Source organism: Osmerus mordax, chromosome 8 (genome assembly GCF_038355195.1).
Source record: "Osmerus mordax isolate fOsmMor3 chromosome 8, fOsmMor3.pri, whole genome shotgun sequence".
NCBI lineage: Eukaryota > Metazoa > Chordata > Actinopteri > Osmeriformes > Osmeridae > Osmerus > Osmerus mordax.
The window spans coordinates 5,006,457-5,147,129 of NC_090057.1; the positions used below are offsets into that span (position 1 = coordinate 5,006,457).

General features: G+C 46.1%; 13 protein-coding genes across 17 annotated transcripts in view; 6 read left to right on the plus strand and 7 right to left on the minus strand.

The window, feature by feature from the left end:
- The first annotated feature begins 10,274 nt into the window (after positions 1–10,274).
- On the plus strand, positions 10,275–12,279 carry pnocb (prepronociceptin b). Its single transcript, XM_067242269.1, has 2 exons — positions 10,275–10,400; positions 11,692–12,279. The coding sequence occupies exons 1-2, from the start codon at positions 10,275–10,277 to the stop codon at positions 12,277–12,279; spliced, it is 714 nt and encodes a 237-aa protein (XP_067098370.1).
- A 1,274-nt stretch (positions 12,280–13,553) lies between these two features.
- On the minus strand, positions 13,554–18,865 carry znf395b (zinc finger protein 395b). 4 transcript variants are annotated; one of them, XM_067241759.1, is made up of 10 exons: positions 18,723–18,865; positions 17,697–17,884; positions 16,981–17,141; positions 16,726–16,844; positions 16,414–16,607; positions 16,015–16,115; positions 15,555–15,816; positions 15,013–15,084; positions 14,759–14,877; positions 13,554–14,404 (listed from the first exon to the last, which is right to left on the minus strand). In XM_067241759.1, exons 2-10 carry the CDS (start codon positions 17,814–17,816, stop codon positions 14,293–14,295), a joined length of 1,260 nt encoding a protein of 419 aa, XP_067097860.1. In that variant the 5' UTR covers positions 17,817–17,884; positions 18,723–18,865; the 3' UTR covers positions 13,554–14,292. The 4 variants fall into 4 exon arrangements, with proteins under 4 accessions (XP_067097860.1, XP_067097859.1, XP_067097862.1 ...); XM_067241758.1 differs by having other exon boundaries at positions 14,989–15,084; XM_067241761.1 differs by having other exon boundaries at positions 15,013–15,118.
- Positions 18,866–19,144: 279 nt separating this feature from the next.
- On the minus strand, positions 19,145–23,453 carry LOC136947990 (uncharacterized). The gene is made up of 6 exons (XM_067242234.1): positions 22,641–23,453; positions 21,940–22,126; positions 20,838–20,874; positions 20,430–20,490; positions 20,197–20,302; positions 19,145–19,976 (listed from the first exon to the last, which is right to left on the minus strand). Exons 2-6 carry the CDS (start codon positions 22,068–22,070, stop codon positions 19,961–19,963), a joined length of 351 nt encoding a protein of 116 aa, XP_067098335.1. The 5' UTR covers positions 22,071–22,126; positions 22,641–23,453; the 3' UTR covers positions 19,145–19,960.
- Positions 23,454–23,726: 273 nt separating this feature from the next.
- On the minus strand, positions 23,727–26,735 carry paqr8 (progestin and adipoQ receptor family member VIII). Of its 2 annotated transcripts, none has more exons than XM_067242233.1 (2): positions 26,569–26,735; positions 23,727–25,710 (listed from the first exon to the last, which is right to left on the minus strand). In XM_067242233.1, exon 2 carries the CDS (start codon positions 25,500–25,502, stop codon positions 24,459–24,461), a length of 1,044 nt encoding a protein of 347 aa, XP_067098334.1. In that variant the 5' UTR covers positions 25,503–25,710; positions 26,569–26,735; the 3' UTR covers positions 23,727–24,458. The 2 variants fall into 2 exon arrangements, with proteins under 2 accessions (XP_067098334.1, XP_067098333.1); XM_067242232.1 differs by having other exon boundaries at positions 23,727–25,713.
- An 818-nt stretch (positions 26,736–27,553) lies between these two features.
- mcm3 (minichromosome maintenance complex component 3) lies at positions 27,554–35,033 on the plus strand. The gene is made up of 17 exons (XM_067241579.1): positions 27,554–27,697; positions 28,057–28,169; positions 28,405–28,613; positions 28,837–28,967; positions 29,353–29,591; positions 29,860–29,968; positions 30,113–30,266; positions 30,386–30,517; positions 30,731–30,939; positions 31,171–31,345; positions 31,986–32,112; positions 32,380–32,530; positions 33,110–33,250; positions 33,534–33,640; positions 33,936–34,009; positions 34,099–34,204; positions 34,436–35,033. Exons 1-17 carry the CDS (start codon positions 27,623–27,625, stop codon positions 34,632–34,634), a joined length of 2,451 nt encoding a protein of 816 aa, XP_067097680.1. The 5' UTR covers positions 27,554–27,622; the 3' UTR covers positions 34,635–35,033.
- A 3,842-nt stretch (positions 35,034–38,875) lies between these two features.
- On the plus strand, positions 38,876–39,666 carry il17a/f3 (interleukin 17a/f3). The gene is made up of 3 exons (XM_067241675.1): positions 38,876–38,890; positions 39,063–39,247; positions 39,387–39,666. The coding sequence occupies exons 1-3, from the start codon at positions 38,876–38,878 to the stop codon at positions 39,664–39,666; spliced, it is 480 nt and encodes a 159-aa protein (XP_067097776.1).
- A 450-nt stretch (positions 39,667–40,116) lies between these two features.
- Positions 40,117–44,360, minus strand: stmn4 (stathmin-like 4). The gene is made up of 6 exons (XM_067241375.1): positions 44,236–44,360; positions 42,751–42,814; positions 42,497–42,592; positions 42,022–42,227; positions 41,608–41,799; positions 40,117–41,267 (listed from the first exon to the last, which is right to left on the minus strand). Exons 2-6 carry the CDS (start codon positions 42,761–42,763, stop codon positions 41,208–41,210), a joined length of 567 nt encoding a protein of 188 aa, XP_067097476.1. The 5' UTR covers positions 42,764–42,814; positions 44,236–44,360; the 3' UTR covers positions 40,117–41,207.
- A 13,966-nt stretch (positions 44,361–58,326) lies between these two features.
- Positions 58,327–68,714, plus strand: emilin1a (elastin microfibril interfacer 1a). Its single transcript, XM_067241517.1, has 11 exons — positions 58,327–58,892; positions 62,998–63,117; positions 64,061–64,257; positions 64,521–64,638; positions 64,940–65,127; positions 65,226–66,628; positions 66,809–67,223; positions 67,580–67,705; positions 67,874–67,891; positions 67,994–68,128; positions 68,395–68,714. Exons 1-11 carry the CDS (start codon positions 58,735–58,737, stop codon positions 68,712–68,714), a joined length of 3,198 nt encoding a protein of 1,065 aa, XP_067097618.1. The 5' UTR covers positions 58,327–58,734.
- A 2,247-nt stretch (positions 68,715–70,961) lies between these two features.
- ankef1a (ankyrin repeat and EF-hand domain containing 1a) lies at positions 70,962–76,636 on the plus strand. Its single transcript, XM_067241519.1, has 9 exons — positions 70,962–71,318; positions 71,961–72,160; positions 72,450–72,599; positions 72,814–72,937; positions 73,283–74,114; positions 74,556–74,782; positions 74,933–75,093; positions 75,763–75,903; positions 76,246–76,636. Exons 1-9 carry the CDS (start codon positions 70,967–70,969, stop codon positions 76,399–76,401), a joined length of 2,343 nt encoding a protein of 780 aa, XP_067097620.1. The 5' UTR covers positions 70,962–70,966; the 3' UTR covers positions 76,402–76,636.
- Positions 76,637–88,921: 12,285 nt separating this feature from the next.
- Positions 88,922–113,104, plus strand: snap25a (synaptosome associated protein 25a). The gene is made up of 8 exons (XM_067241307.1): positions 88,922–89,057; positions 100,304–100,442; positions 102,546–102,587; positions 104,921–104,969; positions 107,975–108,092; positions 111,737–111,856; positions 112,195–112,339; positions 112,618–113,104. Exons 2-8 carry the CDS (start codon positions 100,371–100,373, stop codon positions 112,684–112,686), a joined length of 615 nt encoding a protein of 204 aa, XP_067097408.1. The 5' UTR covers positions 88,922–89,057; positions 100,304–100,370; the 3' UTR covers positions 112,687–113,104.
- Positions 113,105–118,059: 4,955 nt separating this feature from the next.
- sccpdhb (saccharopine dehydrogenase b) lies at positions 118,060–123,820 on the minus strand. The gene is given in 12 exon segments (XM_067241676.1): positions 118,060–119,469; positions 119,997–120,078; positions 120,187–120,298; positions 120,623–120,679; positions 120,953–121,072; positions 121,593–121,710; positions 122,060–122,106; positions 122,109–122,192; positions 122,331–122,380; positions 122,495–122,624; positions 123,008–123,120; positions 123,506–123,820. Coding segments are annotated over 12 exon segments (1,206 nt in total). The 5' UTR covers positions 123,702–123,820; the 3' UTR covers positions 118,060–119,372.
- Positions 123,821–124,210: 390 nt separating this feature from the next.
- cnstb (consortin, connexin sorting protein b) lies at positions 124,211–134,051 on the minus strand. Its single transcript, XM_067241677.1, has 10 exons — positions 133,923–134,051; positions 132,258–132,475; positions 131,985–132,082; positions 130,228–130,258; positions 129,616–129,702; positions 129,233–129,344; positions 128,409–128,430; positions 128,009–128,305; positions 126,539–126,680; positions 124,211–126,309 (listed from the first exon to the last, which is right to left on the minus strand). The coding sequence occupies exons 2-10, from the start codon at positions 132,343–132,345 to the stop codon at positions 126,101–126,103; spliced, it is 1,086 nt and encodes a 361-aa protein (XP_067097778.1). The 5' UTR covers positions 132,346–132,475; positions 133,923–134,051; the 3' UTR covers positions 124,211–126,100.
- A 2,194-nt stretch (positions 134,052–136,245) lies between these two features.
- kif26bb (kinesin family member 26Bb) overlaps positions 136,246–140,673 on the minus strand; it is a 14,502-nt gene continuing 10,074 nt past the window's right edge. Inside the window, exons 11-15 of the mRNA XM_067241679.1 lie at positions 138,545–140,673; positions 137,912–138,236; positions 137,276–137,445; positions 136,719–136,869; positions 136,246–136,445 (exon numbers count right to left, since the gene is read on the minus strand). The exon at positions 138,545–140,673 is cut by the window's right edge and continues 655 nt beyond it. Of these exons, the coding sequence (XP_067097780.1) occupies positions 136,246–136,445; positions 136,719–136,869; positions 137,276–137,445; positions 137,912–138,236; positions 138,545–140,673 (2,975 nt within the window). The remainder of the gene's footprint in view (positions 136,446–136,718; positions 136,870–137,275; positions 137,446–137,911; positions 138,237–138,544) is intronic.

The window sequence follows — 140,673 nt, forward strand, 5'->3', positions numbered from 1 at the left end:
AGTTTGCCTGACTCTGGCTATAGAGCTAGCTAGCAATCGGTATACTCAAGACAAGACATAAAACGCTTTCTTTCAAAAAGAACAATCTACAAACGTACCCATGAAATTGCAGGTATCCGCGAGTAAAAAAGTAATTAGTTAGTGCTAACTTTTGTAGCTACCGTTTGGATGTCAAATCAAAACAAAAAAGTATCACTTCCGTTTTCTTGGACATTCGCGCTCTGAGCCAAACGTGCAAAGTGATTGGTTGCAACATGACGTTAGTTTGCCTTGATTGGCCTATAAAGCATGTCTCGCTTAATTCGAACAGACCATTAGGTACGTTCGACTTCATGCGGTGCCTGCGTCGCCTGCGGCCGCCTGCAGCCCGGCTGACTTGAAGCAGCCAATGGCATTCTCAGCTTCAAGGCATCCGGCTGCAGCCGGCTGTCGGCGCCGCTGGCGCTGCATGAAGTCGAAGTACCTCATATCATTTTAAATAAACATTTTCAACGCAGAAGTATTTCCGCTGGGTTTCGTTCGTGCATTATTTATGTTCGATCATTAAGAAATATGCAATATATGAGCAATATATATATAGGCCAACCTGTGTTTCACATGGCTATGATACAAAAAATATTAAACATAATTACTGCAAATCCACTGATAAGAGAAGATTGGTGACCCATCATTCAGAAAACATATCAGGAGTTTACCACACTTCCCTGTAGATCTAAATCTAAGTGATTAATTATGACAATCTGTCCTAGAGTGCTATATGAATAATTCAAGAATCAAATACAGTTATGCATCTATCATACTGGTGTGGACATACTAGGGCTATAGCCTGTACTACACAGGGCTGCCAACTTGAGATTGGGTAGCACCTAAGGCGCAGGTGGGGACACCTTACTTACTGTTTACAACGTTAGCTTGGCTACGTGAGATATACAATGTGTGGCGTGAGAGCGTGAGAAATGGTTGAAATGCGTGTGTCACAGGGCGAAACCGTGAGAGTTGGCAACTCTGCTACAGTAAAGGCAATCATACCCATAATCGTCTACAAAATACAGCAACAGTCACAGATAACAGGAGTTATTCTGTCTTTTAAAGAGAACTTTCTGCTTCTATGATAACTTGGTTCCAATTTTCACAGCTGAAGAATCAATGTTATCAAATTGTCTTTTGATAGTAAATGTTCTTATTTCAATCAATTTTCAATTTGGTAAGTTGAAATAGAAAGGGGGGGGGGGGGAGAAGGAAAATTGGACTTGCACAAGTATGAGAACATAAACAAGGCACACCACTGGGCTAGACAGAAACGTTTTCTCATACTTTGGTATGATTCACCTCTCATGTATTCCAGTCAAAATAAGAAAAATCACTGGAGTACATAGATTTCACAGAACGTTACCACACTGAGGAAACTACAATGAGGAGGCCAGACTATACAGTCACATTTTTGTTCTGCACAAAAACCTGAAATGTTCATGTTCAAATTGTCACAGTATGACTACTGTAGTATGTCAGGGTTTATCTGTTGTTTTCACTGTATAGAACGGTGGCTTTGTGCAATAGGAAATCTACTGAGCCCCCTCCTCCCCATGCTATACCCCTTCCATGCATCATTGCTCATTTTATAATGTGCATACGGGAAGTCCTCATGGTCATTGCCCCCCCCCCCTCCCCCACACACATACACACACACTTACCCACCCAACCCAGGTTTACAGTTAACAGAGCAATTAACTGTGTAGTTATCATCGACGTCATTTGCTGATCACAGATAACTTGAAATGAGCGTGTGTCTTTCTGAGATAGTAGAGACTGGACCTGGACACAATGACTCAGTGTGTCACCGTGACGACAGATGACACACAGCATATGTGTGTGTGAGAGAGAGAGTGAGAGAGAGAGAGAGAGAGAGAGAGAGAGAGAGAGAGAGAGAGAGAGAGAGAGAAAGAGAGAGAGAGAGAGAGAGAGGGATGGGGGTAGAGACAGAAAGAGACTGGGGTAGAGAAAGAGAGAGACGGGGGTAGAGAAAGAGAGAGAAAGAGAAGTAAAGCTCTTATCTGAGAGCCTGAATCATGAATATTGTTCATTACCAGAAGGAGATGGAGTCAGTCACGCTTGGCTTGTTTTTATCTATCAGGAAATGCCCTCCATTCTATAACCATATCTCATTCCCTTTGACAGATACCTGCATACAGACAGTGCATAATACAGTCTTATTGATATCAATACAAAATACCCACAAGTGTGTTGGAGGATATAGGGGCCCAAGATTAAATATCTCACCTAGAGCAGTCAGAGCACTGAAGACTTAAAAGATTCTGATATGAATTACAATGTTAATTACCACTGTGTTTTTGACTGACTGATATTTCTGTGGGCTTGGCCGTGCTTTATTTGCTAATTATGAAGTCTACAAACAAGGGCCCTTTTAATTATTTCACTGATTGAGGTCAAAGCCTCTCATTTAATTCTGAATCGTTCTGTCTTCAGGCCAGCAAAAAACAAACAAGTTGTCATCCAGTGTTTAATTGAATACTGGTCTTGAACTTTTCTGTCACCAGCCTTTCCCATCTTTAAGCAGGAAGTTGAATGATGTGATTGTAAATCAAAGTCCTTAGCTGTCCAGTTTGTTTTACTATCCCTGTGCATGTTTATTTGACATATTCATATATTGCATTTAAAGCACTATAGAATTAACTAGCATCAAATCTGAATAAATAAAACAAGTATTTTACACAAACAGTAATTTGATAACTTCGTCTATAAACTAAATATTCACATTTTTACCTGACTTTTTTTTGTGTGTGGGGGGGGGGGGGGGGTCTGTGATTATTTTCTATTATTAATTTAATGACTTTGAACCCAAATTAATAACAGGTTCAGTGTTGAAATTGTCCTGACAGGTGCCATAAAGCAGGGCAGAGATGCCCTCAATGATTCCTGTTGTATACGCTCTGTTAGTTTTCACTGCTGAGGAAGACAGTAAAACTCGGAGCTGGCAGGGAGGGAGATGAGCTGTGACATTGGGGAGTTTGTGTCACTGAGTATAGAAAGTATAGAAAGCTGTAGAAGAAGAAGAATGTTGGTCATGATTAGATATTGGATCATACATTTTAAAGATTTTTTTTTCTTCATTGTCTTGTATTTTTCCATTTTAGTCGATACGATTGTCTATTGGAAAAATGCAGCATTCTGTCTCAAATCACTTGATGGAGAATACAGTTGGTTAAACCGACAAGGACTTGAGTATGTTATAGATTATTAGCGTTTTGGATATTTTTATTTGATGTCGCCGCTTCTTTTTAAAAAGCAATTACAAATTTGAATGAGTGTTTATTAGTGCTAATCCTTGTTTGGCATGATACAGAAGATCAAAGCTGGGTTATGAATAGATGTTTTCAACACAACACCAGTAAACGATCCGGGGGTTGTGATTATCCTAAAACGGTGTCCAAACAGTCTGGGCTTGCAGCCCCGCAAGAGAGAAAACATCCTCTGACATAAGTGATAAGAACAGGCCGGTTTGTGTCTCATGTTGTCACAGTGACAGGCTTCAAGAGCACCTCAGTGTGTACGTGACAGATGGAGCATGGTGGCACCAGGTGAGTTTGACCTTCTGCATCACAGAGAGCACCCGGACCAACCCTCCCACCTGTAGGTGAAGGGCTAATAGATAACCCCTGTCCACAGAGCAGAAGATATCACTGACAGGCTTCTGGAGTCCTTATCTGGAGTCCTCAGCCTAGAACCTCGGCTCCCGCTCTGTGTGACGGTCTGGAATACAAAAGAGGGGATACGACTTCACTCGGTGTCAGACCTTGCAGGAAAGAGTCAGGTGGCTGAGCGGTGAGGGAGTCGGACTAGTAATCCGAAGGTTGCCAGTTCGATTCCCGGTCATGCCAACTGACGTTGTGTCCTTGGGCAAGGCACTTCACCCTACTTTCCTCGGGGGAATGTCCCTGTACTTACTGTAAGTCGCTCTGGATAAGAGCGTCTGCTAAATGACTAAAAAGCGGTCAGAGGGATAGTTTGAGCTTATACAGCTCACTCATAAGTAAATATTGATCCTCATCTCAGCAATCATCTCCACCCACAAGGCTGCCGCCACCACTGAATTACAACAAAACACATCTGCCATTATCTTCATGACGATGATGATGAATATGATTATCATGGTCATTATTTCAATTATCCTTTGTCATCATCAATGCAAATGGTTCTCTATCCCACTCTCTCTCTCTTTTTATACTCTCTCTGTCACTCTCTCTATCTCTCTAATTCACAAATGACTGAGCTTCTGAACGTCTTGCAACTCTGTTGAAGAGGCAACCATTACACCAGAGTCCACTGAGATCTCTGTGTGCCCAGGGGCAGACTTTGTTATTCATCCACAACAAGCTGCATGATTCAGACTGTCCTAGGTTCACCTTGGTGTATCATTTTGGAAGGAGTTGCGGAAGTTCATCGATCACAGATTGATTGTTAGGGAGATTGTGTTTCGACAATTTTTCAAAATAGTTTTCATTTGCCCGTCCTGACCTTAGTTGTGGCTTTGCTTGTGAGTTTGAAGGAAACCTTAGACATCCATCCTTTACTTTGCAACTTGGACTTTGAAGTGGATCACTGCGGTGTATTTTTAGACGCATTAGTTTCTTCTTGGAAATACAAAAGAAATGACGGAGGAAGGACCTCCTTCGTCAGCGAGCATCGTAGAGCGTGTCTTTCCACCTTGTGCGTAACAGGGTGGACGCCACCCCCGCCCCCTCCCAGAAGAAGGAGAGGAGCCGGGGGGGGGGGGCTGGGAGGAGGCAGGGACTGAGCTAGGGGAAGGGGAGTGTCGTTATAAGAAGCCAGGGATGAAGAAGGAGCATTCATTCAGTAGTTGAAACTCCCAACGAAAAGGATAGAACACTGCAGCACCTAAGCGAGACTAACACTTTGTCACCAAGTCACAAACACAGGTAAGAAAGAAGATGTGGTCACCTGCCTTTCTTCCTTTTTTTTCATTCTGAGTGTATCTACCTCTTTGTGTGACTATACAGGACTTGTGCTTCTGTGCATGTGCAGTGTGTTTACAGGAAGGGGGAAGAGAATAAGGCTATACCTATCACACTTAACAGATACTAAGCTGACGTTACAGTGAGAACATGCTTTTCTTTCATTGATAACTTGAGCTCTAACAGCAGGGTTATTTAACACAGGTTGCTGTAGTTGAACGAGTATCTCATTCCCACGTTTGTTCACGTTCAGTTGCTTGTTTGGGTTATCGCTGTGGGAACTTGGTGTGTGACTTCTTCAGTCCATGTTTGTGGCTGAGGCAATGGCTTCTCGTTGACAGTGTTTGTCTGGCTTTTCTTCTTCTCTTTAACATTCTGGTTTCTTTCCATCTTTCCATGAGTCAGCGCTGAGTCCCCTGGCCCATGCCTTCATCATGTTGTCCTTATGTCCCCATAGCACCAGCTCCACTAACACCTTAATTAACAGGTTGAGAATCACAACCTGTACACACTCCCTTATCAGTACTGCGGACTAAATGGTTATGAATTGGTTCACTCCGGTGACAATTAATGTAGTGTTCTCCTACTATTTGATCAATATTTATTTCCGCTCTTTGTGGTGTACTTGGTACACTGAAGTTGAAAATAGATGTTAAGATATTAAACTGGTGGGTTAAATGACAGAAATGTCCTTTTTCATCTATCAAGCCGTTTCTAGAAAAATCCAGGGGTTAGACTAAATCTCGTGAAAGGCATCAAAATGTGTTTTGTCATTCTGTTGTAGAATTTTATAAGGGGTTTATAAAAATAATATTTCTTTGACCAGGAATTTTAATTACTTTTAAATTGACGTGGGGAGTTTAATCTGAATTGTTTTTTAGTTTTATGGATTTTCACCACTAGTTTTCTCTCACCTCACTATATGTGTGTGCTTAATCCTGGACCTACTGCATCAGTGTTCTCAGTCCCACTACATTATCATAAGCACTTCATAATTGTCATGATTTTAAAGAAGATAATAGTAAAAAGTTAATTATAGAAATAATAATTACATTCAATACATACATACAATTACATTCCTTCTTATCAGACATAAACCCAGAGATGATTAATAGCTGCTATTCATATTGAATCAAGTTCATTATTAGACTATTGTGAATCATATTTTTTAAAACACATTTAGTCTGCATTAGAACTTCACACCTGCTCTCCTTGTGTTCTGGGAGCTCACCACAACCATTATGACCTCACTGTGTCTGCAGGAGAACCCTTGGAGGCATTCACTTTAGAAATGATCCCTCAATTATAATCTCAAACTCACTGAATAGATTTTTTTTTTGTAAGAAGCTATTAGGTACATAACCCATTATTTTAATTGGTTACAACAGTCTGGTCTTGTTTGGGATTGTATATTCCTAAATGACTTTCTGAAACATGACTGAACCCATAAACCGTATAATGGATTTACCAGAATACTCCTTTCTGTATACTTGTAGTGTTTATAAGAGAACAAATGTTCCATTGTCAAAGTCACTTATTGCTTTAGATGGGTTTATTGAAGGACCAGTGTCTCTGAAAGAAGGACTCCAATAAGAACATAGAGTTTCAGCCTCTGTTGTACATCACATCAGATACTGTGTGCATCTGCGTCGTGACCAGGCACTGCTGAGAATTTGGGGTCTCATGAAGAGAATTGCAATTTGGACCCCTCCCCATTTTCATTATGTTTTTTCACTTAACACATTTGAATTCCAAGCTTTTCAAGGGCCCTTCCCCCATTGTGGCCCTGGGTAGTCAGTCCCACTTCCCCCGATCCCACTTCGACGCCCCTGGTTATGACAGATTATTATACATTTTCATGTTATATTTTACACTTCACCTGTTGTCCTCTACCAGTTTTCCATTGTGTGTCGTGTCACTCCAGCTGGTGGCTTCAACACAGTTAAGTACATCTCATTCTCTGTGTGACCAACAGACAGAGCAGGTGTCAGCTCAGTTAAAAAGACAGCGAGGAGACAATGACAGTGCAATGATCTTCCGTCATCCTGTAATTGCTTCTGCACTGCCCCATCTTGGGTAAGATGTAGGCAGTGTACAGGAGAGTACAGATCAGAGAAGATTAGATTATATATATATATATAAATTGTCTGTTATTCACAGAAATAAGTATTTGAGTACAACAAGTGCATCTTTAAAAAGTGGGACATGACAGAAGAGAAATTGTACACACATGCACATATACTTTAGGTGTCATACAAAATTACATACAGCTGCAGTATACTCACTTGGTGGGGGCCTTTCTTGACAGAAAGATAATAATCCCACTTTTTTTACTGCCACCTTCCTCGCCCCGTGTCCCAAACACACGTTAACAAGGACCAGTCACACCAGCCTGTAGTCCTCTCCCCACTCTCTTCTCAGTTTGTTCCTGTAACACAAAACTATTGAATTATATTTTATATATATTACATTCAATTGAACAAATTGTTATCCTAAAGAAAATAAAAGTAATGAGTCGATGGCCTTGAGTTTGTCTTTGGAACAGTTGTGACATCATTGTTGTTTTGCCCACAGAAGCTCCATGAAGCCTGTGATTTTCATTCAGAACGTGATCGGAAAATGAGTGTTGGCACAGATGAATGCCTTTCTCGAGGCAGTAAATGTGTTTATGGAAGCAAAGGGTGAAAATGAATTTTTCTGATGATGCACTCAATTAATTGGATAGACTATAATAACAACAACAAAAATTGGGCCGAAATGCCGACTCCATGGGAAGGACCACATGCAGAACATCAAAGATTTATATTGCTTTCTCTGAAGATCTGAGAGAGAGAGCCTTAGAGGAAAGGAAAAGTAGACAGAGAGGTAGCATTATATAATTAAAGAGGAGATGTAGTAAGAGAGAGTTAGCATTAGAAACAAAGAGAAAGTAAAGGGAGAGAGAGAGGCAATGAGAGGTAAAGAAAGTGGTAGAAAAAAAAAAAAAAACACTTAATTTCACAATTTGTATTAATGCCTATAGCACTCCTTTTCAATTACTAGATACTAGATTGTTCATGCTACCACTTGCTACCAGACATAATGCAACAATAACGTCATCTCAACTACAATATTGCGTCATTCTAAAGTTAGGACACTGCAACAATAACAACCGTTGCATTATATTTCAAGCAAAAAATGTGTAAAAAAATAAAATAAAAATATTTTGTGTGTGTGTAATTCTAAAGTCAGGACACTGCAACAATAACAACAGTTACATTATGTCTCAAGTACAGTACTGGGGAAAAGCTACAGTATGTCTGAGATGGAACCAGCATCATGACCAGGTGTGTCCAGGCTATAACAGGATAAGAATAAGCTGTGTGTCTGAAGCCCACAGCAGATAGAATGGAGGCTGGTGATAAAATCAAGATGCTGATTCCATTATGGAGGAGGGGGGACAGATAAACAGATTCTATGAGATTAGGCATTTCAGATTTGCTCCTGAAGAACCAAAGGGCAATTGCAAAGTCAGGCACACACACACACACACACACACACACACACACACACACACACACACACACACACACACACACACTGACAACATACACACACACATTGATGACACACACACACATATAATCTTTCTGCATGTCTGAGCGTAATAGTACACACCTGGCTGACAAGTGTTTTGGAAAATTGAAGCAAGCTAATGAAAATGGGCGATGGTCCTGCATGTTTAAAACATTGTCACCTTGTCAAATATTTGGTTGCCATTCAACTTGGACTCTGCTGTGTCTACTGTGTCTAAGATATCTAAGCTAGCTCTAACTAAGACCTGTGTGTGTAATGCAGCACACTATCTGCACTTGCAAATTCCATTATACAAAACAAACTCATTAAAAAGGTAATTATCAGACAGGATATAATCACACTTTTTTCCAAGTTACTTTTGAAAAATTAATCACAAATACCAATGGGAATTAGATGAAATGGGAGGATAACGGATTTAATAATTAGCTTACAATAGGGTCAGGGACTTTTATCGACCACCCATAGAGAACTGTTCATTCATAACCCACCCATATTCAGGTATTTTTCAATAGACTAAGAATCATAGTGCCATAATGTCCTTAAGATCACAATGCATGGTATCAAACATATCAAGAGGTTATTCAGTCCAAGATATATGAATGTCCAACTCTTTCTTTCAGACTTTTATTTAGGCGGTCTGAGTCAGAGGTGAGTCAGAGCTTCGTCTGTGACGAGCGTCGCATGTTACTGTTCATTTACCGCTCATTACCGAACTCGCTAATTTGGAGCCTACATCAATTACAGACCAGATTAGTTTTATTAGTGAACTCTTCACTTTGGAACTTGGAGAAGAAGGAAGAAGCATATGGAAGAGATGCCAGGTACATTAGGAACATAGGCACGTCTTTTTGAGAACATTGCAATAAGACAGAGCCCCAGGGTTTATCCGTTAATTCTGCCTTTCTGAATGGAAAAACAAGTATAGGCTAGCTCTAGGATTCTGTTACTCCTCAGTTGATGTCGGCACACTGGAGGAAGACCGAGTTCCAAGGTTGCGAATCAGTAAGAACACAGAGTCTTGGGTACTGCAACCATAGGTTTCCAATGGATCCAAGGTTTGCATTGAATTCAAGCAATGGATGATGAATGATTTATCTTATCATTTGGCCACATAAGTGACAATTGGTCGTTGTAGAAACATTTCAACTGTGAAGAAATGCGAATGAAATTCTCTAATGGTTTCCCATCACGGCTAATGGAGTCATTTCATTGCCATAGTGTTGAAGGGTTCATTTAGTCCGCTGTGGATACCCTGCATGAGTCACCCCTCTCGCTATTATCAATACCACACAAACTGTCAAGTCTCAAATCTGCTGACCTTTATGTACAGTCAGTGCTTAAAATCAAGATCGTCATGAATATAGATGTTAGGGTTGATAGGGTTGTCTGTGTGTCTGCTCCAAAGGTAGACATGTGAAACCTCCTTCAATGTCTCTCCTCCACAGTGTCTTTCCTAACACTAAGCACTAATAACAACCCTCTAACCCCCCCCCCCTCTCTCTCTCTCTCTCTCTCTCTCTCTCTTTCTCTCTCTCTCTCTCTCTCTCTCTCTCTCTCTCCCTCGCTCCCCTCTCTCTTTCTCTCTCTGTCTCTACCTCTCTCCTTATCCCTCAGACTGACCTGCGTCACAGGACCTCCAACTGGTCCCCTACACGCCTCCCACATCTACCCAGCAGCTCTCTCCTGGAGCCCCTGTGTTAGTGAGCTATGAAGAGCCCAGTGTGGAGCCTGCTTCTGCTGGCCTACCTGTGTTCCCCTGGAAGGAGTGACTGTCAGGGGGAATGTCTGTCCTGTGGCCTCCGTCTGGCCCAGCAACAGGCCTTCAACACTCTGGTATGTGTGTTTGTGTGTGCGTGTGTGTATTGTGTGTGTGTGTTGTGCTCCTGATATGCGCGTGCAAGGGCCTTGGATACCATATGTTCCATAACAATGGTCACGCTGTTTTGAGTCCGAAGCGCCCGATTCCTCCCCAACTTTTAACGCGTAACTCCCCAGCACATCTGCTGAATGGACTGAATAACGTTGCGTAAAAATAGTAGCGTTCTGTTCACGTAGTAATCGGGATGTTAATTTTGCTAATGATGATGTGGACAGGGACAGCTGGGACTGGACAGAGAGGTAATAAAACAATGTAATTGACTGCTCAGTATCAGCTGTTTTGGCTGGCTTCATTGATTGACACTGTATTAGTTTCCCATGTTGTATTACCGTATGCAGCCTTCGATAGAGACCAGATGGAGTCTTCTGGGAAATAGTTTGCCACTCTAAACTGCGAGGGAGCAGCGCCCACACATTGGCACACGCTCAGACACACGCAAACAATGCTCGGTTGAGGCATGCATCCAAACACACACACACATACAGTCACACACAAACATACACACAGTCACACACACTTACACACAGGCAGTCACGCATATACACACACACACTTTCATACTGCTGCAATGATTTAAAGTGGAGAATCCCTTGGAGAGCCCATTTCATTTGCAACACATAATTAATTTCCTTTTCTTCGATCTGCTCCATCTTCCTCAAGTCTTTTGATGTGGGAGCAGGTTCTTATATGACTGTCGTTAATTGATTTCACTGCAGTGGGATCTGCCAAGCAAACAGGATTTGTCTCTGAGTTTTGATCTTGAAGTTATTTCACACAAACCAACACATTTACCCAGATAATCAGCACTCCCCCAGTCAAGCCCGAGCTAAAGCTCTACAAGTTCTCTTGACAGACATGGCTGAATGGAAACTGAGGCTCTGGGCCTGATAGCAGATGAAGAGATTGTTAAGTGTGTGCCACTCGAGGCCCAAACAACAAGGGCACTGAAACAGCAGCCTAGTCTAGTCAATAGCAAAGACTATAGATTATAGTTTCCTGGTTACACAGATAAATAGAGAAATAAATTGATACCCCCGGTCGTGACTTAATGACTGATGACTGAGGAGAAATGTGGGTTGTGAGGTTCGACCAGTTGAGAAACACTGGCATAAAGGAATACTTGTCAATGTAAAAACTGTGACGACAACTTTGACTCAATAGTTTATCTTGGTATTTTCATGGGCGTTGTCTCTGTAAACATTAACCCCTCTTCCTGTCCCCCTGCCCCCCCCTCCCCCCCACCAGGTGTGTCTGTTGGAGTGTGAGGGCCTTGTGTCTCCCTCCCTCACCTGGGAGCTGTGTCAACAGGCTGAAGCGCTACCACAGTACCCTTTACCACCAGAGGGGGGCGCTGTGTCCAAGAGAACAGGGGAAGAGTTTGCCTTGATTCCAGAGGACCTGCAGTCTGATGGAGAACTTCTCTACTCCGCTGGCATGGCACGCCTCCAGCAGGAGGAGGACCTGGAGCGACGCAGTGCCCAGTTCGACTCTCCTCAGCTGGGCTCGACCGAGGAGGGAGAGGGTCTGGGTCTGGAGGACAGGGAGGAGGGCGTGATGGATGAGCTCCAGGAAGGGGATGATGCGACCCCTGTTGACGTTTCCAAGCGCTTTGGGGGCTTCCTGAAGGGTCGCCATGGATACAGGAAGCTGATGGGCTCCGTCGGAAGGCCACTGCAGAAACGTTACGGCGGCTTCATCGGGATCAGGAAGTCGGCCCGTAAATGGAACAACCAGAAGCGCGTGAGCCAGCTGCTGAGGCAGTACCTGGGCATCAGCAGCCGCTCTGGAAGGTTCCACAGCGGACCTGGGGCCAGGAGACCGAGCCCACTGTAGTCTCAGAACCTCACCCCTGGGTCCTAATGCCCCTCCGTCTCACCCTCCTCTTCCTACTCCCCCACCTCCTCTACCCAGTTACCTCACCCCTGGGTCCTACTGCCCCTCTCTCCACCCTCCTTCTCCTCCCCGTCCCTCCAGTTACCTCATCAACCGTGATTGCAGCTACGGTCGCCTCTATAGCTACCTGAACTGTGACCTCATAGATCTAGTCATTCGTGTCAGAAGAAGAAGAACTCCGTTCCTAATCTCTATTCTGATGTTGTGTAAAAGAAGTAACTAGCAACATAATGTTTACTTTACACCATCCACATGATTCCACTTCCCCCACTCCTACCCTTAACCTTGTGCATACATACATCTGACCAAATAAAATGACAGTAGAGCAATTGAAAATTGTCTCAGTATCATGAGGACCAAACATGGATGCACAAAGGTCAATCCATATCTACTCTCAAGGCCCGAGTGAATGCATGTACGCACTTTACTTTTAGACATCAAGCACAAGGACAAAATCTTATGAATGGTTTGGTCTCAGACCAGTTACCTTCACAGTGCAGGTTTCCATTTACATTTGAGGGATACTTTTTATTATATTATCCCTTGCTCCAGTAGTGATACCAAGTTTCAATCTAACATGTGGATTGACAGTGGTAGGCATCCATCAAGTCAACCCTTTTCCTTCTAGAGAACCCGTTTACACACTGCAGTGCAGTGACAGAAAGGAACAAACTTAGTTCATCCTGAATGGCTGTACAAGACTGCCCTCTTGTGGCCCTAATCATTATGATCAATTTCAAAGTGTTCGAAATATAGATTTCCAAGACTTCCTGTTCAGTCTGATCCTGACACGAGTGAAGCATACGGTGCAGGTGGCTAACTACTATTTCCACTAATTTGTCTACAAAAGTGAACTTCATATCAAAGATGTTTTGTTCATTTTGTTTCGTCCACTAGTCAGTATTTATCATTTAATCTACTGAGGTATGAGTGAGGGAGTGGGTGGTGACGTCATGTGGGTTTGTGTCTGTGCATGTGTGCATGCGGTTGTGTGTGTGTGTGTCTGTGAGTTTGTCTCTCATCTGTACGCAAAGAATTTGTATGCAGAATACAGTGTACATTTTACAATTACATTTTACAATTACATTTCTATTGTGTCATCGAAAATTCATGAAACCTGTATAGAGAAAATAACAATAAATTAGTTTGCTATCTCTCTTGTGGATTGTTATGTCGAGGCATTCGCCGCAGTTCGAAATTCTCAGTGATTTATTTATGTTTTAATTTTTTATTTATTAGAATGCTGTTAACAAATTCAATCTCCTAACATGGCCAGTTCCCATGAGCAGGACCGATAGTTTACAGACCAGAGCAGAATACTGTTTCCAACAAAGGGAAGAAGGATGTACAGGATGAACTTTAGAGAGTATACGAGTCAAACAGAAAGTAGCTTATTCTTGACAAATACATTTAAACAAAGTGCCTGAAAAACATCAAGAGGAGGTCATCTACCCCTTTAGGTGGACCAAGAAAAACAAGTAATGAAAGAAAAAAAATAGACAAAAAAAAGATACAAAATACTCATGAGGAATTCATAGCACACAATATAGAAGTATTCATTAAGTATTGTGGTTGCCATGGGTGGAAGAGTTGGAAGATGTTCAGAGAGTCTTCTACAACATGGTTGTGGAGGGTTGAGAGGACGGGTCCTTTACGGAGGGGAAAGAGCAAGTCTACCACATAACAGTCTTAACAACTAGCACCACTGCAAACATCTGAAGTCAAGGTGCACAGAATCACTCCACGTATTTCTTGGTAAAGGAAGTGAAAAACGAAAAACACAACTGATTGAAATAAGGAAGAAAGCGTAGCTGTTGTTTGTCTTGATGGAATCAAGCCCTGATGTATCTTTTCTTTTATAGTACCTCTTTTCCAATCAGCCCTCTCTCTCTCTTTCACCTTCTCTCTCACACACACACAAACACACACTCACACACACACACATAAACACACTTAGTCAGGGAAGCGCTGGCATGCTTTTTTCCAGCGACAGGCAGTGCACCATTGGTCTTTGCGCTCCACACCGTAAACCTTACGGCATTTCTTGGCCTCTCCCCGTCCCTTCCTATAGGAGGACAAGAGGGACACACAGAACGAAAAAGACAAATTCAGTGACCGTACCGCACACCCAGGGCTGCCCTGAACCAATCCCAGGGCCCTAAACAAATCTTGAATTTGTTTATTGGGTCGGGCCGGCACTGCGCACAGCCAATGTAAACAATTTCAAAATTGCTATAGAGCTGTGCTCACGCAAAGCAAAGAAGGATAGAAGGGAGAGGTCATTGTAAAAGACCGTTAGAAATATGCACTTCTGTCATTACTAATCACACGTCAAACATAAATTCAAAACAAAATACATAAAACATCATAAAAGAACCCTTGGCGAGGCGTAGAACGGTGACGACGAGTGGCGATGTACCTGAAGGAGCAGTGAGCGCGGGAGGGGGATGAAGTCATGGTCTGAAGCCTGCTGGTGGTGCTGTTCTGCTGCAGCCACTGCTCTCCCACACTGACAGACCTGCAGCGAGGTCGCACCGTCTGAGAGGGGGCAAAAAGACGTTAACCGAGAGGGACGATCCGCAAGCACGCCAGGTAGACAGAGAGGTTAACAGACAGACAGGTTAACAGACAGGCTGACAGATTGCCCACCTGAGCATTTGTATGGCCACACACCGAGATGGGGGGAGTCCAGCACTGGGAGGCGGGAGTCTGGGAGGCCACCGTCACCTGGACAGGAGAGCAGGCCTGGAGGTAGGGGGGCGGCACACACCACATTCCTCTCAAATCCAAAACACATTCAAACTAATGAGCAGCTCATCCGGCAGCACTGACCCCCCTCTCACCCCTGGATCTGGGTTAGTTGTGCCACTGACTGTCTAGCAGGCCTCAGGGAGGTGTCGACTGTCTTCTGTCACAAGCGATCCACATCTGATTTAAACTCTGGATAACCTCTGATACTTTCTCTAAATGTTTTGGGTCATGTAAGCTAGATATGCTGATTTTGTCCTGGTTGCTAAGGCAAAAAAATGCAGAATAGTAGTTTCATTTATTTAGCAGGGACCATGCACAACACTAACATTGGGCCAAGGTTAGCTATCTAGCTATTTACATCTGCAGTCCCTGGGCAGGAACATATTCAAAACAATCCAGTAAATAACAACCTATTCACCAATCCAATTAGTAAACAAATGGCCAGGGCCAGTGAAGCCACCCACCTGATAAAGGTGCTCAGTGTGGATCTGCCAGAAGCCGCTGGGGGCAGAACGGCTGAGCGAGCTGGGCTGGAGCGGGCCGGAGTTGGACCTGGGTCTGGGTTCTGGGGGGATCTGCAGGTCTGAGGAGGGAGGAGAGCCACAGGAGGCCCAGGGGGTGTGGGGGGTCTGGGTCTGGGGTACCGGGCCAGTGTCCACTGACACTTCACTAGAGAACTTAGTGTAGTAGAAGTCTTCCTCTCTCTGCGAGTTCTCCGATCCACTTCTGTGTGTGTGAGTGTGCATGCAACAAGGGTGTGAAAGAGAGGGGGAGTGAGAGACAGCGAGAGAGAGAGAAAGAAAGGAAAGATGAAAGAAAGAAAAGCAGAAACAGATTAATCTTTCTCATTTCCACGTTCGGGCAGTATGAATAAAGTAATGTGGTATTTTGTTATTCATCTTCAGCTGCGGTCGGTCAGCTCACCCCAGGTGCAGCACCCTGACGTGTCTCTTCATCCCGACCGAGGAGGTGAGCACCTTCCCACAGCCTGGCCACAAGCACCTGTAGGCCCCTCTGGAGGAGCTCTGGACACACACACACATACAGACAGACACATACACAGACAGACAGACAGACAGACCGACAGACACCAGGGGCAGAGGATTAGGACCAGAGCACAAGGAGCTACGTGACGGCTCTTAAAACAAACTCGACAAGCGGTGAAATCAACCATAGCGGCAATAGTCGGAATCCATGTGCTTGTTTTTGTGCGGCATAAAGGTGCATGCAACATCCCCACCTAGGACAGGGTGTGTAAAATGAGGCTACTCTCTCTTTTTCTCTCTCTTGATCAAACAAACCCTCACAACCGTCTGTTCCCACCTTTGACTTCCTGCCGGTTAGCTCCTCCCACTGCTCTGGCTCCATGTGCAGCCCTTCGTCTGGGCTGCTGTCCATCTCTGTGACGGACGGGGAGGGGGCGGGACTGACATTACCATGGTCCCAGCTCCAGTAGCCGCTGCTGCCACTGTCAGAAAGTTCGCCGCCGGCGCACTCCATGTCCCCCGGGGGCCCAGCTACAAGCACAGCACAGGAGTTACCATCAACACACAGCACCGTAATACACCACATACCACCATGTGTGTGCATGAGACTGAGATTGTGTGTGTGTGTGTGTGTGTGTGTCTAACTGACCTGGCCCATGGGTGGGGTCTGTCTGGGGAAGACTCTGGACAACAGGACTGCAGGACAAGCTGGTCAGAACCATGGCGGCCATGATCTCATCCATCTCCACTGACTCTGGACTCCGAAAGCTGACGGTACGAGACAAACAGAAAGAACCACCAATGAGATTTATTGAGGAGGAGATCCACGCCGTGAAGCGTTTACAGTCAATACTGAGAGCAATCACAAAGCACTGTTGGCTGTCCTCTATTACAGGAAGATCACCTGGGCATTATGGGAGTTGTAGTCTGCATTGGCACAGGGGGGTTGGCCCAGCCCCCCTCTGTCCTCCTCTGGGGGAAGAAGACAGGTCCCTGACGATTGTCCGCTGGGCCGGTACTGGGCATCCCTCTGGAGCTGTCCTGCCCACAGCACTGCATGTACACCTGGGGGAGACAGGAGGAAACCTCTTTGGTTGACAAACAAAACCTTCATGGAGTCTTCTGATATCAGAAGTGATAAGTTCTAATAGCATTTTGGTGGTCAGAGTCCAGGAACACTGTATTTACCAGTAACAGGGAAAGATAACATCTCAGGTACCAGGCATGGTGCAACAGTAACATCTCAGCTACAATATTACATTTACATTTTACATTTACATTTAGTCATTTAGCAGGCGCTCTTATCCAGAGCGACTTACAGTAAGTACAGGGACATTCCCCCCGAGGCAAGTAGGGTGAAGTGCCTTGCCCAAGGACACAACGTCAGTTCGCATGACCGGGAATCGAACTGGCAACCTTCGGATTACTAGCCCGATTCCCTCACCGCTCAGCCACCTGACTCCCTCCCTATTACATAGTACAGTGCTACAAAAACAGCATCTACTTTAAGAGCAACATCAAATTATGCAGTTTCCCTAAATTCTGAGACAGTTATGTGACTACTCAGACACCAAATCACAGGGTGAAGCAGCTTGGACAGATCAACCCACGTGCACCTACCAGACTCTCCTGGAGCTCCGACCTGGGGGGCCTGCCAGCCCCTGACTGGGCTGTGGAGGGACAGGACGGGGGCTGTGAAGACGAGACCTCCTCCGCTGCCCCTGGTCCCATAGCTGCCATGGTTAACCTGATCGGAGGTCTCACACCACCTCGACGCTCAATTATCGCAGGGTCGCAGATCTTACTCCCTGCAGAACACGTTGCCAAAAAACAGCAAATACATGAACTCTAATGTGATTTTGCGGTGCATGGTTTGTCACTCAGGAAATTTTTATATCAGGACGACTATTCGTTTGACTTTTAATAATTTAGCATTTTGCAGTAACCTATGTTTATACCCCCTGAACTGCTTTCTTTCATACATGCGGACGCTTGGGGGATGGTATCAAAACAAAATTTGAACGGTATTGTATTACAAACTCCAACGTCAACTTCCTGTTTCGCTTCAATTGACGGAGTCATTATGTGTTGACATGATACTTGTATACCTATATTTCGATTATATTTACAAGGATTATGATACCATTTGGCAGAATCAAGAGGAAAACCGTATTTTATCACATTCTCTCCTCCAATAGGCGAGGACTTCCACTGGTAAACAACACAGAAACCGTGGGCGGCCCAGCTGCGCTCATTGGCTGAAAACTGATTTGCAAGGAACACACCTCTTTCTGACAACGTGTTAGGACACGAGTCTCGGCAGGAGCGATAGAGGGGAAGTGAAATAAAGCAGCAGTCTGCTTTGCATAAATAGGCTAAATAAATAAATAAATATATATATAGATAAATGAATAAAAGTCCAAGTTCGTCCGGAACATTAATGATTGTAATGTCAAAAATAATGCAATGTAAACCAACCGACCAGAATTGGGCACAATTGTCAAACTACAGAAACAGGCTACACTGGGCAGAAATGCCCCCGTGATAGAATATGCAAAACATGGTGAAGCTTTCAGTAAACTAGAGTTATGTTGTTATACATCTAGTTGTTATCATCCGGTAACACAAATGTAGTAACTGTTTTACCTTTTTGGCGATATAGAGACCGTGTCCCGTTTGAGAGCAAATCGCCGCTGACTGCTTTTCTCGTGTCCCACCGTTCGCCGGGTGTTCAGTCCAGTGAAAGGGGGGATGGACCGGAATGGGATGCGCGTACGTGTGATCGTACGGTGGAGCTATGCCGAGTGCGACAGCTGGGCTCAGACAGTAGTCTGCTGCGCTGTAATGCCGAGACGCAGAAAGGATGATCTGGGTGATAGGTTACCAGAGCAGAATCGTGCACGCACGCACGCAGCGCTATGACAGTCCCGGGGGAAATAAGAAATACAAAGGGCAATTTCTTTCTGTGTTCATCAGTTTACGGGTATAATTTGCTCTAGGCCCTAAATATTTTGTTAACATTGTTACATTGCAAAGCCATAATCATAGTCACCAACCTATTATCATGATTTTGCTATTTTTATTTATTAGGAAACATTGACATTGACAACTCTGAAGAACAACTGGCACGTTTCAACAAATTATTGCATTCAAACAGACAGAAATGTAATTCCAAATGCGATCCAACCACACATATGGAGTGATGTGTAGGCCTTTACTGTGCTAGGCAATACCAGACACACTGGGGTGTGAGTCCTTGGATTAGTCCTGTGTGTTGACTCTACAGCGTCTCTGCCAGACACAGAGCAGGGATTTGAGTCTGAGCACCACCCCTGTCACAGTCCCAATCCCAATCCCAACCCAGACGGAATGCTGTCCATTAATTATGTCATGTGACCTAGTCTGGTTTTATGGCAATTCCAGACTGGGGCATGTGCTGAGAGCCAGGTGCAGTGAAGATTATTTTAACAACAAATCAAATGCAAAAAAAATACATTTTAAGTTTAAAAAGGAATCCTCAAATCACCGAATTGCATGATAATCATCCAGGGTTACAGAGTAAAGAAGTAAACTCAGTGGCATTAAATGAAGTCAAAGTGTAAGCATGTGAATGTAAGAACCACAAGAGCTGTTGATTCCTGTCTCTCTGTTTCTGTCTCTCTCTTTCTATGTCTCCTGCAGGAGGTCTGGGCCCTCGTGCTGTGTGGGCCGAGTGGGTTTTGAAGCACAGAGGTTGATGTCAAGATTATGGATGGTCCTGGAATCGTCACGAGATCGGGTCCCACTTTGATGGGTTGATGTGAGGGGGCGACGGGGGTCTGGTGGGTCTGGAGGGTCTGGAGGGGTGTGGCAGGGAGGAGTGGGCCCTGGAAATGTCCTCAACATCATAGGTCAGGGTCACTGAGAGAGAGAGAGAGAGAGAGAGAGAGAGAGAGAGAGAGAGAGAGAGAGTCAGACAGAACAACAGACAGACAGACAGACAGACAGACAGACAGACAGATAGAAATACACACCAAGGGAATCAGCTTTAGCCACATTTGCTGAAATGTGTGTTTTGGCTTTCTATTGGGTATACAACATTTGTCAGATCAAGTCACATGCAGAGAGCAGACTGGTGTACCTGGCTGGTGTTCTTGGGAGAGTGTTTCGGATGCGGCTCGGGATGTCGGGCACTTCAGGCATGCTTTTGTGGTCTTTCCATTGCGAGCCATACACACCCTCTTGGCCTGGGACAAGAATAAGCAAATAAACTACATGTAAAAGTCTACTATATACTCTATGCACTGTTAACATCGAAATGTGTTTTATTGAATTTTTTTATTATCACACATTAAACTGTAAAGGTTAAAATACCTTTCACACTGGTTCCATTACTGGTCTTCTGACTCGTGCTTGTGCCATTCTGACTCTTGGTCTGAAACAAGAACAGCAGAATAACTTAAACGTGTCTGTGTGTCTAAGACGTGGTGTTTTTTTTACTGATGCAGTGCTGCAAGTAACCTCCTTCTGCCTTCTAATTCCCCCAGACAGACTGTTTCTATTTCCAGCCAGCCCCTCGTCTCTCTCTGGCGATAAGACTGATATATTAGCTATCAGAATCATTCCTAATGGTCAGTAATCTACCGTTTATGGCTCATAATTGGCAAACAAATGAGTGGCAAAAGAAGCACAACAACGTTTACAGCATCTGTAGCAGACAGACAAACAGAAAGGCTGGCAGGCAGGCAGGCAGACAGAGAGAAAATTGATTGTCATCCTTACTTTTGCACTTTCAGATTTTGTCTGGGCATCTGTTTTTCTGGAGATGAACATTGAGATAAATTAGACAGAAGTACCATTTTCACTTGGAATTCAAACAACATTTGAACACATAAAATATCCATGATTTAAGGTTCAGCTAAACCTATTAAACTGCGACTGTCTTCCCGATCTTGTCCAATTTAGTGTTTCTTGTCAAAACCAAAACTTCTAATCTTGTACTGTCAATTGACAACCTAACAACTGATGTGCAGGTGTGTAATTAGACAGAAGTACCATTTTCATTTGGAATTCCACCAACATTTGAACATAATATCATAATAACATAATATCCATTATTTAAGGTTCAGCTAAACCTATTAAACTGCGACTGTCTTCCCGATCTTGTCCAATTTAGTGTTTCTTGTCAAAACCAAAACTTCTAATCTTGTACTGTCAATTGACAACCTAACAACTGATGTGCAGGTGTGGTGCCTAATGCTTTGTCATGTCAGTCAGCAGCTGTTCTTCTTGGTAAGTTATCCAGTTCCTGAAGAGGACTGACTCATCTTGAGCAGTGTTTCCCCTAGGTTTACAGCTTTGACGGGGGGGAGGGGCATGTCTCGGGGGAATGTCCCTGTACCTACTGTAAGTCGCTCTGGATAAGAGCGTCTGCTAAATGACTAAATGTAAAAGTAAATGACACGCCGTCGTGTAAATAAGATAAATAACATAAGGCCATTTAGTTTGTTTAATAAAAGAGCAAGTTATAGACCTGTTTTATAGGAAAGGTAACCTTAAATTACTTATTTTGTGATCGGGCGCTATATATATATAGCGCCCGACTGGGAGTTGGCCACAGAACTGGAAAGACAAGACTTAAATATTTACCTGCACCACCCTTCCCCACCCAAATCCTAGCAAACTCTGAATGCCAATCAATGAAATGCCAAACATAAATACAAATTGAAAACAAAATGGAAAATACAAAAGCAGCCCTTTCTGATATCTGTTGATTCAATAGGTTTCCATATTTTCCCCACAATCATTTGAGCAAAACCCAAGCAACACAATTTTGTGCATTTTACTCAAATGTTCTGGTTCTACCAGAGAGCTGGCTGCTCACCTGTGACAGCGAATGCAGATGGCGAGGAGGGTGATGAGGGTGACCAGGAGGAGGAGGGAGGTCGTGCACACCTCAAGAGAAGACGATCCGATCAGGGTCCAGTCAGAAACCCCCTCTGCCACAGGAGCCATGGTCTATCTCTCTCTACTTCTCCTTTTCTGTTATCTGTCCTATCTTTTCTTCTCAGCTGTGGAATGGAGGAGGGTCAGAAAGGAGGAGGGGTGAACAGCTGTTAAGTCACGTATCGTACAGAGGGAAAAATCTAGATTTAGCTAAATCATTTCAGATCATCAAGCGTACAGTTCCAGCTGGTGTGAACATTAGCAGTATTGATGAAGACTCATAGTACACATGTACCTAAACAATACAAGGATTTCGAGGCAAAGACTGCGGCTTGTATTTTGTTGAGTTACATTTTTATTTTTTTAATCTTGTATTCATTTTTATTACTTTTATCACTTGTATTGTTGTTTTTATTGATTTTATGTAAAGCACATTGAGCTGCAATTCTTGTATGAAATGTGCTATATAAATAAAGTCTTATTATTATTAAGGATAACACACCTCTGTCAAGCCACCAAGCATTCTACATAAACACAAGAAGATCTGAGTGTAGCACTCTGTAGCAATTGACTTTGTGCGCTCTTTATAGTAAGTGTTTTACAAAGCTTCTGCTAAAAGAATGTTATTATTAGTATTACCTCCTTTGGGTTTGATGGAAGTTCTTCTTGGTTCCGTCACCTTGGTTGGCAGCTGACAAGAAAAGTAGACCAGTCTCTCCCCTCTGATCTATCCAACTGAGAAATTTACTTCACCTGGACAAATCTTATGCTGTCTCCCCAGCCCTCCAGGAAGAGTCTAAAGTCTTCAGCACTGATGTGTATCATGATACCTGACATACCAGTGGTCTACACAAAACTGCTTGGAAGCATGAAAGAGGCGTTGGCAACTGGTGCAGTCACATTTCTGACGTCAAGCAAAACACTTGCTGTTGAGTGAATGTTAAAGTCTGATTACATCATTTTTTTCCCTTAATGATTTATTACATCAAATACAGCAGAACTGTTTTCATGTCTACATCAACGACGTGTGTGACAATACTGCCCTCTACAGGTAGTTTACTATACTTTAGCAAACTACAAGACAATGTGACTCTTGAGAGTCCAAATAACCATATTGCTACTGTGGTCAGTTTTACAGTGACTAGGGCTTAAAGGAAAAACAAACATAATTCACAAACATATCTGAGACAAGGGACTGATTCTTATATCAAAAAGAGATTCTACTAGTCATCAAGAGTTACCAGCAGGCATAAATCCTTTCCCTCCACCAGGAACTAATGGGATTGGCTGCAACCCACTAGATCAATCACCAAGGAGCTGATCACAATCACATCTTTGTTTTGGTGCAAGACCACAAATTGAATGGGTGTGTCGAGTTTTCACAGATCTAGGTGGAACGTTTGATCAGGGCCCTTTATGGTCACACCCAAAATCCTCCACAGACCTGCCAGGTGGGAATGCAGCAGTGACTCACCCCCCCCCCCCCCCCCCCCCCGTAATATATTATTAACTAGTATCTGAAGTCAACCAACCAGAATCTCCCCTTCTGACTCTCTTGAGACTGATGGAATGCTTGGGTAGATCTGTGATCGCTAGGGAACGAGGGACCATGGCATGTAAGGAAACCACTTCATTGACATGGAATGCAGCCCCTGAAACAGGGGCGTAGCCAGAATAATCTTTTTGGGTAGGCCTAGAAAAATATGGATAGGCATCTTTTGTGCCTATCCAGGCCTACCCGTGGCTACGCCCCTGCCCTGAAATAGGTTATATCCTGAGCACTTGAGGAAATATCATGAGATCAAAGGCAGCACAGTCTGACAGGAATAGAGCTTGTTTTCAGCATGCAGTCTTGATTTTTTGACCAGTTTGAGATTTGGTGACATTTTTATGCTCCAGTATCATGCAGGCAAGCCCAAGAGTTAACACATCTCTCAACGGTTTTCAATTCCCTAGTGTTCCTCTAAGACCTCTCACTCATCCATAATCAGATCAGGTGGAAATTGTGCTCCCTCCCCCACGACCAAATTACGGTGTGTTCCACTTCTTACAACTGCCCTTTGTTTGCTCAAATCCCCTACTTCAACTCGGTAAAGCTTGGTACGATTTAATCCAGATTTAATATTTTGCTGACTGCAACTTTAACAGTGACTAGTCCATTGTATCAGACGTGAGAGTCAGACGCAAGCCTGTTGATAACAAAGTCTGAGCTGATCACTGTACTTAATTTTTCATTCAAGAATGACCACTAATAGATGCAGTGGAAACGCATTAATATCCCCAAATTATATTATATTTAAGGCAACCCATTTAGATAATTTATAGTATGAGCATGAAAAAATATATTTATAAATTCACATTATTCACATTTGCAATACAATAAACTGTATACAAATAAAAGAAAGGGAAGATATCTATCATTCTTCCTCCACTTTCTCTCCATTCCTCTCCTCCACATCACTCCTGTCCTTTGCCCAGTCTTCTCTTAACTTGTCTCCTCATAAGAAAAGCAGTCAGGGCAGTACAAAACACCAAGACTACGAAAGACACACCGGCGAAGCACAGCTTCATCTCTCCATACACCTCCAGCAGCGTATCCCTCCGCCGGCTGTAGTCCCCCGCTATGGCCTCCAACTGACAGACGGTGCACAGTGACAGAAACACATGGAAGATCTGGTGGGCCTGGCCCAGGATGTCACAGCGACCCGGGAAGAAGCGCTCAGGGATGGGACAGGAGAAGAAGAAGGCAGCCAGCAGGAAGAAAGCCACCTGGAAGCTATGGAGGGGCAGCGCCGGGTCATCTTTCCAGGTCTGGGTGGCCAGGCGATGGGCCACGGGGCTGATGTCCAGCAGGTACGCCAGGCTGGTGGGCACCAGCTGGCACACCTTGCGGTGGAGCGGGTACGGTCGGCGATAGCGTGACTTGGCGAAGCAGCAGGAAGCACAGGAGAGCCACCCCAGGAGGAAGGCTCCAGGGAGGTACCAGACCCCCACGCTGCTCTCCCTCCAGGCAGGCTGCGAGCAGTAGAAGTAGTGTCCCAGGGCGCAGCCGTACTGGTACACCGCCACCCCCACGTAGTCCAGGAAGAACAACGAGTAGTGGGCCAGCTCCGAGTGAGACTGCAGCAGGTGTGCTGCAGCGCTGCAGCTCAGGTAGGTGAGGGCGGACAGCAGGTAGAGGCAGAGGGGCAGGGAGGCCAGTTCCAGGCTGGGACCCCAGGCCCCTACGAGGGCCAAGAAACGCAGCAGCAACAGGGGCCCCGTTAGCAGGTGGCTCCACACGTTCAGAGACTCGTTGTGCCTCTGGAACAGACTGAGGAGGTAGCAGCGCCAGTCTTGGCCCACAGGCCGGTAGCCCGAAAGGATGTAGGGCTCCCTGAAGAGGCTGGGGACGAGGTAGGCGGGGACTGTGGGGCTGGGGGAGGGCAGGGAGACGAGGAGGTCAGAGATGTGGGGGAGACGGCTGAGCTGCCTCACGCTCAGAGTCAGAGTGTCGGACATGGTGGTGGTCGGAGAGGGGGGGTGGAAGGATGGAGTGAGGGGGGTGGAGGGGTGGAGAGATAGGTGGGTGGAGTGAGGGGCCGGAGGAATGGAGGAGTGGAGAGAGGAGGGTGTAGTGATGGGGATGGAGGGATGGAGGGGGGTGTAGGGGTGAACAAGCTCAGATGGAGGAGGTAAAGCGTGTGTTCTTCAGGAACTACGTTGTGCTCTGCTGTGATAATGAGAGTAGAAAAAGATCAGATATTCATCTTCTAAAAATTAACACCTGCACTACATCCCTGCAACACAAATGCAATGCCCAGGTTAAACAAACATTACCATCTAGTGGAGAGGGAGCTTCAACACATAACCTTGAAAACAAAAAACATATTTCAACCCTCCCTTAAACATTTGTCACTTGTTTTTGCTTCTATATGTCTAGGTCAGACCAGGTTTACCCTGTTCCTGGAGAATGCCATCCAGTCGGTTTTTTACTCCCAGCCTAATCTACTGCAAATGATTCTCATTAAACGGTTGATTCGTGGAATTAGATTACTAACAGTCGAAGTCTGCACAACCACCCAAAGGAGTGTAGCTCTCTGGGAACAGGATTTGACAGGCTTCATGTTGTTTTGTCTAGCAGTGGAAAGAAATGCAGTCACACCTGTAAACTTGCACCTTCCACCATATCATTCCGCTCCCCAACACAACAGTGTTGTCTGACAGCACCTGGCGTCATAGCAAACACAAACATTTATGAAGACCGATACCTCACCTTTAGTGAACCACCCCTGGTTGTAACTAACATATGATGTGCCGTCATTTTCATTCGTGGGGGTTAGTTAGCGCATAATCTCCTCCAAAAAACACAATTTCAAAACTCTTTCAAATTCGACTATAGTTAATTATAGGTTTGTTGACAACAACTGTTTAACCCACAAAAAAACACTTATCTTGAATAAGAAAGGCTGTTAATGCAGCCACGGCAATGAAGCCTACGCAGGTCGGTCTGAATATAGTATACATATTTATGTAAACCGATGTCTGAGTGTTTTGATTGTTGAAACCAGCATCTCATATCACCTACCTGTCTCCTCTCGGTTTCCACAACACAACTGTTGCTGCTGCGGCTTGAAGGTTAGTGTACAATATCACAAAGCTTCAAAGCTGCCTGCCCATTGCTGCTTCATGCCCGACAGAGATGCGCAGATACAAGTCTCCGGTCCTGAGTTCTGACAAATCGTGTGGTTTCATTAGAGGACCAACCGATGTACCGCTGTAAATGCGATCGTCTCTGATGACTGGGCGGAGACTGGGTCAGCTGAGAATGACAAAAAAAGAGAAAAAAAACAGACAAGGGGCAATTGGCTAGCCTAAGTGTGATTACGTAATTTTGTTAGTAATATATCGCTTTTCTGCGTGCATTGTAGGCTAAATAAACTGTGTGCATCACACGCACTAATTCAGGGTCTAGGCAGGTATGCATATTTTGCCTATTTGTCTGATGCGATTTGTTTGTAGGCTGTTCATGATTTTGTAATAATAATTAAATGCGTTATAATACACTGGTGATGTATGCTGGTCTGGGACTGAGCTTGTGACTGACATAAATACTGCGTACGCAAGTTAGCGCCATCTAGATCTGAAACTGAGCTTCTCGGTTGTCCCTGCTTTATCCGCCCATTTCCTGTTCAGTTTTCCCGCGAGTTGGGAGACGTTCATCGTTTTATACGCCAGCGTTCGACTGGACAATTTTAGCGCAACTGAGGAAATGACCAGAGATTCGAATGTCGCTATAAAATCCTATATTCACTTCTATTTTGCAAAGCTTCTGATACAAACATTTTTATGGATAAGAACGCAGACTAATAAGTAATTTAGGTTTTTACTCTGCTAAGTCTGAAAATATTTCTATCAAAACCATTGCTCAAGAAAGTTAAAACGGAGGTACCCCATGTTTCCCCGCCAAATATGCAAAGTCTTGTGTGTAGTTTAGACCAATCAGAAGTCTCTTCTGAATGCCCGCTGCACTGCGTGGCGCGAAAAGTTGGTAGTTGGATTCTCAGAGCAACGGCGAACAACACAAATTACTGGAAACTTTTTCGTCAAAAAACTGAATCAGAATACAAAGTTATTACACAATGGCGACCGACGTGGTTGATGATCAGGAGATGAGAGAGGCTCAGAGAGATTATCTGGACTTCCTGGACGACGATGTAAGTTGAAAATAAATATACTTTGCTGCCTGTGTGGATCCGAGAGAAGACGCCATGCTTCAGTGGGACACAATATTCATGGTCTGCAAAAGTCTGATTAGCGTTGGGCATGCTTCAATAATCACGATTTAGAGTAAACTGCAATCTGGAAGTATGTTAGTCCCCGCTCTATTTCTTACGGTTTCGAAGTAAATAATTTTAGAAAACGGTTTAGTATGGTATTTTTGCTTGCTGACGTTACCGGTTGCAGCCAAGTAACACGTTAGCTAGCTATATTCTGGCAGAAGCGTCTTTCTGTACAATATAATTGTATGCATAGCATACAAATGCATGATATTCTCCCATCTCTTCTTCTGCAGCAAGACCAAGGCGTGTACCAGAGCAAGGTCCGCGACATGATCAGCGAGAACAACTGCCGCCTCATTGTCAACATCAACGACCTGAGACGCCGGAACGAAGCCAGGGCAGCCAGGTTTGTTGCATCACCTCCTCATATTCAATTCGCTGCATTTTATACCGCCCAACTTTTACTAGTAATTATAAAGTTGTAATTATTCATAGCTGTTGAAGAAAGCGAATTAGCTGTAGAAATTTGGAAGTTGCAGAACAACATTTCAAAGAACCCAACAGCCGAGGTCAATACGGAAAACATAACATAAGTCTCTTCCATGAAATACTAAACACCTGTGTTCCGAACCACACTACAGGTTAATGAACAATGCGTTCGAGGAGCTGATAGCGTTCCAGCGTGCGCTGAAGGATTTGGTGGCCTCAGTGGATGCCACCTATGCCAAGCAGTACGAGGAGTTCTTTGTGGGTCTGGAGGGCAGCTTTGGCAACAAACATGTCACTCCCCGCACCCTCACTGCTCGCCTGTTGGGCAGCTTGGTGTGTGTGGAAGGCATCATCACCAAGTGTGAGTGTCTAATGCCCACTGCACCTTCACTTTCCACAGCCTAGATCCTTCACCCTAATACCTATAACTTACAACATGTACACTAATTAAAACACAGCTGTCTGTATTGTACTTCTTAAATGAAGGCTCAACGTCAATAATCCCAGTTTAATGCGTTTCTGAAATGCTCTGCTAGCAGAGTTGAGCCAGACTGCCAGTAAAGCTCTCCTGTCTCTCTCTCCAGGCTCTCTGGTGCGTCCCAAGGTGGTTCGTAGCGTCCACTACTGTCCAGCAACGAAGAAGACCATAGAGCGCAAATACTCTGATTTGACCTCCCTGGACGCCTTCCCCTCCAGTGCCATCTACCCCACCAAGGTAGAATCCTCCCTCTTTTCTTTCTAACACCTCTGATCCTTGATCTCCCGCTGTCCTCTCTCTATGCACTGAATAACAGCTTCTGCTGAATGAATAAAATGCGAAAAAAGGGTTTTAAGTGACGGAGGTTTGAGGATAGGGGTCAGGGGTCAGGTGAGGAGCTGTCTGCGGAAATACAGACTCTTCCTTTCTCTCTTTTTCTCCAGCTCTCTCTTTCTCTCTTCCTGTCTCCCACCCTCTCTCCTCTTTTCTCCATCTTCCTTTCCCTCTTTCTCTGCACTCTCTCGACCCAGCCCCATCCCTTCCGTGTCTCTCACTCTCTCCGTTGGGAAGAGCCTACTAACCCCCCCGTCTCCCCGCTCCCCTCCTCCTTCCCCTCCTCCAGGATGAGGAGAACAACCCCCTGGAGACAGAGTTCGGCCTGTCCATCTACAAGGACCACCAGACGGTGACCGTGCAGGAGATGCCAGAGAAGGCCCCTGCGGGCCAGCTGCCTCGCTCGCTGGACATCATCCTGGACAACGACCTGGTGGATGTGGCCAAGCCCGGGGACCGGGTGCAGGTGGTGGGCACCTACCGCTGCCTGCCCAGCAAGAAGGGGGGGTACACTTCTGGCACCTTCAGGTAGGCCCCCTTAGGACCCCCTCTCTCTCACTGCGACGCAGCTGAAGCTTGGTGTTGTGTTGTTGTTGGTTGTGACAGTGTCGCTCTTCGGTTAGGTGTCTGATGTGTTTTGACGGTCTCTTACTTTCTCTCCCTCTCTCTTTGTCTTTCTCTTTTTCCCCCTCTCTCTTTCTTTCTCTCCCTCTGTCGTTCTCTCACTATCCCCTGTCCGCCTCTCTCCCTCTCACTTCCTGTCTCCCTCTATCTCTCTTTCCCCCTCCCCCTCCAGGACCATAATGATAGCCTGTCAGGTGAAGCAGATGTGTAAGGAAGTGTCTCCCTTCTTCTCTGCTGACGACGTGTCCAAGATCAAGAACTTCAGCAAATCACGGTCCAAGGTGAGATCACATGATCTAGTAACAGTGATAGTAATAACACATGGTGCCACCAGCCTTGTCGACTGTGCTGTGTTGCTATATAGACAGTGTGTAGCCATATACACTGTGTGTGTAGCTAAACAGACTGTGTGTGTGTGTGTCCAGGACGTGTTTGACCAACTGGCTCGGTCCCTGGCCCCCAGTATCCATGGTCACGAGTACATCAAGAAGGCCATTCTGTGCATGCTGCTGGGAGGGGTGGAGAAGGTTCTGGAGAACGGCTCCCGCATCCGTGGAGACATCAACATCCTGCTCATAGGTACAGAGGAACAGAGGGCATTCTGGGGAAGAATCTAAGCTGTTTGCTCAAGTATGAGTTGCACACCCTGAACTGCAGGTAGATGAGAGTACTGACCCCTGACCCCCGACCCTCCCCAGGTGATCCGTCGGTGGCTAAGTCCCAGCTGCTGCGCTACGTGCTGCAGACGGCCCCCAGGGCCATCGCCACCACCGGCAGGGGCTCCTCCGGGGTCGGCCTTACCGCCGCCGTCACCACCGACCAGGAGACCGGTAGGAGACACACACACACACACTTCTGAAAGACTTATACATATATAAAACACAGACACTGGGAAGGTCCTGACAGTATTGATATAAAACAGTATTTGTGTTACTTCTGTTTATACCTATTATCTAACTATGCCCACGGAGTTATCTGAACACTTGAGTTGTTGATGGGATGAATAAAGTGAATGGAATGACCGGATCGTTTCCCCCCCTCAGGCGAGCGTCGCTTGGAAGCGGGGGCGATGGTGCTGGCGGACAGGGGCGTGGTCTGTATCGACGAGTTCGACAAGATGTCGGACATGGACCGCACGGCCATCCACGAGGTGATGGAGCAGGGCCGCGTCACCATCGCCAAGGCGGGCATCCACGCCAGGCTGAACGCCCGCTGCAGCGTGCTGGCTGCCGCCAACCCCGTCTACGGCCGGGTGAGAGACGCACGCATGCATGCAAACACGTGGCACACACACACACACCTGCGTATTCCAGTCTACATCAGACGGCAGAATTGGGTTTCAAACACTCAATGCATCTGACACAATAACTACTACCTTTCAATGAATCCACAACTTCTTAACTGTGTAACTAATACTGTAAGTATATATACATATGTGTGTGTATGTTCTATGTATCTGAACCCCATCCTCCCTGCCCTGCAGTATGACCAGTACAAGACTCCCATGGAGAACATCGGTCTGCAGGACTCTCTGCTGTCTCGCTTCGACCTGCTCTTCATCGTGCTGGACCAGATGGACCCGGAGCAGGACCGGCAGATCTCTGACCACGTGCTGCGTATGCACCGCTACAGAGACCCACGGGAGCAGGAGGGTGCCGGTACACACTCACACACACTCACACACACTCACACACACACACACACTCACACACACTCACACACACACTCACTCACACACACTCACACACACTCACGCACACACACACTCACACACACACACACACACACACTCACACACTCACACACACTCACACACACACTCACACACACACACACACACACACACACACTCACACACACACACACACACACTCACACACACACTCACACACACTCACTCACACTCACACACACACTCACACACACTCACACACACACTCACACACACACTCACTCACACTCACACACACTCACACACACACACACTCACACACACACACTCACACACACACTCACACACACACACTCACTCACTCACACTCACTCACACACACTCACACACACACTCACACACACACACACTCACACACACACACTCACTCACACACACACACACTCACACACACTCACTCACACTCACCACCAGGGGGCAGGAGAACCCCTAGGATCAAATGCGTTGCCAGCTTTGATGTTTGATTCTTTGTTGTGCGGTAGAGTCCACCTTGTTGTTAAACACATGTCAAGAGATGTCGTGTCCTTGTAATTGACTGTGCGTGTGTGTGTGTGTGTGTGCCCCAGCCATGGCCATGGGCGGGGCAGTAGACATCCTGGCTACTGATGACCCTGATGCTGTGCAGGCGGAGCAGGAGGAGATGCAGGTGTACGAGAAACACAACAACCTGCTGCACGGGAGCCGGAGACACAGGTACACACACAGGTACACACACACATACAGGTACACACACACATACAGGTACACACACACACATACACGTACACACACACACACAGGTACATGCACATACAAACAGGTACACACTCAGACGCAGGCACTCACACATCACGTGCATAATTGTGTGGATGTATATACATACATCCACACAATGTAGTAATAATCTGTATGGTTATGTTAACCACATGGCAAGCATAGGTTTGTATCTAAAGGGGAGTTGTGTTTGTGTGTGTGCTCCAGGGACAAGGTGGTCAGTAAGGAGTTTATGAGGAAGTACATCCACATCGCCAAGGTGTTGACTCCCGTGCTGACTCAGGACGCAGCCAATCACATCGCAGAGGAATACACCAGGCTGAGGAGTCAGGAACAGATGGGCCTAGACATCGCCAGGGTTGGTACCACTCACACACGCTAGCACATACACACTAGTACAAACGCTCACACACTAGTACACACATACATATATACACACACCTCTCCATGGAGCTGTGACATCGCCATGGTGGGTACAGATTGCACACACAAACACACACACACATTTACTGGCACAAACATACTGGCACACACACTAGAACATACACACTAGAACATACACACTAGAACATACACACTACAACATACACACTAGAACATACACACTTGAACATACACACTAGAACATACACACTTGAACATACATGCTAGAACAGGGTTCTCCAATCCTGGTCCTTGAGGGCCGCTGTCCTGCATGTTTTAGATGTTTCCCTGCTCCAGCACACCAGATTCAAATGAATGGTCATTACCCGGCTTCCACAGAGCTTGATAACAACCCATTAATTTGAATCTGGTGTGCTGGAGCAGGGAAACACCTAAAACATGCAGGACAGCGGCCCTCAAGGACCAGGATTGGAGAACCCTGCACTAGAACATACCCACCAGCACACACCTCCAGGGGGCTGTACTGACCTGCCCTGTGTCCCCGTCCCCCCAGACCTCCCCTGTGACCGCCCGTACCCTGGAGACCCTGATCCGTCTGTCGACCGCACACGCCAAGGCCCGCATGAGCAAGACCGTGGAGCTGGTGGACTCGGAGGTGGCCGTGGAGCTCGTCCAGTTCGCCTACTTCAAAAAGGTGTGGTGCCTCCTCATGCTAACGCTCACAGTGCTGTACATTCAGTAGCTGTGGATAGCTGCTAACGCTCACAGTGCTGTACATTTAGTAGCTGTGGATAGCTGCTAACGCTCACAGTGCTGTACATTTAGTAGCTGTGGATAGCTCCTGAGGTTTCACCTTCTGATACTGTAGAGTAGTTTGGAATAGTCACCCGAATGGTTATACGGCTCTTGTTCGAGTCAGCAATGTGTTTGTACGTTTGAACCAATCCGTTCATTATTACATTTTTTTTGGTCCGTAGGTTCTGGAGAAGGAAAAGAAGCGCTCCAGACAGGAAGGAGATTCTGGGTCAGAGGAGGAAGAGGAGGAGTCTGCCTCTCAACCCACGCCGCGCTCGCAGAAGAAGAGGTCAGGCTCTCTCTCTTCGTAAACTTTCCATCAGATCTACCATCTACATTTACCATCTACATTTAGTCATTTAGCAGACGCTCTTATCCAGAGCGACTTACAGTAAGTACAGGGACATTCCCCCGAGGCAAGTAGGGTGAAGTGCCTTGCCCAAGGACACACATCATTTGGCACAGCCGGGAATCGAACTGGCAACCTTCTGATTCCTAGCCATATTCCCTAACCGCTCAGCCACCTGACTCCCATACCAGGGGCGTATGTTTTCATTCTAACCTTTCTGCGTTGTGGCCAGCAGGAGTCGGCGTGCGTCTCAGAGCAGTGAACCCTACGACCCGTATGACTTCTCAGGAGAGAAGAACATCCCTGAGAGTAAGAGACTCCCTCATCCTCCACTGTACTCTGATCCGCTCTGCTGTAATCGGATTGGGTTTGACTCCCTCTGTTTACCTGTCCACCAGTTCAGGCCGGCACCCCCAAACCCAGCGAGACACAGGAAGAGGCGGGGCCTATGGAGGACGTGGTGCCGCCCAGCCAGGAAGGACAGACAGCTGTCTCTGTTGAGAGGTGCGTGGGGTTATTTATTTATTTATTCATTGTTTAGAAAGGAATTCAAATAGTGCATGTAAAGTACCTAAGGATCGGAACTGCATAGTTCTGACAGTATTTCAATTCTATTGACTAGTTTTACCGTTCATCCACAGTCGAAATGCTACAATGCAACAAAATCAAGGTTTGATTTTAATCTGTAGTTGTCCCTCCCTCCCTCCCCCTCCTTTCTCCCTCTCCCTCGTCCAGGCTGAAGGAGTTCAAGTCCTCCCTTCTTGAGGTGTTCCGTACTGCACATGCTCAGTCTGTGGGCATGCAGAGCCTGATGTCCAGCATGAACAAGGATCGTCAGAACCCCTTCACCACGGACGAGGTCCGCGCCGCGCTCGCACGCATGCAGGACGACAACCAGGTCATGGTGGCCAACGACATAATCTTCCTCATCTGAGAACGCCATCCTCCTCGAATGTCGAGCGGGCTCCTGGGAGATCGACAAGAAGGCTGAGGTGTCTCCTGGTTTGAGACGGTGAGAAGGGTGAAGAAGACTTTGAAGGGAGGACTGATGAATTTTCACTTGGATTTATTGTTTTTATTTGTCAGTTGAAATTGTGTCTGTTTGTGTTGCTGTTGAAGTCGAGATGATTGGGGTATGACTCGTACAACCTGAATCAAAGCGTTGCAATATATACCAATGTTTTATTAGTTTTTAATGTTATGAAGCATTTTTTATGGTAAAGAAGACATTGTCATGTGTAAATATTACGTTTTGTAAAAGAAAAAGAAAGCTGTCATTGTAAACAGGCGACTAATCGTGCAGCTAAACAAAAAATAAACTCTTATATGTTGAACAGTAAAGTGTCTGGATGTGAAGAACATTTTCACAAGCAGGAGTCTCGAGCTGGTGTGAAGAACAGAAACTCACTCCTACACAGGGAGCCTGGTAGAAGTTTCCCCGCGTGGTTTCTGAAAACGTCAGGCTCCTGAAATGACAAAGCATGTTCCGGATCTCTAGTACCGTTGTGGGGTGTTCATAGGAACATCCTGTATCGGCCCCTTATCTAAAAAATCAGAAGCAGAGGGCAAACTAATCTAGCAGTCATCCCACAGCCTAGGAACACAGCAGACTCTACTGTAGCCCAGCCTAGCTACCCAAACTCTACTGTATTCAACCCTATCTACCCAGCTACCAAGACTCTACTACAGCCTAGCCTAGCTACCAAGACTACTGCAGCCTAGCCTAGCTACCAAGACTCTACTGCAGCCTAGCCTTGCTACCAAGACTCTACTACAGCCTAGCCTAGCTACCAAGACTCTACTGCAGCCTAGCCTAGCTACCAATACTCTACTACAGCCTAGCCTAGCTACCAAGACTCTACTGCAGCCCAGCCTAGCTACCAAGACTCTACTGCAGCCTAGCCTAGCTACCAAGACTCTACTGCAGCCTAGCCTAGCTACCAAGACTCTACTGCAGCCTAGCCTAGCTACCAAGACTCTACTGCAGCCTAGCCTAGCTACCAAGACTCTACTGCAGCCTAACCTAGCTACCTAGTACCCTCCCCCCAAACACAGCCGCCACAAAGTCTGCTCACCTTGCCCACGAATGAGTGACCTGTACTGGGCTGAAGGCCACGGCCCACGGCCTCTAGTAGAATATCTTCATGTCTACAACCACTTTTGTGTTACGTCCTCAGGTTGTCCGTCAAACTGGGCGTATCTCTTCATCTGGGGTCACTTCCTATCTAGATGTGAAAGTGCATTATCTGTTTCAACACAGATTCTCATACAATCTCAGCGCAGATTGATAAGCATCAAAACAAACGTTGGTTGTTACAGTTTTTCTCGATTGGTTACACACATTTTCTGAATGCATACCTCATACTCTCAGAACTCTACACACAAATCAAAAAAACACACACACAATGGGCAAAACCCCTCACTTCTCCTGCAAAATTAAACTTTACATTCAAAACAATGTTATTTAATCTCAAAATTGTATTTTGTTTTCAAATGACAAACACAAACCATCATATGAATAGACATTTATAAGAACCATTTGAACACTGATGTGCTCAATGTAAAACACTATGATGAATGGAAAACACTTCTTCTTCATTCATCATAGTGAGTTTGGCCATTTTTTGTTCAGTGTTACACTTACTGTACCACAGACAGTACATACGTAAGTGGGTTGTAAAATATTTGAGAATATTATTTTTATACTCAGAAGACAGAAATACACGGTAACAAATATATTTTACGTATTTTTCCCAGAAAAATTATGTACACAGTGTACATCCCAACCAACACAAAGTTGCACATACAGTGGTCTACATACAAAACAACAGAATAATTTACTGTATAGTGTATACAATTACATTATTATTATTTTTCTTTGTATTTGCCGTAATGTTATGGTGTTATTTTTTAGGACCATGTTCATGATTTCAGTTTCCTGTTCAGGAGACAGAGGACGTTCCCGACCACCTTGTGTTGGTAATCTTTCAGTTCTGCCAAACAAATAGTAAAATACTGTAAATACTGTGTAGGAATACAAAGTAGGAATACATTTTCCAAATACTTGAAACATACTTTATTTTTACAGTCCTACAGAACAGTCCACAGTCAATACTGTACTACTGTACTCATTGAGTACTGTATTGATATGCAGTAGGCCTACTACAATTTTGTAGTGAGAGTAGATTTCTTACCTATTCTCATTTCGGAAAGTCCGGATGATGGATGCTACAGTGTACCTGCTCAAATTTGGCTGTACTCTTTGCCCAGCCTCCCTCATTGTTAGACCATGGTTGACCACATGGTCAACCAAAGCGGCTCGGATCTCATCAGAGGTTACGGTCCTTGGCCTTCCTCATCCTCGTCCTCCCTGTCCTTCTCCTCTTACTCTCACTCCTCTGCCTCTGCCTCTGTTTCCAATGTTGGCATCCATTGCTCAAAAACAGAAGAGGTCACCTGTTGCCCTTTTATGCTAAAGCTCTGATTGCTAATTGTAAAACTGTGTGACAGGTGTTTGTCCATGCGATGAGTCGGTGTGCGTATTTGAATGGCAGTGTGTTCCTTGTGAAAACAAAAGATTTTCTTCATGAAAATTGTGCCAAATGCAGAGAATTGTGTTTAGTGTTTTGAAAAAAGTGTGTTTTAGAACTGCAATTTGAGTGTAAAGCAGGAATTGTGCTTGTAGTTTAGCAGAATTGGTTCATGGGGTTGGTGCATGAGTTACATGTTGTGGTCATTGTGTCTCAAGTACCAGTATTTGTGTGTAAACAATTGAGAAAAACTGTAAACGACCACCATGATCATAGCTCTATACTGTTATGATACAATATCTTCTCTGCACAGACTTACTGATAAACGCAAAATTAAACACCCATAAATTGTTTACATTGGATGATCATGTTGGTTCTCCATAATTTCCCAATTTGTTTTGTGACTACACAGTCACTTCGCTCCATCTCCCCACTACTTCCCACTCTACTTCCTTTGTTTGTTTGTTTTAAACCAGGAAGGCCTAGTTTGGACTCTGACTCTAACCACCCACCCACCCATTGAGATCCTGTCATGATCGTATTGTTTCAGTTTTAATCAGATATTGGTGAGTCATGATGACGGTGCTGTTACCAGAATTTGATCCGAGTTCCTCTGGCCTATATTATAACTGGGGAGTGTGGGCTGACAGTTGTGCCGGCCAGTGAGTCAGTGTTCTGTTACTCTGGGTGCACTGTTGTCTCTCTGTTGTCAGCATTTGTCTACATTGTACAGTCAACTGCTGCAAATGGTAGTCATAGTCACAGACAGTTGGTTTGGTTGCTTACACCTATTGACCTAGATAAAGATCTGTCAACCTTCATGGAACGGATGTAATACAGAGAGAATACAAAGACACCTGTGATGCATTGCTTATTGTAAAATAATTAATCAGAAGCGCAGTTCCAACAGTATTTCGGTGGGAAGTCAAGGAATGGTTGTCTGGTAAAATATCGACAGTTCTGACCGGGCGTTGCGAACGTTAGAACAATGCACTTCTGATCCCAGGTCTGTGATGATAACCTACTGTATGTCGGGTTTGATCAAATCACCTCCTAAATGAATAGAAACTGTAAATGTAAAATGTTTAACGGACACTGTGCTCTTATGTCACGCATCATTTGGTCCGCAGACTCAGCAGAATATCTGCTGCTTTCAAATCAGCCACCATTTGTCAACCCTTTCTTCAGTTTTAACCACATCAACCAGCTCATAGAAACTCCCTGTTCACACCACCCCTGAGGTAATACTCAGGTCGACTGTTCCTACATCTGAGAGCAGTGACTTGTAGCCTTCACACCTTATGCCCCATTTGACTAGTCAAAATGAGGTCAAATGTAATTAAATAACAGTGGGAAAAAACTGAAGATGCTCACATTTTACTTAAAAAAAAAAAAACGTAACACCACCTAGTTAATATGTGAGTTCAGGGCTGATGTTGGTTTAAAGCGAACAAATTTAGAATCTGCTTGTACTAGGCACTTCCCAGAAACTCAATAATTAAAAGGTCTTATCTTCTTCAAGATCAGACAGACAAAGCAGGAAATGCTATAACCCTAGTCAACACACAGATTCAGTCTGCCTATATATAAACACCTTCCAAAAAGAACACAGTCACAGATGTCTACAGTCTAACACTCAAAAGAAATGCCTCTGTTCATGGTGAGTTTTACCTCCTTCTCATTTAACCTTTCTGCACTGTACCGCGAGTTATTAAAGTAGTGATTGTAACAACATGTTTGGTAAAAAAAAAACTAAAGAAAGGTTGTTAAATTAGGTTTTGGATTTATATTTGGTAAGGAGCACTTCTAACACACCTTTCTTGTCCTGGCAGACGTGTAGAGTTTTGCTGGCTCTGGGGCTGGTGATGCCAGGGCTCGCTGAAAAGACAGAGCCACAGAAGAAGAGATACAAGCCAGTGAAGGGTGTGAAATTAAACCTGGATTCCAGTCTGATGAAAACCTCCCCTGACGTTGTCTCACATTTAAACAGCAAGGCCCTCTCTCCCTGGAAATACAGGTGAGCCCAGATTTACCTCAGTGGGTGTAGAGAGCATTTCACTGCAGATTAAGGCAGCAGGATTCCCCGTCTTCTGGAGGTTGTTTCGCATTTAAAGCCACTGCTTAATGTCCCTCCATCTCTCCATCCCATTCCCCAGACACATGTATGACGAGGACCGCATTCCCCAGCGGTTGTCCCAGGCAGAGTGCCTCAGCTCCTACTGTAAATTCCCCAACAGAGGGGAGGACCTGGGGTTCGAATCCAAGCCCATCTCCTACCAGACCCTAGTACTGCGCAGGATACCGTCCCCGGGCCGGAGGAGGGGAAAAAAGGGACGGACAACCAGGGAGGACCACGTGTTCAGGTTGGAGAGTGAGATTGTAACCGTGGGCTGTACTTGTGTAGTTCCCAGTGTTATCCAGCAGGATTACTACTAGCATTCACTGTCCAGGGAGAGGAAATCTAGAAGACTATGGCCAGGTTTGAACCCTCTTTAGATGCTTTCTTTCCTACCTACCTACCTGCCTGCCTCCTTCCTCCCTCCCTCTTTCTGAAAAATCACGGATCAAACATCAAACATAGATAGGGAATGTCCAATATATGTATGAGTAGAGTATTAAAGTGATATTGGTGTATTTGATTCACCACCATTATCTTGTAGGACATAAAGAAACGTCAGAGGAAACAAGATATTTTGACAAAAGAGTTTACTGACCATGCCAAAGCAAAAACAATTCAGCCACACAGACAGCAAGTATAAATTCAACAGTATACCCCCAAATACAGACCGAAAGTTTAATCTGGCTTCCCATTTTTAGTCAGTTTGACTCAGGCAACCTCACCCCCCTCCCCTCCTTCCCTCCTTCCCCCCACCCATACAACTTTCTTCCGTTTTTTTCAGTCTCTTTTTAAGAAATTAAAAACAAGCGTGAGACAAGGGTACATAGACAGAGGACACCCACAGCCCAGCGCGCCGGTCAATGCATCCGTGAACAAAGCCCACCTGTACGTCCCCTTAAAATCACCTTCCTTTTATCCTCTCCTTCAGGCGTTGACCCTGAATCTAATTCTTAAGCTTATTTCCCCTAAAGCTTTTTTTTTTACCTACTGTTCATGCATGTATTTACTATTACTATGTGCTTCTGATTTGTGTGCTTAAAAAAGTGATGTCTGTCTAAATCAGAGGGCATTCTTGTGCTGTAAGTTAAAAGTGAATCAAAATGTATTTGTAATCTTTTATGATTATCTAATGTTAATAAAGTAGGCTGTGACAAAATTGATGACAGAATGAGTGTATTGATTTCAAGCAATTCTTTCTTGTACTCCGGCTGAAAGGACAACTTTATTTTTATTTATTCATTCCCATGAATAATTTATTGAAATTCCTGATAAACCCTTAAAAAAATGCAGAGCATGAGTGATTGTGCATAAGCTAGTTGTATCTGGAGAAGCCTGACTTGTATGTAACACAAGTAGAATTTATGTGTACTGTGCAATGGTGTGTTTGTGTCTATGTCTTTGTGTGTGAATGTATGTGTGTGTGTGCTAGTGGTTATACATCAGAGGAATAAGCACTGTGATGTACACTCTTATGGTATTGGACGGTAGTCGTAGACCTAGTGAGGTGTTATACTGAGTCCATAGTGTTATAGCTTTCTGCACATCTATACCTGTTCCAGCATCTCTCCACACTCTGAAGTACTGGCCCCTGCTCGGGTACTAAACAAACCAACTATCTTTTTTTCATCAATGCTTTTTTAATAATGTTTCCTGCTGAACCCCATGAAATACTTAAAAGATTAGTTTCCCAACAGGAGTTGATAAGAGCAGAATCACCTCACACTCCTCATTTGTAGCTTTTTTTTTCTGGTTTCGTTTTTCTCTTTTTTTTTCCTCTCACAATCTCGAACTTTGATTTTTCTCGACTCCCAGTGAACAGTCCAGCGCTCCTCTGCTCTCTCCTTCCGTCTCTCCTCCTCTACCGACACGCCTCCTCCTTCAGCTCCTTGTTCTTCCTCACTTCCTCTGCGTGTTTGTCCTGAAAACAAACATAGACAGCAATGTAATTCACGCATATATTAGCATTAATGACATAAACCCCAGAGACACAAACTATAGAAAGCCAACAAAAGTTTCATGCATATAAGCACCTCACTTGAGAGAGATTATAGATGGATAGTTGAATATAGAGTACATATTTTGTGATAATTTAGATGTCTTCTTTGGAGGGGATAATTATTTTTATAATTTATAATTTTGTATTTAAAGCACACAGCACAATAGAAAATAGAATTGTTGTAAAAGGCATAAAAAACAGATACCTATATAAACCTGAAAGTAATGAAAAGAAAAAAGAAAAAGGAAGAAAGAAAACCTACTTTCTCCTGCAGTCGTTCCAGCATGGCCGCCAGAAGGGCTTCCCTGTTCTCCTTGTTGGCCTCCATCTTCTGCTCCAGCTTCTCCTTGGCGTTCTTGATGAAATTGTTGTTTTCCTCGAAGGCCTTCTGGATGACTTCCCGCTCATGCTCTCTCTTCTCTGCCAAGTGCTTCAGCAGCTCCGCCTCTTGGCACTAGGGGGCGACAGAGAGCGTTATCACCTTCGTGGTGCCCAACACCTGAGTCATTACCATGCATAGTATGTGTGTGAGTGTGTGTGTGTGTGTATATGTGTGTTGGTGTGTGTCTGCATAAGAGAAGGTGTCTGTGTGTACATGCTTGCATACGTATATTCAAAAGCATGCGCCTGTGCAAATATATATTTTATTCTCCTCCTCCTCATCACCCCTCCTCACCTTCCTCCTCTCCTCTGCGGCCTCCAGTTTCTTTTGGATCTCCTCCAGGGAGGGGTCTCTGCGCTGGGGCATGGAGGCGTTGAGCTCTGGCACGCCGTCAAACGAGGGAGGCTTGAGGATGACCTCGAAGGCCTGTCCTGAAGTCCGCTTGTTCAGCTCCTTCACCTCCACGTCCTTGATGGCACACCAGCCCAGGTCCACAGCATCTGTCAGAGACCAGGCAGGATACACAGTTTAGATTTAGACCTCATAGATACACAGTTCAGATGTATATCTCATAGATATGCAGCTTAGATAGAGAATGTGTGTGTGTAGATCTGTTATAGTTTGACAGCAAATCAAAATGTTACACGTTCAAATCCCCCTGCTAAATGAACACATCGTTATTTTATATGGACCTCAAAGACGTATAGAATAGATGTAGACCTCACAGATATACAGTATGTGTGTGTGTCGAATGTGTGTGTGGTCTCACCTTCTGCCTTGTATGTGGGCTTGTCTGTTGTCTGGGGATTGAGACAGGAGCAGAAGAGAGACACCAGGGGGAGCTCTTTCATCTTCTCCTTGTATGCTGCATGGTGACCACACACCACAGTTACACACACACGCACACCACAGACACACACACACAAACCACAGAAAGCAGCATTTACCAAAGAGTCATCACAGTTTGTTTTGTCTTAGTCACGGTCAATTCCCAGGGATCTGGCATGCCTATCTGCTGTTTACCTGCCAACGTCATCTTTCTCCTGTGTCTTTCACTCAAGGTAAAACCTCAGGGCCAAATACAATCCTACAAGAGAGTCAGAAAAAGAGAGAGAAAAAAACTGTGACACGATTGTTATCATTCCCTGTTTGGTGATCAGTGATGTGACGTAAGATGAGCAGCAGTGATACTGTGGAAAGACTGAGAGAGAGACAGCGAGAGAGAGAGACAGAGAGAGAGAGAATGAGAGAGAGAGAGAGAGAGAGAGAGAGAGAGAGAGAGAGAGAAGAAGGAGGATGGAAGTGTTGACGGGGGAAAAATGAAAAGATTAGTTGAGAGAGAGAGAATAAAGGGGGAGAGAGAGAGAGAGAGAGAGAGACAGAGAGAGAGAATGAGAGAGAGAGAGAGAGAGAGAGAGAGAGAGAGAGAGAGAGAGAGAGAGAAAGAGAGAGAGAGAGAAAGAGAGAGAGAGATTGGGACTCATTCTGGATTCTCTCACTCCAGAATGTTTTCCCACCTGTCCTCATGCATTCCCTTCTGGGCTGTTTCAAGGGGCTCGCAGATACATACACACACCCATACACCAATACACACACACACACAGACACACACACACACACACAGACACACACACAGACACACACACACAGACACACACACACACACACACACACAGACACACACACAGACACACACACACACACACAGACACACGCACACACAAAGGCCACCTGGTTCATGTGAAAGCCACCCAGGGTGCAGACCTCCTGCAGGGTGAGCTGTTCACTCCTTGTTTGTCAATAAGAAGCCAGCAAAGGATGCCTCCTCCCTGCTCACTCATGGAGATCTCAGATCTCAGCCAGGAGACGGCTCTCTGAGGAAACCAACTGCCACATCCTGTGTGTGTGTGTGTGTGTGTGTCCGTGCCCGCCGTCACAGTTTTCCCTTGTCCTTATCCTATTACCTAACACCAAGCAACTATCCTCCATGCACACACACACACACACACACACACAGGATGAACCCATTCTAAGGGCACAACATGAAACTGCAAATCACACAAAAAGCAACACGATATGAGCTATATTTTTTTTTGTAGTTATGGAGACGGATGTTCAATTTGTACATTTCATCTAAAAACATGGAATTTGTACATTTCTCTCACACACACAGGCACACACAGACACACACACACAGACACACAGAGACACACACAGACACACACAGACAGACACAAGGCTTGGCCGCATCAGATACATTATTAACTACGATGGCTGAAACGTGCAGGGAGTACACAGAGTCCTCGTTCACCCGACAACACACTCCACACTCGCCTCATCCTCCTCATCCTTGTCATCCTCCTCCTCATCTTCCTCCTCATCTTCATCCTCATCCTCCTCATCTTCACCAGTAAGCTCTTCATCACAGCACACTGAAGTCTACTCTAACCAGTCACCCGCAAAGGGGTTGTTGTTGTTCCACTGTCAGGGTTGGAGGTGCAGACTTACCCTCTCAGCGGCTCTGCTGATGCTGGAGGAAGTGGTTGCGGAGATGGTCTTGGTTTTGGTGGAGGTAGTGGAGGTGGTTGAGGTCTTGGTGGGATTCAGCTTTCCTCCGTCTGCCTGCTCAGATACAGGCACCGGGCAGCATCAGCAACAGCACCACTCCTACCATATGACATCACCTTCCAGCGCTGCCATTGGTTCACAGCACTGCCAGCATCCAGCCTGCCTAGCCAATGGGAGCAGAGAGGGAGGGAAGGGGGAGGGATGTTAACTCTTTGTGTTGTACTGCAGGGGGGGCAGACATAATGCTACAGTGCAGAAGTAGTGAGTGTGGGGTAACGGTGTGTGTGTGTCTGTGTGTGTGTGAGGGTGTGTGAGTGTGTCTGTGTGTGTGTGAGGGTGTGTGTGTGTGTGTGTGGGTGTGTGAGTGTGTGAGTGTGTGTGTGTGTGTGTGTGTGAGAGGGTGTGTGTGTGTGTGTGTGTGTGTGAGGGTGTGTGTGAGGGGTGGAGATCATCCTGCCAGGCAGCACGAGGAGTTCTAAATTATTCAAATCTCAGACTGTAAACAGAAGACAAAGAGGAATCCTTAAGTGTAATAATCATATAATGCAACGTGTGTGTGCATTGTCCAAAAGAAAAACTAAACATCTCCTGTATCCTTATCATTGAGTACAGACTACAGGTACTGAAATATACTTAATTCTTAAAGAAATTTACAAGACCAAAAAATACACTCAGGTAAAATAACAGAGCATGTTTGCTCTGTTATTGGCTCTGAGGATGTTCTCTGTGTGTGTGTGTGTGTGTGTGTGTTTGCAGACAAGCATGCCGTGTGTGTTACCGCCCTTTGATCTGCTATTCAGCTCACATCACCCCCATGATGTCACCAGGCTGTCTGAAGGCATGTGAGATGAAAGCGCAGTGTGCTTACAACATCGCCCCGAGAGACAGCGAAGGAGGGAGGAGTGAGGAATGAAGGGAGGGAGGAGGGAGGAGAGAGGAGGGAGGAGGTAGTAAGGGGCAGTGAAAGGCACTGAGAGAGAAAGAGAAAAAATAGAGGGTCATTTTAAGGTGTGTCCTATTATCACTTTCCACCTGCTTCCCTCCTCTCTTCTCTTCTCTTCTCTTCTCTTCTCTTCTCCTCTACTCTTCTCCCTTCCCTCCCCTCTCTCCTCTGCTCCCCTTTCTTCTCCTGTCCTCCTTTTCCCTCTTCTCTCCTCTCCATCCACCTGACAGGAAATATTCTCCACTAATCACACATATCCTGGAAATGAGATCACTAGGAAGAGAAAGAGAGAGAAAGAGGAGAGTTCAGACATCAAACACATTGTATAAGAGTGTATGATTTATAAAAGGCTAAAACGAGAGTTGAGAGTTGATTTTCAAAGGAAGGGGGAAGGGTGATAACAGACAGAGAGGACAGGAGAGGAGAGCAGAGGAGAGGAGAGGAACACCTTGGAGTTGATCTCATCTTCACATCTTTAAACATACCTTGATCTCTCATTGATTTACAGCAGTGCATGAAGCTGACATAGACGTAAACGTAGACTGTGTCATTTCCTGGCAACGGGACCCGCTGACACACTTTCTCACTCTCTCACACACACACACACACACACACACACAACCTAACTTGCAAACTGAGTGGCAGCAGGAGTGGTCATTCTAGAATCTGACATCACCCTTCTTGCCTCAAGATGAGATCACCCCCTTTCAATTATTCCAGAACACACCACCACACTAACTGAGCGACGCTAATCGAATCACAGCCATCACAGCTACCTTGAGGAAGAAACATGACAGGCATGGTGATGAGGATTTGGCAGGGTCTGGAGTGTGTGTGTATTCCTGTGTGTGTGTGTGTTTTGCTGTGTGTGTATGTGTTTTGCTGTGTGTTTGTGCAGTGTCACCATGCGTTGTGTGTGTCTGTTAGGGTGTACTGCTTATTTATAGCACATGCACAGGCTGTCGCGTAGGAGTACCCACACATCAGTGTGTGTATGTGTGTTGGGTGGGGGATGTAGGAGGAGGGGGGGGCGTCGCTCACACATACAACCCCCTCCCCCACCCCCACCCTCACATGCCTGCATACATGCATCCTCTCAACACCTTTTCCAGATGTGGTGGAGTGTACTTCCTCCCAGCGTGACCAGGCAGTGCTGCGGCCACAGGGGTCCCGGGCCTCTCCTTGAGGGTCACACGCATGTAAAATGACCGCTTTGCCTTCACGGACTGACATGGCAGTTAGGATACGACCGAGTTCAGAGGTCACCAGCACGGCATTCCAGCCACCAGAGAGAGCAGACAGATTTATCATCATCTATGAGGCGATGATCATAATCGTGTCTTCGTTTGGCAGATTACACTTTTACCCAATGCAACGCAGAAGGGGGTATTTGAACCTGCAACCTCCAGATACAGTCAGATGCCTTACCGCTGAACAATGCTCATCCCATGAGATGATGCAAGATATCCAACGACTTTTGAAGAAAATCTCTCATATTCATTTTTCATAAACGGACACTTTAGCGCCCTCTGGTGCTTGCCAAGTGCATCTCCTTCATGTGGACACCTTGAGGTAACGAAGCAGGCATCAGCAGACATGAATAACACCCATACTTGGCTACTTATAAAAGATACTACATACAGTAGAACCTTTCTTAGAACCCGTATTTGATGTTTAACGTTGCCTCATTCACCAGTATTGCGTCGTGACAGGAATGGAAGACTGGACGCCCAGTGGAGTAACGTGAGGTTTCAAACTGTGATTCATAATTGTGGGTGAAACAATGTTGTCGCTTCACCCCAGGTAAGTAGGTGTGAGGAATCCCCACTGACTGATAATCTTCTGATTCACCTTTGACAAGAGGGCTTATTATCCTTCACTCTGGGAGTGTAAAAGTTTGTTTGCTTAGGCTTAGGGGATGACTGCACTCCTCTGTGTGTGTGTGTGTGTGTGTGTGTGTGTGTGCATGGAGACAGTGGTAGGGCAGTAGCAGACACCCTTCCAACCCTAACCTCTCTCTCTCTCTCTCTCTCTCTCTCTCTCTCTCTCTCTCTCTCTCTCTCTCTCTCTCTCTCTCTCTCTCTCTCTCCCTCTCTTCTATGGTTCAGCGAAGTCCACACAGAGTGGCTGCTGTCTCAGACCCTCCCGGGTGTTTGAGACAGAGAACAGCCCTCCTATCTCCACTTCAAAGATCCCGTTGAACTGTCTGGGGTGTGTACAGTCGGAGCCCTATGGTGCTCCAGTCTTTCTGCTTGCACACACACACACACACACAATGCGCAGTCTCACCTGTTTTCACTAGAAAGCACAGCGTGTGTTCCGATTCTGGTATGATCACTTCTGGAGCTGTTTGTGGAATCATCAGGTGGATTCAGCACAGAGGATTCACAGATGGTTTCACTTGGCAAACTGTCCGGACAGAAGCTGAGGAGATCAAAGGGCAGCCACATATCTTTTGTAGAGACCACAGCATAGACCACTGTGCAGACTAGACACTGGAAGCTGGAAGATGGAAGATTATACCATTCTATAATACTGTCTAGAAGATGACTGCATGAGAACATCAGCTTGGACAATAACTAATGTACTATACTTCCGATTATGATCATATAATGTTATACTATTACTGATGTCTAACTGTATAGACATCATTAATACTATCTTATACTTCCAAGGAGCTGTCGGCATCAGTGGCCGATCCAGCTGGTCACCCACTGAACAAACAGAGGTGGAAGCAGACTGGATGACCTTTGACCTCCAGGGATGCTCTGAAGGCTGTTTTGGCCCGTACTGGCCCCTAGTCCTGGGTGACAATGCTCCTTCTGAGATCCACGTTCTAATAGATAGCAGGCCTCCACGGCTCCTCCGGCTCTCACGCTTGAGAACCCCTCCGGACCCGACTGAGGTGAAGAACAATCGCTGCCTGAAGTCATAAATCTCCATGATTCATGCACAGGAAGTTGCACGTCAACGCTGAGGAGGGAAAGAGGAAGTCATGGTTGATGGAGCAGTTGGGAGTTTAATGACATGTAGCTATGGCTACAGGTCTCTAAAACTCTCCCTATCACGTCCTTCTTTTTTTAAACCTACAACTGCCACAGACATAGTAACCCAGAAGTAGTTGCAGGCATATCATTATTCACATCTAATCCAAGGCCATCTCCAGAACCTCTTGGCTGTACATATTACTCTTCAGTAACTGGACACCCCCAGAAGCGGTTAATCAGGAGCAGTCGTACAGTGCCCTTCACTACCCTGTCTGAGGCCCCAAATTCAGATACCATGAGAGAGGGAGAGAGGGAGAGAGAGAAGGGATGAGAGAGGGCGAGAGATTAGACTCAGGAAAGATAGAGGGAGAGTAGACAGAGGGAGAGAGAAGAAATGAATAGAGAGAGGGTTAATGAATATAGACAGCAACAACCACGTCTACTCTCCAAACACACAAACGGGAGAGTTAGGATGGGTTTGACTTCCAACACTGCCTTACACATTTGTATCAATGCCATGCAATTACTAAAGCTGAATGTCATTCATACAGACCACAGTAAACAGCTCAGTACACACTGTCAAATAAGAATTTTGTGTCACTTAGAGTTCATGTCAGTGTGCTGTATTTTTATCTGTCAACCAGAAACTCTGAAAATCTAAACTGAAATATCGGCCAAAAACGATCTTTTCCTGTGCCGGGAAATCAAGCCAGCACATGGCTAACATATGGTTCCACTCAAACCAGTTTACATTTCAGTGGTTAATAGGATGTGACAACTAATGATATAAAGGTAAAAAACAGTCCTGTGCTGAACCTCAGATTATTTTATTTTTTTGCCTTGTTTTATTGGAAAAACTCTGTCAGTGTCGTCAGTTATTTCACTACAGTGTCCAGGAAGGAAACTGGAAAACTGGAGGTTGAAACTACTGGTTGATGGTTGTTGTCTGGTACACTGTCAGAGCCACAAGGCTTTTTATTGTGCTATTCCTTTGCCTATCGTAACAAAGCAACATCAAACCGAGTGCCCAAAACACACACACTGAACATCTGCTCAGGACCACTGTCACCTGACACCTGAAACAAACTAACCACTTCCTCCTGCATACACCAGACATCCCTCCAGGCCAATCTTCATTAGTTCAGGTGGATCGTCATGTATCTCAGGAAAAGTGAATTAGCCACCCTTCCCTGATCCCCCAGCCCACTCCCCGACCTCCTCTCCCCCATGAACCAACACCAGAGGCTGGCCCAGGCCTTTGATCCTCCGGTACAGACCTCGTCCTCCATCCATCACACCGCCGAAGGCCCGTGGGCCTGGCCCGGCCCTGGGTGTCATCGTTAAACACCAGGAGGGACGGCCCGCTGCGTTAGACAGCATTCCAGGCCCAGAACTGCCCCATAGGGAGACGGGAGGGCAAAGGGATCCATAAAACACCCGAAGGCTGACGTTTACTAAGGACAGGGGAGATGGCCAACGCTGCAATGCCAGGCCGGGTTCTGCGGGGGGGAGAGCCAGACTCCAGGGGGTGGAAGCCAGGAGAGAAGCCCCCTAAATCAGGCAGGGGTGCCCACTTACTGAGCACGGGCTTTAGATCACCTGTCTAACTCTAAGTCTTTGAAGCAAGTGAGCGACACACAAGTTTAAATCTGCCGGATGGTGGGAGGGAGGCCTTTGTCTGGCTGGGGCAGGAGTGACGGCAGGGGGGAAGGTGTGGCTGTGCGGAGACCATTCAAATGGAAACCGACGCTTCGGTCGAGTGTGGGTGTGTTGGTCTTTACTCCAGCAGAAGCTCAAGTGTGAGGTCCAGCACGATTAGGCGTGGCACACAGAGGGCCTTTCAGAGCCTCAATAAACCCTGTTATTTCATGGATGTTTCCATAGAAATGTATATTCCAAGAACAACACTTCATTATTGAATGCTTACGTATATGGTAGGTTACACATTACTTAATCTGAGAAAAAAGGTTAGTGCATTTTGTGTAAAGAATTGAGCAACCTTGAGTTTTTCTTGCAAGGATTGTGATTATGACAGATTGTGACAGGCACATTATAAAGCTTTGTTTGAGGTGATGGACTATGGCCCACTTTCTTCGATGTATATACCGCAGTAAATTTCACATCAACAAAACCTACATTCTCTGTGTTTAACTGTCCTTATTGGCCCTGACCTAGTTGTCTGCTGCCTCTCTTCCTGTGGGCCCTACACTACCCCTCCTCCCCAGGACGGAACAGTCTGGAACAGTCCGGAAAAGTCTGTAAGGATAAACGGACACCCCAGACATCCCAGGGTCGAGTGTGTTCGGGTGAGGCTAACACAGAGGTCATGGGCAGAGCAGGTAGTGACAGGGTGTGTGCGGGGTCAGTGTTAGACGTGGTGTTTCCCAGCAAGAGTCCACATGAGTGTGTGTAGCATCAGTGTTAGACGTGGTGTTTCCCAGCAAGAGTCCACATGAGTGTGTTTCCTCTGTGTCTCTTTAGACCTGGAGAGCTGGATGTTTATGTGCCCTGGAAAAGCTGCTGTGTGTGGAGTTGACACACCTGGCATGCTCTTCTGCTTTGGTGCTAAGTGTCAATGACGGCCCCACACTGACCGCCTCGACCTCCAGGGCCCCAAGGCTGTCCCCCTCACCCACAAACAGCACACCTCTTCTGGGCTCGGCACAAGGTCAGGGCCCCTTGCAGAGATACAGGTGTTCCCCCATGTGGTTTCTGTGAACGTGATTGAAGTCGACGTACCTGGTTGAATAAAGGTAAAAACAAGAGAATCAAGGTGAGATGTGAGATGATCTGTCTAAACATGAAAACGCTGCCATTCAAAATGCAGAAGAGGTGGTTCAAGGACATCAGACCATCATAAGGTAACATACTGTATATGGCATCAGAGCCAAATGACATGAGATACCAAATGAAGGCCTGGGCTTTAGCTCAGAGCAATACCACAGTCTTGCGGCACACAGGACCCCCTTAATCACATCATGAACCCTAACCCTCCAAATCCACACCGGATACCTTCCAGCTCTACACTGCCTGCACACCACATGCTGAGTGACCTGGAACAGTCAGGCCACTCAGTCAGAGCAGAGAAAGAGGATCCATGTGTTTATTAATGGTACCAATCATCTCTCCTGTGGAGAAACAGAGGCCAGGGTGATGCGCTCATGTATTATGACAAGAGAGCATGCTGTTGACTTTGATAACACAGTTTGACAGTAGCTCCTGTTATCCACACAGTAAAAACAGATTTGAATTAACCTCAGTAGAGTTCGATTTCAGCAGTAGCAGACTGAAAGCTCATGTTCTCAACACTGTGTATTTATCCTTCACAGAATGCAGACTAATCCATGCTAGTACAGAGTTTTACTAATGACCTCATTGGATGCAGTCACTCAACCAATAGGAGAGCTCGGTAGTGTCAACAAGTTCATCCAGATTCCTGTGTACCCCTCCATACTGACGTCCCATTGGCCGCCTGCTGATAGTGAATGGATGGTGGACAGGAAGGCTGCTGGTGGACATTCCTCAGACCAATGTCAAGGTCCTCCTCTTTAAACTGGAACAGAATCTGCTCCCTGACCTGCACCTCAGACAAACCTGGCATACAGACAGATAGAGAGCCAGGCAGAAGGATAAAACAGACACATTATTAACCTAAACGAGGGTGGGCTAACATTTTTTTTCCAGTCCATTTTCAGAGACGGGCCCGGTTGTGTTCACAGGCCAGTGGGCCCAATATGGGTCACGTCACGGGTCAAGGTATCTGACCCAGCGATGCAGCTGGCAGCGTGGCCATGCCACACACTGGCTGGAGGCCCAGAGGAGCTCACTGCCCCCACAATAGGGCTCCTCCTTACACACTCTCCCACTTAGAGGACAGCACAGCCTAGATACTGGAGCAGCGGGTGGGGGGGGGGGAGCAGCGGGGCTGGGCCGGGAGGCTGGGCAGGGGGGGGCTGTATACTGTAGCATGACAGATTTCAGTTGGCTTGCTTGAGAAGACAAAACCTGGTTTCACTGCAACTACATGTTGGTTATTCTAACACATCCAGGCTACAGTACTGTACTGTATGTGATGCATTGCGTGAGATGTTTTGTACACAAAAAACTGTATGTAATCTGTCATGTATTTTATACCAGTTTTGTGCAGTATGCACACTGTACATTTGATTTGTAGGACTGTTTGGCACGGATGCTGTTTCCTGGCTCTTTAATCGCCAGGAGGGAACACGAAGGCAGTGTTCTCTGAGTGTACAATGCAGTCTTGATCCATAGACAGTACTATTCATTCATTTGGATGAAAAGCGTTGGCCAAATGAAAACATTTTTAATTCACAGTGCACTGTACTAAACATAAATTTTTTATCTGAGAGCCAACAGTGGTGCTTATACCTTGACTACCCACTGAGAAGGTTTTGACACCTGGAAACACAGACACATAGGGACTGTTGTCAAGGAACACTAGCTCTTTAGAACCAAGCAGCACCAAGAAAGCGAGGGATAGACTGTTCAGCTTTTCCTGAAAATGCCAGTTTGTACCTTTCCTTAGTCTCACTCACTCACTCACTCACTCTCCCTCCCTCCCTCCCTCCCTCCCTCCCTCCCTCCCTCCCTCCCTCCCTCCCTCCCTCCCTCCCTCCCTCCCTCCCTCCCTCTCTCGGTGTACAGACTGCCTGGACTCCTGAGGTTAGAGCTTGGCAGATGGAGTATGAATGCTAGGCTTTGTACCTTGTCCTGTATGGGCTAGCCTCAAAACTAGCCACCACCCCAAGCTGTTTTCTCCTGGGTGGAGAGGAAGAGAGGAGAGCCCAAGGTTTCCCGTACCTTGTCGTCTGTGTGGGTAGAGCTCTCAGCTCAGGGAGAGAGAGAACGTTCTGACCATCATCCTCGTATTAAGCCATGCTGCCAATCAAGAGAATGTTTTCAGATGGCTGTATCTGTTTCAGCTAAACAGTCTTCCAGGGATCCTTTATTAATCGGCCTGGCTAACTCCTGTGTGCCAGTCAGATCAATACTCCCTGACCTGACAAAGAGGGCCTTTTAGAACACAAAAATTCCAAACAGGATTCCCAAGTTAAGCAGAGTATGAGCAGTGTTTGGTTTGTATGGGGTTACACTGCTGTTGGCTCCCCAATAAAGCCTGTGGCTGGAGAACTGAGGAAGAGAGTGGTGGTGGAGGGTTAGAGGATGGACTCCTCTCTCTCTCTCTCTCTCTCTCTTTCTCTCTCACACACACACACACACACACACACACACACAGACACACAGATGCACACACTCACATACACTAACACACACAAAGGAGTGCTTTCTTTACCAGGCTTTTGCTTTCTTAAATCTTACCCTCATTAAATCTCCAGGGCCTGCATGCGTCTCAACTTGGAGAGGGAGTCATTAAAGAAGGTCAGTCAGTTGGGCAATACATCTGGTGCAGTGAAGCAACAGTTCAGCCCCAGAAGACCCCTTTAAGAATTCCCAATACGTAGTATCTGGGAACTCATATCTGGGGCTTGAAGTCAGGCTTGAAGTAGGACTTCCTGAAGCTCCTTGGTTTGTGCTGGAGCTCATGACATTCTGGCAGACCCTCTTTGCCTCAACAAACTAGTATCTACTGTACCCTCCTGTGGTAGTTACACACAACAAAAGTGCTCAAACTAAAAAATAAAGACAGTACACGTTACGTTCCTGTTGTCTACTCCTGCATCAAAAGTTTAAATGACCATTTACAAATACTACTCTGACTGATTTTACCTCCCGTGTTTTCCCATGACCATTTGCCAACCTCATGGTGGAAGTTTACAGTAAAACACACGCTATGTTGAAAATGTGCCTAATGGAGGAAAACAGATCATAAAGCCAGCTTGTTTTGAAGCGAAAGCTGGAATTGTTGCTTTTTCCCATGGGAGAAGAACGCCAAATCGGCAGCCACAAACTTTGTGTGCGAGATAGAGGGAAAGAGAGAGAGGGAAACTGGAGAGGGAGAGAGGGAGAGTGGAGACAGAGGTGAGGGAGAGAGGAGAGAGAGGGAAAGAGGGAGAGAGAGTGGAGAGGGAGAGATTGAAGAGAGAAAGAGAGAGCCTTGGCAGCTGGGAAACATTAGGGCCAGTCGAAAACTCACATATATGAAGAAATCGTTGTAAATCTGTTGTTTTTCTTAAAGTGCCATTGGAGTGTTTTCTAAAGTGCCAACCACGTTTTAAAGAATTCTGATAGGGAATCACAATTTATGTTAGAGTTATAGCTAAGATTATGGGCTTTAAAAGATCAGACAGGTTAGCACTGCAACATGTCTTTCTCCTTCTGTTTTTATCTGTCCCACTCTGTCTCCCTCCATCTTTCAGCTAGAGGATAAGTATCCTGTATCCTGTATCCAAGCATGACTTCTCATGTCATGTATAACATTGTGCTCTGAAATAAATGTGCACTGCTACAGACTTTGTCATCTGTATACTGAGATAACACTTCATGCCTCACTTGAGCGTGATTGGATCTCTGCAGGGTACTCGTAATTCTAGAATGCAGTTAAAGCAGCGCAGCCATAATTCTAGAACACGCTCTAGGTTGGACACTCAGGATGGGATGTCTTTGCATACTCCTTGTGCCCGAGGCCTTGTCTCACCATTGTGGACTCCCGGTCAGTCTATTCTACCACATCCACGTAAACATTCTGGACATACTTACCGATTGTTTGTTTGTTTATTAGCTCAGCCCTGGGCCAAAGCCCACACAACAAGAGGTCGGTTGTTATCAATCAATGGACAATCTGTACGATTGAGAGGCGTCACAGTGTTCCAAATGCAGACTGTTTTCCGTAGAACCTTTACAAAATCCAATCAAATTGTATTTGTATAGCACTTGAAAAAAGCAATGTTACAGAGTGCTTCACAGATGCCCACAGATCAGCACCTACAACCAACCGAAACCCTCAAAGAAAAGATTGTGACTCTTTTGTAAAGGTAGCTACATCGTGTAGAAGAGAAGCCCTGAGGCGTTAAGAGGAGGAGAAGGAAGAATCTGACACAAAGATAACAAGCCTCCACCTCATCCTCCTGTGGATTGTGCCAACCGCAGCACTATTCTCAAAACAAACATCCTTGATGATAAGAGTCTGGGATAATGGCCTTAATGAGGGAGGAATCGCTTCCCATGTGCCCCACCCATCATCTCCATCTTGCTAAGAAATGAACTTTCAACAACCTTTAAACAACCTTTCAACAGCCTCTCAACAACCATTTCAACAGTCCAGAAACATATATTTTATTTCTCTTTTTGATATTGTGTGTATCTTGTGATGTTTTTTGTTCAATTGTTGTTGTTTTTTACTGCCGTGCAATAACTTGTTCTTTTGGGGACAAAATAAAGTTAATTTCTATCTACTCTATTCAACCCACAAACAAGATGGCCAGGAGTGAGTCTGGCACACTGGGAGGTCATTTGGTGATCCTCAGGTTTTGAGGCATTCATTGGTATTTACAAATCTTTAAAAAATACTTTCGTACTACAACTCCACTGCAGTTACACTGTCTCTTTTAACAGTATTTTTTGTGGAAACTAAAGTTTTGACCCATGTTGAACAAGGAAAACCGACTAGGTTTTATCCCTGGAGCCCAAAGAGAAGGCTTTGGGTTATGCCGTTACATTGTATCTCCATAATGTGAAGGTGTCACAGCATCATAAAAAATACCCCCCTCCATGTCAAAACATTGAACTAAATTAGGTCTAGGCACAGCCTTAAGCTTCCAGAAACGGAGGTTAATGCACTTGTGTTCAGAGAGGGGAGTGTAGCTGTCACTTGCATTTGATTGAATGTATTTATGTTAACTTTCGTGAATGCGAGAAACATGCTAATGTTAACCCGTAAAAGAAAAAATAACTTTTGACTTAGTAAAACCGAACTGAAACTGATATCTAAGAAGCAAAAAAAAGCCTTGCCAAAACAGAACGGCCCTTTCCCCATAACAGAGCAGCACACAACACACGCATACCACAAACACGCAGGCATTTTTAGGGGTCTTTCCAAAGTGCGAAATAACAACTGGTGACAGAGGGGATCCCATTATAGCTAAACCAAACACCACAGCAAGACCCTGTTAGTGTGAAACACAGGACAAGCCTGAAAGAATGTAAACAGTTCAGGACATCAGAACAGCGTGGGGTAAGCTAACTGCAAACCACCAGCCTTATAACCTTTACTGAACTGGTTTGCCACTTCAAGTCTGCTAAATTAATCGAATCTAATGTGAAATGTAAAGTTGGACGCCAAAAAACACGTAGAAGGTTGGACTTAAACAACATTTGTATAGCTCAACAATTAAATGCTGGTAGGAACCTGCTACATTGTAGAATCCAAATGCGTGTCGTCCTTGTATGACATTCTTCTTCGTCTTTTTGTGGTTTTACGGCAGTTGGCATCCACGATGTTGCAATACTACTCATAACATTCAGAATTGTCTGAACCCAGCTCTCCCTCCCACATTTGAAAAACATACTCAATCGTGGTTCCAACGAAATACACGAACGTCTACTCCAAGTCTCAGTCCCCCTTGACCTTGATTCAGAAGTTGCACCACACTCTCGATTGAAACCCAGCTCTGCCCGGCCTGTTAAGCAGCACGATAACCCTCTTTATTTGTTTGGTTGTGTACCACTGTCCTAAGCCCCCCCTATTTATAGTAGAAATAAACAGTGGCGCCTCCAGGAATGTTAATCCCAGAGGCTATGGTCAATAGTCCAGTGGCCCATCCAGGCCTTGTGCCTGGGGTCAGTGCTAGACCGACGAACACCCTATTTACTGTAAAACCTCAACTCACCATGATTAATTATTCACACACACAAAAAAAAAGTTTCTGGTTCACTGTGAACTACACAAGCTCATCAGCCTACAACACCCCATTGAAATAAGTGTGGTGAGAAAGTAAGAAAGTAGAGGTCAGGTAGTAATGCCTGAGGAGGGTAACGGTTTGCCACATCGCAAGATAAAAGGTGCCTCCATGGACAGGGGGCTCACTTGGTAAACATGGCCCACATCAGACACCCAGGACTGGGGAAGTTATGCTGAATTCACTCCTGGGAATAGGTGGATGATGTGGAGGATTATGTATCTGCTATACATAAGAAATATGGGAAAAATAAACATTTTAATGAATTTTTTTTTTTTCTTCTTTCTTCCTTGTTATAGTTCTGCATCTATAATTTCATTAACTAACCAGAATTACACGACCATTCCTATTGTCCACGTTTGTGACATCATTAGAAAGCCCAGAGGAAGTCCTCTCAATTGGACCAAAAAAATCAAAACAAAACCCAGTACGATTACAAAGTTACTAGCCCACACCTATGTCCACTACAGTGGCCACAACTGAGTCCCAGGGCCTCAGGAGGATGTAGACAGCAGATAACTCCAGCATGGTCCCCCGGGCAGGCCTGTTAGATGTCATCATCACCATCAGAACTCGCTGTCCCTCAGCCCTGCGAGGGGGAGGAGAGCAGAGCAGCACAGCATCAGAGGAGCTGATGGCGGCCAGATTAGCTGTCGTTTAAGGAGGGCTGGAGAGGAGGAGAGGGGGAGGGTCTGAATTCAACCATGACAGCTCTATTCTCTCGACTAAACCGAAGCATCAGGGAACAGTTTCTGTTACAGTTCTCTTTCCCTCCAGCAATGGAATAAAATAGAAGTGAATCTGAAAATGGTTACTAATTTAAACAGGCTTTCAGTGTTTAATTAAGAAATACATACTGTACTTATACTGCACGGTATCTCAGGTCAGATTTTTCTATGTGGTAGGTTATTGAGAAAGGAAGAAAAAGTGGAGTGTCTGAAGTCTGAGGTTCTCTCAGTAACGTTCCACTGATATTTATGAACAGTAACAGACAATAAAGAAAGCAGGATTCAGACAGTGAATGCATTATAGCTGACTGTAACAATAACAATCCTATCCTGATCTCTTCACAAGCTGAATTACATATATGTTTAGAGTGCTTTCTCTCAGTTTATGAACTGGGAGTAATTTCTAATGGTGAGAAGGTTTGGGGGGAGGGACTGTGAATAGAAGAGGAGAGGTCTCCCGTCTCAAAACAGGAGTCCAGAGTGGAAAAATAGAGTGAAAGAGAAGGAGGGGAGAGAGCGAGAGAGAGAGAGGTCTGGACAGGGCAAAGGAGGACTGCACTGCCTCAACGATGACACCATGATGTTGAGGACTGGTTCTTAGCCTACTATAGCGGAATACCTTTTTAATTACATGTAAAATACTATTGGCAACAAACATCCCGATGATGCAGCAAGAGGAAATCTGTTGAATGTTTAAGTAACTTAAAAGCGGGATCTTTAACGGAATATAGCCTACTTCAACAACATACGATTACGCCTGATCACTTAAATTAAATCAATGGATGGATTGTAGACCTCCGCTGAACGTCAAAACTGTTTAAAAAGTAGTATAGATCTTGGGACCGATGGAATTCAGCCTTTGACGTCAATTGGATATATGCGTCGGTGGGCTATCCGTGCGGAAAATGGAGACGTCATTTATATACCTGTTGCTTTTATTGACACTACCTGGAGTAAGTTGGAGTCTTGGATCATCGAATCCATCGAGAACCAGTCCTCACGCGGGTCTAAGCCAGTCCCACGCGAGCGCGCAGAACGGGGGTAGAGTTGCAAGTAGACACAGGTAACGTTCAGTCCAAGTCGTTATCGAATACAATAATGCTTGTAATGCTCCAATCCTTGACAAAATGTGACAAATGATGAATACTACTATTTAAAGAAATTCGTTTTGCCTAATTTTGAGACACAAGTTGTGTTTACAGAAACAGAATGATAATGTTGAGATTGAGCGTTTAACAAAAAGAAAATGAACTGGAATGAGAGTTGAGCATAGACGCCAGCCCTAAGATAATCAAAAATTATAATAATAATGAAAATCAATAACAAATACACAAATGAACCCGTAACCCATTAAAGTTTACTATTACTGGGACCTCACACACATGCTGAGTGGTACCCCTATAATTCTTCATTGGCACCATGCGTGTAATGGACCCTCAAGTTTAGGGTCCATGAGGGGCAGACCTCTACACCACTAAATATGAGATGACGGGTCAGGTTGGGGGAGAGGGGTGGTGGGGTGCAACGAGAGCTCCATGTTCCTCTCTGATCCACGAAGCCAGTGCTACTGTGAGTGAGGAGTCTAGCGGTTCTGTGTGTATTGAACTCAGGCCTAGATGACAGCTACCATGAGGCACATCACTGAAAGTCATTTGGGTCTGATAGAGAGGGAGATGGAGAATAAAACAATAAAAATGGGAAAGAGCGTGTGAGAGACAGAGTGAAAATAGTGAGAAAGAGAGAGAAATGAGAGAGAGAGAGAATTACAGGGAAAGTAAAGAGAGAAGAGAGAGTCCTTAACTGCACTCCTGCTGAAACCAACAGCCTGAGAAGGAGCCAGGCTTGCCTGCTGCTGTGTTAATGCATCCAGTTGGCCAGCGGTGCCGGCTAGCTACTGCTCCGACATCTGTTTGAACTCACTGATTTGTTTTGACAGATGTGTGAAATATTCCATAAGTGGTAAAGAGAGTTGTGAACTTGTGTCTGTACAGTCTCTCAGGGGCTTTGAGCCCAGTTCCCCATTGTCAACCTATTCATCCATGTGCCAGAAAAATAGTTTATAATTTTAATCTCATTATCTTGACTTGATTATCAGATGGGAAGTTAAAACAGAGAGAGAATCATCCAGAAACTCACAGTGGTGTCTTTTCATCAGTTGCACCAGAAGGATGAAGAGACTGGGATGTGGCTAAACTGCAGTGTAACACACCTCCATAAATGGCTATAACATTTGCAAGCAACCAAAAGAAACAATCGTAGCACTGACGTAGCATAAAACTGTGTCATGAGTGCGTCCCACACACACACACTGTATATCACAGCCAGCACTCAGGCTAAACATTACGAGGGGAGTTTTTGCAGCCATGTCATCCCTTACGGAGGGAGTGTGTGGGAGTGTGTGTGTGCACGTACGAGAAGGACTTGGCAGGGGGCGGCCTTTACAAGGACACTCAGGCCTGCCCTAGAGGTCAAACTGAGCTGACCCCACCCCAAACACCCCTCTTTGGAATTCATTGAGAATCCTGTAGTCACGGTGCCTCTTCCTCTAGTCAATAGGAAGATCCCGTCACAGTGGAAGCTTGTGATCTGGGCTGAAGCCATCTCTTTGTAACTAGATTAGCTTCCTCCTTGGTTTTAAGGGGGTTATTTAATACGCCCGCCGATGTTTTTCCAGGTTCTCGATGTGGGGCTCCACAGAGAGAGATTTACTTGCTTTTAGGGGGGTTGAAATCTCACATTGTATCACAAGCCCCTGGCAGTTATTACCCTGCCTCCAGAAGGAGGGGGTTTTATTAGGGTATAAACGGAGCCCCGGGCAGGTGCAGGCCCCCCCATGCTTGAGTTACTGCTCCATAAACATCATAAGAAGACATGGAGCTACGCTTGGAAGAACGGCAATGATCTTGCCAACTCATAACCACCTGAACGCCAGCAGACTGAAGCATGAATATGCTAATCCCTACGTGTAAAAGCCCAGTAACCTGGTAGAGTCTGACTGTGGGAGGGTGGGGGGTGTGGGAGGGTGGGGGTGTTCAAGGGTGGATGTATGAGATGGAGAATGTTTATTACTCTGTGTGTATAATGTTGTTTTCTTGCGCTCCATCTGCTAGTTCAGCAGTTATTTTACTGCTGTGTCAAATATGGTGCTAAATGCGTATCTGAAGAAAGAGCAGGCAAATGTCAGATGATTCACACACCAGCATGAGCTCAATCATTTTGTTCTTTCAAACATCTTTTCACACGGTTGGGCTACTAGGGCTGAAAATAGTTAGTTGTTTATAGTGGCTGCAGTTTCTAGAGGATATAACTTTGAAGATGTCAAGAGCCCCATCTTAGTGAACTGGGAAAACAAATATCGGGCCAAGTCCATTGAGTCTTTGATGGGTTTTTTCACACTGGTGAAAACATGTTAAGTTTGGGGGACTTTCATCGGAGCGATTTCACCCTGGCTGTGTTAACCCTCGTGCTGCCTTCGGGTCACATGACCCAAAGGTTCATAACGAACCATCGTTGTGTTTACCCAATTTTACCCAATACAAAAACAAATAAAAATAATTTTCTTTTAACCATTCCAATGTGGGGGGTCTGAGACAGCCCGACAGTTAAAAGAAAATGCTTCACTTTGTTTTTGTATGAGGTAAATTTGTCGCAATACGACGGTGGGTCACAATGACTGATGGGTCAGAATGACACGAAGATAACACAAGGGTTAAATAATGTGGTTTTATTGGATGGAGGTGAAACCTCTCTCTTCATGTCAGGAAGCTTGGAGGAGGTGAGGGCTACTGTGGCCTTCACATAATCACTTCAATATTCAACTTAATTTTTCTATGAAGGCCATTTATTTAGCAGCAACACTGAAAGCAAACATAGATACATCTCAATCAATGTCTAACCCTGTTATGCGCAAGCATCAAACACACATAGGCTACCGTAATGCTTGTCAACACAAAAACACACTCCCACACACACACGTGTTCTCTCTCCATCGCTCTCTGTCTTTTTCTTTTTTTTTAACCATTCCTCTCTTACACACTCACAAGCGTGTAGATACTCACAAATAAAGGCACTTCTCACGTATTCCGTTGAAGGAAACCTCTGGAAAGAGAGGTGGGGAGTGCTCACGTGTACAATGGGAGGCAGCCGGGAGAGGAAGTTTGTTTACACGAATTCCAGTGTCTGTTCTGTGTCCGAACGTGTGAGAACGCTTCCCTGCTGTTGCTTTATCTCTGCTTGTCCGGGGGACCCTGGTCGGGAATTAGTCATGATAATGAACGAGTTGACCATGCTGGTTGAAGCAGCCTCACTGCTATCAGACATCTAACAGGCTGACACAACACCATACGTAGGGGGCTGGATTGGAGAATGAACAGGCTGGACAGTTAATCTGGATTCATTAACATTGCTGGTTGTCAACACCAGTCTCTCGTGATGAAAAACAAATAATCTTGTCAGTCTGTTCTAGCCTTGGCCTTTAATGGTATGCATCATTCTCGAGAGTCTCTGCAGAAACGTTGTCTCGCGTTCGTTTTTTCAAACTCGGTAGATAGTTGGGCCTTGTGAGGGGTTCGTTAAGGGGGTGAGGAGAAGGTAGATAAACCCATTCTGTCAGTCTGACACAAGATTGGAGAGGGAGGGATCAAGGTCTTACTAACCAGGGAGAGGGAGGGATGCTGATTGAAATTCCTACATGAAGGAACTCCTTGTGCACTATTTCTTACAGTTCAAGTCCAGCATAGCTGAATCCGGGAGTGACACTAATTGGGGGTAATAACAGTCAAGAAAGTGCTGAAGGAGGATTGGAGGATTAGCAATATGAAAATGATGATGGAACATGTCTCCTTAGGACAGTACAAAAGACTGTCTGTGTCTGAAATCTAGCAGCGTGTTTTCCATCGTGTTTGGTGGGAGTCAGAGGGGTGAGGACAAATAGAGTAGCACTGAACACTGGGGGAATGTGTGTGTGTGTGTGTGTGTAAGGGAGAATGTGTGTATGTGTGTCATACTGTGTCTGAACTTCTGAAGAACACAGAACATTAATTTACTCCTGCTTATTATTCTGTTCTATATTGACTTGTATATACTGCCAATATTAATACACTAAAACATCTGTCATACCTTTGTGTGTGTGTGTGTGTGTGTACATCTGTGTGTGTGTTATATTACAGGAACTGGTGTGCTTATGTGGTGACACGCACCATCAGTTGTGTGATGGAGGATGGGGTGGAGACGTATGTCAAGCCAGAATACCAGCGCTGTGCCTGGGGTCAGTGTTCCAGGGTGACAACGTAAGTAACCCCCTCCCTCCCTGTCTCCCTCCCTCCCTCCCTGCCTCCCTCCCTCCCTGCCTCCCTCCCTGCCTCCCTCCCTCCCTCCCTCCCTGCCTCCCTCCCTCGTTACCCCCCTCGTTACCTCCCTCCATCCTTCCCTCCCTACCAACTTCCCTTCCTCCCTTCCTCCTTCACTAACTCCCTCCCTCATAGTCTATGAATGAGTTGGCACGTGATTTCCACCAACAGTTTGGCCACTGCTGCTCCACACCAAAAAAACTAAGAACATTAGAGGGTTTTTCTTTCATTTCTGTGGTTGGTTTCATTCTGAGAGTGTGCCTGCTTTGTTTTTCTCACGCTCTCGCCGAGTGGGAAGCTGGAAATTGAAGTCTTTATTAGGGCAAGGAAAGTTTGACCATGTTTGGGCTGGGTGGCAGACAGTGCTGTACCCTTATGAAGTTATATAATCGGTGATTCTTACTTTGTTTGAAAAATAAACCGCCATAAATCTTCATCAGGACTTCCAGTCATGACCCATTTCTAAAGCTATGTTATGATGATCTACATGATTCAATTAATCATTCTTAAATTAAAGAAAAATAAATGTATGTCCCAAACATAACATTTATGCAAAGGTTTGATTCAAATAGTGATCCAAGAGGAGGATCATGAGTTGGTCTGGAATATTCCACCTGGGCTGAGTCAAGCACAGTGATTCTTAATGTTCCTTTATTGATACCTAAACATTTCACTATCTTGCATTTAATTCATTTAAAAAGTTGCAAGCTTACCTAACAATTACCTATTGAAAGATGTCTACCTCCTTGACTACAACATTAATACACACAAATACGATTCAAATAGATCCAAGAGGGATCTGTAAAATGCCATGCCCTGGGAAGAATTATTTAACTTTGTATTTGATTACTTACCTACCTTTTCACTTCCTGTGCATCCCCAGATATCGGACCTACAGGAGACCCAGGTACAAGGTGGCCTACAAAATGGTGACAGAAATGGAGTGGAAGTGTTGCCACGGTTACTCGGGCGACGACTGCAGTGAGGGGTCGACAGAGGTCACTGCAGGAAGACCCCAAGTCACTCAGACAGGCTACAACACAGGAAGTGGTCAAAGGGGGGGAGAAAGGGGAGGAGAGGGTACGTGTTCACCACCCCCCCCCCCCCCCCCGCATCCTCAATGCTTCACCCCATTCTCACCACTCCTCATTCACACCCTCTCCCTCTCCCACTCCACAACCCCCTTACCCCAGCTCACTCCAACCCCCCCACCCCTCCTTACTCCCACCCCTCCTCATCCTCATTTCCACCACCCCTCCTCACTCCCACCTCACCCCCACCTCCCATCCCCACCACAATTTTGACATCAAACGTGCTGTGTTTTCTCCTGTGTGTTTCTCCAGGAAACGACGACAAAATGAGGCAACTTGAGGAGAAGATCCAGAGGCTCACCAAGGACCTCCACGACATGCAGTCCACCATGCATGGCATGAACCGACGGCTGCACGAGGACTCTAGCCGGTAGGGGGCTCTCATCCCTCCTCCTTCTCCCTCTCTCCTACCTCTCCTCCTTCTTCCTATCTCCTCCCTCTCCTCCTTCTACCTTTCTTCCTTCTCCCTCTACCCTCAGAGAAGACAAGGAAAAACTCAAGAAAACTTAAGAAAAGGCAGGCCAGTTTTGTCAGGGATGCCTTCCTCCATATTTTGTACATAATATTGGTCTACATATGAACCCAACATTGTTTAACAGTAAATGAACCTAAACCAACCTAAACCCTCAAGAGTACCGTCCTGTAACCTCTCCTCTGGGCCCCCGTAACAGGTCAGGTGTGAATGGAGGCCGCACCCCCGCAGACGCAGCCCAGCCCCACATGAAGGAGACCATCACCAGCATCCAGACCAGGCTGGACCAGCTGTACAACCGCACCCAGGTCCACGACCAGACCCTCCACAACATCAACAACCACCTGGTCAACGGCAACGAGCTGGATGGTGTCGCCAGAGGTGGAGGTGTGTGTGCGTGGAGGTGTGTGTGTGTGTGTGGGTGTGAGGGAACAGTACATTAAAAAAACTAAAATGTAATTGTATTTCATTGTGTCGACCCCCAGGTGGTAGTCAGCTGGACACACTGAAGGAGGAGATCCTACGGGAGCTGGAGAGGAGGGTGTCCCTCTCCTGCTCCTCCTGCCAGGCAGGCGTGGAGGACCTGAGGAGGCAACAGGAGGAGGACCGGGACAGGATCCGGGCCCTGGAGAAGCTCCTGAGCTCCATGGACCAGCACTTCCGCCAGAGCCTGGAGATCAGCCGCAGGGAGACAGAGAGAGTCCAGGGCTGCTGCAGCTCCCTGGAAGACCTGGGGACGCGGATGGGCACCCTGGAGGTCAAAGTGAGCACCACAGCGGAAGGGTGTGATGTCATCAAAGGGCGACTGGACAAGGAGCTATTGGGAGGAGGAGGAGGAGGAGGAGGAGGAGGAGGAGGAGGAGGAGGGGGAGGGGGAGGGAGAGGAAAACTGACCGAGGACAGGTTGAACGGGCGTCTGAGGGAGTTGGAAAAGAGGCTGAACAACACGATGAGGAAGACGGAGCAGAAATGTGCCAACACTGGAAACAACATGAAGGAAAACTTCCAGAGAGAAGTCACCCAGATACGCAACACGGTCTTCGGCGGCATGGACGACCACAGCTTCAAAATAGGCAAGATAGAGCTGGACCTGTCTGTCTTAGGAGACACAGTCACAGACCACAGCAGACGTCTCAGCCATCTGGAGAACGTCACTACAGTCATGGACAGGAAGCTAACATCCACCACCGACCTGTGCACAGAGTCCTGTGGGCCGGGTGGAAAGGGCAGTAAGACAGATGACACCATCAAAACCCTGGAGTGGATGGTCGTCGCTAACAAGGAGGACATCAAGACGTTTGACACCAAACTGCATGACCTGTCAGTGAGCGGAGACTCTCTCTTGGACAGAGTGATGGACCTCACCAAAGATGTCCGGAGGATCAAAGATGTGACAGGAGAGGACGGAGAGCGCTTCAACCGGATTCTGACAGAGGTGGAAACGCTGGGCCGCGGGGTGGACGACTGTTCGGTCTGCTCCTCCGTGGAGGGCGACCTTCGCGCGTTCACCAACGCCACCAACAGCGCCCTCGACAGGTGGGGGGAGGAACTGACCGACCTGCGAAGGAGGGTGGACTCGGATGAGACGGCCTGCTCTCAGGTGTGCTCCAACCTGCAGGAGGAGGTGGGGAGGCTGACAGACGAGGTGGAGGAGTGCACGGGGCAGTGCAAGAACGGCTTGACGGATCTGAGGGAACATCTGGAAGGCCACAGCGTTCACAACGGCAGGCTGGGGGGAGACCTGAAGTCTCTGCAGGGAGAGCTGTCGGGGGTCATGGTCACGTTGAGCTCCATCAACAACACCTTGAAGGGACTGGGCCGCACCGTGCAGAGACACGGGAACACGCTCTCGGACCTCAGCAACGACAAGGACAACATCATCTCAGAGGTGGTTATGACACCGATAACCACGTGTTGCTAAGATTTGCTTTACACTTGGATTATGATAAGTGCAAGCGCACACATCCCGCACACATCCCAGTTGTGTGACTAATTATCTAAATGTTAACAAATCTATTTCAAGGGATACACACCCAGTCAGCTCATTCTACATTCACTGTCTCCTCAGGTGGAGAAGGTGCAAAGGGACTTGAAGGATCACATCGAGAACAGCAGGGGGTGCTTTGGCAGCCTGGGCAGGGAGATCCAGCTGATCACCAGCAACTACGTGACCGAGGTGGGAGAGTGCAGGCGGGCCGGGGAGGGCCTGGACAAGAGGCTGTCCAAGATGGAGGGCATGTGTGGCCGGCTGGACTCTGTATCTGACAGCCTGCAAAAGATCAAAGAGGGGCTGAGCAGGCATGTGTCAGGCCTCTGGAACTGTGTCAACGGGCTGAACGCCACGGTCTTGACCCACGGAGATGCTATCGAGAACATCCAGAAGGTCCAGCTGGAGAACGTCCAGGAGAACATCCACAGGCTGAACTCCTCTGTGGTCAACATGCTTGAGGAGTTCTACAGCTTCAGGGAACAGGACTTTGAGGGTGAGTTGGGTGCGCGTCTATGACGCAAGTTAAAGTGTGTTTGCGAGTGCCGTTGTGTGTGTGTGTGTGTGTGTGTGAATGGGTAAGAGCAGTCAGTTAAGGGAGTCGGAGTCAAGGTCAGGTCGAATTTGAAAATAGACCAGAGAAAGAATCCAGCATGTCACAATGATGAACGGTAACCCTGGTCACTTTCACTTACTGTAAGTCTCTCTGTTGTGTGTTTGTGGTAGATGAGAAGGTCATTTTCTGTATCTGTATTATATCCAATAGAAAAGATAAGAAATGGAACAAAAATATCTTTCTGGCGATGCTGTTTTTCTGGAGTGTTTTCTCCAAAATGTGTCTGTTTCGACCAGGCCCACCTGGTCTTCCAGGCCCCCAGGGTGAGAGGGGCTTCCCGGGGCTCCCGGGACCCAAAGGACCCCAGGGAAGGGACGGCCCTCCGGGCAAGCAGGGCAAGGAAGGCCCAGTGGGACCCCCAGGTAAAACAAACACAACTCTGATCTCTGAAAAACAGAAACATAAAAACAAGTAACTACTCACGGAATGGTACATCTGCGCCCAAGAATGACGTCAAAAATATACATAAAAGGTTACGCCAAATCTATTTGTTTCGTTATTTTAACATACCTTTCGATGTTTACTTCCAGGTCTCAGAGGGGAAGAAGGTATGTCGTTTATTTGAATTAGACATGAAAAGGGAATAATGCAATGCTGGATCGATTTCGTCTGAAGGCTATGACTGTTGACCGTTCCTTCCGCTGTGGCAGGGTCTGCAGGCTCGGACGCCCACGTTCCACGTCTGTCCTTCTCTGCCGCCCTCACGCGTCCTATGGGCAACGCGGGGACCATCGTTTTCAACAAGGTGTTCGTCAACGAGAAGGATGTCTACAACCCACGGACAGGTATTAGAACCCACTCACTTGAAAGGGGAAGTTGTACCTCGTCCCCAGTGTATGAACTTATCCCCATCTGATGAAATAGCTCGAGTGAGAAAGAACTTTAAAATGGCAAAATTCCATCCAAATCAAAACATTCAGATAATATCTATGCTTGACACATTTTTTCATATAACCATAACATAATTCTGTTCAACATAACCATAACACACTGAATTCAGCTCAACATAACCATAACACAATTCACTTTAAACATGGTGTCTCCATCCCAGGGTACTTCACTGCTCCAGTGAGTGGAAAGTACTTCTTCAGTGCCACGCTGACTGGCCACAAGAACGTGAAGATCGAGGCGGTCCTGTCCAAGTCCAACTACGGCATGGCTCGCGCTGACTCGGCGGGATACCAACCAGAGGGCCTGGAGAAGCCCATGGCAGAGGCAAGGCTCACCCCCGGGGCCCTGGCCGTGTTCAACATCATCCTGCCCATGAACATAGGAGACACGGTCTGCATTGACCTGGTCACCGGCAAGCTGGCCCACTCAGTGGAACCCCTCACTATCTTCAGCGGGATTCTGCTGTATGAGACTGTGTGATCGGACGGGAGGTTGTGTGAGGCTGTCTGACAGCTGTGTGTCAGTGCTGGGGTGTTGTTTGTTTGACCGATATGGAGATGGAAGGAAATTGGGATGTGCTGTATGTGTGTGTTTTGTATAGAGAGATTGGTTCAGTACTGCAGGGGTTTGAGAGAGACTAAACGTTCCATTTGAGTAGGAACAAAAGAATAAATGTTTCCTTTTTTGAATTTTATAGATTTTTTTTTTTTTTTACAGCTTTAAAAAAAGGAAAATAGTCATCGGAGCTGAGAGCCATTTTATGTTTTTGTGTTTTACGTTCATTTCTTTTGGAAAGAGAAGCCACTGCAGGGTTTTTCATTAACTCAACAATTGTATGCAACACTATACACTTGAATGTTATTATGGTAAGCTGGCCTCGAGGTCCCACTTATACTTAAATCTTAAAAGGAAAATGTTTTTGAAGGATCATGAAGGATGAAAACAATATTTGTATTATATAATACACCCACGGATTATGACTGGTATAGTTAGAGGTTATTGCACATATTTCTACAGTATTTCAATGTTTTCTCTTTTGTCATTTGTATTTTCCTTACTTTAGAATAAAAACAATGTCAGGTTTAGTGAGCAATACAGCAGTATTTTCTGCAAAGATGAAAGTGAAGTTACAAAGGTTCTGCCTGCCAGTTCAAAGTCGATTTATCGAGTCAATTTTAGGAACATTCCATTGAGGGCTGCCCAAGGACACAGGGGCAAAGACAAGGGGAGGACAGGGGATTTTTTGGAATCACTGATTATACTGGGTCATATAAACTTTGTAGAGGATCAACCAACCTTGTTAGGCAGTTTCTTTCAGATCCACTGACAGGAAAATTCATATTTACAGCCTCAGATAAGGACTAACAGGGCTACACGTCACCCTAGTGTCAAGATTAGCTGCTTCCTGTGTTCTTAGTGGTCTAATAACTCTGCCTTCCTCAGAATTAAAGTATTTTTAAATTTCATCTTTCACCGGCCACCACACAGCACAATCTGGCTGTATTTGCTTTATCTGTCAGTGCAACAACAGGGATTTAAAGAGTTTAGGTTGTACTTTGTTTTGGTCACTATGCCAGAAAAGGTACCTACATTTCCAGGATATCCAGAGTCAGTAACACAACATTTAACTTGCTTGTGTGTTGTGTCAATGCAATTTTGTAATAATATTTTCTATACATTTACAACATCGATAGAATGTAAATATTTTGTATAATGTTGTCATAATAGTATGTCTCATGACTTAACACAGTGTTTATTTTTATTAGGTATGTTTTCCACGTGTATAATACAGATAGGGCCTACTACGTTTTACACAGCTTCTTCGCTGGTGGTTGTTTTTTGTGGCTGAGAAACATTCTTTATAAATGGATATTGTGTTACACAAGTGACATCTAGCGTTCATATTTATAGCTCGACACAACATTGAACAACCCTGACAAATTTAAATGATTTTGAAAGTGGCGGTATCGTATTCTTTATCGCGTAGAGTCATCAAGTATCCTCCTAGTGTGACCCTCTCAAACACTGTCATTTCCCTGTCACTCAAAGTAACTTCCAAGACCATGTCAACTGATATATGCGACGTCGCTGAAGTGCAAAGGAACTGTAATTCTACCTACTTGAGAATGTCGAGGCACTGAGACGGGCTGATAGCATAAGCTTTGTCAAAACTCGGTCTGGGCTTTAAAAGAACGTTCTTCAGAGCCAGTCCCTGATCTTCAGCGCGCGTTATGTTGCTATGGAGATGAGGTCTCTGCCGGCAGAAACAAAGTAAGAGGTTGCGCTTTGAAACAAAGTAGCCTACCAAGGAAGAAATCCTTTTGAAACTTCAGAATTGTATCGATCGTTTTCATCGCGTATTATGTGTGGCTCCTCCACACCAATAAAAAGGAGAACACAACCTATTTCTTCGTTCCAAGATTTTGAATAAGGTATAGTAATAGAGTGATGGTCTCGATAACAGAATAGTAGGCTACTACTGTAGTAGAGCTACTGTAAAGTTCTAATATTGTTTTGATGTAATGAGACTTGTTTTTTTTCGAACTAAATTTGAGATCAAGTGAAACTAATGTATACAGTACAGTAGTTTTTAACCAGTCGCAATTGTTAATCGGCTAATTTGGTTCGTTCCTTAAACACAGAAGCATTATTTCTTTCAATCGAACTCATTAATATCACCAAACATACGCATTTACCGTGTCGTCCTGTACAGGGAAAGAGTACAGTACGGGATGAAGAGTCGAGTTGCAGAGGGTCGTCTGCAGGTGCTTCAGATCTACAAACTGCTACAGCACGTCCATGATGGAGACAAATCCCGGATAGAGACGATGGTGAGCATGGGGGTGGACCAGCTAATCAACCTGACTGAACCCAAGCAGGGCACCGGTGTTCTCCACCTGGCTTCAGAGGCCAACAACACAGACATGGTCAGCTTCCTGCTGTCCCTGGGCGCCCATCCCAACATCCAGGACACGAGGGGTCGCACCCCTGTGATGCTCGCCGCAGAGCTGGGCCACATCGACATGGTGAACCTGCTGGCCGAAAGCAACGCTGACATGAGCCTGGTGGACTCGGAGGGGAAAGGTGAGGGGGAGGACTGCACAGGCTCTGGAGCAGGGTTAGTAACAGACACTGATACTCTGTGTGGGATAGAGTCAGATAGCATAGAGCAGTGGTCTTCAACCCTGGTCCTCAGGGCCCTCCTGACATAGAGCACAGTACCCCTGGTCCTCCATTGTATGTGATTATGGGACTGACACACAGTGTGTTCTTTTTTTTCTTCAGTCAGACAAAGGGTTTGTGTTGAATGCCTGACTTGTGTCTGACTCATCAAAATGCATGATCCTCTCTGTTTAGATATTGATGAGCTCAGTATCCCTGGTTACTCAAATTGCGTGGGATCCAACCAATGGCACTGCTATAAAGCTCCTTTAAACCAATTATCATAATTGCCTCAATCGCAGTCCAACCCGGACAGGCTTCCATTACAGTAAATGACACGGCAAGGCTCTTTAGAGGGGGAAGAGAGGGGACAGGGAGGGGAGAGGCAGCAACAATGGCCACATCTAATTACAGATCAGACCCAGAAGTTGATCCTCTCCTGCAAAGCCACTTGGGTAATCTGAGCCTGTGGATCTGGCTGGGTTCGCTGGTCTGGTCTCTTCCTCTTTCTTTCCCCTCTGATCTCTCTCCCGGTCCCCCTGCCCTTCCTGGCCGTGTTCCCAGGCATGCTCTTCTACTGTATGGTCCCTACCAAGCGCCATACACGCTGCATGCAGGCGGGCCTGAAAGGCAACGCTGATGTCAACAATGTGTCGCTGGCCGGGGCGCCAGTCTTCCTGCTGGCGTGTGAGCAGGCACCAGAATGTGCCACTATGTGTCTCAGGATGCTGGAGAGTGGTGCTGACCCCAACGCAACCAATGAGGTTAGAAGAGGGGGTGGGGTGGTGAGGGGTTGGGAGGGGGTTGGATGCTTGAGTCTGAAGTCCTCTCTCAAAGTCTGTTTGCAGTGTTTGGGGAAGCCTGAAAAACAAGCATTTCAATGTCAGTAATGTACGTGCACATGACAATAAACCTGAACGTGTTCAAACAGAGTGTGTCTTGTTCGAACAGAGATCAGCATCTTCTTAAAGGTCCTCTGTTCAAGTTCTGATGTTCTCCATTCAAGTATCTATCAAAACATATTGTGAAGGCTCAGCGTCTCTCTGTCTCCAGGCAACCGGCCGGACAGCCCTGATGGAGGCCTCCCGAGCAGGGTGCCTCCAGCTGGTGAGAGCCATCCTGCAGAGGGGAGGGAACCCCAACGCCCTGGACAAGAAGAGCTTCCATGCCACACACCTCGCAGCCATGGGCGGTTTCTTCGAGGTGGGTCCCAGTGAGTGTGTGGCTGTAAAAGAATGAGGCAGTCTGGTATTTACTGCTGCTGATGACTCATGTTTAGAGCTCAGAGTCCTGTGAGTTCATCTGTCAGCTTATAGCCGTTACAGGAATGTTCCCCAAGGACGGTGTGGTGCAGAGACAGTTACTGGCAATAAAGTTATTTGTGAGTCAAGGAACGCTGACTATCCTTCCTGTGCAGGTGATCCAGATTCTGTCTGCGTACGGAGCAGATATGGGGGTGATGACCCTGGAGGGCAGTACTGCTCTGCACTACGGGGCCTACGGTGGTTTCACCGACTGCTGCCGGTTCCTGGCTCAGAGAGGTACCAGGGAGGCTGTTAGTGACAGAGCTATCTTCAGAGCCATAACCCTCACAGCCCTATCCTTTAGATCCATAACCTTAACATCCATAGCCCTCACAACCATAACCCACACAGCCAAACTCTAATTACACCTCCTTTGGACGATAAACCTCTGGGGATGGGTATAGCTCTGCGGAAGAGCATTAAACTGCAGATCTATAAATCAGGTCCAAATCCCCCCTGTCCTCATTTGGGATCAGCTAAATGAATACCTTACATTGCATAACTCTTACAACTGAGCTTGGTTTATAGTGTGAGCTTCTGAAGCAGATTGTCACCCGTGCTTTTCCGTCCATGTGTCTCCAGGTTGTAACTCCAAGCTGAAGGACCAGGAGGGTTTGTTGCCGCGCCAGGTTGCCAAGGACAACGGCCACAGGGCGGCCACAAAGGAGCTAAAGAAGGCCGAGAGGTTACAAGGGAAGTACTCCAAGCCTGGCGTGTCCAATCCAAACCCTCCCTGGGCCCTGACCCTCCACGATTGGTCCTACGAGAACGAGACCGTCCTTCGCAACGCCTTCGCGGAGGAGTCAGGGGGAACCGATTCGGTTTCTGGGGAGACGTTCATCTCCGTGCTGCAGGGCCACCATGCGCCGGCAGAACTCGACGAGCTTCACACCATCCTCGCGGCCCACGACAAGAGGAGAGAAGGCATCATCAGCGTCAACGAGTTCTTCAAAGGCCTCAAGTACCTTCAGAAGCCCTTCGTCATGAGCTCCTACGGCCCCAAGAAGAAAAAAGGGGGGAAAGGAGCGGGGAAGAAAGGGAAGAAGAAAGGGAAGATCACCATTCCTCTTCCCATCTGCACTGTCCCCTCGGAGCTCATCCACCGGCGGGACGACGGCGGCCCACCTCACTTCATGATTGAGACCCACCACCTCGCCACCGACCTCAGCCGCTTCGACCGGGACCACCCTCCCAGCCACCCCATCCAGGACGACTCAGCCTGGTACATGGACGAGCCTGACAAGGTCTACATCAACATCAGCTACAGCGTAAAGACCGGAGACCTGGAGTCTCTGGACCTGGCCTTCAGTCAGGGGGTGCCTGTGGACGTGAAGGACCGCTTCTACAAGACCCCGCTCATGACCGCATGCTCCAGCGGCAACTATGACGTGGCTCACTACCTTCTCAGCCAGGGGTAAGATATCCTGGGGTAGATCTCAGCCAGGGGTAAGATATCCTGGGGTAGATCTCAGCCAGGGGTAAGATATCCTGGGGTAGATCTCAGCCAGGGGTAAGATATCCTGGGGTAGATCTCAGCCAGGGGTAAGATATCCTGGGGTAGATCTCAGCCAGGGGTAAGATATCCTGGGGTAGATCTTAGCCAGGGGTAAGATATCCTGGGGTAGATCTCAGCCAGGGGTAAGATATCCTGGGGTAGATTTCAGCCAGGGGTAAAATATCCTTGGGTAGATTTCAGCCAGGGGTAAGATATCCTGGGGTAGATTTCAGCCAGGGGTGTTGGTGTTAGAGCTCTAGGAGTAAGACTTCCAGGGGTAAGACAGGAGGAGTCAGGTGGCTGAGCGGTTAGGGAATTGGGCTCGTAATCAGAAGGTTGCCGGTTCGATTACCCCCCCAGGGCTGATGTAAACGCCTGTGACCAGTTCCGCTGGACGCCACTTCACCATGCCTGCCACGCCGGCCAGTTGGACGTCGTGGAGCTGCTGCTGGAACGAGGTGCCTCGGTGGACGCCCCGGCACTGAACGGAGCCACGCCCCTCATGAGGGCCATCGAGAGCTGCAGGCTCTGCTGCGTGGACTTCCTCATCAAGGCTGGGGCCGACGTTGCCGCAGAGAACAAGAAAGGTGACGTCAGCATCGCGAACTAAAACGTGATCATTCATTTGATCTTGCCTCTTCAGTTTTCTCTGTTGTTTGTCATGGTTGGGATATTTCTTAATTCGGGGACTGTCGCTGATTTTTGCCTGTGTTTTGAGTCCTGAATTTTCGTTACAGAACAAAATTGCCTGGCCATAGCTCGTGCCTATGCAGACATACGGATTGTGGACTTGATTAAGGCTAAGATTGATACTCTGCCTAAACCCAAAGAGAACAAGAAAGCCAAGACTGCAAAACAACCACAACAGAAACCCAAACCAGCTACCGCTACAGAAAAGGTACCAGCTGCACACTAATGGGGGCTGGAATCGGCTTCAAGCTGCTAATAGTGGATCAATATTTTCAGTTTTAGACACACACTGCAAGACACACATTCCTCTTTGCTCTTGAAGTCCTATCAACATGAAACACAAGCTGCTGTTACTCTACCCCGGCGAGTTGTAAGCAAATTAGCTGAGCCGTGTTGAGTTACGCATGGACAAGCTTGCTGTGGGGATCTTAGTAACCACAGACACAGTAGCTGGAGACCAGCTTGCTGTGGGAAACTTAGTAACCACAGACACAGTAGCTGGAGACCAGCTTGCTGTGGGAAACTTAGTAACCACAGACACAGTAGCTGGAGACCAGCTTGCTGTGGGGATCTTAGTAACCACAGACACAGTAGCTGGAGACAAGCGGACATTCCAGTCTCTAGTCACGGACACAGGGAGCTAATTGTTGATGTTACTTATGTGTTGCTTTCACAGCCCCCCTGGAGCGTCCAGTCAGATTACAGCTGGGTCTCATTTCAGAGGCTAGACTTCATATTAAACGTGTATATGATGACAAAACACTTGTATATAATATTGTATACTATCGACTGGATTTGAACATCTTTGATTTGGTATTGCCTGAATTTAAGGGGTCGTGCCCTTGGTGACCCTTGTTGCTATGGTTACCCCCTCCAGAGCGCTGAAACGCTGAACTCAGTTCCGTCCCACAAGCTGGCAAAGAAAGAAGCCTCCATGAAGGAAACTGTTGTCATGCACAGCTCCCAGATCACCCAGGGGAAACTAGGCAAAGTGGACATCAGCTTTTTGCCCAAAACGGTACGGCCATTCTCAGACCTAACTCCTGACCTTTCCTCTATGGTAGAAAGGTCCTGTAGATGTGGAAGACTTTACTTTATTCATGTGGAAGTTGTGAATATGGATGCAAGTCGGCTACAAATCTGTGATTTAAGAAAAAAAGTAAAATCCATATAAGAAAAAAACTTTTTCTGATTTCATCCTGCGCTTGTGTGTCTGTTTGTTGGTTTTCCACTGTAATACTGATCTGATCCTTGATTACCCGATGTATTTACCTTACGCCCTATTTGTATGTCACTTTGGGTGAAAGCGTCAGCTGAATGGGTAAAAGCTCCAGTTTAAACGGCTGACTTCGTCCTCCAGGTGAGGGGCAAGCAGCTCACCAGCAGCCAGATGCTGGAGAAGAAGGAGAGGCGGAGGGAGAGGTTCTCCTACGAGGTGGACTTTGAGGACTTCCTGATGCCCTTCAGCATGAACATCCAGAAGAAATCTCTGGAGCTGTCTGAGGTCACCAACTAGAGGAGCAAATCAAGAGCAGTGCATCTGCAGCTGGTCTCTGTGTTCTGGCTGGTCCCAGCTCTGTACTGGACCATACAGGAGATAGTCCTAAGACAGGCATGTGCAGATGGGCATCAGTAGTGTAGGAGATGGCCTACTTACCAACAACATGCCATGAAGGAAAGATGTTCAGTTTAAAGCGATTTTACACAGTGCACTAGTGCCATGTGATCACAGGTTCTTGTGTTTGTACTCTGTAGCATATTCAGTGAATAAATGGATCTGTGCATTTTCTACCCAGCTGTCCTCCATCGCTTTATCACGTAGAACTGATGTGTACCTAATGTCAGGATGTGTTTGTATTTCAAGTATGTAGAATGAGGGCTAAAGTATACAGCACATGTCCTGTCCTTGGCCTTGCCTGCTTCTCTCTCTCTCTCTCTCTCTCTCTCTCTCTCTCTTCTCTTTTTGTCTCTCTCTCTCTGTCTCTCCCTTTCTCTCCCCCTCTCACCCATTTCTTTCTCCCTCACTCTCTTCCTCTCCCTTTCTCTCCCTCCCTCCCCCCTTTCTCTTTCTCCCTCCCTCTCTTCCTCTCTCTACCCCCTTCTCTCTTCCTCCGTCCCTCCCTTCCACCCTCCCTTTCTCTCTTTCTCCCTCACTCTCTTCCTCTCCCTTTCTCTCCCTGCCTCCCTCCCCCTTTCTCTCTTTCTCCCTCACTCTCTTCCTCTCTCTACCCCCTTCTCTCTTCCTTCCTCCCTCCCTCCCTTCCACCCCCCTCCCTTTCTCTCTGCAGTTGCAGAAGGTTTAATGATGTGGGAGGATCAGAGCTAGCGGCAGGTAGTTGGCGTGTGTCACGTCTCCTTTCTCCCTCACCGTCTGTCTGACACGCTGTGCCACAGCCCTCGCTCTGCAGGTAACAGGACAAGCTAGCACACACACACCCACACAGTCTTTAAAACCTCTTTGTGTCCTTGTAAATCATGGTACACGTGGTTGGTTCTGTGATGGTTTCAGTTCATTGGTTGTGTGCTAGTTTCGTTTTACTGGTCTGTCACACTGTAACACGAAGAGTGCGCGCGCACTCTACCAAACAGTCTGTTATTTTCTGACGAGAAGGATGTGTTCTACAGACAGGCCAGCAGGGGGTGCTGTTTGTCACAACTTCATTGGAGACAGGAGTGCTCTCCTCGCTGGAGGTCTGTCCTCCATGAGTCTAACGTGAAAGCTGAACAACCACAATAACAAAAAAGCTGCATGAACAGGAACTTGTCTCAGCTCAGCTCACAATGTGGCAAGATGGCGGCCTTGTATGTGCCCATTGTTTTCATAGCCACCATGGCTGTCTTGGTATCAATTCAACAAATTATAAATCTGAATAGAAGAGAGATCTCTGTGAATACCCACGATAAAGAAATCTTGTTGATCTCAATTCTTTTTTTTTCAAATAACAACTGTCACAGATTTTCATTGTTTCATCTAGTTTGCCTTTTGGCAATGGAGTACAGCAACTGTGCAGGATATTAGCAGCACATGATCAGAGATTACCATCCGGCTGATGGATTTTCTCTCACCTGCCTGTGTGTTAAATGTGTTAGCCCGTCCTGAGCCCTACTCTCTCATGATCGGCTGGTATAATATGATTCCTGTGTATTCAATGTCCACGGGGTGCAGTTGCATAATCAAATGAAAGGAGAGAGAGAAAAAACCAACATGGAGGTTCGGTATACAGGCCGTGTCTCTGTCCGTTGTGAATTAGAACAGGACCCCTCATGACACAGACACAGCTAGGAGACAGAGAGGGAAAGGGGACAGAGGAGGAGGAGGAGGGGCGATGTAGACGAAGGAGATTAGACGGGAGAGAAGAAGAAAACCCAGTGGTGACATTCATGTCTGAGAGTGAGTGTAATGAGATGGAGAGCAGTGCAGGGTGGGAGGAGATGGAGAGAGCAAGACAGATGGAGAGAGAGAAAGTATAAGGAGAGAGTGGAATGAGAGAGAGTGAGAGAGAGCAAAAGGAGAGGAGAGTGCAAGAGCGGGGGCCGGTGTGAGTCACAGATGGGGGGGGGGGAGTTGGAGGATGGAGGGGAAAGAGGGAGGGGGTGGCGTGGGTGGAGAGAAGGGCTTTTCCACCATAATAAACGCTGTGCAGGTTAGAGGCAGTAACGCAGGCCACAGGCTGACTGGCGGTCACAGTCTGACGCAGTGAAACCATGTGTTTGTGTGGCTGCGTGGGGGGGGTTGTGTTTCTCAGTGTGTGTGCCTGTTTTTGTGTACTGTACATTCATTACCTCAGGTATCAGTCTTTGTGTGTGTGGGGGGGAGTATGTAAATGACCATGTAAATGTGCCTATGAGAGCTAAAGGATGACATTTAACACAAGCACATCACAACACTTCTTTCTGCTTTGTAATCAGCATTTATTATTCATGTGTGGATGAGTCTAAAGGCTTCACACACAGCTGGATACACATGGCTTTATTTTAAGGATGAACATGACTGATAGAGTAAATGAATGAGGAAATTAACTCAAGGTGCGTTCTGGAAGGAGTGTGTGGATGTGGTGGATGAGTCCTAGCTGGGTGAGGAGGATGAGTCCTGGCTGGGTGAGGTGGATGAGTCCTAGCTGGGTGAGGTGGATGAGTCCTAGCTGGGTGAGATGGATGAGTCCTGGTTGGGTGAGGGGGATGAGTCCTGGTTGGGTGAGGGGGATGAGTCCTGGCTGGATGAGTCCTAGCTGGGTGAGTCCTGGCTGGGTGAGGTGGATGAGTCCTTGTTGCAGGAGGAGGAGCCTGAGAGCCAGGGAGGAGCCTGTTGGATGGGGGGGGGGGGGGACAGGTACATGTGACAGGTCACCAACCGTCTGATAGGGTTAAAGATCCCTCACTGAATCTGTCCCCTTCTGAGTGTTTTATATTTAGGTTTGTTTAGGTGAAGCCCTCTGTGACATTGCTTGTAAAAAGGCCTACACAATTATGATTTGATTTGATTTGACAGGTAGATCTTCTGTGGATTGACATGGAGACTGCCAGGCATGCATGTATGATGTGATTAGCAGATAGCTGTGTGATATAATATCAACAGAAAAACAAGAGTGTATGTGTGTACTTGAGTGTGTGTGTGTGTGTCCCATGTCTCTGATAAACAGTGCTACAGTGCGATGGTACTGCCTGTGCTAGGATGACTGGGGTCAGTCTCTCTGTGTTCAAGCAGGACTGCAGTGTTTCAGCCTCCTGGCTACTCTGCTTACTCAGCAGAAACTTGACTTCTCAGAACCCACTGGGACAGCCACGGCCTGGCACAGAGCCGTTAACCCCATCCAGCCTCAACAGCCAGCCTCTCTTTCCATCTCTCTCCCTCTCTCTCTCTCTCTCCCCATCTCTCTCTCTCCCTCCCTCTCTCTCTCTCTCTCTCTCTCTCCCCATCTCTCTCTCTCCCTCCCTCTCTCTCTCTCCCTCTCTCCCTCTCTCTCTCTCTCTCCCCATCTCTCTCTCTCCCTCCCTCTCTCTCTCTCTCTCTCTCTCTCTCTCTCTCTCTCTCTCTCTCTCTCTCTCTTTCTCTCTTTTTCTCTCTCTCTCCCTCTCTCCCTCTCTCTCCCCATCTCTCTCTCTCTCTCTCTCTCTCTCTCTCTCTCTCTCTCTCTCTCTCTCTCTCTCTCTCTCTCTCTCCCCATGTCTCTCCCCATCTCTCTCCCTCTTTCTCTCCATCTCTCTGGCGCAGTTTCACATCTCTCTGCTCTGACCCAGACTGCTGAGAACTGCTGGGCCACCCTGGAGGGACACACACATCAGAACACACACACGGATACACTACCAGAACACACACACGGATACACTACCAGAACACACACACGGATACACTACCAGAACACACACACGGATACACTACCAGAACACACACACGGATACACTACCAGAACACACACACGGATACACTACCAGAACACACACACCCACGGATACACTATCAGAACACACACACACACACACACACGGATACACTACCAGAACACACACACGGATACACTACCAGAACACACACACAACCAAGAACACACACAAACACAGAGAGAGAGAGAGAGTGAGAGAGAGAGAGAGGACACCAGCACTCAAACACATACAGCAGGGCTCTCATTTCTCATGCTCTCACGCAACACAACAAGTATTTCTCACCCATTTCAACCATTTCTCATGCTGAGAAAGCAAATGAGGGATAACTTGTCCCCGCTATATACAATTAATGGTCGAGGCGCAGGCATACTGAGATTATAGTTGTCTCGAGTTTTACAGAGTAAAAAGCCAATCAGAAAACATCACCATCACTATATGCACACATTACTTTAAAATCAGGGAGTCAGATAGCTGAGCGGTTAGGGAATCGGGCTAGTAATCTGAAGGTTGTTGGTTCGATTCCTGGCCGTGAATAATGACGTTGTTTCCTTGGGCAAGAAACTTCACCCTACTTGCCTCGGGGAGAATGTCCCTGTACTTACTGTAAGTGGCTCTGGATAAGAGCGTCTGCTAAATGTAAAATGACGTTCTTTAATAGAACAATAGCTATGCGTTAACATAATCTTTTCTGGTTATTAAAAGTCAAGTTTGTAAATTCACCGGAAGTTCCAAACCTGGACTATTTCTCTCTGGAAATACGTATCACTGTAGTGTGCATATAGCCGACTAGAAAGCCCTGCAAGAGTATTCACAAACAGACAAGATCAGCTAGAACTGAAGTTTATGAACTGTACCGTTTACTTTTTATGTACACCTTAAGTTATCATTGTTAAACACATTATAAACACACAGTACTATGCATAAAACACTGGATGAATGCCTAGACTGTATAAATTCTGCAGTTTGTGTAAAACATGTTAGTTTACATTGTTATGGTTTTGGTTTTATCTTACTTATACTAAGAAGGATCCAGAAGAACTAAGGGGTGGAAATAGCTCAGTGGTTAGAGCATTTTGACTGTAGCTGACAAGGTCGTAGGTTCAAAACTCCCCCTGGACTGTACGTTTCTTGAGATGAAAGATAAATAGATACAGTCTTATGATATCTGACCCCCATTTATCGTCTGTCACCATGAGAAGGGTAGATGTGTCTCTCGGTAAAAATGTAGACGTGCTGTAGTTCATCTCAGTCCAGCCACTGTTACTCTGCATTTTCATTTGGCTCCCAGTCCCCTCAGACTCCAAACTGTCGCAATAACTCACCGCCCCTAGACAGAGGGAGGGTGGGTGGAGAGAGGGAGGTAGGGAGGGAAGGAAGGAGGGAGCGAGGGCGGGCGTGCGGGCAGGGGGAGAAATGGAGGGAAGTAGGGTGGGAGGGAGGGAGAGTTGTTTAAAAAACTACTTTAATCTTGGCATAATCCTCTCCTAAGAGAGGTAGTGGCCATGGAGAAGGAAGACACTTTAATCAAACTACAACAGTCATGAAATATGAATATTGTGAATGTCATGTAAGTGTTCCTCAACAGGCCAGTCTAATACGTTCATGAATAATGGATGTTGTAGAGACGAGAGAAAGGGAAGAATGGACAGGTGCTACATGAGTGGCTCATTTCTGGTGAAAGAAAAAGATCAGGTGATCAAATGCAGATGTATGTCTTTCATCAACCCTGTCTGAGAGTACCTCTTCAGATTCCATTTTTGATATTTATACAATCATTTCTGGAGCACTATCTGGTTAACTATATTCCTGATGGTGGTCCTCATCAAGTACTAATCAATGATGCTAACCTATTTTTTTAAAGAAATTGCAAATATATTTTCAACCTTTCAAAACTTTTTTGTAGTGAATATTTTTCAAACCTATTTTAGACATTTTTTTGAAAAAAAAGTAAACCTTTCAAAACTTTTTTTCACACACAGTAAAACGAGAGGAGAGTAGGAGAGGGGAGAGGAGAACAGAGAAGCTTAAAACAGAACAGAATAGAGTAAAACAGAGCAGAGTACAGTAAAGTTTGGTAGAGTCCTCATCAAGTACTCATCAATGATGCAAACCTATAAAAAAACTTTTTTATTTTTCAAACCTTTAGAATTTTTATCTTCAAAACATTGCAGTTCGGGACTGTACTGGGACAGTAAGGAAAAAAGTTAGTTGTGAGCCCTAGATGTTATCAAAAGAGAAAGGGGGAGAGAGATAAGAAGGATGGGAGCTCAACAGAGACTGTGAAGTTTTTGAGGCAGGTGAAGTCCCTGTAAAGAGAGTGATGGAGAGGAGGAGGGGGAGAGAGAGGGGGGGATCTTGGTACGAGGGTGTGAGTGGAGGAGAGAGGAGGTTCCTTGAAGCTGGGTACTGCAGAGCTAGACTCGTTTAGCCAGATTTGTCCTGTGCTGCTGCAACACTGAATCGGTCAGAGCTGAGTGATCCAGGAACAGAGAGAAATAGAGGTAGGGAGCGAAAAAGGGAAAGAGAGAGAAGGAGAGAGAGAGAGGTAGATAGAAAGGGAGAGGGGAGAGAGACAGAGACAAACAGATAGAGAGAGAGGCCCCCCAGTTGGGGTACAGGGGTTCTGTTTCACTGCAGCACAGTTGCTCTGCTCCACCTCTCTCTCTTCCTTTCTCTCTCCCCTCTCCCCACCATTCTGTATTTCCTTCTAGTATGTTCTCTTGTTTTCACAGCCTGGCAATGTTCCTTAAGGTCAGGGACTCCTCTGTCCTAACTAAGAGGGGTGAATTAAAAGTTGTATTAGACAGTATGACAAAGGCATTATACAGCACAGGTATTGTCCTGTACATCCAGGATGGACCCATCTCATTGACATGTATGCAGGTAAACTAGAAAGGAAACCCCTATTAAATGTATGATACCACAACTGTGCTTTGTCTTACATGACCAACACTGACCATTGATCTTACTTCTCGTCACCTTCTCATTAGTCGGGCAGCATCATCTGTAAACGTTGTGGTCTGTCTCTGGAATTGTTGATTAGCCAAGATAGTGAACAGTACAGTTTGTGTTATTTATGAATGCCAACAATGAGGTGGAAAAAAGGCAGAGGCTAGCTTTTCTGGATGTGTGGCGTATCTCAATTGGATTGTTCCAGGTGGAAGAGAGAGAGAGGGGAAGAGAGAGAGAGGAGGAGAGAGAGGAAGAGCGAAGGAGAAATGCAGGGCGAGAGAGAGAGGGGGGAGCGAGAGAAACAGGAAGCCAGACCAAACATGGGCGCAGGTGACGCAGAGAGGATACCCTGTTTCCATAGCAACGTACAGGTGCAGGCACACTGGCAGTTCAGTTTGGGAAGATATATGCACATGTACATAATGTTGTGTAAAGCACACACACATAACCACACACACACACACATGCAGGGGGGCACAAATTACACATGTGCACACACACACACACACGCACACACACACACACACACACACTAGAGTTGTAGGGCCTGTCATCAGTAAGAGCAGACTTGCTTTACCAATCCTGGGGGAAAACACAACACATTGACAAGGATGGGGGACGGGGGGACGGGGACGGGGGCAGGGGGAGGCAGGGGGAGTCTCTACACTGTACCAAAGCTAGCTACACACAGTATGTCTGTGTGTGTGTGTGTGTGCTGTGTGTGTGTGTGTGTGTGTGTGTGTGTGTGTGTGTGTGTGTGTGTGTGTGTGTGTGAGATACCTTGCTGGTCCTATATATTGCTGAGTAGGTATTGAGTTGACCACGTGGTTTAAAAACTGTATGTAGAATGGTCAGGCTCTTATCCAGACAATGAGCACTCTCTAAAAAGCTTCTGTCCATGTTTTTGCTTGTGAAGTCATTGCTCCCCTGAGTTCATCTAAGCATGTGAGACATTATCATGCAGCATAACTTCACTCAGCTGCTCCACTGTTTTTCATCCCCGAATTAGCTGGAAAACACACATGCATGCACACAAACACGCACACACATACACACACACACACACACACACACACACACACACACACACACACATACACACACATACAGTACAGACACATATACACGTGCAAAGTACATGCACACAAGCACATATGGAGACTAAGATTACACACATTTGTGTTAGCAGTAATGTGCCACTTTCTTTGAGCTAGCCAGAAGGGACATTGCATTCTGGGCCAGTGCACTTCAGAACTCATCACTGCTCTACCCTACTCTGCTCTATACTACTCAACTCTATACTGCTCTACTCTATACTACTCAACTCGATACTGCTCTACTCTAGTCTACTCAACTCTATACTGCTCTACTCTATACTGCTCTACTCTGCTGTAGTCTACTCAACTCTATACTGCTCTACTCTGCTCTAGTCTACTCAAGTCTATACTGCTCTACTCTATACTGCTCTACTCTGCTGTAGTCTACTCAACTTTATACTGCTCTACTCTGCTGTAGTTCTCTCTACTCTATACTGCTCTGCTCTAATCTAGTCTACTCTGCTGTAATATACTCCCCTCCCCTCTGCCCTGCTCTACCCAGAGTGACATGGGACTGTGGTATTTACACCTTCATGTGTATTAGTTTTCCCTGCCCTGCCTCCGCTCAAACATGGTTACAGTACAGAGTGTATTTACATCACCTGTCATCTTTCGTCGCTCTCCTCCATCACTCCCTCCTCCCTGCATCCCTCTCACCTTCCCTCCACTGTCTTTTACAACAGGGATAACTCCCTCAGCATAAAGACAACACAACAATCAGAGCACGCTGGTGAAGACTTTGTAAGGGAATTGGTGAGAGAAATATTATACGATTTGTAAGAACATTTGTTTTGCCTACTCTACATCCAGAAATGTAATTAAGACATGTCATGTATTTAGAGTGTGTGTTGATGGTTATGTTATCATTATTTTAGACTTGGTAATATTTGCACCCCATTTCTGGACAGCCATACATCTGTCTCTGTTTTTTTTCATAGTCTCCCATCTTCTTCCCTCTGACTTCTTCTCTCCATCCTTCATCCTTCCTGTCTGTCAATTCTCTAATCTCCCTCATCAGTCTCTGTCTGTCCTGCTGCCCCACAGGCTCTGGAGGAGGAGAAGCACGAGCTGGGATGTGTGAGCAGGAATGTGTGAGCCGTGGAAGAGAGGGAGAGGAGGAAGAGAAGGGAGAGGAGGAGTGGGGAGAGGAGGAACAGGAGGATGTGGGAGAGGAGGAGGAAGATGGAGAGGAGGAGGAGGAGGGAGAGGAAAGGAGGAGTGGGAAGAGGAGGAACAGGAGGATGTGGGAGAGGAGGAGGAGGAAGATGGAGAGGAGGAGGAGGAGGCCTGAGAAGTGTAGTGATTCAGATCAGTAATAAATCAGTACATCCATGGACAGCAGCTATCCTCACCACTGGACACAAGACTTGCCCTTATCAATGTCGTCACTGAGGCGCAATATATCAATATCTCAATTATCCAACTGAATTTCACTCATTATCACATATTACTCTTTCGAGTGAGGGCTAGGACTCATATTGTTCCTGTGTGGTGTGGACAATATGACTCCCAATGTCTCATATAAACCCTTCAGCAATAATATTCATTTATTTTTATTCTAGGTAAACATTGGTTGGAATTAGTGGAAAATGTATTGAGAAATTCTATACATAGACTAAACTAAGATACACAAACTACGATTACACAATGTACGACAGAAAAGGTTAGATCACTGTTGATGCTGAACCAAACAAGCCCTTTACAGAAGGATGGTCCAACAATTTAAAATGTCGTGACAAGGAGTGTAGATATTCTAAATTGGGGGTTTGCTGTGGTGACTAACATCTGAAATCAGTGCTCTCTTATGGTAGCCACGGTAACGGACGGACGGTTGTAGATATTGGGGGGAATGTGCTGAGTCACAGAAGCAATCCATGGCTGCTGCAACACCCTCCCCCACGCTCCTTGCATCTCTCCTCCTCCCTCCCTCCCTCCCTCACCTCCTTCCCCCCCACATCACTGTTTATCTCCCTGTCTCTTTCTCCCGTTCACACCCCTTAATACTCTCCCACCATCAGTTTCTTCGATCTCTCCCTAAATAATCCATCTTTTTCTCTCTTTCTCTAAATCTCTTCATCTCCATCCCTCCTTCAATCTCTCAGTCCATGCTCTCTAATAAGGTTCTCCTCTCTTAACGACCTTCATCTTTCTCCCTTTGCTCTCCTCTCCCTCAGTCCCCATCTCTATCTGTAGTTTAATTAGAAGTTAAATCTGCTTCTCTTGGGGGGGTCAGAGGGCAGAAGCTAGGCTGCTGCAGAGTTGATAGTGCTGCTGCTAATCTTCTCCACAGCTAGCTGTTCCTGCTCTCTGAACACCAGAAAATCACCAGTAAGACTCCATTGCCTCCTCCAATCACCCCCCCCCCTCACCCATCCATCCATCCATCCACCCACACACACACTCCCTCACACACACAGCCAAAAGAACAACTTCAAAGGATTGCTTTTAGAAAAGTTTGGCATTCTCTTTCATCTCCTGGGAAGGGAGGAATATGACAAACTGAGAAGAGAGGACTGCTTAGCATGCTGTCTGCTATTGTTCCACCTTTTTGTTCCTGTCAGTCATTAGTCTGGTTCAATCCCATTTTAAAACTCCTCTCCAGAATTAGGTTTTACATCCTAAACAATTCTACATGCACTATTTCTACATGCATCATTTGTATGTCACTTTCTTAATCAATTAAATACGTAGTTGTACATCCCTGACTCACAGTTGCTACCTTCTATACTGTTCAGAATACTGCAGTAAACACTATTAGTTCATTCATTTGTGGTTCAGTGGTTACTTGGGTAGCAGTGTACTGTTTGCCAGTTATCCATACTGATACTTCATCCATAAAGACAGCATCTTCTCTGCCTCTCTCCCCTCAAACACAGCTCTCTCTCTCTGCCTCTCTCCCCCAACACAGCTCTCTCTCTCTGCCTCTCTCCCCCCAACACAGCTCTCTCTCTCTGCCTCTCTCCCCCCAACACAGCTCTCTCTCCCTGCCTCTCTCCCCCCAAACACAGCTCTCTCTCTCTGATTCTTCCTCCCTCCCCCCAACACAGCTCTCTCTCTCTGATTCTTCCTCCCTCCCCCTAACACAGCTCTCTCTCTCTGCCTCTCTCCCCCCAACACAGCTCTCTCTCTCTGCCTCTCACCCCCCCAACACAGAGCTCTCTCTCTCTGGCTCTCTCTCCCCCCCCCCCAACACACCACCCCTTCTGTACCTTCACCTGCCTCTCCCTAAACACAGCCCCTTCACTGCCTCTGTCTGCCTCTTTCTTCCTGCTCACAGCAGGCTCTCCTCGCCAAATTGATTTTTCATGTAAAGTTATCATTATCATTAATTTGAGAGACAGGTTTGCTTCAGAGCAATTGAAAACACATTTGTTAGACTGCCAAGCAGAGGTGGTACTGAAAGTGTGCTGACAAAGCCTTCAGAGGTCTGGGAGAACTCATTAAAATACATCAGCTATTCATCCTCCACATTCCTTTTTATTTCTCCAATGTATCCAATATACAAACCTGCTGCAGCCTAACAGAGCAATATTATGACTGAATATCTGTTTGAATTCGCAAATCTATGCAGCTATGTAAAGAAGAGGATGGTGTGTGTAGTGTGTGGTGTGCATGTGTGTGGAAGCTACAGTACTGCCTTATAGGTTAAAGGTTGGAGGAAGTTATAATGGTTTCAGCCACATAAGATATTGCTACAGTGCAAGGTCATCCCTGCTCTCGCCCCCTGATGGAAACAGAGAGAGTTGACTTCCTCAGTGCACACGTCACATCCAAATGCAAAGCAACTACTAGAACCTTTTACTGATGCAACAGGAAATCCATCTACCTCAGGTCCACTCCAAGCTGCCTTCAGCTGAAAATGATGTCCAGTACAAGCCTAAGGAATTTAAACAGATTATAGATAGAGCTAAGGATCTCAGACAGGATTTGAAGCAATTGTTCTACTGACTATACTACAGAATATCTTCAAACCAAACTGCATTATCATCCGATATACTGTAGGTTCTGTTTCCGGGGACTACACAGAACCTTATTTTAAGTTTGGGTCTATTAGATGTGAGGTAAATAGCTGGTATTTCAATAGCCTTGTTTTGGAAACAACTAAGTATTTTCTACAAAATAATATAATAAATACTTTTCTGGTGCAATTATTGCACCATAATATCAATACAATCTACATCAAGGGCAAATATACGCATGATTAATCTGGCTATTGCTAGTCAGCCACAAGTTAGACTTTATGTATGTAAACATTCATGTTCACCGGCATTATCATGTCTCGTTTGCCCATAGTTGACCAACAACTTTTCAAGAACACCAAAGAGTATCGAAGCAATATAAGTTCTTTGAGCACACTTCTCTCATTTCAAATACGGCAAGTCATAATAACTTAGCATTTTTTGTCTACAAATACAGTGTATTATGTGTTTTTTTTGTGTGTGTGTGTTTTTTTTACAAGATGTTACCGTGTGCATATGCTGCCCATTACCAAGCTTGCAGAAATGCCCCCATTTGACGGATAGGTCTACCTATGAAATGCTGCTGACGTCAAAAGCGTCCGCCATCTTTGATGAGGGCAGTGCTGCTGCTTTCATTGAAGAAGAACTGAGGAGGTATCAACCACGCGCAGAGCCTTTGCAGCAAACCAGTCCTACTGAACGGGGGTGATAACGGTTAGTTGTTGAAATACGACGACATTTCCTCCCGGTTACTGACTGCGAGCCACCGACAACGGGCACAGGTAGGAGAAACATCTTTCTTCACATTGTATCACTATCCAGACTAAATTGGTAAAAATGTATGTGTTTATGCTTTCACCAAGCTTTACTAAACTAACCGGAGATTGTTAAGAGCATCGAAGTATGCGCTTTTATTACAATTACAGAAAATATGACAACTTATGTCCTAATTAATATACAGGATTATGACAGTTATTTAATTGTTTTATCTGGATATTGGATATGTGTAGCGTTCGTAGTTTAGGTTGTAAGAATGAAAACTGGAACGTCTTTGGAACGCATGACCCCTTCGCGTAATAAATCTACCCGCCTTCGATTGTTGAAAATGTGGGGTGCAGTGGGCTAATGCGTAAGGTGTGGGCGTTTTCTGCGTTTCAGCACCTTGGACAACGACATCGCTCAACTGCATTATCGTTAATAGGACGATAACACATGTGGACGCTTAGAAAATGCTTCCGAAATGGATGATGGTTCGATCTTAGTCGAATCTGCATTAGAGGCTATAGGAATGTTGTGATTTTTGCGCAGGGCTGTATATTTCTCCTGAGGGGGAAGCTGGCTGGTTTAGTAGGGCTGGTCTTCATACAACTGCTCGGCTGATATCGGCAATATTCTCCTCATGTTGCAGCAAATTCTAAATTGTATCAAAACTTTAACGTAAACAATTTAAAGGGTGCAATTTATAATAAACTGCGCCATAGTACGTAGTTTGTGAAACGGGGGAGGGAAAGTGTGGTAAACAAGAAGAGGCATGACCGTACTGTTCAACTTCATAAATGTGGCACTGTTGTGCACGTCCGCGCTTGCTGGCAGTTTGTTGCGTCAAAAAGGATGCATTCCTACCACATTTATGTGACGAGGCATCGGTAATTACTGTCTGTGTCGCCCCGCTTGTAGACGATGGGCGGGGGCAGGAGGCGAATGAGCGGGGATGTAGGTTGGTGAAACCCGCACTATGACACCTCCAACATCCCATCCATCACAACGTTAAACGCTATGTGTTCAGCGTCTGTCCGTTTTTCTTGATACAAAACCGTCTCAATCCCAGTAATGACTTTTACGCAGTGAAGTAGACAATGCTACAAGACTCAAGCGTTGATATTCCCAGGCCCTTGTTCGTTATTGATCACGCTTCCACAAATGGATCTTTGCCTGCTTGATTGTTGACCAGAGGAGGATGCGGCAGCTATTTAGGTCACGTGCGTTTGTAGTGATCACTGTGGCGCAGGAAAATAAATATATATTACGAATTTGTCGTCTATTGATGATAAGCCTTCGATGATGATCATTTAAACAATTAGCCTACGTATAGCCTAACTCTCCAGTCCAGGTGTTATACGATTGTTACATCTCTACTCAGCTTTGCACGTTTTCACTCTCTGCGCATCGGAGACAGAGATGAAGATGCAGAGATAGTGAGAGCGGTAGAAGTAGGTGAGAGAGATTTAAACGTAAATTAAAAGATCAGCCTATACAAATCAGTATGGCAGAATTTTGGAATCCAGCGTTCAGATATTATTTAAGGCCTTGCCTCGCGATCAAATGAGAAGAGCGTGTGTTCTAGCAGCCTATACTAGCCACTAGTTATAGGTCTCTTAGCCATACCGTTCTGCCGTCATCGGTCGGTCAAATTGCGGAGCCGAGATACACAATGTGATTGTTCCGCGGGGAAGTGGTGACTAATGATAGCCTCCTATCATCAGCCCTTGATTGTTTTGTTGTCACTGGCTTGTCTCGTTCGTGTCAGACAGGAAGCTACAGTGTACGTCATCGTGTTCTTCCATTCTGAAAATCAATTTAAAAATGTTTGTGTCATAGCCTAAGTTTAGCGTTTTGTTGCATGCACCAATGATTCTTCCTCTCATTGAAGTACCCTGAGGATGTTGTTGGCCTTAAATAGCCTATCAATTATGTTCCATAAGAAACCGGATCAAGTAGTCTCTTGAGAATTCTGAAACAAGTCTTATAGAGACTGAAATCCATCTCTTGGTTTGAGAAATATTGAAAGTATAACAAATAGCCTATTAACCACAAAATTAAATACAGTTTTATGTTATTGCTCACTACTTCTTTTTTTTACCAATAGCTACCCACATTGTCAACTAATAAGACATGAGACAGAGATCTGCCATATATTCGTTTTGCCTATAAAAACGAATTGGTCTTGTTCCAGACTGCTGAGGTGTTTTCATCTGTGTGTGCTGTATTCGCTGGATGAAGGGCCTCTCATAGAGAATATCCTATAATGAGAAAGGTGATGTTGAGATCAGAGAAAATGGTTCCTTGTTGTGGCCTCATAAAACACTGTCAATTGGTCTATGCTGAGTATGTATACATGGGGAGGAATGTATGTGAAGTTTGTAGTCTCAGAGGAATCTGAGAATTAGTTGATTGGTTTAGACCCCACTGAAAGTATTTAGTTTTGGTTCCTGCAAACAGCTTTAAAATACATTTGAGGGGCGCACTGGTGGCTCACTGGGTAGCATACTTCTTGATCTAAGGCCTTAAAACAGGGGCCGACATTTGATACTGGCCCAAGCCATTTCCTGGATGTCTTCCCCTCTCTCTCTCCCTGCCTATCCTCTCTCTGTCTCAGCGGCCCAATAATATCTAATCTATAATTTTGAAAACATTTAAAAGTGATTTCATTTTATTTATTTTTTTGGTTTTACAGTTAACCTTTTTTTTAGCTGTCAGTGGAAGGGGTGTTGGAAAGTGAATGTTGTGGGTGCAGGAGTGTAAGAATACGGGGAGGGAGAAGAGTGTTTTGTGCCCAGTCAGTGCCACAGGGGAAGTATCACTTTCTCACTCTGCATGTAAACAAAAACACAGTGAAACAAAATGGCTGCCACTAAGGGCTGTGTCTGCGGCTGAGTTGGACTCTGAACGCCACTGCTCAGCCCTCTCAGCGCTCAGCCGCTAACTTCTGAGGGAATCTTTGATTAGATTTTACTCTTCAAAATGTCATACCCCATAACTCAAATTAATTTGGATCTAAAATTTGATTAGGATTATTTTGCATTTATTTGTATTGTGTCACTATGAGGTTACTAGTTCCAGACTAGATGATGCTCTGTAGTGAGTTAACTACTGCATACCAAGTATTTATCATATTTATACTTTAATGGCTGAGAATTGTGGGTACACTGGCAGAGGAGAATTCCATCCTCTGACTCCTACACTGTTCCCTTTTTGAAGATTCCTGTTTTTTGAAGGCTTTACATTTAGTCATTTAGCAGACGCTCTTATCCAGAGCAACTTACAGTAAGTACAGAGACATTCCCACCGTCGCCCACACAACGTCATTTGGCACGGCCGTGAATTGAACCGGCAACCTTCCGATTAATATCCCGACTCCCTAACCACTCTGCCATCTGACCCCCACTTTAGAGTGACGAACGCACTGCAATGACGAAGCAGAAAGAACGTTCTCTTCTGCAGTAACACAGTAATGGGTGAAGGGGGGCCAATAAATCAAAACCCTGAACTTTCCAGCCCAATAGTCTCACTTGGCTGAGTGTTGGACTGGCGCCAAAACTGCAGAAATCCTCTGGAAATTGTCGGGAAGAAAAGCCCTTTGGCTCTTCCCCAGTGCAGAGTTGGCTGAACGTATCCTGACTTGGACAGTAGCGGTTGCAGTTTGTTGTGAATCCCATCCTGTGGACGTGTGCAGCCCCTGTAGTAAAATCCTTGAGGGTTTAGGTTGGTTGAGGGGCAGTTCTATGGGCGTATGTGAAGCCCTCAGTGACATGCTTGCGTGTAAAAAGGGCTATACAAATAAATTTGATTTGATTTGATTTAGTAACACTCTCCTGTGTGACGCAGAATGCTACAGTACAATAGTGAAAGTCTGACACCACAGTTGAATAATTTTCCCTTCAGGTGTACACCCTGGAGGGATTCTACGATGCTGAACGACAAGTCGCATCAGTTGTAGTTGGCTATCCGGAGGCACAGACCTCCAATCCTCTTCTTAAATGAGGCATACACTCAGCTGTTATACTGCTCTAGTCAACCTGAATGCGCCTGCAAGTCATGGTGAGCTTCATTCACAATAGCCTGGTCACATTTCGGACCTCTGTTTACACTGGATCACATTTGATACAATGTGGTTCCATTCAGAAGCCAGTGGACTGTTGAGGGCTGTTGTGAGGTGTTGCTCTGCTCTGCTCTGGCCGGTCAGACGTGGGGTGTGGAAGATCATTTATGATGCTGCAGTGCAGCCAGCAAGGATCCCCGCATCAGGGTACCCCTGCAGAATGTTATGGTGCGACGTATATCACTGACTGATCGCAGCACAGACACACATGCGCACACACAAGTATACACGTACATGCACATACACACACAGGACCACATACGTATTCACCCATACACACTCACACACACGAGCACACAAAGTGCATGTGTATTCACGGGTAGAAAACGACTGGACCTGTTTGAGAGGTTTGTTTTGATCTAATATGTGTGTGTGTCGTCATGCTATGCCCCACTGTAATGTGGTAATGACATTCAGCCAACACTGCATCGGAGTGGAGGAGACATTAGAGCCAATTGACGGTAACAGGCTTCAATTACTTCACTGATCATCAAGGCACATTTACCTTGACTGGGTCATCACACATCACACATCAGTGTCGTCTCCAACCCATTTTACTCACAAAGTATCCTTTTCCAGTCCTTCTATAGATTATACTTTCTATTTTACCTTCAAACTAGAGATTATTGTACTACAGCTATACTACATTTAAATTACGTCTATTACATGTTTAGTTATTGCTAGGAATGCTTATAACTAGAAAGTGAGTTTAATATGGGTGGGGGGTGGGGGAAAGAAGAAGGATTAGCTTTTCAAATTTGTGATGACTGAGGGTATATTTCTTGGCTTGAGGGCTCAGTAATTGCTTTTTAATGCCTCTGTCTTTCTCAGTTCTCAAATATTTAACAGGCTCTAATGTTGTCACTTAAGAGCCACACAGGCCATGACCCAAGGAGTCTACATAGAACTGGACCTTTTTACCTACATTCTGGAATGGAACGCATTCTATTCTAACCAGTCATCAACCCTGTCCAGTTCTACATGACCTCACAGGAAGAAACATAATAGATCTGCTTTATCGTGCGCAAAGACATGGTGCAAAAACAATAAGGACCAATTGGAAAATTAAGGGTGTCAGTATTGATTGGAACTTTGCGGTTTAATAGACAATTACCACGGTGACGGGAAAGTGTCTGTGATGTACCTGTGTGTTGTTAGGCCTTCAGAGTGCTGCTGACTGAATTCCATCAAACCTGCAGATGTAAAAAACAGACACTGCTACTTGATCCCTGAGTTCCTAGGCGTCGTGATGAGTGGTTTTTATGATGTGGGGCTCGTATAAACAGGAAGGTCATGTATTCAAGTCAGTCGACCATCATATTAGGAACATGAACCGGCTGACCTAACCCCCCCCCCATCCTCCTTCTCTCCTCCTTCCCTCCTTCCTTTCGCCTCTCCCTCCCCTTCATCTTCCAGCTCTTTCCTATCTCTCTTTCCTCCCCTCCTCTCTATTCCTATCTCTCCCCCCGCCTCATCCTACGTCAGTCTCCCTCTCTTCAACAGGCTCCCCCCACCCCCAGTGCACCCCTCCCTGTCGTCTTGTCATATCTGCAGGGCCTCGGGGCTCTCGATGTCTGCTTTAATAGCCCCACCCCCCGTTTCATAAATCAGCCTGAGGGGTTGGGGGTGGGGGTGCGCTGCCCTGACACAAGGAGACCACAGAGGTGCTAGTCAGCTGAGGGGGCACAATGTCCATAGTTGGTGGAGCGGTTAGGGTTCCTACTGGAGGGTTTCAGGCCTGTATGCAAAGTCTTGACTGGGCCCTGGGGTGGATTCCTGGGCTGATGACTCTCACTGCTCCCTGTGCGGAGGGAGAGGGAGAGGTGCAAGGTTTCAGTCAGGAGTCTATTCACATGGGACATGTTGATAAGCTGCAATGCAAGCAGTGAACTGTGTGTCTGTGTGCATGTGTGGGGAGGGGGGATGTCTGTTTGTGTGTGTGTGTGTGTGTGTGTGTGTGTGTGTGTCCAGGTTGATGGGTGTTGTTCCAAACTAAATCACCAGGCCAGTCAGAGAGGTTGTCCCTAAGCAACGCTGAGCTAGCACTGCAGTGATAACACACTCATTAGACCAGAGAGTAGCTGTTACAACATGATTACATGGCATGTCCTAATTTCAGTTTGAGGAACGTTGAGGACGACGAACGTGCATGATGTACATAGTCCTGCTGAGTCCCTAATGAGGAGTCTGGGGTTGGGAGGAGGGAGAGGCTGTGAGGAGAACAAGGAGGACACATCTGTTTATCACCTTCATGGGTGAGTGAGGAAAGGAGAGAGGACAGGAAATGTGCTTGAGAAGGTCGTTCATACGAAGGGAAGGATGGCCCTTTCGCCACGGTCACCTAACATCTTTTTAGGGAACTGGAGCTGAATCCTGCTGTGTGCTGATGCCTGTGACCATGTATTTCTAGACCTTTATGAAGAGTATGTCTGCCGACAAGGTTTGTACATTAGCTATACGATCTGGTTTCTGCTTTCAATAATGCAGGGTGGTCTTCATACAGAGGACTGGAGGACGGAATTTCCAGCTCTGAGACAGACACAAAATACACTGTTCGAATGACACCTTTCGTTTATGTTGAATGAGATTTCTTACAGTCCAACAGTTCTTAGAAAAGGTCATGATAACCAAACGTTTTTTGAAAGATTGTCACCGTTTGAAAACAGAGATTGTCCTGATTCAATAAAAATAACCTCATTGGTTTGATGTCAGATAACACTAACATGTAAAGTTTTGAGAGAGAAATTCTTCTGACTGATAAACATCAAATCTTTCATCTCCATCCAATTATATTCTCGAGTTTGAAGGGCTGGAAAGCACAAAATGAAATATTCAACAGCCCGCATATTCACCAAGGAGTAAAAAAAAAAAAAAAAAAGACGAGAGCAGGAACAGTTAGCAGGCATGTAGTGAAAGCTGCAGTGACTGAACTGGTCAACAAAATGGCAGCCAACACCGGCAAGCCAGTAAAGCCTCGGTTACACACGGCAACCACACAAAGACCTATTCTCCATCCAGCAGCTCCAGCACAACAATGCTCTATTCTCGCTGCTAACATTGTGCTGGTGTGTCCGTGTGACAAAACGCCAGTCTTAAGTAAATACCACAAGTCTCCCATCAGTGCTTTTGCCAACCACGAGACTGTGATTGGTGCAGAATGAACGACTGGAGCTGGAGCACCACGGTCATGCAGTCAGCGTGGAACACGAGCGCACATGGGTAACGTGACAAATGGAAAGCGTCTCCGTGAAATCGCGCTGGTTTCTGCCAGCAGGGTAATGTGTTGTGCTGCGACGCCGGCGGCCTTGTTGTTTTGATGAAAACAGGTATGGTCGGTTTGGGGCTTCCAGGCTTTGAGATTTGCGATGCACCAGGGAGGGTGGACATGGGCACAGGGAGGGAGGGAGGGAGGGAGGGAGGGAGGGAGGGAGGGAGGGAGGGAGGGAGGGAGGGAGGGAGGGAGGGAGGGAGAGTGGGAGGGTGGGAGAGTGGGAGAGTGGGGGGGGGGGTAAAAAAGCCGTTTGCCAGTGGGGGTGGGTAGAGCTCTGGTTGGTTGATTGTGATTGGACAAGGCATGAAAGATGGGGGGTCTTCATGCGCAGTAGATGAGGGAATGAGAACACATTCACCACAGCTCCCACTGGGGGACTAGAGATGGGGCTGACCTGATCTGAGGGAGCAGAATAGAACAGGATAGAACAGGATAGAATACAACAGGATAGAATAGAACAGGATAGAGCAGGATAGGACAGGATAATTGAATTGAATGGAAAAGAATGACCAACCCAAAGTTTATTGTCCACTCAAGTCGAAACTTTCCTTTTTCCAGTCATGGCATGTTACAAACAGATATCCACTTTACTGCACATGTGCACTGGACAAGTAACACCAATGAATGTCTGTTGGTGAATCTAGAGTTTATGATTTGAGTTGCGTTCATTAAAGGTTAACGTAGGCATAAACTGCCATTTAATATCTAATAAGTTAATATAAATTCCCCTTGTAAGCTGCGAGCCTGGGGTTTTACACAGAATTGCTGCTCTTTAAAGTGCTTCTAAAAATATAGAGACAAGCGGCATATAAAACACACAATATAACCAGGAGCCTTCAATTAAGACACGGTGCCTGAGTCAGCAAAGCCAGCTAACAAGCACATTCCTTGCTGCAGTAAAAGGGTCTGTGGAGTGTGTGTGTATGTGTGTGAGTGTGTGTGTGTGTGTTCTCCATGGAGATCATGCTGGCTTCCCATCAGTGTGAGGTCAATATGAGAGAGTCTTGCCTCATTTCCATCGACAAGGCCGTCGACACCATTGAGTGACGCGTGTGTGTGTGTGTGCTGAACTGAATTAAAAGTATTTTATCGAACAGTGGATTGGCGGGGTTAGGACAATGAGGGGGGGGGGGGGTGCAGAGGCGTATTCTGAGGCAGCTGTCTGGCAGATGTCACAGGAACAGAGGAGTTCATCACTGTAAATGAGCTGAACGAGTCAGTCAGTGTGTCTGACCTGCTTAACACCAACACAGCACGCAGCCCACAGCAGCTCTTTACAGGAGATGGAGATTAAAGATATGACCATGTTCACAGTCCTCTGGTCTCTGTCATCTGACATGCTGGAGCGACACTGTTGATCGCTTTGGATAAAGGTGCCTGCTAAATAAAGACATTATAACCTTGATTTCATGAAACCTCTTCATTACAAAACAAACACGTCATTATAACTTCTGCTCTTCAACATCTTTAACGCAAAGTCAGTTCTGTTTTCTGACATGCTGTTGTTATATGTTTCATAATGTTCTCTTCTGCACATGTGCGTAGTGTAGCTGATAGCCAAGGTTTACATTTAGTCATTTAGCAGACGCTCTTATCCAGAGTGACTTACAGTAAGAACAGGGACATTCCCCCGAGGCAAGTAGGGTGAAGTGCCTTGCCCAAGGACACAATGTCTTTTGACTCCCTAACCACTCAGCCATCTGACCCCGCAGGTTTAGCCAGGGGCGTCGTGTGCAGCATCCAGTTGGTGTTCTGTGTTTCATTTAAACCACAGACGATGTCAAGCTGACTAACACGACCGCCTTTACGAAGTAGGGTTAGATGGGGTCCGAACTCATCTTAAAATGCCAGTTAAGTAACCTCAATTGTAAGGTACATCCTATTACATTTTAATCTGTTGATTAATGACTCAATCAAACACAATCTTATTAATTCCAACTTAATCTAAAGTGTGGCCCTTCTGTCGTGACGTTAAGGACCCGATTATGTTCCTTTTTAACACAGCAATTGCTATTTTAGAACAGGCTGTCTTCAGGGCTTCTAAGACACTCGTCCTGCAACCCTGCCTGTCTGGGTTTGGAGTATAAAATAAAAGGTCAGGATGGCACGTTAAAACTAATTGGCTGAATCTGGTTACGTAACAAAATGTCTTCCTTTATGTGATAACACATTCTGAAGCCTGTTTGGGCATCTGATTTGATTTCAGCGTTGAAAGCCGCTGCACTGCAGTCTCCACCCTGGAAGAGATTTATATAAGCCAACATGGCTGAACACTTGTGATTACCCAGGCGAGAGGGGAAGGGAGGTCTGGAGATGGGCTAAGGCCGGGGACCGAGACTGAGGCTGGGTGAGGAGGTGGAGGCCGGTGGGGAGGCTGAGGCTGGGTGAGGAGGTGGAGGCCGGTGGGGAGGCTGAGGCTGGGTCTGGAGGTTGAGGCCGGTGGGGAGGCTGAGGCTGGGTCTGGAGGTTGAGGCCGGTGGGGAGGCTGAGGCTGGGTCTGGAGGTTGAGGCCGGTGGGGAGGCTGAGGCTGGGTCTGGAGGTTGAGGCCGTGGACAGAAGCTGAAGCCGGGGACAGAACGGAGGAGAGTATTAGCTAGCTGAGCCAACATCCGGCCACTGTGAAACAAGGGGCTTCCAGCAGAGGTCATGGACTTGGTTTTGGATAAATAAATGATCCCATTGTCAGGTTTTTGTGGCACCCATGGGACATGTGTTGAATAACAAGTGCGCATTGAAGGGAAAGTTCAACCAAAATATATACTGACAAACAAACCTCTAATTGTAGGATAAGAGTGTTCATTCGCCCAATGGACTGATGTAAATGTGAGGAAACCAACACGCTTGAGGGCGAGCTGTCCCTCTGGATGTGGATGTGTGTGATGTGGAGATGGCAGGGAGATGTTTGCCTCTGCTCAGCATGCAGGCCGTCTGGGCCGAGCAGATGAGGCTCCCAGGACACGCTCAGGAGGAGCTGTGTACAGTAGGACCTCCAGGGCAGAATATCAACCACATGATCTCCTCACACACACACAAACACACACGTCGAATTCCTTTGCCTTTTAACAACAGTGGCCCACAGTATATGGGAGTTCTACATCTCCACTCCATGCCTTGCACACCAAGCAACTGAAACAAAGAACCATATTTAAGATATGGGTTGTGTTTGTATATTTTACAAGACCAAGATGACTTTGAATCTTTGTATGTTGGGTGGAGGAAAGATAACTGCCACAGTGACTAACTGGCTGACCATGTCAATCTATGGTGCAGACTTAAAGGCTGTTTATGTCTGTCTGTGTTAATCCATCAAATCCTGTCAGCTCTCCCTGTCCAAAACTGGCATCCCTTGCTAACATCAATTGGATTGCCTGCTTCCCCTCTTTCAGTCGAAACAAATGCCCCTAATCTCCCATTCTCCTGGTCCTCTGAGGACAGGAAGGGGGGAGGGAGAGACTCACCCCTGAGATGCAGTCACTGCAAAGGACACACAAACATCCTCCCCCCCCCTCCCTCCCTCCCCCCCTCCTTTCCCTTCCTCCTACAGGACCAACATGGCTTCTGCAAACACACACACACACACACCCCACACACAGGACCATCATGGTTATTGTTTATCTACAAATAAAGGAACTTCCTCTGTGGCTTGTGTCAATGTTAGACCTACTGCATTGCACCAGCATGTATGCAGTTTGGGCAGTTGGGAGGTGTAACTAGATTGAATCTAGACCTCAAGGCTTAATTTTCTTCAAATTTGATTTAACCTTTGTTCCAGCATCAGGCACGCAACCAACCTGTGTTAAACACCAACTTCAGGGTGTTGTTCTTTATTTTGAGTTCATCCTAAGGGTTGTTTGTTTTCTCTCCCGGCGTCGCCCAGTCTTCCCCAGATTCCCACTAGGATCTTCTCTTCCCTGTTGGAGAACAGCTCCACCTCACACGCAGCCATGGCAGAAGAGTCGGACATGCGTAACGAGCTGTCGGACATGCAGCAGCAGGCCGATCAGCTGGCCGACGAGGTAAGACAGCGTCCACACACACGCACACTCACACACCATGCATGCACACTCACACATTCACACACACCCATACACACACGTGCATGCACACACACACACATGCACTTACCGCAGCTCCTCCACACCTACAGCTCATACCAGAGCTCACTGTCCTAACACATTTTGGTACACAACCCCTCTGAGATCATATGATCATAGAGCAACAGCAACACTGACCATTTCTCAGTCATCCTGGCAGGCTGGCTCAGGAGGAGAGGATCATGCTGTTGGCTGTGGCCCGAGGCAAGCTGTGGTGGCTCTGTGTGTGTGTGTGTGTGTGTGTGTGAATGTGGTACATATGCGTGTGTGTGTGTGTGTGAATGTGGTACGTATGCGTGTGTGTGTGGTGTGTGTAACGTGTGTACAATTGTGTGTGTGTGTGTGTCAGGTGGAGGGTTAGTCCTCCTGCTTCTGAGCTTATGTAACGCTGCAGCATTTAGTATGTGGGGCTGTGAGTGTGTGTGTGCGTGTTCATGTTCAATACATGGGTACTGTGTGTGTGTGTTAGTGTTCACAGACATGAGTGAGTGCATGCACAGTAAATGTGTTTGTCTTTGTGTTTATGCAAGTGTGTTTGCATGCATGTAGGTGTGTGCATGCTTGTGTGTGTGTGCGTGTGTGCATGGTCGTATGTGCGCATGCATATGTGTGGATGCTTGTATGTGAGGGTGATTGTGTGTGTGTGTGTGACGGGCAGGCCTGCAGCATCCCGGCCTGTCTCCCTGCTGCTCTCATGACTCATTCTCACACAGCTGAGCAGAATATTAAACACACATGCAAATGCTCGACACAAAATGGCAGCGACCATCACAGACTGTGCTCCCACAGCACTGGAACACACAGCGACCATCACAGACTGTGCTCCCACAGCACTGGAACACACAGCGACCATCACAGACTGTGCTCCCACAGCACTGGAACACACAGGCACAATAACACACAGTACATGTTATCTTAGACAGACCTCCTGAGGGTCACGCGTTTGACAGTACTGTGAAGACGGTCTGTCCCAAGACACCATCGAGGAAAGGAATGATGGTCGGGTAGCCTGATGGGGGAGGAGAGGATGGAGGAGCAGAGGAAAGGGGGAGGGTGAGAGGAGGATGGATGAGAGGAGGATGGATGAGAGGAGGATGGATGAGAGGAGGATGGATGAGAGGAGGATGGATGAGAGGAGGATGGATGAGAGGAGGATGGGTGAGAGGAGGATGGATGAGAGGAGGATGGATGAGAGGAGGATGGATGAGAGGAGGATGGATGAGAGGCCACAGCTACAGCAGAGTGACTGTGGCTTGGGATGCTCAGGCCGGGGCTATGTGGCATTTTGCCCTCCCCCCTACTCCCCCTCCCCCTTCCTTCCTCCCCCCATCCATTCCTCCCTCCTCTTCCTCCCATCCCTCCCTCTCCCCATCCCTCCCTCCCTTCCTCTCCCCTCCCCCTCTCCCTCTCCAGGGGCGGCTCTGCAGCCGGCGTCCATGCGTGAGGGATGAGACACTCTCTCATCCCTCCCTCCTCTCTGCCAGGGCTGGGCTCTACATCTCCCCCACAGGCCCTGCCGTAGCCACACGCTAACACAGGCTATTTACGGAGGAAACGGGAACATGCAGCCACATCGCCACAGTGGCCATGAATAGAACCAGCCGCTTCAAGCGACTGAACGGGCTGGAAACCGATAGAAGGCCATCATATAACCCTGAAAATAGATGCATTTGTTTTACAAGTTACATCTTTGATTTTGAATATTTAAATACAGTACATACTGTCATTTTTGTCATCTCCTGTTCCTTTTAACAGGAAAGCTAGTACCGTGATGCAAAGCTTACATAACAGTGATACAGTATATCTCACCGCCATTACAGACCCCCAAGCTGAACAACCCAAGTGGAGTCATGTTTAGAAAAGACAGGAGTAGTTGGTTAACAATCTCACTGTGTCACTGAGTCCAATCAAACAAAACACAACACAAAACAATCTCTACACACATTCACCTTCATTAATCTCTGATACTCTGACGCAATGTTGATGATTCCCAACGCTAACCTCTGCCCTCCTCTTTGTCCACAGTCACTGGAGAGCACTCGTCGTATGCTACAGCTGGTCGAAGAGGTGAGAGAAAGACTTCCTGTGTTCACACTTCCTGTTCTGCATGTGTGTGTCCGAGCCGAGGTCATGTGGAAGCCAGTCCCAGTCGTGGGCTGAGAACAGATGATGACATGAGTAGAACACAAGGTTTTTGTTCTCACGTACCAGAACACACGCTGACACCCGCTCGGCCATACCAGCTCATCCAGTTCCATTCACTTTATTAAACCCGAAAGAAATTCAAGTAAACATGAATTTAGATCAGCTAAGGCGTGACTCAGCCGACTCAGACTCAGTGTCCTGACAAAGCTGTTGATGACAGAGTGAGAGGAGGGGAGGGAGGGAGGGAGGTGGCAGATGGGAGGAGGTAGAAAAGAGAAGGAGAGGGTTGGAAAAAAAACGGATAAACAGACAAAGAAGATGGACAGGAGAGAGAAAGACAGGTGATGAACAGAAGGAAAGAGTAAGAAAGAAGCAGAAGGCAGAGAGAAAGTCGGGTGAGAAAGTGAAAGTGTGAAGACAGCTGGAGGGGGAGGGCTCGGTTGGGAGGACTTCAGCCGCCCGCTACACATCTCAAGGTCATATTGATCATCAGTCAACAGATCTCATCACACAGCTCCTTCCTGGAACCGCCGCAGGGAGATAGGGAGGGGTGAAGAGGTGGAGAGATGATGGGAGGGACAATGGACACCTCCGACCTGAAAAACAGACAAACGTTTGGATGGAGAGAGAAAATGAGAAAATGAGAGGGGGAAAAGGGGACGGACGCTTTATAGGGGGTACCGTGGAGTGAGAGAGAAAGAGAGGGAAAAGAGGAGAGATGGAAAGAGAAAGGGTGGGGAGAGGGAGGAGAGGGTGAGACAAAGAGAGCGAGGAGAGAGAGAAAATAAGAGAGGGAGAGAAGAGTTTAGGAGAGAGAGAAGAGAGAAAGACAGAGTGAAGTAGAAAGAGGGACAGATATTAGTCAGACTAGGGCGTTCGGTCAGATGATTATGTATCGTAATAGTTCAGGGAGACTCATTGGAGGTGTTTAATATCATAACAGTGATCATTTTAACTAACCCTAACCCTATCACTAAAGCATAGTACTCTATTCTCAACACATTTTGGGGAAAAAGGTTTATACAACCTGCATGCAAAATGGCAGAATGCAGGTGCCAGTATGTTTGCTGTACAGAAGCCGAAGCGAAGCAGGGCTGGCAGCACTGTAACGCTTCCAGGCTGGTTATGCTGAGGAAGGCGATCCCCCCTGGGAGACATTGAGAGCTGCTTTGGGATTTCTCCTGGAAGAGGAGGCTCAATTACAACATAATTTATACACTGCGGCGCCTCCTTATTCTTCTCCTCACCCCCCGGACGTCGATGCACCCCTCCATAGATCTGCTTTGGGGGCGATGTGTGTGTGTCTGTATGCTGTGTCAGCATGTGTGTGTGTCTTGTTTACACCATCTCCTAGCCAGGTGCCAACTCTCTGCTATACGGAGCTGTATTTTTTATGCTTGCTCAAAAACAACGGCTCAGGATTTAAAGGGGGACTATGCCAAGATGTGCTCTCCCCACGGTCGATATCTGTACTAAATGATCAATGAGTAATAAGTTCTATGTTGGCGATTTAAGGCAGACCCAGAGGTCTCCTGTACTAGATTAATCTACTGTTGGTATGGAGGAATTGCAAAGTAGCCAAGTCCTTTTTTAGTCTCGCCTGGAACAATTATTTTTGAAGTGTAGGATTTAGATGAAAAATTGAGAAACTAAATGTAATATTTTATACATTCAGATCTGATGGAAAGCTCAATTTTAATGCAAACTATTCAATTCTAGTCGGCCTGTTTAATAAATAATCCCTCGGGAAGTAATTTATTGTGTTTCACACCAGGAGTCTAATGGCTCCGACCTGTGACCCTCAATCAATACAAACTGACGTTGCACTGGGTGGAGGCCAGGTCATTTGCTCATTTCCTCCTCAACATGAAAATGAGATTACAGCAGCAAAGCCAACACCACACAGATCATGCCACAGGATGTCAGGTGGAACCAGCAGTGTTCACTTCCTGTTTACTCCATATCAAGCACTAAATGGTCTACCATTGGTTGTCTGAGGGCAACATGTGACCTCACAAGCCTCAGGCAGATAGTGGCTCCGAACCACCTCTGTTACACAATCAAATGACGCAAAACGTTATCTAAGCGTGACGAGTCTCCTGGTGGGGTTACTTTATCCAGCTAATATTACGTTTTCACCTCTAATCACTAAACTCACGGCTTATTTCTCTTCTCTGGACTCACCTTCCTTTCTTCTTTGTCCTTTGTTCCTCCTATCTTCCTTCCCTCTCTGCCTGGCTGTTCTGGGGGAGTAGAGTAAAGATGCTGGCATCAGGACTCTGGTCATGCTGGACGAGCAAGGAGGTAAGTCTGGGAATCTACTAGAAGAGATGTACCTGGTCCACACGCCACCTCTGGATAAGAAAGTGTAACTCTTAATGCATGCACTGCAAATACCTTTTCATAACAAATCATGAATTTGCTTACACTATGGTGATTTGACACTTGGCTGTGTTTATTTCCACGTTCTGATCAACGGCCCTATTCAAGTGAAAGATTGAAAAATTATCATGCCGTGAAAAACTGAACTGTTGCTTGTATAAAGATGCATTTTCACACTAATATTTCCCCCCCAAAAATTGCCAACTCAAATGATAGTTCCTCCTTTGTTACTATTTTAATGCCTTTAAATTTTATTTGATTAATTCAGGACAAACATGAGGATGGTTATCTAATTTTATCTTTCTTTCAACTAACAACGATTTTAATCTTCTTCTTTCCTTTCGCTTATTTCTTTCCTGGGTTTGCTAACTTCTATCCTTGGTTTGCATACTTACTTTTCTTTGGTTCGCCAACACCTTTTTATTTTTAGTTCGCTGACAGCTTCATGTGCCAAAATACAAGAAAACCTTGAAACCATGAAGTGCAAATATCCCTCCTGGCTTCTGCAAGGTCATAGAAAGACACTGAAGCAACCATCCTCAAAGTTTTAGACAAATGCATTTCTGTGACAAAATTCTCTCAATAATTCGCATCAACTTGGATTGTCCCAAAGACAACAGGAACGATACAAAAATGACTTCTAGTCTGATCCTGGATCAGTTTGGGCTTGATCCCGTCTGTCGGACCACATAAACTTGACATGCTTAACTCTATTCTAGGAAATCTGAGCAAGTCGTTGGCTCGTCGTCACCGAATATTCATAATATGTAAAGAGGATTGACGGATTGCCAGCATTTATGCAGAGTCACATAACTAGATTCTACATACGTTCTGGCTGTCTATTTACAGTTGGGACTCACAGTATGATTGTCCAGCGTAGACTGATCCGAGGTCAGCCTAAAGGCCTCACAAGGGGCTGACATGTCACCGATATGGAGGTGAACGCAGGTTCTGTCGCAGCGTTGCTAAACAGTGCAAAAAAACGATCGATTTAGCTGGTAATGACAAAACTCACTCACTTTTCTATCTTGAACTCCCCATGAATGATTCTGCTGTCTACACTAACGGAAGGCATTTTTGTACAATCCCTAGGTAATGTCATAGTGAATACCTGTACTGTATACATGCAGTTATACATTCATGTTCAATGCAGTACATAAGGAATGTACTGTATAGTCCATCTGATAAACGAACCCTTTATTTTACACTGTTATTAGTATAGCTAACATACACAGCATACGTTTATCTTAGAATACATTTATGTGTGTAGGAATTAAATATGATTTTCTTTTCCCCGGTTTATTCATCATTTATTAGTGTCAGTTGAAGAGATCGAGGTATACATATTTATCATGGCCCCGAGACCTAAGCCAACTCGAGCTCTCTGAATGGCTAGTAGCCCATGCCAATTACCCACCCAGGTGTGAGCTCTCCGGCTAAGTTTATTAAAGCCATTCTCTCTCTTTCTCTCTCTCTTTCTCTCTCTTTCTCTGCCCTCAGGGATGATTCTGCCCTCAGGGATGATTCTGAGCCAGTAGTGCAGGTTGCATTAGTTATGAGTGAAGCTGGGAGAGCTGTCACGGTGATCTGAGCACTATCCAGGGATTGTACAAACTTGGAAGATGTCAGTGAGCTTAGTTCCTAACTGCCCCATGCCTGACCCAACACACACTACATCCTCCCTCACCTTCACACACCCAGTCTGCTCAGGGATTCTCCTTAACTGAGTTAACGTCTACCCCACACAAGCTTCCCCTCTCTCCACCCTCACCACATACACACACACACACACCCTGAAACGCCTTATAGTTAACTATAATATCTCTGGTTTGGTTGCCCCTGTCAACCACCATCCTATAGCATGCCTCTTCTCCTCCTCCTTCCTTCTCAGACCCTAACAGGGCCCACCCTCCACCTACGCCCCCCATATCCATGCCTCGATTCACGAGTCACATTGACCATCCGCTGCCCATCCTGTAGGTCAGGCCCTATCAGCTCCACTACAGGGTCACATGCTGATGGTCAAACATTAGTACCTAATGTTTCTGTCTGGAGACCGATTTAGTTGTTGAAATCACTTAAGGTGAAAGTTAGTGCTTGGTGTGACTAAAACCTGTAACCACTGGTAGGTTCACCCAGTAGAACATGCAGAGAACTCCTACCCTAAGGTGGCAACATAAGATTCCTTAGTTTCCTTGGACGCAATGCCCATGGTACACGGAACACACAACAGACTGAGATAGTAAGATGGAACCTTTCAGGACAGAATAGCTCTGTCACAGACAGCACAATACCAAAAACACATTCTCGTGTTATCTCAAATCAGTTTGGTATCTGTGATTGCCAACGCAAGCATATTGAAAATTACATTGAGAATAAGTTCATCACAGTCTCACATGAATCTAGCTCCTGTAGGAGTCTCTGGCGTAAAGATCCAGGGTGCATTACTGTCCCAGTGTAGCAGAGCAATGCATGCACTCAATAGAAACTCATTTAAGTTCTCACACAGCTGCTGCAGCTCATGACTCATATTTCTGTCAAATAGTCAATAAAGTTCATTCCACTGCTGTCATCCCTTTGTCCTGACCAGAACAACTCGATCGTGTTGAAGATGGCATGAACCATATCAACCAAGACATGAAGGAGGCCGAGAAAAATTTAAAAGATTTAGGGAAATGCTGTGGGCTTTTCATATGTCCGTGTAACAAGTAGGTACTGAACACGTGCCCAGAGACCCTTGCATATGTGGTGGCGTCCAGTTCTCTTATTCTTTTTTTAAACTTATTTTTTCTTTTTTTTTAATCTTTCGTCACAGTGAGTGTCTGAAGCTGTTGTCTTCTCTTCTTTGTCCTCTCTTTCCTCTCCTCCTCTATCTTTTTCTCCTCGTGCTTCGTTCTGTGGGGGATAAATAACTTGTGTTTAATCAGAGCAACTGGAGCGTATCGAGGAAGGAATGGACCAGATCAATAAGGACATGAAGGATGCAGAAAAGAATTTGAACGATCTAGGAAAATTCTGTGGTCTTTGCTCCTGTCCATGTAACAAGTAGGTGCTGCTTGCCTGCCTGCCTGCCTGCCAATCAAAAAAGAGGTAGAAGTGACATCATAGTGGCCAAGGGCCAATAGTCCGCTCTGCTCCAACTCTAGCAAGATTTAATCCGCCCCTTTAATCTTGACTTTTGACGACAACCCCATTAGTCCTGAATGATGCTCTCACACCAACTCACACACTTTCTTACACACACACACTCTCATACACTCTCTCTCTTACATGCGGCAACACACATATACACACAGACATGAATAAATTCACACCCAAAGCATACATGCACATACAAGCACACATTCTCATACACATACAAGACACACACATAATCTGTATATACATATATACTGTTTATACACACACTAATACACACATGATCAGTACAGCCTCAGGTCCCTGTAGGAGGGCATCTAGGCATATCCCACAATCCTTAGCTTCATCCCAATACTGGAGAGCTTTACATGAGGCCCAATGTCACAATCATCTCTAAGTGACAGAATCCCGAATTATTCTAACTTTAACATCGACAGTAACACACTGAAACATCTGTTTCAACTAATTCTTCTAAAACTAGCCAATCACATATTCACTCTGGTCACACCTTTGAGCGATCTCTTCAACAACATATAAACAATGAAAACACTCTTCAGATCCACAAACCAAACTTGCACTCCAGTACTTCATCACTGGGGACTTAGCCATCCTCCTCTCAAAGCAGTCTATTCTAACCCCACGTCACCGCACACACCCTCAATAAGCAACCCTCTCCAAGCACCCTAAGCACTTCTCCATGCACCCTAAGCACTTCTCCATGCACCCTAAGCACTTCTACATGCACCCTAAGCATGGGAGTCCACCCCGTGGAGCTCTCCTCAGTAAGCTAGCTTCTCTAGACCAGGACTAACGAGCAGGACTGTTTGACACTTCTCCTCATATGCATGATACTGCCATGATACCACCGTAACACTACCCATGGTCAAACTTGAGCTCCCATGCGTACAGTAACAGCTATGTCTGCACTGCAGAATGTACTGTAGGCTAGCAGGCACATTAACTCTGCCCCCCTTTTGCAACTCTGAACGCACCCCCATTAATTAACTCAGTAACGAATGCCACTGACTGGAATGACTTGAGAGCATGTTTATTGAATGCTATGCATGTTGATGCTGCCACTCATGCTGATAATGCAACACATGAAATTATATTTGTAATATAATGATACAAGTGAATGATGAGCTCCTGTTATGTTTCATAAATATATCCCAGGGTACATCCGAGCCAGGTTTAACACAGAGACACGGCAGAAACCACTGAGAGAATAATGGATCTAATATAAACAATGAAAAGAGAATCAAAAAGAAGAAAATAGATTTAAAAGTACATGTCAGTTTTGACATACAAACAGTTCCCCATAAGAGAGGTAAGATAAATAGAAAACAACTTCTGCAGTGCTAGTGCTCAGATCAATTCTCTAACACCCCCTCCCCCACCATCAACACACCTCAAGGAACCTACCAAGACCTAGATCATATAGAGGTTTACTAAAGACCAAATCTACACACAGGCCAATCTGAGCCTCCAGCTCTGCCTGAAAGAGCAGCTCTGCCCACACACCCTGGCTGCCTGGCCTCTCAGCCCTCTGGAGGCTGCCTGGCCTCTCAGCCCTCTGGAGGCTGCCTGGCCTCTCAGCCCTCTGGAGGCTGCCTGGTCTCTCCTCAGCCCTCTGGAGGCTGGCTGGCCTCTCCTCAGCCCTCTGGAGGCTGCCCAACCTCCCTCGGTCCTCTGGAGGCTGCCCGGCCTCTCCTCAGCCCTCTGGAGGCTGCCTGGCCTCTCCTCAGCCCTCTGGAGGCTGCCTGGCCTCTCCTCAGCCCTCTGGAGGCTGCCTGGCCTCTCTTCAGCCCTCTGGAGGCTGCCCGGCCTCTCCTCAGCCCTCTGGAGGCTGCCTGGCCTCTCTTCAGCCCTCTGGAGGCTGGCTGGCCTCTCCTCAGCCCTCTTGAGGCTGCCTGGCCTCTCCTCAGCCCTCTTGAGGCTGCCTGGCCTCTCTTCAGCCCTCTGGAGGCTGCCTGGCCTCTCTTCAGCCCTCTGGAGGCTGCCTGGCCTCTCTTCAGCCCTCTGGAGGGCTGGCTGTCTTCACACCCGCGCTGGCGTGTGTGATCAAGCACGGATCGACCCCACTCCCTGCAGGAGTCTGAGGAATGGAATAGGATGAGTTTCTAGCTTGCGTAATCCCATCACACAGGGTCGGTGCTATTCGTAGAAATCAGATTACTGAAACATATAGGGAGCGAATCGAACTGATAAGATAATGGGTTGAGATGCCACACCTAATCCAGAAGAAGTGGGAGAGGAAGGAGGGAGGGGGAGAGACTAAAGAGAGAGAAAAGGGCTTGAAAGCGTGAGAGGAGTGTGTTTGCTAGGTTAGATGCTGTGTGTCACTGATGACAGAGAGCCAAGCGAAGCCTCAGTCCATGTCTATAAATAACCCAGGGTGGGGGAGGCGGCTTCTCTCTGATGAAACAAGAAATATCGTCCCCAGACTACAAGGTTACCAAAATGCTTCAAAACCCCTTTGGAACAGAAAGACATATGATTAGAGGAGGGGGAGAAAGAAAGAACAAATATTTAGAAATGTTATAACTTAAGATCCATCCATTCTACTTTTTCACCGTGGAGGAGAAGGGGGGGTTCTGCTTGCAGCTCCCACCGCTATCGCAGACGTATATGTGATGCGTTTATTTTCCCTGTCAGTACCGTCAGGCATACAGGCAGACATACACACTTACCCCACGACTCTGGGCCAAATTAGATGCTGACTGTGAAAATGGATGATATAAACTGGTTAGGACAGCCATAGTTCACCCCCCCCCCACCCCTCCCCACCCTTGTTAGAACAACCATAGTTCCCTCCCCCAACCTCCCCACCCTTTTAAGAACAGCCATAGTTCACCCCCCCATCATATGACCTGGCCCCCTACCTCAGCCTCACTACACCTGCCTTAATTCCAACTGACTCTCTTGTTCTCCAACGTTTAAACTCTGATCGAGACATCCGACACTCCTAACAAAGTGCACGGTGCTCTGTGACTCCCTCCATTTTGTTCTTTTTCTTTTGCAGTTCTTCACACTCGTCCCCCAACGATGTGACAGTCCTGTTTCCCTGTGTTGTCTGTCTGCCAAAGCCTATGTTACATGTTCTCTGTCACAGTCCCACTGGGGGGGGGACCGTCATAAGGGGGAGGGGGTGGTGTGAGGGGGGAGGCACATCATCCCAAGTGTTGTATCCACAATTGCATGCATGTCGGAGAATAGCTATTTCCGTGCTGAGAAAGGTATGTGCCTCACAACCCTAAGCCTGCCTGAGTAAAGCTATGTTATATTCCTAGGAGATATAACATGTGAGAGACATGATGATATTAACAAGAGAATGAAACTGACCCCAGCCTGCTCTGCTTTGCTTGGTTAGTCTAGTCTTGACTGTTAATCATATTTCTATGTGCCAGATGCATGCTGCAGTAATACTGTCTAGATCGTAATAACAATGATGATGATGATTCCAGTTCCTAGTTAAGAACAGGAGGAACAGTCAGAGAGAAACTGACCCTCCTCCCTCCCCTCCCTCCTTCCCTCCCTCGCCGGTCCACCAGGATGAAGAGTGGGGGCAGTAAGGCCTGGGGGAACAACCAGGACGGCGTGGTGGCCAGCCAGCCCGCCCGTGTGGTCGACGAGCGCGAACAGATGGCTATCAGCGGAGGCTTCATCCGCAGGTGAGGTGGAGAGGATGGAGAGTGTGTGTGTGCGTGTGTGTTTGTGTGTGACTGTGCAATCCATGCTGAGGTGTGTGCCTGTGGAAGGCAGAGTAGGAGAAAGGCTACATTCAGGAAGTAAACAAGAGCTGCTTCGACCAGCGGCCAGACCAACAGAGCTAGGTCCACTGAGAGAGACATCAAAGGAGGAATATGGATGATGCCCAGTGGAGAAGAAGAGAGGAGCACCCTGTGGACCTATATTACCAAGTCAATGTGGAGTGCGTGTTTTCACATGAAAATGAAATGTGTGTTCATTTCAATCACTTATAGCTGTGTGTGTGTGTGTGTGTGTGCAGGGTAACAGACGATGCCAGGGAAAATGAGATGGATGAGAACCTGGAGCAGGTGGGCGGCATCATTGGCAATCTGCGCCACATGGCCCTGGACATGGGCAACGAGATTGACACCCAGAATCGCCAGATCGACAGGATCATGGATAAGGTACTGGGGGGACTTTGAATCGGAACCAGAAACAGTCAGAATGAATTAAATATCAGTGAAATCAGAATCTGGAATCAGGATATTGGAATCTGGAATGCAATCAGAATCAGATTAATCTGGTTCAAAACCTAGTATCAATGATATTTTCAACCAACAACAAAACCAGGACAAGAATCAAAAGTTACATTTTATCTGTCACTAGACTATCAACTTTTGTTATTGTTGTTTGGGTGTCATCGATTTTTGGCAACCGCTCACTCTGTCCTCTCTCCAACCAGGCCGATTCCAACAAGACCAGGATCGATGAAGCCAACCAGCGCGCCACAAAGATGCTGGGCAGTGGCTAAGCTCCTGTCTCCTACACTGCTACAGCTTGCTGCCCAGTCAGTCGACAGGCGCAAACATGCTTTTATCATCTGGTATTTATCTTCTAGGTTTGCACACATGCACATATCACCTCCTCCATTGTAAATGTTGTTCTGTGTGTCGTCCGTCAGCTTTTTCAATGATTGTCCTCGTAAGATTATTTCTTATACTCTGTATATCATTCTTTCCAAAGGTTGTATATAGTGCTGACTCGATGGTTATAGCTCACTTGTGAAGTTTTTATCTTTATCAATAAATATATATATCATATATAAAATATATATCATATATATATATAATAAAAGTACACTGCTGGATGATTAGTGTGATGGGAATGCTAAACAAGCTGTTCTTCCTTTTCAGTATTTCAGTATTGTCTTAGTAAAACTGTGTCATACCATTAGGCTACTGTCATGATCCTTATTTTGATGTTGTCATGACGAATGAAGAAGAGGAATTAAAAGAACTACAATGATGATATATTTCTCAAAAAGCACTTAACAATCACTGTCTTCAGTTCATTTTTCCTCACCGCAATCATAATGAGTTTCTGTTTAACACTCCGTAGCTGTAATAGACATTGCATTCCAAGTGATGTGAATTGTGCGTTCTGCATGACAAATGGTAGATTTTAGAGTCTTATAAATAAATCCTGTCTGAAAAAAATTATAAAAAAATATGTACCATGGCAGCAGCAAAATTGACAAAAAGCATGCTTAGTATTAGGACACAGTTGACCGTTCCATATTCCTGCAAGTTTGCAATAGAGCCACTATTTCTGTCTATCTATATTCACAGACTGTGACCATCGTTGTAAAATAATGCAAAAATGTTCTAAAAGCAAGGAGATTCAAATGAAAAACGAGGGCGTGGCTGTTTCGCAAAAAATGACCTGTTTTCTAAACGAATATGCAGTTCAGTAGAGATATTGAAGATGTGATGAGAGGTTGGGATTGGTTGTGTTGTAACATAGGATTTGGATGCTCTGAAAAAAATAAACGTTTGCAATGTAAAGCAAAAGACACATATTTCTGAGAAACCTTACTTTTATAAGAAGACTGTATTCCTGTTAGTTTACTCTCCCCACGTGTTGTTTATTATCGGTAAAATAATAATAATCATGATAATAATTATACTCTGAAACAAAAAATTACATTACAAAAGGTTTTTTGTTGCTTCTGTACTTTAGAGCTATGCACACCAAATCGCCGAAATGTTGAGTAGTTAGAATTGTAGGACTAAATACCTGAATGACACATAGGTTAAACTGTGAGATTGATGTCCTCAACGCATGTAATATTAAAACTCCCTCTGTATTCTGTCAGTTTGTGAAGTGGTGGACATTTTGTAGCTAGCTGAATTGATTAAAAGTAATAAAGCCTAGTCCAGCGTCTGTGATTATTGCTCCTGTGTGTCACTGGGTGTAATGTCATTCAATCAGCAGATTCTTCTAACAAAGTGACGACCGGGGGGGATTTGAACCTGCGATCTCTGGATCTGCAGTCGACCCTGGTGTGTGGAGGATCATTGTGGCCACACTTGGATTTGTCTTAGCAAGCAACAGAAAACAACAGCAAACTTGGACTTGGACATCATACTCTATTGAATCCAATGTGCTAGCACAGTATCAATAGTGACGAGAACATAATAACAGAGATATCAGAGTTAGTTCCACACAGAAGCAACATCAGTGTGTTCATGCAGTTTAGGAAAGGGTGTGAGAATATTCATCCCATTTCTAGCAAATCTGATAAAACTGAAAGAATTGAAAGGAATTATCTGGGTCAGTCTGGTTTAGGCTTCAGAGGTGCTGCATTAACCTATTTGACCACCCTTGAGAAAGAGACTGTAACTGTCCTGTAATGGATTTGTCACTTTACTCTTTGTGGGCATTAAAAACACTTTTGCTTGACTGCCTTCCATACTGGGGCACTGTTCTAAAGGGGTTCATCTGAGGGAGGTTTGAGTTCAAGGTTTGACAATGAGAATTGACGACGGTTGACAATTAAAGTAAATTATGTTTCCAAACTTGGTTTCATGTCCTGATGGCAAGTCAACACAACAGCGGCCCAGGGGTAGATAGCTCTCGTACACAGTCTGCGGTCATTAATCACACTTTATCTGTCTGACACACAGTTCGCAGGACAAAAATTGCATCAAGAGATTTGGTGTTGCCTTGTCCCTGGAAACAACAACACAGTACTGTAAGCTGTATATATATTTTGTAGTTGAGCCAGCTCAAACAACATATCATCATCTATCTCAGTTTGTCTTATTGAGAGAGAAAATGTATTCCCAAGAACCTAAAGAAATTCACCTGGCGTTACCTAGGCAAAGTGGTTTTGGGACAAATACTTAGTTACTGTACTTCAGTAGATTTTTATGGCATCAGTACTTCACAATTTTTCTGAGAACTACCAAAACACTAAAACAGGTATTAGTAATGACTAAGTATGTGTCAGAGCCCACACTTCTTTATTTTACCTTGAGTGAAAAAGTCTAGTCAGTACTTTTACAAGAGTCTTTGTAAACATGAGTATCTGTACTTCTACTTGAGTGAAGGACGTGTGTACTTTTGCTACCTCTGTTGAGGAGCAGCTGCTGTTGGGGGGTGTTGAGCCTGACATGTTCACTACTCACTTTCACTTCTCTCTCAATCTACCCAACCATCTACATTTGTCTATGAATCACTCCCTTCCTCATTACCTTGTTCTAGCATTGGCATGGCATCTGGATCTCTGTGTCTTCCTTACACGCACACTTACATACCCAACCCTGGTGATGCTGACAGATATAGGATGGGCATACTTTGTGGAGTCAGCAACACACACACACAGTTTGAGTCCCAGTGTGACCCCTCAGCCCTCATGAACAGGTGTATATTGGTAGTGCTGATTGTATTCACGGTCTCAATGGCTGGCAGGGCCACAATGAAGGTCGCGTCTGCACACAGCCTCTAGAATTAGACTGGCTCGCTACGCAATGCAATCTACCAGACCAGCATTTACAGGGGGAGGGAGGGAGTGAGGGAGGTGGAGGAGGGGAGGAGAGTGAGATGGAGGAGGGGTGGGGGGCAAAGAGAGATGGTTAGGGGAGGAGGGAGCAGGGGTGGAGGGGAGGAGAGAGAGGGAGAGAGATGGAGGGGGGATGAGAGAGTGGTGGAGGAGGGGGGAGGAGGAGGCTTATGTAAGGCTGTGCTATCAGTACACGAGTCCTCCACACACATGCACACACACCACACAGCAGAGAAAAGCAGGGAGTGGAAGAGAGAAGAGAGGGAGGGGATGGACGTGTGTGTGGATGAAAGGGAGGGATTGAAAAAGGGCATGGGAGTAAGAGGGAGAAAGTAAAGAGGGAGACACAAAGAGAGACAGACAAAGGGAGAGACATGGGAGAGGAAGGGGATGGAGTGACACAGAGGGTGACAGAGAGATGGAGAGAGAGAAAGGGATGGGGAGAGAGAATGCGGGAGGAGAAAGGGAGTAGGAGAGCAGAGAGAGAGAGAGACAGGGGCACTGATGGGGATTGCACTGCAGCCCACTCCAAATATCCTGCGTCTGAATGATGTAGGGTGGAGTCACTGGGCTGTGTGCTGGCGGATAAACCGATCAGTCAAGAGAGGAGAGAACAGGAGAGGGAAGGAGAGGAGAAGAAAGATGAGAAGGGAGTAGAGGAGAGGACAAAGTAGAGAGGAGAGAGAGAAGAGGAGGGGAGAGAAAGAGAAGGAGAGAGGGATGGAGGAGGAGAGGAGCTGGAGAGGAGAGTTGAGGAAGATAAGGGATGCTGCAAGCATGAATAACAGCAGAGCCACAATGGCGGGCATGCGGGGGAGAGATAGCAGGGTGGGGCTCTGCATAGGGAAACCACTGCAATCTCCCCGCCCCCACCCCCCCCGTCTCTCTTCCACTCCCTCCCTCCCTCCCTCCCTCCCTCCCTCCCTCCCTGTCTCTCTCTCCTCTCGGCGCTCCATCTCTGCCTCTTTCTTATTCTACTTAACCTTTCTCTCTCTCTCTCTCTCTCTCTCTCTCTCTCTCTCTCTCTCTCTCTCTCTCTGTCTCTCTCTCTCTCTCTCTCAACACAAAGCCACACAGGGCAAAAGTGCACGTCGCACAGAGCTTTAACAAACACCCTGTAGTTAAGAGCTACTAAACATAGGAATTACCCGACGGTATGTGATATTTGATCAAATCAAAGTGCTTGTCCATTTTCCCAGTGCAGTGCTGAAAGCAGACAAATGTTCAGCATGTGTTTCCATGCTTAGAAATCAGCTGTTGATGGTGGGGCTGGGTGGACGGTGAGAGGGTAGACAGGTACTGTCATGTATTTATTTATCAGATGATTTTATCCACAGTGACATACAGCACAGGGGAAGATTTTAACCTGAGACTTCAGGTGGAGAATGTGGAGAGGGTGGAAGGAAGGGGGTAGGGGGAGAGGATGGGGGATGTGGAGAGGGTGGAAGGAAAGGGGTACGGGGAGAGGATGGGGGAGGTGGAGAGGGTGTAAGGAAGGGGGTACGGGGAGAGGATGGGGGAGGTGGAGAGGGTGGAAGGAAGGGGGTAGGGGGAGAGGATGGGGGAGATGTAGAGGGTGGAAGGAAGGGGGTAGGGGGAGAGGATGGGGGAGGTGGAGAGGGTGGAAGGAAGGGGGTAGGGGGAGAGGATGGGGGAGGTGGAGAGGGTGGAAGGAAGGGGATAGGGGGAGAGGATGGGGGAGGTGGAGAGGGTGGAAGAGTGAGAGAGGTGGTGGAGGAGGTGGAAAAGGTTGGGGTGTAGTTAAGTGGGGGGAGGAACGCGAGCAGAGAGAGGCTGAGTCACAGAGACAGAGAACGGCCTCTAGGTCTCTGTAACCTTGATCTCTTTTTGCCTCCTATCATCCCCTCCACCACGATAACCTTCATCACCTCAAACGAACCGCCACAAACCCCTATACATGGCCCTTTCATTATGTATAACAATATGCACGGCCCTCACTGGCAAATGACCTCTACTGTCATCTTGGTTTTCTGTTGTGTAAATATTTGGGGGGAGGGTGGGGGGGCGTTGTTGGAGAAACAGCAGCACCTTGTGGCAGTTTGGGAGTACTGCATGTTAATGTGGGCACTTGGCAGACTGAAGCTTCACCCAGTCGCATCATGCTTACAAGTCACTGTTTCTGTTGTCGGCTGTTTTTGTTCATTAGGTACAGTAGGTAACATCATTATGTGTGTGCATGCTTGTGAAAGTATGCATTTCTCTTTCTAAAGCCAATTTTATTTTATACAATCATAATCCCAATCACATTGACGAGGGGGAAATATGGAGCATAAACCAGCTTCAGATTTCAACATTATTTTATTCAACAATGTAGTCAATTTATAAATATCCACAACAACCTACATTTCACAAAACATATCTCACCTAGTATGTTGTTCATTCAGACTCAGCCACAAGCACTGAAAAACCAAACAGGACATTTATACAAAGCTCCTTAATAAGATTTCTTAAGTTCAGTCTGAGTGTTGAAAATATAAACCCCTAATCACACGCATGCCTGGTGTGAAGAGTTCCTGCCAGTCCCCAGAACTCTCAGACTGCTCTTCCTGTAAGCTGAGTGCTCTGATCTGGGTCAAGGACTTATTCACAAGTAAAAACACCAGGAACAGGAACTTTCTATTTATGTACAACTGACAATGTGAACAGACACTATTTGTAGTCAGATTTAAAGTAATAATGTGAACTATTATAATTAAATAGGGCATAAAACTACCAACGTCAGATTGAACTAGCAACATTCACGGACGCAACAGTCAAACTTGAAGGGAAACAGCTAAAAATAAAACTATATTGATGTTTATACATTTTAACCTTTTCCATCAAACTAGAAGGACCAGTGCTTTAGAGATCTAACCTCCTGTAGGTTTACACTCCAACCCTGGTCCTGGAAATTTACATTTACATTTATTCATTTAGCAGACGCAGTTTGGGAGTACTGCATGTTAATGTGGGCACTTGGCAGACTGAAGCTTCACCCAGTCGCATCATGCTTACAAGTCACCTCAAGAACCGAGGAAATCTACCCTACAGGTTTAGCAGGGTCGGAGTGTGGAGGGTGTAGTAGGGTGGATCTTCAGGAGCAGGGTTGGAGTGTAGTAGGGTGGATCTTCAGGAGCAGGGTTAGAGTGTAGAAGGGTGGATCTTCAGGAGCAGGGTTAGAGTGTAGTAGGGTGGATCTTCAGGAGCAGGGTTAGAGTGTAGGAGGGTGGATCTTCAGGAGCAGGGTTAGAGTGTAGTAGGGTGGATCTTCAGGAGCAGGGTTAGAGTGTAGTAGGGTGGATCTTCAGGAGCAGGGTTAGAGTGTAGGAGGGTGGATCTTCAGGAGCAGGGTTAGAGTGTAGTAGGGTGGATCTTCAGGAGCAGGGTTAGAGTGTAGTAGGGTGGATCTTCAGGAGCAGGGTTAGAGTGTAGTAGGGTGGATCTTCAGGAGCAGGGTTAGAGTGTAGGAGGGTGGATCTTCAGGAGCAGGGTTAGAGTGTAGTAGGGTGGATCTTCAGGAGCAGGGTTAGAGTGTAGGAGGGTGGATCTTCAGGAGCAGGGTTAGAGTGTAGTAGGGTGGATCTTCAGGAGCAGGGTTGGACATCCCTGGCTCGGGGAGGGAGGGGTAAGCAGGGTTTCTGGAGTGGTGACAATCAGCCAGTCTTGACTGAGAACTTGAGGCCATGTCTGTTGAGACGGTCGATGAGAGTCGTCTTGGCAAACGCAGCTCCCGGACTGTACACTCCTCCTCTGGGAAGCAGAGAAATATAGAGAGAATATGAGAGAGAGAATATGAGAGAGAGAGAATATGAGAGAGAGAGAGAGAGAGAGAGAGAGAGAGAGAGAGAGAGAGCGAGAGAGAGAGAGAGAGAGAGAGAGAAAGAAAGAAAGAGAGAGAGAGAGAGAGAGCGAGAGAGAGAGAGAGAGAGAGAAAGAGGGAGAGAGAAAGAGAAAGAGAGATAGGTGATGGTGAGGAAGAGCGAGGGGTGTGTGTGTGTGTGTGTGTGTGTGTGTGTGTGTGTGTGTGTGTGTGTGTGGGAGATAGGTGAGAGAGCAAAAGAGGTAGACACAAAGAAAGGTGAGAGTTACAGAGTGAGAAAGAGAGGGAAGGAAAGAAACAGAAAAAGATAGTGACAGAGAGGAGGGGGTGAGAGAGGAGGTGAGAATGAGAGGCAGGGAAAGTGTGACAGAAAAAGAAAAGGAGAAGTGAAGAAACCCATTTTTATGAGGGTTCAAAATGTTGAGGACAAACAGGGAAGAAGTGAAACCACACCTACCCCATAGGAAGAGACTGGGGTTCGTTCAGTAAAGTGATGGCTGCCTGAACCATAGCAACCGGGGTGGCAACGTAGCCAGGCTCTGTGGACCAATCACAATTTACTTCACTACAATCACACTTTAACACTATTCGCCACAATGCATTTTCAGATAACTTGATGAATCAAACCGAGATAGCAAGGCTAATACCTGCTCCTTTGACCTGAGTGATGATCTTAGCGTTGGGTTGTCCAAGAGAAGGTTCCAGTCCGTCCCCGTATCCTTCCCCATAAAACGTCAGAGAAAAAGAGGTTCCTTCCATCTGAAAGACAAGGAGAGGAGTGAGCATGTCCCCCAACACCACAGGGGTGTGTGTCTGTGTGTCTGTGTGTGTGTGTGTGTCTGTGTGTGTCTGTGTGTGTCTGTGTGTGTCTGTGTGTGTGTGTGTGTGTGTGTGGGGGGGGGGGGGGGGGGGTCTTTGTGTATGGGAGGGCAGGTACGCAGGTTTTTGTGTGTGTGAGAGTACTGCAGAGTATGAGAAATATTCTCCAGTAAACACGACCTGAACTCAGAGATACACTACGCTTGAGACGTACCTACTTAGATCAACGCCTCAATTACAGTCACTCTGAGGAAGTCCATGTACCTGTTTCTTTGTCGGACCGGCACTCGTGAACAACCCGAAGGAGAAGAATCCTGGGAACTAATGGGGGATCAAAACACAGAAACATTCCCTGTCAAACACTTACTCGCAAGAGGAGCTCATTATTTGCAATCAGTGAAGTTAAGAACCTATTCCCTCAGTGCTACATCCCTCTGTACCCCCTGAGACGTTCACACTGGTTTGACTGTCACAGGCGCTTAGTGAGCCTAACGTAGCAAGCTAATGGAGCTAGCTAGTGTAGAGTCCATGGAGCGCAGGATGATGGGTGCACAGTGTAGGTGGATGGTAATATTAATGTTATTAAATATGGACCGTAATGAGTACTTTTCTTCCCAGGCCGAATTTGACCATGAGCCAGAACAACAGGCCGCCACAGAACATCTTCACCACACTGCCAATGCCTCCAATCCCTACATAGGCACTGTACTGTACCTGGAGGGGAGGAGAGAAGAGGAGAGGGGATGGGGAGGGAGGGAGGGAACGAGAGAAAATAATGATACAACTAAAGTCATGAATCAGTCACTTTGTGAGTCATCATTTCGCCCTCATTACAGGAAGACTGGCAGCAGCTGTTTAAGGAGCTGCGTAAATGAGACATAAGAAAGCTTCATTAGTGCTAACGTTGTGACTAAATTGGAAAAACACATTTCGACCAACTCGAACATGGGCCTATTATTGCATTGGGATCACAGGCTGCAGTGCAGAGAAGGAGAGAAGTCTAGACCGGTCGAGCATGATAGATAGACCTGAGTACCTAGCTGGTAACAGAAGGGTGTGTGTTGAGTTGATTTTGTTGTTGATGTTATTGTTGTGTTGATGTTATTGTGGTGTTGATGTTATTGTGGTGTTGATGTTATTGTGGTGTTGATGTTATTGTGGTGTTGATGTTATTGTAGTGTTGATGTTATTGTTGTTGTGTTGCTGCCTGCCATCCAGGTGAGCAGGTTCTCACAGGAGACTGCTGGTGCTCCTCGTAGAGGAACCGCTGGCTCCTCCTGACCACCGAGGCGTCAGAGCCCAGGAACGGGACTGCGTACTGCTCTACCTCCTTACTGAAGAACAGGCTACCCCTGTCAACCCACACACACACAGCACGCCCGGCACACACCAGGCACAACACCCACAGGTACACACACACACAGGTACACACACACAGTAAAATATACACACATATTCAAACACAGAGAGAGAAAGAGGGAGATAGAAACAGAACCAGTGGTCATTATAGTCTAGACTTGTATTCAAATACACAACCCTATTTGAAGAATCAGCTTCTCACAGCAGTCGAGACACAGAGAAGCAACACATCTCCTGATACTTCTCCATTATCTACCATCACTGCCAAAGCCACATAGCAATAAACTTTCAATCGTTTGAAATCAACTCAGCCTGACAAACAATCAGTTGGCAATACTTCACCTGTTCTTGACTCTGGCCCCTACCACAGGAAGAGGCTGGTGGACAAAAACCTCCTCCTCAGCGTCTTCAGATAAGCTCTGTCTGCAAAGCCGTAGACGGCCGACTGCCAGGTCCCATCGTGGATACAACCGCCCTGAAGGAACAGAACACGCTTTAGGAAGGCCACCAACCATCCCAAATAAAGAGTTTATATAAACAGCCTACATCTCCCATCTTTCATTGGGGGAGTCAGACGGGAAAGTAAAAAGAAGGAAGTTATCAGGGGGCAAACCTCAGGGCCGGTGTGGATAGTCAGAAAGCTTTCGACGGCCGTCAGAGTTCCTGGAGAAACGTAGAAAAACATGTTGCTTTGCTACTGTTGATTTCTACGTTTTACAGTTTCACTAGTTTACTTGGACAACCCTTCCACAGTAAACAGTGATGTTGTAATGTGACCTTTGAACTGGTCCCGAGTGTACAGTATCCCCATGTCTGCTGGGATGGAGTCCACTCCACAGCTGCCAACCACGTACAAGCCCGCCTCCACGGCCTTGCTGTGGTAGTCCAACTGCATCCGCTCCAGGAACTAAACAGCCCTAAACATAAACCAGTTTAGAAGACACATTTATCCAAAGCAATGTACGGAGGGGATTTGAACCTGAAAGCTCTTGATCTGCCATCAAATGCTCTACCACTGAACTAAACCCAGTGATAGCTAGACATTTACATAAAAAATATATATATTGTACCCAGTACACTTAAAAACAGTTAGTGCATGTAAATATGGACATACAGTCTTAATTCCAGACACTGTGTCTCAATCTGCATGGCTCTTCATTTTGCTATGCAAGTTTTTGTCATATTGCACACCATAAACTGGTTTCTGATTAGTTGCTGTGGGATTTAGAGAAGTAAAATGCATTATCTATGGGGATTTTTAAACGTTGTATTATATTGTTGTATACTTACTGGCCCCACACAGTTGAGAACCACCACTGCCTGTTTGCACATGATGGCCAGGGACTCTGCCTCGGTGACATCGGCCACAATGATCTCCACATCTGTCCTCAGATCCGGCTGACCTGGGGACAGCGGGGTTATCAGCACCGCATGCATGGTAGAGGGACAATATTCAATTACACGGAGTTTACATAATCTGCCATGGACTTTAACCAGATGCTGGATACTGTGAGGGGAAACCTCTCGGCAACTTTGAGTGCCTAAAAAAATAAATAATGCAAATGCCACCTGGAAAGTCAATGTTAAAGTCGTGTTTTACAACAGGAGGCAGGCAGGCAAGTAGGTCAAGTTCAATATGTTGTTTACCAGTGATAATCAATACATTCCAGTGCCAATGACAATTGTCTACAGTGATCGAACCATGTCTGACATTTCATCTTTGGGTGACCTGCGGGAAGAGGACATGACTGTGTTTAGTTTCATTGGTAATAACAAGCTGTTTCGTACTGAGCGTCTCGGCGGCTTGATTCAGAACTTTCTCCAACCGCGGTCTGCTCCTCCCGGCCAAGGCCCATGTCAGATGTCCGCTCGGACCCTCGGCGGTACAACGGGCTAGCTCTTCCACAACAAACTGCCCGGTGAAACCAGAGGCTCCGAAAATTATAACGTGGTATGGTCTAGTAGTGGAGGTGACCGGCGCCATTGCTTAGTAATAAGCTACCACGCTTATCCGCCAGTTAGGATTATAGTAGCCTACTACGCAACAAGCACAGTGTGCAAATAAATCACTAGTCTACCTTGGTTGAGGCAAATTGACAGTAAAAAAAACGTTGCTGTAGTAGCCTAGTAGGCTATACCGCTCACCCTGTAAATGAAGGGCGAATCACGTAGTATCACAGAAACTACAGACTAAAAGGATGGTATCTGTACCATCATAGATGCTGTTATTAAGTTATATGGACATTCAAATACACAATCGTGCCCACCTGGAGCACGCTACCTACGCAGCATGCGTGACCACTGAGCCGCGCCGACTGCAGCATTGGCAATATGAAACTTCTGGAATTAGATTGATCAATTCCATGGTGGACAGAGACATCTTGTGTCTAAATCATAGTACTGCATTTTATGACCTAGATTTTACAACAACTACAAAGCAAGCAAGACCGCTGAAATCACAGATTTATTTCTTTGATATCATTTATATTCATCTAAGAATACAGGCAACATAAATATTATAAGATATAAACAATTAAGATACTTTTGGAAGCAAATCAGTGACATAATGTTTTGAATTGTAAAAGGCATTGAATACTTAATATTGAAAATTGAACACCACCGAATTTGGAGGTTTTGAATTCACCCCTTTAAAATTGAAATGTGAATTTATTTCAATGTAAAAAAAAAAATCTGAAAAAAAATTCAAGGTTCAGAGGTTCAAGGTTCAGAAATTCAGGCTGTTATTCAGACGAATAATTTCGAGCCGAATAATTTCGAGCTATTCCAGCCGAATAATTTCGAGACGAATAATTTCGAGCCGAAATTAGCCGAATAATTTCGAGGCAAATTGAAATAAATTCGCCTAATGTTTCAAAAGAGGTGAATTCAAAACCAACACATTTGCTGGTGTTTATAAGTATTAAATACCTTTTAAAATTCAAAACATGTCACTGACTTGCTTCCATAGATATTGCTCTGATGCAACATTTGATAGTAAACAAAGTACAGCAGCACTGTGACAACAGGAGGTAACAAATCATTGACCTCACCTCTACAACTTTGCGCATTAGATGGAGAAATTATGATTTAGCATATCAAAAACAGTGCAACACAATGGAATGAATCCATGCTTAAAAGGGATGTTGTCTGTGTCATTCCAGTAATGGTCGCCTGTCTCTACTTTTGATTTCTCTGGGGCCAGCCAGAGTCCACTTGTGTCAGACATGTTGAGTGTTGCACGTCAGGTAGGGTAATACATAAGACATACACAATTCAGGAAAGCAAGAAAATTAACACAAAAATACACCTGGTTAAATGATACTAAAAGGATTGTGAAAAACATATAATGTTCTTAGAATATAAAGCCAGTACATTTGAGCCGTTATATAAGAAGTAAAACACTGAGTACTGATGGTAGGAAGTACCTGAGTCTTTGGAGAGAGCCATACAGTACTGTGTGTTGTTCACTGACACCCAAGATGACACGTTTAAATACATGGTCGTTGGGATTATTTTAGATTTGGGATATACTTGATATTGTCTCACAGAACATCAGGAACCGTGCTCTACTGTAAACCACACACACCTCAGCATGCACATTCTCCAAAGTTTTACTGTTCTGCCTGATAATAATGTAAAAATATATGATAATTACCTCATCTGACAACCACTTTCATTTCACTGTGTGTATGTGTTTCGGGCTTTTTAATAGTGTATTCATTTAACGGATGCCTTTATCCAAAGCGACCTACAGTTAAAAGTCAGCCACTAAAGTATAATACGATATGTGGAATGTTGTATTTGTAAGACAATGTTGTACAAAACACACGGATTGCGTGTGAAAGAGTCAAGGAAACTCAATCTGGAAAATCATTGTTGCACAATACCTCATAATGGTACATATAAAAAATTATCTAAATTCAATCTCCTTGTTTTATGTTCTTCATGAGCCATAAGTACAACTTTAGTGATTTTTTCCCATTCAACTGCGCTACACATGTTTTTGCTACTGTACAGTTAATTGTCATGTACTTCTGTGTGGTACGAGTTGTCCTTTCTCCTTAAGATTTATTCTGTCGACCATCACTGACGTGTCATTTGTTTAAAGGAGAAACAGTAGTGTAGTATATGAAACATTTATGCATCAACACTCAAGTAGGCTTCATAATGAAACCACTCCAGATGTTATTGACCACTCAAGGACTGTGTACACCCAATCACTCAGTCAGCCTCAGCCTCTATCCCCTCAAACCAAAGTAGAACTTCCTTCCTTTTCACTACTCCTCCTCTTCACCAGTGCGAGACTAGCATCATCCAATCCCCTTCTCAGAGAGAGAGTCCATGAGCTTCTCCATGACCCGTTCCTGACCTGTCGTGAGCTGGTTATGACTTCAGGGGCAGCCAGCGTCTCAGCTCGTCCAGGAAGCGGCGCACGTGAGTCACGTAGAAGTTGGCGTTGTGGGAGAAGTCGGTGCAGATGCTGGAGCAGGAGTCCACCAGGGCGCAGTACACCGCTGTCCCGCCCAGGCTCATCACCACGGTGACCAAGCACAACAACAGCAGGATCAGACACGAGTCTCCGCCCACCTCATCTGCATGGAGGGAAACGTAGAAAGGCAAAGCGTCAGCTAGGACGTACGTGACAGATGGTATTATTATTTTCAAATGCTGCTGTTGTTGTTTTTATATAACCTCTTTCTCTCAGAGGCTTAACTGAAGCTGAATCTTACCAGAGTGTGTGTGTGTGTGTGTGTGTGTGTGTGTGTGTGTGTGTGTGTGTGTGTGTGTGTGAGTGTGTATGCAAGTGTGTCAGAACCGTACCGTGGTCTATGCCATCTTCTGGCTCAGAGAAGCGGACCTTACGCTTGGAGATCTGTTTGATGACATCAGGATCGGGGGGAGGAAGTCCATCCAAAGAGGCCCGTCTCCTTTTCAAAATGGACACCAGGCCGTCTGGAGAACTCTGGAAAGAACCGGAAACAAATTAGCTTGAAGGGGAACTCCCACATCTAGAACAAACCACCTCATCAAACCCTCTGGAAGATTTGCATTTTAAACATGACAAGATGTGATGACACATCACAAAGTGAGTTTAGTGGCCACTGTCAAAGAACTATGCAAACCTCTCTCACTGCCAAATCGAGAAGAAATACTAATATTACAGAAGCCTGTCAAAATGATGATGGCTATGAAGTGTGAAAACAGATCGGAGCAATCGAATGTCTGAGCTGATCCCGAGTGGCCTCAGGACATTTATCATTCTGACATTTCTGCGATATCTACCATATTAATTGCACAAGGTCAATATACATGGATCAAAGACTCAGTGGACTTGCAGATGTCATTACATCCACAGTCAACCCAGGATATGAGGACCTGTTTGGCAGACTGTCTGCTTAACTACACAACGGACATGGACTTAGTCTCAAGGCTGCTAAGAAGTGGTGTGCTCTTTTCATTCCTGATCTTCAGTAAGGTTCATATTTATAGTCTGGGTAAGGGTGAGTCTGAGTGTCAGTAGTGACACCCCCATTTCTCAATAGAAATCGTGTTTTTCCTGTCCTTTTTCCAGAGTGTTGTAAGTGACCAGATTGCTTCCAACACTGTAACATTTAAGTCCACACCCAGGTCTAGAACTCCCAGATTCTAGAATTTTACGTTCTAAACTCTACGGATGGCTGTTGTGGTCTCTCCATGACATCACAGCTTTTGTGTCCTTCAAATCTCTCTGGGTCATCTAATTTTATTGGGTGTGGCCCATCTTAAGCAAACACACATCCAGCCAACACGCTGATTACTGAGATTGTGGATCTGCCAAGACCAACTCTCTGAGAAGAAGCCTACATAGGGACTTCCAGAGCCAAGTTGTTACGGAGCTGGTTTTAAGAGGTTATATTCTCTTTGTAGTTCATGACTCTGTGAGCATTTGGCTCACAGAGTCATATGCTCTCGTGTCACTATAGATGCCTCTACAGTTTAGGTTGTTGGAGACTGTTGTTAACCTCACTGGAGAGAAATGGAAAACATCTCAGCAAATGTTTGTTCCCCACCAGAAAAAGATACACAGAGGAGAAAAAGAGAGAATAAGAAATATGAGAGAGAGAGAGAGATAGGGGGAGACAGACAAAAAACAAAAGGAGAAAGACAGAGAAAGAAAGGAATGGAGGGGAGAGAGAGAACACAAGAGAGAAGAGAAACAGAGAGAGAAAAGAAAGAGAAGGGGAGAGAGAGAACAGGAGAGAGAAGAGAGACAGCGAGAGAAAGGAAAACAGAGGTCACGGTGTTCCTCACCCCCTCCTCGTAGGACAGTTTGGCCAGGTCCTTGACCGAGGCCTGGGGAACGCCAGCAGGCCACTCCAGCAGCACCTCCTCCTCTGGGCTCTCCTCTCCTGGCTCCTCACACTCCTCCTCACCCTCCTCACCCTCCTCCTCCTCCCCTCCTCCTTCCTCCCCCTCCTCCCTCTCCTGGTCTGGTTCATGTGAAGTGATTTCAGCTGCTCCCTCTCTGACCTCCTCCTCATCCTCCCTCCTGCCACACTGCCCCCTGGTGTTTGGGATGTCGTTCAGAATTGCGTCTGCCATACTCTGCTGAAAACAACCGGTCACATGACAGGAAGCACAGGTGTAATACTGATGTGGCTGAAGATACTCAGTGTGATGCACAAGGTAAAGGATAACGGGGATATCTTACCACTTGTGCACCGAGTGTTGGCCTGGTAGAGGAACAGAAGAACGACAGAGGAAGAGAAATGAGACAGAGGTGAAAGGGATGGACCAAAAGAGAGACACAGACAGAGAGATGAAGCAGGAGAGAGAGAGAACACAGGAGAGAGATAGAGAGGTCAGACATGGTAACTGTTAGCATTCAAAGGCATTTGATTTCACATATTTAAAAGCTATTATGACTGCAGGCTTCTACAGTAAGTGGCGTCTGGTTTCCAGCTGAGTCAATCTCCAACTAATGGCATGAAGCCACTAGCATAAGAGACAGCATGGACAGGGCACAGCTATGGACTCTCAGGAAACCCTGTCTGGGTTTAAAAGACTTAGACTACAAAGAATCATATGGTGACGATTATATAACATTTGAAACTAATGAAAAAGCTTTGCTGGAATGATAGCTGTTTATCATGGTCGTTTCTAATCTGGAAAAGCAGCATTTGCGTCTGATATTATTGGAATGATCTCACACTGCTAGTCCACCAAATAAACCTAACTCTGGTAAATAAAACAGGACTTAATAGGAAACAAAGATGGGCTTCTTTCTATGTAAGAGCGTCTGCTAAAAATGACTAAATGTAAATGACTAAATGTTCTATGTCTACCTTTGTTGTTCAATTACCTTTGATCCCTGTCTGAAACTCGAGTGATCAATCCCCTTGTTTTATGTTCTTTATAAGCCACATAAGTACAACTTTTGTGAACTTTGTTTTCTAGAATTAAATTCTAGAATGTGGTCATCTTCCACTGGAACAGCCCCAGTGTTCCTAAGGTTGATGTGCAGAAGGTTCTCACCTCTGGTGGGTCCTACAGATCTTGCTGAGAACATCTATGTGCTCCTGACCAATGCTGTTGGGCTGTAGTGACAATCTGCACAGGGATTTGGTGCTCTCCCTGCACTGGCTTTCTGAAGACAGAGAAAAGATCATTCAAACGCACTGACACACACAAGCGCCCACACACATTCTCTCTCTCTCACACACACATTCATACACACGCACAAGCACATGCCTACACACATTCATACACACACACTTGCCCACGTACACATTCTCACACACACGCACACATTCACAAACAGGTCACTGTTGTCATATTAACTATGTTGGTCTAGCTGATCGCTGGGGATGGATCTCCTGGGATGGTGGTTGCTCTATAACGCGATTAGACTACAGTACCCCAGCTCTCCTGCAGGGCGGCGAGATTGGACAACAGGCGCTCATGATAAAGTCTCTCCAACTGCAGGAACTGGACCGCCCAGGGGTCTGATACAACCAGGAGTTAAGAACACAACCACAGTAAAGTGCCACAGAAATGTTATGTCTCTCTCCCCCCCTCCCTCCCTCCCTCTCTGTTTCCCTTCCCCCACCTTTTATCTACATGCACTCTATATTTGTCTAACTGTGTAACTCTTTCTCTTCACTCTACGTTTTCTGCCTTGTGGTGCGGTTACCGTGGCAACAGCCCGAATAGGCGAGGCGATGTAAACACAAGTCACAGGGAGGACTGGAGGAAACTGAAGCATTGCCTGCTGGGAAATCCCTAAGAGGACAGACACGTCAAGAAGACAAGCCCTCTCTTGGACTGGAATCTTACACCGCACTTCTACAACAAACTGGAGTGGAAACATTCCCCCGGACAGGACCAGGAAACAGTCCCTGTTCTTTGTCACACAATTGTAAAAGTGACATTGAATCGCTGTCCCTTCTCTGGAAAACATATGTTCCATCAGGAACTTGAACTGTCTAAAGAGACGCAGGAAAAGTTCCAACCCAAAGTATAGAGGATACAGTCCTCTTCAAGGGAGTAGGCCTCGGCAATCTGTGGAGAGGAAACAAAAATGTTTCACAATGGAACAGACACAAATCTGCAGCTTAAACCATAACTCAAACCTAACTTGTTATCTTCAAATGCATTTGCACGTTGTCGACTGGGTTTGATGGTCATATGCAGTAGTGACTACCATGTCTTGAAGTAGAGCCAAGTCACTTGACTAGCTGGATTGTGATTCCAATTTATCTTAAAGGAACGTTACCACTGGGCTGTGTGCTAATCTATGACAACTTCCACATGCTGTGAGGAACACACAATACAAACAATACAAATGATAGAGTTACATGAAAGACTAAGAATTGTGGATATTTTTCATAGTTGTATGATCACAATATTATTCAAGTATTTTTCGCAGGCAGATTGAAATGAATACACAAGACCAAGATCACATGACAGAGCTCCACATTCCAAAAAAAGACATGGATCTGACCTTCACGTCACCCTGTCACATGATCCTGATGAGATCAGGTGATATGGCTGAGACTAGTCTTATAGGCATACTTCTACTTCTGCATGTTTTTAAGTATACAGGAGCTTAACTCTTATCACAAACGGTCAACTTCAACAGTCGGGTGTAACGACATGCAGTTTTCAGACAACAGAGGTCTCTGACTTCGGATGTCTTGTCCATCAGACCCAGATGAGAAACTGAACAATACAGGACTGGAACCTTTACAAGTAACCATAACAAGTAGCTCATACTCACAGGTGTGTCCCTGTTCTGCCTCTCTACCAAGACAAACCCTGACCTGAGCTGATCCACACCATCCTGTACATGCTCTCTTACAAAGAACAAACATATATTATAACAATATAACAATATTCACAAGAATCCATTCAAACAATGGACTGCATACATTGCTATGTAGGGGACTTTAATGTGACCCAACAAATTGGTAAGCTTGGATGTCCCGTCTCTTTGCCTATTCACTTGCGGGGTCAGGTGGCTGAGCGGTTAGTCAGTCGGGCTATTAATCATAAGGTTGTTGGTTTGAATCCCGGCTGTGCAAAATGACGTTGTGTCCTTGGGCAAGGCACTTCACCCTACTTGCCTCGGGGAGAATGTCCCTGTACTTTACTGTAAGTCGCTCTGGATAATAGCGTCTGCTAAATGACTAAATGTATTCTATATTATCCTTGGCTAGCTATTCTGTCACTGGTCTGATAGCTACCAGGCTAGAATCACAGTGCAAGGCTTTCATGTGGAGCAGAGACAAGCCGATTCTCTCCTTTTTTGGGGCTCAGGAACCGAACAGCTAGATCTCTGTTTCATTACCAGATCTGCAGACGGAGTTAAATAAACTTAGGGGTTTTATAGCCGAGTCATAGAAAAAACTGAGTATCAAAAAGAAGTGTGGTCGGACGTTCAGACTGGAATAATGTAACAATAACAGAGCTGTGAAACCGCCTTTCCCTTTTCTGTGTCTGTGTTTCTCTCTCACATGTGCCCACACACACACACCCTCTCTATCTCTCTCACACACATCCCAGATGTCACTCTGTCACCGTCAGTAGAACTTCCTCCTGAACTCACCTACACCGGGTTTTGAACCCAGGTCCTCTGATCTCCAAAAGCAATGACCACTTCTATGAACACCACTTTAACCAGCTGCAACACTGAAAAGCTAGCTCTTCAATGGGGCAGGTTACAAACACACACACACACACACACACACACACACGCACACACACACACACACACACACACACTCACCTGGTGCAGTGACTGGGGCAGCAGGGCGTAGTCGCTGTTTTCTCCCAGGGTCTGTAGGGAGGCCAGCAGCTCAGGGCTGGGCCCACCTCTGGGACCTGCTGGAAGCCACAACCATAACAGACACATCACACACACATAGCCCATACAGTCTGTCCCCTTAAGAAGTGACAATAAAAATAGACTACAACCGATTCACGAGTCAAGTTTGTATTTTATGATTTGTAGTCTAAAAGGATGGATGAAGATTATCCTGCAGGTGTGTGTTCTCAGTACCTGGGATGAACTCCGCAGACCCCCCATGGCCTCCCTGAGCAGGCCCAGACTCGGTGCCTCGGTTTGGGACGCTGCTTTTGTTCCCCATCCTTCCTGTGGTCCTTCTCTGGATCAAAGGCTAAGTCTGAAGATGAGACCCACTGGAATGCTGGGGTTGGTTCTTATTGCATCAAGAATTCAAACTGGTCCGTCCTGGGTGGAAACATTGCTTGTCGGAACTACAATTCATGAAACAAGAGAGGGTGGGATTTGTAGTTCTAAGTACTTGTGCAGTCTCATCCACTTGAGTTTGTCTTGTAATTTGGCCACCTCAGTATTATCCATTAAAGCACCAAGCAGGTCACCAAGGAGCTAGTATCTTCACTCTCTCCAGACCGCTGCATTTAGATAGATATGTAAACAGGGTTAGGGTTAGAGACAGGTACTTCCTTAACCCCTTATGGGAATTTGTGGTTCATAGTGTTAGTGTTACAGTGGTTATAGTGTTACTGATATTGTTTTAGTATCACACTGTTAGCGTGTCATTCTCAGTGACCTGATACTGTACAATACTTTCCTCACTGTGGTCATTCAGTTAGGACTAGAACCAGTGTGAGGAGAACCAGAGGAGTTAGTCTGTTGAATGGAGACAGATGGTCTTCTGTCAAAACCACAGTTTAACCCCAGGCAGACAGAAAATACCATGTCTGTTCTAAATGAATCTGGGTTGAATGAAACATATTTGTCCGTAGAGTGCAGTGCCGTAACAGCCATGTTACATCACCAACGCAGCACTCTTAGAGCCAGCCAAAGTATAGAATAAGGTGCTTGGCCAGGCTTCACTGCGAGAACATGAACATCGCATCCACATCCAAAACGTTATATTCGAGCATAGATGACCACAGGGTATGTACACCCCTGCGTGTCACTCGCAACAGGAGCAGAGGGTCACTCCGAATGGGGCATAATCTCAGTCATGTACGGGTACAGATTTCGAACGAACGTGGAATGTGAACGTGTCTTTGTTAGGATTTGCTCGACAAATTACAAAAAGAGTGGAGCAATGAGTCATAAGAAGTGCTTCGTGTCTAACACGCTGCATTCTCCCTGTGATTTTCACGCCCGCATGAACTCGATGGCGATTTCCTGAGGAGTGCAAGTAACCGCAGCGCCACATGAATGCAATGTTGCTGCGGATGCACATCTGGAATGTAGGCTAGTTCGTTATGGGTTTAACGGACAAGAATCTCTTCTATCTACCCCTGAGGTGAAATTATCCCAAACCCTGAAAATAATTTCTCGCACTAGTATTTAGGTGTGCGAGTGAGATGAGTGTAGCCAATAGTAGTGACTGCACTGTAGTTTAAAGTGAACATGTGGCTGAATGCATCGTCAGGGATTATGTGACGTCGCTTGTTAGGAGGAATTCAGATAACATTCATTTCAGATGCAAGTCAGAGCAAGTGTCATCAGCTAACGGCTTGGTCCAGCCAAAACCTTAGAAATAGTTATAACTATTTTATCATTTGCATGCACACAGTACTATGTTACGAAATGTAACATAAACGTAGAGACTAGTGTGTCAATTAGCTATCAAACATTTTTATCTTGTCATTTTAAGGTTTTAGGCGGAATATCTAGCCCAACATCTGTTCGTGTGAAATCAATGGATGTATCAGTACTCACACTGCTTTGCGATGTCTTGTAGATTTCGCCTGAACATCTGATTGACTATCCCTTCTATTCTACACCCCCGACGTCCCGGGACGGGGCGTTCTGGTTGTCGCCAACACAATCAAATCAGAAACCTCAATCTGCACTGTGGTATTGGGCGATGCTCTTCACGCTGCGGTTCCATGGTTGTTTACGACCTAATCCGGGCATTTTCTGATTCCATATGCCTTCATAGAAAATTTAATTTATTTATTTCATAAAATAGTCGATGGTGCCATCTTCTGGCAAGTGGACGACACTTGCTCTAATCTAGCTCTCCACGCGTTTATGGCTTAACCATTCCCCATTCGGCCATTCCAAATAAAATCTAAATGTCGAAGACTATTTGTTTTTAAAGTTGTATTCACACTATAGACCTACAGTCGCAATGGTGTGCACAATCAGAAATTAATTAGAAAACACCATAGCCATTTCAGACATCCCAACCTGCAGAGACTCATTTCCGGGAGGCGTGTCCCATACACCCATACAATATTGAAAAATTATGGCTTTTATAATATTTTTATGAATATAAAACCTCAAACGGACACCAGAGTATTCTAACAATGTCTGGCATTCTTCCACAGCCTTTACTTTTTCAATTAAGTTTCAAACAAAATGATTTTAAAAATCCCTAATCTCTGAAAATAGCTTAATCCTCACAAATCTTAATAACCTTTTAAGAATTGTAGGCCTACTGAAAAATCTCAAATATACACCAGATTATTAATTAATTATTAATTTAACTAATAAAGTCTGGCCTACTTCCACATCCTTTACATTTTCAATTAATTTCAAACAAAATGATAGAACATTTCTAATCTCTGAAAATAGCATGAAATCCTTGCTAATCTTAATAACTTTTTCAAAATTGTGTCAAAAAATCTCAAATGTACAACAGAATAAAGTCTGGCCTACTTCCACACCCTTTACATTTTCAATAAAGGTTTTAACAAAATGCAAATAAATTGCTAATCTTTGAAAATAACATGAATGTGAGACGAATGTTGAATGTCGAATATGAAACTAACTTCATGCTTAATCCATGCTGGTATGCATTTTACGCTTGAATGCAAATGTTTACCTTTATCAAATGGGTTTCCTATCAAATTTATAATTTGTTCCTACTCCCCAATTTAAAAACCCCTGTTTTCATTTCTCAAAAAAATCTGTCTGCTGCTTTTTAAAAGGATTTCTGATTCGCCTATTGATGGTGAAGTAGAGCAGAAACGGAGACGGGGCTTCAAAAGGAGCACTTTTGTGTGTGTGTGTGTGTGTAATGAGACTGACTTGGTAATGGGCTACCTTAAGAGTTGAACTCTCTTTGACTGCACGTCCTCGTTAGTCCTACACTGTAAAAAAAAATCCATTGCAACAGATATGATGTTCCGTCATAATATCTTACCGTGGCGTGGCCTACCTTCTAACGCTTCCAATGGTGCTTTAAAATGCATTGTCTGCAACGTGTTGGTATTAATAATATATTCTGTTGGCTAGTTCTCGTAGTGTGTCATGAACAAAGAAACTATGTATGAAAAATAGGCTATAAAGAACTTGACAATAATTTTTTTATTTTGAAAGCTGAAGAATGCACAGCATTACACATACAGATATGAGGAAGTGAAGTTTACAGAGTTCACAAGCATGCTATAAATACAATTCACAACCAAGCCAGCTAGTGTGTGTGTGTGTGTTCGTATCGTTTTCGGTCTTGAATCTGCGTGTGTGTTTGTGCATGAAATGCATACATATGTGGGTACTGTATCTGATTACATTGATCCTTTTCCAAACCAGTGAGTATTGATCACTAATGCGTCAGAGCATACATCATTCAAGTCCCCATTTCAGTAAGTGCTTTGTGTTTTTTTTGAAGACAGTGATTTCATTCCCTTCTCACACAACGGTAACAAAGAGACATGTTCACAACTGGACTACATTCCAAACACTTTTCACAACTGGACTACGTTAGACACTCTTTTCAAGTGGAAGTCAGATGAGCACCAAAAATAGTACAAAACTTGGCTGTGTTCGGGATACTCTTTCACTTCTCACTTTCTCTATTCTTTAGACACTGCAGGGAGAACAAGCCCCTGGGCTCAGGTCTAGGTTAGCTAATCTCTCCACAACTAGACCCTCTAGCCCCAAACAGACTTTAAAGGATACCACTGGTCTGCTTGTATCCAACATTGAACCCTGAAACTAAGAAAACTGACCCCCCCCCCCCCCCCCCCCCCCGTCTCTCCTCCAGACTGTCCTCCTACACCTATTCACAAAAACACCAGCAGACGTCGTCGGTTCAGATTCCCACGAAGCCTGGCAGCTCCGGCGGACCGCGGCGTCTCTTCTTGGTCCGGCGCTTGCTGGCGGCGTCGAAGCAGGTGACGATCATGACGCTGGCTTTGCAGAGGCTGAGCCTGCGCTCCAGGCGGGACGTCACCTGCTCCAGGGCCTCCAGGTGCTCCAGGGAGTCCACCTCGAACGTCTGCCACAGGTCGACTGCACCGCACAGATACACACACCACACACACCATATCATACACACACACCATACAATACATGCACCACACACACACACACACACCATACAGCACCATAGGACACACATACTAGTAAAAAACAGGCTGTTCCTTGGCTCTGACCACCTTAGTTACTGTTACAAAAAAGGTGTTTAACACAAACCCACACAACTACATATAAGAAAACAATAAATCAAGACATTTAACACTTTATTTAACACTTGCATTGCCCGTTTCAACAGCGCGTACTCACACTCCTGGTTCCAGCGACCTGGCTCCAGCATCAGGTGGTGTTTGGCCAGCTCCAGCTCCCTCCTCAGGCTGTGGTAGCGGGCTCGCACCTGGGAGATACGCTGCTGCCGGTGCTCCAGGAACTTCAGCTTGGCGCTGAAGCTGCCGATCCCCTGTCAGCACACACACATATACAGTATATATACACAGACACGTATACAAACACGTATGCACACAGATACACACACGTATACACATACAGAAACACACACATATACAGTATATATACACAGACACGTATACAAACACGTATGCACACAGATACACACACACGTATACACATACAGAAACACACACATATACACGTACACACACACGTGAACACAGACATATATATACACACATGTACACACGTATACACAGACAGTGTTTTAACCCTTGAAAGTGGGGTATGGAGTCATGTAAGGGCATCTCTGGTCTGACTCTGAGACATGTAAGGGCATCTCTGGTCTGACTCTTGAGTCAGGTAAGGGCATCTCTGGTCTGAGTCATGTAAGAGCATGTCTGGTTTTGAGTCACCTGTTTTCCTGGCACCCCTCGTCTCTGCAGCTTCTCCGCATCGTCGATCTCGTAGACCTTGATCTCGTAGGCCTCAGGGATGCCCCGGTCAACCCAGCGCCCCTTGGGACCGCTGGCAGACCTCCGCAGGGACAGGGACGCGTCATGGGACGGACGCCGTGGGTGGGAGCCTGTGTGCGGGACACAGACACGACTCTGCTTCCTGAGTGTGTGTGTGTGTTTGGAAGTGTGTGTTCAGGCACAACTAGGACAAGAACAACAATGTTTGATGTCCGTGTTGTTTTCGTTCATGCTTGTTTCACGTGAATGTTGTCTGATGTCGACACAGATAGCTTGTTTCCTGCATTACACCTGGGTACAGTCTGCACGTGTCCACATGCATACACATCAAAACCAAGCATGCTAACCAGTGCAGAGTGCTATTATCCACCCTTGTGTAGACTGATTCTGACTCAATTCTATTCCATTCCATTCTGTTTATTCTATTTCTAACAAATTGTATTCCATTCCAGTCTGTTCTAGCGCATTAAATTCTAATACATTCCATTCTATTCTATTCCATTCAATTCTGTTCTATTCTATCACATTTTATTCTATTAAATTCCACTGTACTCTACCCTCCTCTCCTGTCCTCACCTGCGTTGCCCCTTCTCCGCGCAGAACGGCCGCTGCGTGCCGACACGCTGACCAGGGAGCAGCTCCGGTCGCTGCTGAGCGAGTCTCTGTTGGAGGCGCTGCTCCCCGTGGCCTCGCTGTCCCTCACCATGCTCTCGTAGCCACTGCTCACCACGCTGTTCCTGTTGTACAGCAGCGACGTCTGGCCCATGGCCGGGGGCAGCTCCCCGCTCAGCACGCTGGTGGCGTCGCTGGTGTGCCCGCTCAGGTGTCCGGGCCGGCGGGGAGCCGTCACCCGGCTGTAGGGCGAGGGCACCGGGAGGGCCGAGGGGTGAGAGGTCAGCTCCTCTCCCGGAGACCTGACCGCAAAGCAGAGTGACACGTTCGGGTGAAAATGAGACATGACTCATGTGAGGAATGGAGTGACATAACCAGCCAGGCTGAACCAGACCAGGCTATACTATCAACCTCAGAACACACAGAGAGGACATAGACAGTAGGTACACTCTAAACACTGGAATGTCGGATTTACTTAAAAATGTCAAGTGTTTACATGCAGCTGTGTTACCAGTTATAATACTTTGGGGAAGTGTAAGTAGTATTAGACCTGGAGGGCGAAGCGGCCATCTTGTCCAAGTCCATCCCTCCTGAGGCGGAGTTCGAGGCGGGGTTGGGGGCGGAGTCTCTGCCCAAATGCAGGATCTCAGAGATGCGCCCGTTGATGATGTGAACAGGAGACTTGGTGGAGCTGCTTCGCGGGCTCTGGGTCTGGCGCGGGCTCCAGGTGCGTGCGGCCACCGGCGAGGAGGGCGGCGTCCGCTCGGGGGCCTTGGCGTCCGGGGAGAGGCTGGTGCTCCGGTTGGAACTCTGCCGCAGGGCTCTGGGGGAGAAGCTCAGGTTCCTGCTACTGGGGCTAGAGACCCTGCGCACCTTGGGGCTGGACATCATCAGTTTCCCCACGGCAGAGAGCTGGGACCGGCCGGGTTTGGGGGACTGAGCCGGGGAGGCGGAGGGGTCGCTGGACCTGGGAGACCTCCGCGGACTCCTGCTAGCCTGGGCTAACGAGAGGGAGGATGATTCCCCCTCGTGGCTTCCCTTGGAGCTGACGGAGGTGGTGCTGCTGCCTCCGTCCAGGGTGTGGACGTCCAGGGAGGAGCCGCCCAGGGAGCTGGTCCTGCTGGCTATCTGCTCCAGCTTGGCACTGAACAGCCTGCTGCTCTCCTCCATGGGAGACCTCACCCTCCCAGCACTGCTCCTTGGATCTGGACTCGCGCTGAGGCTGGATGGCTTTGGCTGGTCCGACAGGGGGCTGTCGGCCAGGCTACCCCAGCCGCTGCCCGTTCTCTGCCTGTGCTCCGTGTTGTTGTCTTTCTTCCCAGGGGAGGAGGGGAAGCTGTCCTTACGCCGTCGCTGCCCAGCAGGGGACAGCGATTTGGGAGCGTGTCTCTCCAGGGTCGCGCCAGGGCTGAAAGGGAAGGCTGACGCCATCCCGTCCCTGAAGTCCTTGGTCACATGACAGTCACCTCTGCCAGCGTGACTCTCTGGTTGGGTCACATCATGGCAGCCCCTTGGCAGGCTTGCTGCTTTCAAGGCAGTTGGCACGGTAACCGGGTAACCAGGTAACCGAGTCCCTGGTGGGTTCTCTGCGGTGATGTTACAGTTGTCCCCAAACCACCGAGGGATACTGGGGGAGTGAAGTGGCTCTCTGCCTCTGCAGTGGGTCCTGTCTGAGTTGTGAGTCTTCCATGGGGCTTTGTTCTCTAGTGTGTCATAATGACAAACAGCATCTCCACAGCCTCTACCCATGCTCCAAGTCTTTGTTCTGTGGTCTTTCTCGGGAGTTGCATCAACCCCAGCTCCAGACGTCTGTGTAGACCACCCCTTTCTGCATCCTTGCTGCAGTCCAGACAACGGTTCTTCTCCTGCGATGCTTCCACTAGGATTCCCTGCGTGACTGAGCTCGACATCACCAGCCCATGTCAGGTCGCTTAGTGTTGGGTTGATGAAGGAAGGCAGGGCCCTCCTCTCTGCTCTCTGGCGAGGCCGTGAGGGAGTCACATCTCCAACAGCCAGTTGATCAACAGCAGGCTCCACAGCCTTGACGAAGGACCTATCAGCGGCGAGATCCGCACTGACGTTACTGATGATCCTGATTGGTCGAGTGCCAGTAGATCCCTGAACCGGAGCAGATGATTGGGCAGTCCTGGTCCTGACAATGGCCCCGCGACCCCCTCTCTCCAGACCCCCGGTGATGGTCACCTCCTCGACCATGGTGAACACCAGCTCGTCCTGACCGGTCGTGTCCAGTGGCTGCTGTACCGTGACCGTGATGGTGGCCTTCATCTCCCTGAGCTCCTCCGTGGGTAGCTGGGGTAGGATGTCCCCCAAGAGAACGCTGGTAGCCAGGAAGGGGGAGGAGGTGGAGAAGGGCGTGGCGGGGGAGAAGAGGGAGGAGGGGGACAGGGGGGAGCTCTTGCCAGCTGGTGAGATCCTCATCTCAGGTTTCAGCCAATCCGTACCTTCAGAGCTTTCTTTGCTTCCTGGGGGCTCCAGGGTGAGAGGGAGTGAGCTGGGGGTGGTGGTGCTGATGGGGGTGTGCACCTCATGGTGCTGGGGAGGCAGGCTGGCGTTGAGATGGGGGCTCTGGGTGTGGTGGAGGAGAGGACCTGGGGGGTTGGGCTGGTCTTCACTGGAGCTGGCTGCACTGCCTTCCTCACAGTCATAAAGACCCGAGTCCTCCCTCTGGAAGCTGTCTCCTGGGAAAGTGACATCCGACACCTTCT

Coding starts and splice junctions, on each gene's coding strand:
- pnocb (XM_067242269.1), top strand. CDS start 10,275: ATGAAGAGCCCAGTGTGGAGCCTGCTTCTGCTGGCCTACCTGTGTTCC. Junction 10,401..11,691: donor AACAGGCCTTCAACACTCTG/GTATGTGTGTTT, acceptor CCCCCCCACCAG/GTGTGTCTGTTGGAGTGTGA.
- stmn4 (XM_067241375.1), bottom strand. Junction 42,228..42,496: donor GCCCACATACAAGGCAGAAG/GTGAGACCACAC, acceptor GGTCTCTGACAG/ATGCTGTGGACCTGGGCTGG. Junction 41,268..41,607: donor TGGAACGACTGCAGGAGAAA/GTAGGTTTTCTT, acceptor GTTTGTTTTCAG/GACAAACACGCAGAGGAAGT.
- snap25a (XM_067241307.1), top strand. CDS start 100,371: ATGGCAGAAGAGTCGGACATGCGTAACGAGCTGTCGGACATGCAGCAG. Junction 102,588..104,920: donor TGCTACAGCTGGTCGAAGAG/GTGAGAGAAAGA, acceptor CTGGGGGAGTAG/AGTAAAGATGCTGGCATCAG. Junction 111,857..112,194: donor AGCGGAGGCTTCATCCGCAG/GTGAGGTGGAGA, acceptor GTGTGTGTGCAG/GGTAACAGACGATGCCAGGG.
- ankef1a (XM_067241519.1), top strand. CDS start 70,967: ATGAAGAGTCGAGTTGCAGAGGGTCGTCTGCAGGTGCTTCAGATCTAC. Junction 71,319..71,960: donor GGTGGACTCGGAGGGGAAAG/GTGAGGGGGAGG, acceptor CCGTGTTCCCAG/GCATGCTCTTCTACTGTATG. Junction 74,115..74,555: donor CACTACCTTCTCAGCCAGGG/GTAAGATATCCT, acceptor TTACCCCCCCAG/GGCTGATGTAAACGCCTGTG.
- paqr8 (XM_067242233.1), bottom strand. CDS start 25,502: ATGTCCGACACTCTGACTCTGAGCGTGAGGCAGCTCAGCCGTCTCCCC.
- il17a/f3 (XM_067241675.1), top strand. Junction 39,248..39,386: donor CTCTCTCCCTGGAAATACAG/GTGAGCCCAGAT, acceptor CCCATTCCCCAG/ACACATGTATGACGAGGACC.
- emilin1a (XM_067241517.1), top strand. CDS start 58,735: ATGGAGACGTCATTTATATACCTGTTGCTTTTATTGACACTACCTGGA. Junction 64,258..64,520: donor GGGAGAAAGGGGAGGAGAGG/GTACGTGTTCAC, acceptor GTGTTTCTCCAG/GAAACGACGACAAAATGAGG. Junction 67,224..67,579: donor CAGGGAACAGGACTTTGAGG/GTGAGTTGGGTG, acceptor TGTTTCGACCAG/GCCCACCTGGTCTTCCAGGC.
- mcm3 (XM_067241579.1), top strand. CDS start 27,623: ATGGCGACCGACGTGGTTGATGATCAGGAGATGAGAGAGGCTCAGAGA. Junction 30,940..31,170: donor CCAACCCCGTCTACGGCCGG/GTGAGAGACGCA, acceptor CCTGCCCTGCAG/TATGACCAGTACAAGACTCC. Junction 33,641..33,935: donor CCGCGCTCGCAGAAGAAGAG/GTCAGGCTCTCT, acceptor TGTGGCCAGCAG/GAGTCGGCGTGCGTCTCAGA.
- LOC136947990 (XM_067242234.1), bottom strand. CDS start 22,070: ATGGCTCCTGTGGCAGAGGGGGTTTCTGACTGGACCCTGATCGGATCG. Junction 20,491..20,837: donor CAAAATCTGAAAGTGCAAAA/GTAAGGATGACA, acceptor TTCTTGTTTCAG/ACCAAGAGTCAGAATGGCAC. Junction 20,303..20,429: donor TAATGGAACCAGTGTGAAAG/GTATTTTAACCT, acceptor TTCTTGTCCCAG/GCCAAGAGGGTGTGTATGGC.
- znf395b (XM_067241758.1), bottom strand. CDS start 17,816: ATGGCAGCTATGGGACCAGGGGCAGCGGAGGAGGTCTCGTCTTCACAG. Junction 14,878..14,988: donor GTGGCCATACAAATGCTCAG/GTGGGCAATCTG, acceptor GCCCCCTCTCAG/ACGGTGCGACCTCGCTGCAG. Junction 14,405..14,758: donor CGCGCTCACTGCTCCTTCAG/GTACATCGCCAC, acceptor GTCCTCCTATAG/GAAGGGACGGGGAGAGGCCA.
- cnstb (XM_067241677.1), bottom strand. CDS start 132,345: ATGGGGAACAAAAGCAGCGTCCCAAACCGAGGCACCGAGTCTGGGCCT. Junction 129,345..129,615: donor CGCCCTGCAGGAGAGCTGGG/GTACTGTAGTCT, acceptor CTCTGTCTTCAG/AAAGCCAGTGCAGGGAGAGC. Junction 128,306..128,408: donor CAACACTCGGTGCACAAGTG/GTAAGATATCCC, acceptor GGTTGTTTTCAG/CAGAGTATGGCAGACGCAAT.